Source organism: Maylandia zebra, linkage group LG7 (assembly GCF_041146795.1).
Source record: "Maylandia zebra isolate NMK-2024a linkage group LG7, Mzebra_GT3a, whole genome shotgun sequence".
NCBI lineage: Eukaryota > Metazoa > Chordata > Actinopteri > Cichliformes > Cichlidae > Maylandia > Maylandia zebra.
In genome coordinates, this window is record NC_135173.1 from 16,319,454 (window position 1) to 16,443,493 (window position 124,040).

At 41.9% G+C, this 124,040-nt stretch overlaps 7 protein-coding genes and 1 long non-coding RNA gene across 34 annotated transcripts in view; 3 read left to right on the forward strand and 5 right to left on the reverse strand.

Annotated features, from left to right (window-relative positions):
• The window catches only part of tjp1b (tight junction protein 1b), a 71,918-nt gene extending 44,379 nt beyond the window's left edge, over nucleotides 1-27,539 (forward strand). For 4 of the 11 annotated variants that reach the window (XM_023153468.3, XM_023153476.3, XM_004567670.5 and 1 more), the window contains 27 exons: nucleotides 6,228-6,284; nucleotides 6,767-6,891; nucleotides 7,012-7,114; nucleotides 7,334-7,649; nucleotides 8,003-8,109; nucleotides 8,487-8,655; nucleotides 8,764-8,908; nucleotides 10,888-11,018; nucleotides 11,575-11,680; nucleotides 12,377-12,527; nucleotides 13,134-13,242; nucleotides 13,327-13,546; nucleotides 13,695-13,879; nucleotides 13,961-14,056; nucleotides 14,138-14,220; nucleotides 14,319-14,529; nucleotides 14,642-14,742; nucleotides 14,822-15,172; nucleotides 15,507-15,737; nucleotides 16,773-17,639; nucleotides 18,081-18,172; nucleotides 18,470-18,685; nucleotides 18,794-18,930; nucleotides 19,671-20,142; nucleotides 20,326-20,543; nucleotides 21,827-21,970; nucleotides 25,700-27,539. In XM_023153468.3, the coding sequence (XP_023009236.3) occupies nucleotides 6,228-6,284; nucleotides 6,767-6,891; nucleotides 7,012-7,114; nucleotides 7,334-7,649; nucleotides 8,003-8,109; nucleotides 8,487-8,655; nucleotides 8,764-8,908; nucleotides 10,888-11,018; nucleotides 11,575-11,680; nucleotides 12,377-12,527; nucleotides 13,134-13,242; nucleotides 13,327-13,546; nucleotides 13,695-13,879; nucleotides 13,961-14,056; nucleotides 14,138-14,220; nucleotides 14,319-14,529; nucleotides 14,642-14,742; nucleotides 14,822-15,172; nucleotides 15,507-15,737; nucleotides 16,773-17,639; nucleotides 18,081-18,172; nucleotides 18,470-18,685; nucleotides 18,794-18,930; nucleotides 19,671-20,142; nucleotides 20,326-20,543; nucleotides 21,827-21,970; nucleotides 25,700-25,794 (5,238 nt within the window). In that variant the 3' untranslated portion in view covers nucleotides 25,795-27,539. Of the gene's footprint in view, nucleotides 1-650; nucleotides 766-6,227; nucleotides 6,285-6,766; nucleotides 6,892-7,011; nucleotides 7,115-7,333; nucleotides 7,650-8,002; nucleotides 8,110-8,486; nucleotides 8,656-8,763; nucleotides 8,909-10,887; nucleotides 11,019-11,574; nucleotides 11,681-12,376; nucleotides 12,528-13,133; nucleotides 13,243-13,326; nucleotides 13,547-13,694; nucleotides 13,880-13,960; nucleotides 14,057-14,137; nucleotides 14,221-14,318; nucleotides 14,530-14,641; nucleotides 14,743-14,821; nucleotides 15,173-15,506; nucleotides 15,738-16,772; nucleotides 17,640-18,080; nucleotides 18,173-18,469; nucleotides 18,686-18,793; nucleotides 18,931-19,670; nucleotides 20,143-20,325; nucleotides 20,544-21,826; nucleotides 21,971-25,699 lie in introns of those variants that run through there. The other 7 variants (XM_076885885.1, XM_023153472.3, XM_023153474.3 and 4 more) reach the window with 7 other exon arrangements.
• A 1,964-nt stretch (nucleotides 27,540-29,503) lies between these two features.
• On the reverse strand, nucleotides 29,504-38,285 carry slc27a2 (solute carrier family 27 member 2). Its single transcript, XM_004567671.3, has 10 exons — nucleotides 37,754-38,285; nucleotides 35,783-35,992; nucleotides 33,810-33,968; nucleotides 33,570-33,694; nucleotides 33,286-33,480; nucleotides 32,420-32,510; nucleotides 32,114-32,312; nucleotides 31,755-31,852; nucleotides 31,539-31,669; nucleotides 29,504-30,147 (listed from the first exon to the last, which is right to left on the reverse strand). Exons 1-10 carry the CDS (start codon nucleotides 38,229-38,231, stop codon nucleotides 29,971-29,973), a joined length of 1,863 nt encoding a protein of 620 aa, XP_004567728.2. The 5' UTR covers nucleotides 38,232-38,285; the 3' UTR covers nucleotides 29,504-29,970.
• Nucleotides 38,286-44,808: 6,523 nt separating this feature from the next.
• On the reverse strand, nucleotides 44,809-57,990 carry LOC101473083 (long-chain fatty acid transport protein 2). Of its 12 annotated transcripts, XM_076885894.1 has the most exons (15): nucleotides 56,850-57,990; nucleotides 56,051-56,421; nucleotides 51,726-51,859; nucleotides 51,044-51,119; nucleotides 50,760-50,954; nucleotides 48,368-49,228; nucleotides 48,015-48,224; nucleotides 47,776-47,931; nucleotides 47,440-47,564; nucleotides 47,149-47,343; nucleotides 46,972-47,062; nucleotides 46,598-46,796; nucleotides 46,422-46,519; nucleotides 45,317-45,447; nucleotides 44,809-45,200 (listed from the first exon to the last, which is right to left on the reverse strand). In XM_076885894.1, the coding sequence occupies exons 6-15, from the start codon at nucleotides 48,981-48,983 to the stop codon at nucleotides 45,024-45,026; spliced, it is 1,998 nt and encodes a 665-aa protein (XP_076742009.1). In that variant the 5' UTR covers nucleotides 48,984-49,228; nucleotides 50,760-50,954; nucleotides 51,044-51,119; nucleotides 51,726-51,859; nucleotides 56,051-56,421; nucleotides 56,850-57,990; the 3' UTR covers nucleotides 44,809-45,023. The 12 variants fall into 12 exon arrangements, with proteins under 12 accessions (XP_076742009.1, XP_076742005.1, XP_076742008.1 ...); XM_076885890.1 differs by having other exon boundaries at nucleotides 50,760-51,859; nucleotides 56,051-56,140; nucleotides 56,223-56,421; XM_076885893.1 differs by having other exon boundaries at nucleotides 50,760-51,119.
• A 99-nt stretch (nucleotides 57,991-58,089) lies between these two features.
• On the reverse strand, nucleotides 58,090-79,485 carry LOC101472789 (long-chain fatty acid transport protein 2). Its single transcript, XM_076885900.1, has 10 exons — nucleotides 79,026-79,485; nucleotides 76,588-76,797; nucleotides 76,349-76,504; nucleotides 75,129-75,253; nucleotides 74,838-75,032; nucleotides 74,626-74,716; nucleotides 74,163-74,361; nucleotides 73,991-74,088; nucleotides 58,694-58,824; nucleotides 58,090-58,581 (listed from the first exon to the last, which is right to left on the reverse strand). Exons 1-10 carry the CDS (start codon nucleotides 79,483-79,485, stop codon nucleotides 58,405-58,407), a joined length of 1,842 nt encoding a protein of 613 aa, XP_076742015.1. The 3' UTR covers nucleotides 58,090-58,404.
• LOC143419386 (uncharacterized) lies at nucleotides 73,198-79,524 on the forward strand. Of its 2 annotated transcripts, none has more exons than XR_013099349.1 (3): nucleotides 73,198-73,290; nucleotides 79,007-79,260; nucleotides 79,399-79,524. It is a non-coding gene; the product is annotated as an uncharacterized LOC143419386 (long non-coding RNA). The 2 variants fall into 2 exon arrangements; XR_013099350.1 differs by having other exon boundaries at nucleotides 73,199-73,290; nucleotides 79,004-79,260.
• Nucleotides 79,525-80,609: 1,085 nt separating this feature from the next.
• Nucleotides 80,610-94,474, reverse strand: cep152 (centrosomal protein 152). 4 transcript variants are annotated; one of them, XM_012923700.3, is made up of 28 exons: nucleotides 94,271-94,407; nucleotides 93,981-94,143; nucleotides 93,754-93,871; nucleotides 91,725-91,834; nucleotides 91,535-91,595; nucleotides 91,106-91,393; nucleotides 90,596-90,743; nucleotides 90,149-90,289; nucleotides 89,673-89,812; nucleotides 89,218-89,418; nucleotides 88,935-89,082; nucleotides 88,743-88,834; nucleotides 88,483-88,646; nucleotides 88,174-88,375; nucleotides 87,957-88,061; nucleotides 87,741-87,871; nucleotides 87,519-87,647; nucleotides 87,142-87,442; nucleotides 86,792-87,049; nucleotides 86,104-86,235; nucleotides 85,372-86,025; nucleotides 84,932-85,007; nucleotides 84,614-84,781; nucleotides 84,425-84,509; nucleotides 83,753-83,835; nucleotides 83,434-83,590; nucleotides 83,243-83,346; nucleotides 80,610-82,840 (listed from the first exon to the last, which is right to left on the reverse strand). In XM_012923700.3, the coding sequence occupies exons 3-28, from the start codon at nucleotides 93,841-93,843 to the stop codon at nucleotides 82,026-82,028; spliced, it is 4,983 nt and encodes a 1,660-aa protein (XP_012779154.3). In that variant the 5' UTR covers nucleotides 93,844-93,871; nucleotides 93,981-94,143; nucleotides 94,271-94,407; the 3' UTR covers nucleotides 80,610-82,025. The 4 variants fall into 4 exon arrangements, with proteins under 4 accessions (XP_012779154.3, XP_076742002.1, XP_023009334.3 ...); XM_076885887.1 differs by lacking the exons at nucleotides 93,981-94,143; nucleotides 94,271-94,407 and adding an exon at nucleotides 94,456-94,474; XM_023153566.3 differs by lacking the exon at nucleotides 94,271-94,407 and having other exon boundaries at nucleotides 84,614-84,778; nucleotides 93,981-94,250.
• galk2 (galactokinase 2) lies at nucleotides 94,320-98,715 on the forward strand. Its single transcript, XM_004567679.2, has 11 exons — nucleotides 94,320-94,458; nucleotides 95,125-95,361; nucleotides 95,441-95,529; nucleotides 95,814-95,937; nucleotides 96,077-96,170; nucleotides 96,292-96,438; nucleotides 96,651-96,749; nucleotides 96,867-97,019; nucleotides 97,257-97,467; nucleotides 97,726-97,927; nucleotides 98,433-98,715. The coding sequence occupies exons 2-11, from the start codon at nucleotides 95,312-95,314 to the stop codon at nucleotides 98,638-98,640; spliced, it is 1,377 nt and encodes a 458-aa protein (XP_004567736.2). The 5' UTR covers nucleotides 94,320-94,458; nucleotides 95,125-95,311; the 3' UTR covers nucleotides 98,641-98,715.
• Nucleotides 98,716-100,973: 2,258 nt separating this feature from the next.
• On the reverse strand, nucleotides 100,974-120,618 carry atp8b4 (ATPase phospholipid transporting 8B4). 2 transcript variants are annotated; one of them, XM_012923702.3, is made up of 29 exons: nucleotides 120,513-120,618; nucleotides 120,151-120,275; nucleotides 119,761-119,822; nucleotides 115,779-115,837; nucleotides 115,584-115,697; nucleotides 115,397-115,495; nucleotides 115,240-115,301; nucleotides 113,566-113,638; nucleotides 113,294-113,364; nucleotides 113,069-113,148; nucleotides 112,782-112,940; nucleotides 112,550-112,638; nucleotides 112,070-112,266; nucleotides 111,758-111,966; nucleotides 110,883-110,926; nucleotides 110,629-110,794; nucleotides 110,359-110,547; nucleotides 110,061-110,176; nucleotides 109,776-109,940; nucleotides 109,581-109,692; nucleotides 109,395-109,500; nucleotides 109,097-109,238; nucleotides 108,535-108,718; nucleotides 107,626-107,849; nucleotides 106,653-106,736; nucleotides 104,392-104,625; nucleotides 104,141-104,279; nucleotides 103,931-104,061; nucleotides 100,974-101,686 (listed from the first exon to the last, which is right to left on the reverse strand). In XM_012923702.3, the coding sequence occupies exons 3-29, from the start codon at nucleotides 119,792-119,794 to the stop codon at nucleotides 101,375-101,377; spliced, it is 3,594 nt and encodes a 1,197-aa protein (XP_012779156.3). In that variant the 5' UTR covers nucleotides 119,795-119,822; nucleotides 120,151-120,275; nucleotides 120,513-120,618; the 3' UTR covers nucleotides 100,974-101,374. The 2 variants fall into 2 exon arrangements, with proteins under 2 accessions (XP_012779156.3, XP_004567740.3); XM_004567683.3 differs by having other exon boundaries at nucleotides 104,380-104,625.
• Nucleotides 120,619-124,040: the final 3,422 nt, after the last annotated feature.

Here is a 124,040-nt window from a genome sequence, read left to right on the forward strand (position 1 = left end):
TCTTGTAGTTCCCTGTGTGGGTCTTTTCATTTCATGTGCAGTGTCATCAATCTGTTAATTTTACCCAAAGATTATATGAATGTCAGATTTAAAGGTGGTTGTGTTTTTGCTGTAATCATGGAATCTGTGAATACTGACCATGAAGCTAACAGAACAGCCAATCTTCTGTGGGATTTCATTAACACGTTTAGCATAATTTATGCATGTAATGCAGCACACCTGAGAAAAGCAGGAGGTGGTTTGTAATATCCCACATGCTGAGCGAATTGGTGGATTCTGCTCCGATTTAACGGCAGCTCAAGGGTTAAGTCCGATACAGCAGTTTACACTGCGGATGGATGTTCACTAGTACAGAGGAGTCCCATGCTGTAGCGGAACTGCAGATCCCACACAGATCGCTGCCAAGCTGGAGGGGATTTGTTTCGATCCCCTGAGTGTGTAAGGATAGAGTTAGAGGGAAGGATACATTCAGAAGGAAGATGTTGGTAGAGGACACAGACCCTCACGGGCCAGAGGAAACGTTAGGGTGTAGCTGCGGAGTGTGTTTTATAACCCCTCACCTGTGGTCGTAATTTCTGTGGTTTCAAATCTAACAGAAGGAAAGAGGAAGGTGGGGGCAGTGTTCCTCGTAGCACTGATTGGTGCAGTCATGCACTGAGGCTGCTGATGTGCGTCTGCAGGAATCTCCTGCTGGATTTACTGGGGAGTAGTTGGAGTTGGAGACGCTTTTCTCTGTGTCCTCTGTAGTGAGCAGGATGAATTCATGTAAGTACCTCTAATCTTCTATGCATCAGTGTTATCTGAATACTTATGCAGCAAATAGATGAAAGGAGTAAAATTGAAGGAAAGGGAGTTTCACAGTTTCCTTTAGATAATACATGTGCTTCATGGCTGCGGATTAACTTTTCTATCAGTCTTCTGGGTTTCTTCTCTTGACCTTCGTATCGCTCTCCTGCATCTCTGCCACTGTGTTCCCTCAGGTAGAGATCCGCAGTACGGTGTCTTTCCATGTTGTATGTGTAGAGTGTCACTTGTCTCTCAGGGGAACCCTTGACTGGCACTAAGGCATGGGCTCTCATTAGCATTGGGCTATGCTCTCCCCGGCAGGAGAGTTTTAGCAGTTGTCAGCACTCCCCAGTACATCGATTTCAATTGCTGAAGTGATCAATCATCTTATTCTACTTTGTTGATTCATTGCCAGCAGCCACAGTGTTGTGTATTCATGTTGTTGTTTTCTTGTCTTTGGCTGCAGTGTAATTTGAAAACTGTCTTGGAGAGAAGCAAAAGGGAAAGAATTGTTTTAACTCAGCAGTATGTTTATTGCTAGGATTGAATATTTAAGCTTGCAGCAGACTTGGCTTCATTTGGCTTTATTGCTGCTAATCATGTGCTGATGCATGTGAACAAAAATAATTGTGAATTATTGCTTTCAGCCACCTGTAAACCTTTAATTATCATATTTTATTTGTTTCGACTCATTACTACTCTTGAAATATGAATAGTCACATTTTCATCACACTGGCACTGAAACAGATTTGTGAGAACGATCAAAGTCTCTTTTTTTCCCTCAGACCTTACAAAGAAATACAATAAATAGGCAGTACAAAGAGAGAGTGGATGTATTTTCTTTGCAGTATTTTATCATTTGTTTTGGTCGATTTGTGGCATTTACTACAACAAGAACCTATTAAATGTTCCTCAGTGTTCATGCTGCAAGGTTCCCCCCCTAAATCACTCTGTTGCAGCACCACAACAGTAGAATTAATGAGAGCTATTTTTAGCTACTCTGGTCCCAGAGCGGTCAGAATTGAATAAGTCTCTGCCTCACCCCTAAACCATACTTCAGCACAAAATCGCACAATGTTGCCTCAGTTATAACAAAATATCATTTGCTTTTTTTACGCAGAGTTGCGTTTTTTTAAGCAGGGCTGTTTGATTATGGTAAAATAAATATTATCATCCTGATTGTTTGAAACAATTTAGAGAACATAGTTAGGCTTATCGTGTGTTTTGCTAAACTCTTTAAAACAAAAAGTGTATCCATTTGGTTTACCTCTTTAGTTTTCCTTCAGGCTCTCTCTTTGTTATCTTGGCTCAAGCTTAACCAAACCTGCTACAGCCTGGCAGGGAGGGAGGTTTTTGCTTTTAGGGGAGGGTTGAAGGTCACCGCTGTAAAAGGAGAGGGGTCTGCTCGATTCAGTGACGCAAAACAAAACTAGAGCACTATTTTTATGTTAATTATATTGTTTTCATAATCATTGCAAGTCAGGTTTGTAGCTGCACATTTGATTAGTTGCAGGCCCTTTATTTGAAAGTGACAAGAATTGTCACAGCTCCCTGCCAAACTGTCTGCTAGTATTTGCCAAGTAGACAAAATTTACTGTTTCGCTGACTTCAGAGAGGACCTCCGGGGCACACAAGTATATTTAAGTTTGTTATTGCTCAGTTTTATTGCCACTGGCATACAGATAGTACCTGTAACAAGAAGCCATTTGCCCCTCAACTTGCAAAATACACATGTGCCTTTTTAAAAATATCTTTTGAGCAAGAAAGCTAGATTTAGCTTCTTAAATCTGAACGTCATCTGTTTGTTTGGAAACTAGGTTGGTCACGGTTTTTGGTTTATAGAGCAGCTGAAGGAGTAATCAGGAAGATGAGCTATGATCAGTAATGACAATAATTGTTAGTAGCATTCTGTAATTGATTTACAAGTGGAAATTAAAAGCTTGAAAGACTGCTGGCAGAGCAGTATTTTATGGACATGCTATAATAGTTTGTTCTGCAGAGGAATAAAAAGCCCAGTGGGCTCATTGATGATTGCGTTGTTTTACCATTTGTGCATTGATTTGACACAGTCCTCTTTGAGCAGAGCTTTCCTCTCCGTTCTCCATCTGCATTAAAGTCCATCTGTGTTGTAGTGCTAACTCCCATGTTGCCTAGTTGTAATCCCCCAAGCATGACCCAACCAACATGGTGTGTCTCACTGTGGAGCGGCTGCCAGGCCTGGCTTTAGCTTGAGGCATGAAGCCTCTCTTGGCACCAAATTGTGGCTGTAAAGGGTGTACACATTATGGCACTGAAAGTCATCAGTCACGGGATGTTGGTGCAACTTTACAGCAACCTATGCTCATTTCACTGAAAACAACATACCTTACTTTGTGTTTACTTAAAAGAAATGTTTTGGACATTTTTGGAACAGGAAATGAACATATTTGTTTTTGACAAATATAAAGTCACTAGTTCACTGTTTAGATCTTATGGCAAAAAATAGTAGTGCTCATTTGAGCCACAAAACTTTATGAACTTTATGAATTGATTTGGCCCTGTCTTTATTTCCTTTTTTTAAAATTTACCTCCTACAGTTTAGAGGAACCTTCAGACCTGTCCTGAAAGGCCACTAGAAAGCCACACAGTCCCCCCTCTGTTACCAGAGCAACAAGCTCTGCAGGAGCAGGAGGTAGCAAAATTATATCCCTTCACAGTGAAAGGTGTGTGCATGTGATAGAGAGAGAGAGAGGTTGTTTTTCGTCTTTTTCCCTTGGTATTCGGTCCTTTTGTTTTGCCCCATTGCAATTTTTCAGTGATTTATTTGTATTCAGTGGAGCTTTAGAAGCATCCTCTAAACATGTTTTCCAGACAACTAAATTGACATCTCTTGCTACCCACTCTAAAACATTATACGTTTGTGGGCGTACATGTTTGTGTTATGCTGCATAAATGCTTATAAAGAAGTTTTGAAAGTCTGACTATCAACTGGAAACACCCCCCCCCCCCAATTTATCAGTTAGAAGCAAGTCTCTATAAATTTAGGCAAAATGTTTGAGCTCTTGGCGTCAGCATTTGCACAGTGCTGATCAAGAAGACTGGGGCATAAATCCTCCTCCCTGAAAGAGCAAACTTTCTAGCGGGAGATCATTCCTCTGCTTTCACCAGACTTGTTTATATTCAGATGCCCCCCACCCCACCCTTTCTCAAGAGCAGATAATTCAGTGTGAAAGGCCAGGGGGAGTTCCCCTGTTCAAACTTTGGTTCACCCTCCTTGTGTGAGCCCCACTATAAGCTGCTTGAGGAGTTTGTGACTGTTGCTGCCAAGCTGAGCACGTCTGGGGCCACTTGTGGCATTTTATTTAGCTGCCTGTATTCCCAGACGCCAGCTAATCTTTGGCATTTGGCCGACAGGTCGCAGCAGACATAAGGATGATGTGTTGAAGGAGGCCAGGGTGCTAAAACAATAAACGGCACAGCAGCAGTTGGTCAGCTAAGCTGCTGCCTCTGAATATGATTTCTGCTGTACAAAAAAAAGTTGGACATTGTTTTCTTCACATCTGAGTTACTTTTTTTGTTCAGACATTTGCTTCTGCAGCAGCATGGCTGTTGTTATTTTCAACTTCAGAATCTCTGGGTGTGTTTTTAGTGTTTCTCATCACACACATTTTGGTGATGACTTAAAACTGTGCAATATTGCAAAATACATTTTGATAGTTTAAAAAAGGGTGTCCCTGAATCTTAACTACTGTGTAAGGTTGATTAAATTGTGCGTCCTTGGGCTCACAATCCCTTAGTACCTTATATTTTTGTTGCCACACTCTGACGGGGGATGAATTTGGGGGTAAAAGTAATGGGATGGGTTATCTTGTTTTCATAATTGATGGATGCCATTAAGGACAGGTAGCTTTACTGATTAAAAATGATTAACTGAATATCCCTATTCCCTATATGAGATTTCATAGTGGTCTGTAGTTCAGTATTTGGCCTGCAGACCATCGAAGGTTTTTAGCTGTTTATCGCTCTTTGTGGCTTAATAGCACTTCCATTATCAAGTTGTCATACTGATGTGCTGCAAAATGGTTTTCAGTGTGAAACTGGACTGACTCTTGCTAGATGTTTTGCGTTTGAAGCTGCCAACCCGTCGACAGCAGTCTCAGTGGCAGGTCTAAGCACTGGAACCGATGCTCCTTTTCAGCGTGAAGAGTAATCTCCCCTTGCTCATTTTTCATCACATTTTAATGTACCGCAACATGAGATTTCTGCATAGGTGGTTAATACTGTAAGCGTTCGAGGTGTCAAAGAAATAACCAGCAAAGCAGAAGGGGATATGTGTGGCAGTCTCACCTATTAAGATCACAAGGCTAGGATCATTTTGCATGACAGATGGGGGTTATTGCATTAAGTGCTGTGATGGTGGTTGTAATTTGCCCCAATGGGAATGACCTCGTAGTATTTTATATGCAGTCCTTGAATGTCTAATGTGTTGTGAGATTGCAGTGGAGGTAAAATGATACAGAGCCAGAGATAAGAAGCGGGCTGTAGGTCGCAGAGGATGGCGTTAACCCAGCAGCTGACTGAGGTGACCTTAATCTTATCCTCTGTGGTTGTTAATGGGGCTGAGGTTGTCCTTCAATTTTAGAGACTTACTGCCAGTGTGGCCCTATTTAATGAAGGAGGATCTTTGTCTGTTGTGCTATTGTACTCAGTTCACTGTAAACTTGGGACCTCATACTGTGGACCCACTACAAAGAAGACTGTCTAGTCTAAAAACCAACATGTTTATGGTGTGTGCCTGGGCTATTTGCTGTGCTCTGTTGTGTCATCTGTATCACTGTGAATCAGCAACAGTGTGAAACAAACAAGCGTCCTGATGTGTACCCTGTCTTAATTTTTAGTGGTGAAACACTTCCCCTTCCACTAGGAACCTTGGTAGAGGACAAAAATAATCAGTGCTATTATTGTGTATTCAAATATTCTGTTTATCTTTTTAATTTTTTTACTAAAGTCTCTCAGTGTGCTTTCACAGTCGATTTGCTGTTTATAATCTTTACATCCTTTATTTGCAGTATGAATAATACAATATGAATAATGAAATGTAGCCTAGATTGCCCAAGTGGCTGATGTTCATAAAGCAGCAGTAGTCCAAACCCTTACCCTCTATTTTTTTCAGTATCTCAGTATAAGTAGCTTTTGCTGCAAAAGTGGTAAATGCTACTCTACACATTATGCAGACATTTAGCTTGGACAGATAACGCCTACTCTGTTCATTAAAAAACAGCACATTGGACCTTTTATGCAGACTTTGTTAAAGGTTAAACACTGAAGGAGACACTGTCAGATGTATTTTGGGAGCCACTCTTCCACCTTTTTATCAGTTGGAATAATGAATTATTTTAACTCTTCTTGTCTGAACTCTGGAGCTTATGTGTTAAGCACTGCGCAATTTCTTTGCCTTTCAGAGTGCAGCAATGGAGGAGACAGTCATTTGGGAACAGCACACAGTAACACTACACAGGGTGGGTATCTGTTATCCTTCCTTTACTCTCTATAATTGTCTATGTTGAAATTATGCCCTATCCTAAACGCTCTCTGCCCTACCTGGTTTACGTTATTTTCCCTCTATCTCCCATCTCAGCATTTTTCTTCCCTGCTATTTTCAGGATCACAGCATGTAGGGAGTTAGCTCACTGTGTAATTAATTGCACGTGGAACAGACAAAAAGCTTTTCTTCTACACGATTCCATGTTTTTGGCTGTGGAGCATAAATTGCACAAATGCTGATCTGGCATCTTTGTGCACATTGTTTGCACGCAAACTGCATCGCTTCAAAGTGTTCGACTGCTGTATTCTGTAGAGGTGGTTTAACAAACAATTATTTTGTTGGATTCGTACCAGGAGGTGGTCATTTAAATACATCTGTCTCTACTCATCAGTTAGTGTCTTGGTCCATCCACACATCCTTATCTTTTTTGTGTTTTGTTTTTATTTCTGTGTGCAGGCACCAGGGTTTGGCTTTGGGATAGCCATTTCAGGTGGACGGGATAACCCTCATTTTCAGAGTGGTGAGACCTCCATTGTCATCTCAGATGTGCTGAAAGGAGGCCCCGCAGAAGGCCTACTGCAGTAAGATTTAGTTGTATTATCGGGAACCCAGTCATGCAGCTCATTTTTTAGTATTAAATTACACTGCCTGCTCCATAAAGACTCCACTGTCTGTCTGTTCTTGGTATCTCATTTCTTTAGGGAAAATGACAGAGTCGTTATGGTCAACGCTGTCTCCATGGATAATGTGGAGCACGCGTATGCTGTTCAGCAGCTTCGTAAAAGTGGGAAGCTCGCCAAAATTGTGAGTGTCACATCCCATTATGAAGTCTTCTTGGAAAGCTCATTTTGTAGTCAGACTTAAAAAGTGTTTGTAGCAGAGATATGCATATTGCTAATAATGTTATTTGGGCTCTCTCATATGTTTTCGTAGTTCACTAGCAGAAGAAATGTGCATGATAAGGGGAGTGCCTGGCTCATGTTGGTTGTCAAGCTCATTTCATGTCTTGTTCCCTTCGTTTAGACAATCAGGCGCAAGAGGAAGGTGCACGTCCCCATGGGCCGCCTGGGAGAGAGGGAGACTATGTCAGAGCATGACGAGGAGGAGGATAGCTACGACGAAGAGATATATGAAACGAGAAGTGGACGCAGTGGCGTGTACAGCGGTGTGGGCGGCACTATGGGCAGGCGCAGTGGGCGGAGCGGCGGTCGCAGGGACAGGGAACGTGAACGCAGCGGCTCACGGGAAAGAAGTCTCTCCCCACGCTCAGACCGCCGCTCGCACAACCTGCCCCCACGGCCCGCCAAGGTCACTCTCGTGAAATCCCGCAAAAATGAAGGTGAGGCTCACAAAGTCGGGGATAAAAAGGGAGTCAGAACAGTGGATAGTGAAGCAGGGAATCTCCTGCCATTTGCTTTACATGACTATTAACAGACAACCATATTCTCTTTTAGAAGAGAATAAAGCCTCCAAATCAGCATTGGTTAACTGCCAGAGCAAACAAAACTTGCCAGCCACAGCAAAATCCAAGTAAACTCAAGTAAATCTAAGTAAAAGAGCAATTAATCTTCTTTAATCAGTACTGTTAATCCCAGTGGGAGAAGCAGATGTCAGCAGAATCGCAGTCAGCGTGGTGTTGTCACGTGAACTCTGTGCTAACGTTGTCTTTGTTGCTGTCGTTCACTTTGTAAGCAGAATATGGCCTGCGCCTGGCCAGCCACATCTTTGTCAAGGACATTTCCCCTGAGAGCCTGGCAGCCAGGGATGGCAACATCCAGGAGGGGGATGTTGTACTGAAGGTGAGAGGGGAAAGGCAGAGAATCACTGGAAACATAGAAGATAAACTGAAAATGTTTGATCATGTTCTTTATATAATCTAACCTGATTCAGATAGAAGGATGTGCAGTATGTACTACTTTGTCTCATTGTATTAATGTTTTGGGAACATGCTGTGTAGAAGGACACCGTCACATTTAGCAACATGCACATCTTGATCCTTTCCTTTAATGCATAGACTGGTTATGGGGAGGAACATTAATGTGGTCTCATACCATTAAGATAATAACCCCAGACATGTCACCTTTTGTAATGTTTCTCTTTTCATTCAAGTTCTGTGGCTGTGTACGAATGTTTACTTCATGTCATTTCTGATGGCTTGTTTTGCTGATTCTTTCAGATTAATGGCACCGTGACAGAGAACCTCTCTTTGATTGATGCCAAGAAGCTGATAGAAAGGTCAAAGGGCAAGCTAAAAATGGTGGTTCAGAGGGATGAGAGAGCGACCCTGCTGAACATCCCTGACCTCGATGACAGTATTCCCTCAGCCAACGCTTCTGACAGAGATGGTGAGAGTGATGTGAATTCAACTCAAATGAGTGGATACGAAGAAAGTCAGACTTGTCAGGGCAACTTTGAGGCTGCGGCCGTTTCACAGTATCTTTATGTTTAACCAGACATTTCAGATATCCATTCTCTGGCATCCGACCATTCCAATCGATCACATGACAGACATCGTAGCAGCCGCTCCCGCTCTCCAGATAGACGATCTGAACCCTCAGACCACTCCCGACATTCACCTCCACAAATCAGCAATGGCAGGTAAAGAACATCAACCCGGCTTTCAGGAAATGAATAAAATCGTGGGATATAGTTGCAAGAAACATTGTTATTTTTGTATGTATATATTCTGGTTTTCTTCTTTTCACAACTTTCTGTGTTTGATGGAATGAAGTTTAGAACAATACCAATTTAAACTTGAACAGCACCATTGATCACCAAAATGTGGGTGGAGTACAAAACCACTTTGATACTGGGTTGTCCTAAGCATAATTTCTCTACTGGTTTTTAGACTGTTGTTGATTAATTAAGACAGTAATTTGCTATTGAGTGAAATTAAAATAAATTATATGCAACCATTTAGTAAGACTTTAACATCTTTTAAGTAACCACAACTGATGATATTTGATTCCATGCTTTAAAACAAGCTTTTTCCCTTCCTCTTTTCTGTTTTTCTCATGAAAGGTAGTGTGTGTTAGCACCAACCATTACTCCATTCACCACTTCTTTTGACTCTAACGTTGTTTGAAAGTACCTCATTAATTCTTCATTTAAACTCAATAGAGCACCACAGTTGTTTCCCTTTCACTCTGCTCACTGACCTGACAAAAAATAAAAGTCAGCTGTTAAGCCGCAAAAGAGTCGGTCTTGGTCAAAATTACGGTTGAAAGCAGATCAAGAGTCTGCTCTGCTGAGCGTAGAAGCTCACTGCTCTTAACTCTTAAACATGGTGCCATAATTCAAAGCTGTTGCTGAATGGGATTTTTCTGCACTTGGTTATTCCTGTTATACTTCAGCAGCTGGAGAAATCCATACGTTTGGTGCCATTCCCCTATTTGAATATTGAGGATTTGATAAACGAATTATTCGATTTAATGTAGTTCAGTAGAGTTGTTGGGACTTTGACAAACGACTGTATATTCACAGCCCTCAGTCTAAAAGAAGTGATGAATTTGTGTGTTGAAGATCGGTCTTTTGTGTAACAGCAAATTATTAACTGATGGATGTTGCTGTTGATATCAGACATCAATTATTTAGAGACATTTCTTCTCAAGATGAGAGAATCATTTGAATGTGTCACTGGATCTTCTTCTTTTCAATGTTTTGGTGGACAAAACTGCATGTTCACCACAAAGGAAATCGTGACACACAGTAATAAAAGGCCATCTCCAGTTGCCTGTTTTAAGTCGCTCTCTATTTTTTCCTATTAGGCTCATCCTTTCTTGTCATTTTTAATATACAAAAAGCGAAAATCTCTATAATGTTCTAAACAGTGGCACGGGCACACTACCTTGTGTATTTTAGTTAACAGGAAGGAGTTCTTGTGACAGGATGTTATTTGATTTGTTTGTTTGAACCTGATCAGTGATCTGGAACCCTTTCTCTCAGCTCGTGAAGTTGGCAGTTAAGTGCAGCCTGGGATGAAAAGAAGTTTGTTCCTGTCCAGCCAGTTCAAGCAGGATCCTTTGTAGTTACTTTGTCACACAGTCTGTGAACAAAGCAGCTCTCTTCCCAAAAAGTTAGCCATGTGACCAGGAGAGCCACAGATCTATGCCACTGGGAAGCCTGTCTTTATCCCTCCTGTTCCTATCACTTGCTAAGAAATCACAATCAGCATCTGAAGTTTCTGTTTGTCAAAATGCATGGAAATTTGGACATCATATGTCACTGTATATTAGTTTATACAGTAGTTTACGCAATTTTTCTTTTTAAAGGAAGTCAAAGTAAGCTGGTCTAAAGCCAGAGCCTCACAGTGAAATTCACCTGGAGGACAGAACCCACTCTGACACCTTGGATAAGCTGCTCTAAAAATAGAGCACGAAAGACTGGAAAGACAAAGTGATGACCTTCAACACTAAGATGCAGGCGTAGAAAGAAGCTATTCTTAGCAAATGCATGTTCTGTTTAAGAGACAGTTTCATGTTGCCTTGCAGCACTACATCTGCAGAATGCATTATTCATGATCTCGTGCCTCATGTTCTAAAGAGAGGTTATACAAAAACATCTTTTTGCATCTTTAGTCACAGAAGTCGTGACGACGAACGGGCCTCAAAGCCGGCTTCAACACCAGCGAAGCTAGCGGAGGAGGTACCTCTGCCCAAACCGAAGGAGTCAGGAGGCAGAGAGGAGAAACAGCTCCCACCCCTCCCAGGTCAGATGTAAATCAGTCAGCCAGAAAATTACATGTTGGTTTGTATGTCTAAGAATAGTCATTTGTAAATCAGTGTGAATCTTGAGAAACGGTGTGTAATGGCCCTGTCTGTCGTTTGCAGCAGAAAATTTACATGAATTAATGAACTCTTATTCGAAACAGTTATTTTTGCCCTTTTTTGGTTGTTGCGCTTTTAAAAAGTTAGATCCAGACGCCTGCCGAGCCTGGCTGAGTCAGCCTGGAGCCAAGTGAAAATAAACCATATGAGCTGATCGAGCCTGACGTTCCTCCCCAGCCTCCAGCAGTCTGCTGCCTCTCTCTTTGACTTCCTAGCTCAGGACACTGTGTGCCTTGAGTGTGCGTGTGTGCACACAAGAATGTGTGTGATAATATTTTGCTTATATGTATATGCACACTGTTGTTGTTTTTGTTCTTATTCTCACTCATTTTCTGTCTGTGTGAGGGTATTCCTTTGTTTATGATGATGTACAGCCAGTGTTACGTGTTCATCATCTGTCTGCCATAATAACATGAATCCCTGCACATTTGTATTTAGAACCCAAGCCAGTCTATGCTCAGCCCGGACAGCCAGATGTAGACCTGCCTGTCAGTCCTTCTGATGCTCCTGTGCCAACTACTGCCCATGATGATAGCATCCTACGGTAAAGTTTACAATATAGTAATATCCTACACTCTCTCTCTCTCACACACACACACACACACACACACACACACACACACACACACACACACACACACACACACACACAGCGGGGAAAAAAGTACTTTTGACTACATCAGGAGAGCTGTTATTCAGAAAAATGTTTTAAAATGCTTCCATGCACAGTCTTATCTGTAAAGCGCAGTATCTGCAGGCTTCAGACTGCTCTAAACACTCAGTGGCAGGTTTTTTTTTCTACTCTTGGGTCTCATTAGCCTCAGATAAAAAGGATACCCTAAATGTGGTCATCTCAGAAGTGTAGGTCTGACTGTGAGCACAGCAGCCCCTCCCACCTGCTGTTCACATGTTTTGTTTTCAAGGTACAGCCAGTCGGGAGAAAATACAACAGGGAGGGTGGTCTTGAAGGGAACAGTTAAAAGGGCTTGTGGATTATTTTGAGCTGTGAAGTGTGCTGTAATGAAGATTTGTAGCTGAAAACGAGGGCAACAGGACCCCCATTAATGGTTAGCTGCCAAGTTGAATGAGCAGGACGCGGAGTGATCAGTGGTTGTGTCTGAGAATGTTTACTGTTGTTATTTTTGTTATTAGCAAAAATACTGAAATCTCTTTAGAGAAATCTGGCTGACATTTAAGTCATATCAAAAGAAATGAACTTGGCAATTGTTTTTATTCTCAGGCCAAGCATGAAGTTGGTGAAGTTCAAAAAGGGGGAGAGTGTGGGTCTGCGGCTCGCTGGGGGGAACGACGTGGGCATCTTCGTAGCTGGAGTGCTGGAAGATAGTCCAGCCGCTAAGGAGGGCCTAGAGGAGGGCGACCAAATTCTCAGGGTAAGATTATTTTTAACGTAAGCTGATTGTGAAGTGAGACAAACTGCAACACATATGATGAACAAGAAAGGGGAGCTGTTTAAGTTTGGAGAGAAAAGTGGAAAAAAGGGATAAGCCATTTTGTTTTAACAGTGGGCACATCATAGTGCGTGTAAACAGTAGTGTTTTATGGGAAATGTTTCTGAAACATTCCCTTAAATATTCATGGTGTTATACTCTGGCTGCTCCAAAATTCCTCTATCTTCAAGCTGGTCTCTTAGCAATAGCCCTGAGGGAGCGTACACAAAAACACCGTTTCCTCTCGCTGTGTTTGTCCCATTCCCTCACAGTCGTATATCTCACTGTTTGTTCCTCCTCCTCTATTCTCTGAGTATATTGAGGAATGACTTGACTTCTTGTAGTGCAATAAAACCTGCAGTTACCCAGGCATTTCAGAGAAGAGGAAAAGCTATGCGAACCTCTGTTTAAATGGAGATTTACATTTTCTGAGATGTGCTCCTTGAACAATAAAAGCTTCTGCTTAAACTTGAAAATCCAAAATAAAACATTTTTGTATGAAAACCATAAAAAACATAAACCAGAAACATGCTTTTTTCCAAATTCCAGGTAAATAATGTTGACTTTGCAAACATAATCCGAGAGGAGGCGGTGCTCTTCCTCCTGGACCTTCCTAAGGGTGAAGAGGTCACCATTCTAGCCCAAAAGAAGAAAGATGGTAAAGGAAGTGAAAAGAGAACTAAGAATTATCTAATAAGCTGATTGGTTTGCTGATACTGACTTAACGCTCTGTACTGTTCAGTATATCGGCGGATTGTGGAATCAGATGTTGGTGACTCTTTCTACATCCGGACACACTTTGAGTATGAGAAGGAATCGCCGTATGGTTTGAGCTTTAACAAGGGCGAGGTGTTCCGTGTGGTGGACACTCTCTACAACGGCAAATTAGGCTCCTGGCTGGCTATTCGCATTGGCAAGAACCATCAGGAGGTGGAGAGGGGCATCATCCCCAACAAAAACAGGTGAAAGCATCCCTTCTCATCTCCTTTCGAGTTGTAGTTAGTGTGTGTGTGTGTGTGTGTGTGTGTGTGTGTGTGTGTGTGTGATGTCTTTGTGTACTGGCAGTGTTGATATTAGTCCTAATGACAGTATCTCTGCTTTTGTCTACAGAGCAGAGCAGCTCTCCAGTGTGCAATACACTCTCCCCAAAACAGCAGGTGGAGACAGGGCTGACTTCTGGAGGTTCCGTGGTCTTCGCAGTTCAAAGAGGAACCTGAGGAAGAGCCGAGAGGATCTTTCTTCACAGCCAGTCCAAACAAAGTTCCCAGCTTATGAAAGAGTTGTGCTGAGAGAGGGTGAGGTGTCTGTTAGCCCTTTTAAGAGTAACAGCACAGTTTTTTTTAAGTCTGTTAATGGTTTCTTTTCTCGTTGTGCAGCTGGCTTCCTAAGACCGGTTGTAATATTTGGACCTATTGCTGATGTTGCTCGTGAAAAGCTTTCCAGAGAAGAGCCAGATCTTTTTGAGCTTGCAAGTATGTCAGTAAACTGCATAAAACACATTTAGTACTCAAGAAAATGTATTTGTCTTAAAATTGTCTCACCTCATTTCCTAGAGAGTGAACCGAGAGATGCAGGAACAGACCAGCGTAGTTCAGGAATAATTCGTCTTCACACTATCAAGCAGATCATCGACAGAGTGAGCTCTTTATGATACATGCATAGATTTTAAAAATAATATATAATTGTTTGTGTGCGTGCATTTGTTAAAAATAACTCTTTCTTTTCTTAATGAAGGACAAACATGCTGTACTGGACATCACTCCAAATGCTGTGGACAGGCTGAACTATGCTCAGTGGTACCCGATTGTAGTCTTCCTAAATCCCGATAACAAACAGGGTGTGAAGAACATGAGGACCAGGTTGTGTCCAGAGTCCAGGAAGAGTGCCAGGAAGCTCTATGAGCGAGCCATTAAACTGAGGAAGAATAATCACCACCTGTTCACCAGTAAGTGGGAGAGAGTTATAAAAATACCAGTAAATGAAAAAATGTAAATTGTCTTTTTTTTTAACATGCTTTGTTCTTAATGAGCTGCCTGTAATGTAAACTATTCTCTTAGCGACCATCAACTTGAACAATATGAACGATGGTTGGTATGGAGCGCTAAAGGAAACCATCCAGCAACAGCAGAACCAGCTGGTGTGGGTGTCAGAGGGCAAGGTGAGTCTATTCTGCTGCGCTGAACACCATTACTGTGAATAAATGAGCCATCAGGTGACGGTTTCTCTGCTCTATTCAGGCGGATGGTACTACAGAGGATGACTTGGATATCCATGATGACCGCTTGTCCTACCTTTCAGCACCAGGTAGTGAATACTCAATGTATAGCACAGACAGCCGCCACACTTCTGACTATGAGGACACAGACACAGAAGGTGGAGCATACACAGACCAGGAATTAGATGAGACTTTGAATGATGAGGTGGGTCTGCCCACGGAGCCTGCCATCACCCGCTCCTCAGAGCCTGTGCGAGAAGATCCTCCTGTAATTCAGGACACCCCTGGTTACCCTGGATACCAGCACCCCGTGCAGCCTGACCCAGCCAATCGCATAGACCCTGCTGGGTTCAAGATGGCTGCTCCGCAGCAGGTAAAGTTCATATCTGGCATTGCAGACAGGCTTTGCCTTTCAAAGATGGATGCATGGGTGAAATTATATGACTGAAGAGCAGAGGAATTACTCCTTTGTATTTAGTGATGTGTCCTGACCTTTTTGTTAAGATTAAAAGTTTCTTGACTAAGTAATGAATATTTTTAGAAGCTACTGGTATGTTATCGATTCTAATCACATTTCTGCAAGCGATTTCTCTGGCTGGTGTAAAACTGATTCAGTGTAAGGAAGAAGATCACGGTGTTGGGGTAAGCTGTACTTTCTGTGCCCTTGGCAGGCTGTATTATAAATGTCTCTTAACAATACTTCACAGCAAGGTGAGGCTGCTGTGCCCATGCCCTCGTTGCCTCCGACGTCGGTAGCAACCCCTGCTGCTGAGCAGTCTGTACAGCTAGAGGGTGTGCACCTAGAGGAGCCGCCTGCTGCAGCCGCAGCTCCTCAGGCTGACTCACTTAGCAGCCCCAGCCCTGCCCCTGAGCTTATTCAGCCCCCACCACCACCACATGAACCCCACCCGTCTGGACTGCCTGGTCCAGAACCAAAGGTACCCGCTGTTTCACCAGCCACTCGGACCGGGCCTGGGCCCCAGCCTGCTGTTTTAACTGCCTGTCTTCTCACACATGCTTTCCACTTGCTCTCTGCATGACACGCCCACACTGTGTGACTCACTGAGCCCACTGTGTGCCTCTGGCTTCCAGAGAAAATGTGTGACAGACTAGTCCACATGCACCACAGTGGGCTGGGAGACCAGAAGGACTGGTACATCTGAGTCTTTGACCAGGGTGAAGACATCCACAACCAGCCCTAACTGTTGCCTTACTTCCTTTGCATGGCTCCTAATGTTTTTTGGGTTCCTTTCAGCTTCAACTTTTCTTCTGTAGATGAAAAATAGTGTCACAGTAGCATCGTAGTGGGTAGATGTGTCGTCTGTCGTAGTGCCAGTAGTTTGACATTGCATTATATGCAAACTGAATGTTTTTTGCATGATGAAAGCTAACCTGCAGACAGTACTCTTGGTAATAAATTCCTTTCAATGAGCAATTCTCCCTATGGAAAAACAAACTTGCATCTGCACACTGCATTATGTCTCTCTTGTGTAGTTACGCCCTCTGTATATGCCAACAGATCAACCTTCCATAGGAAGTACTGTAACTAGATTTGCTGTCTACAGGCTACACATCATTTGTTTGAAACGAGGCCTTTCAGAAATGTACAAATTACTTGCTAGTGTGCCATTTATCAAACTTTAAAGATGTAAAATTCACTTGTGTTTATATGGATAACCACCATTCTTGAAAGGCATCTTGTCAAACAGGCATTCAGAACTGTTTTTAATAATGGGAAAAGGTTTGCCTGAGTAAATGCACTTTGACTTAATCTTGGTTTAATTCATCGGTTGAGAGATTTTCTTTGGTTAATGTTATTGTTAAACTTTTCAAGGTTTTAGTTTATTTCCTGTTAATTAATTTAATCTTAATCTGGTGTTGGGAGAATACTGGCTGCCTTCTGTCCTGCAGCACTGGTTTGTTAAAAGTTTGCAATGGGATGGATCCATTCATTTAATTCTTTTTCTTCACAGATGTACAAGAAAGATCTTTACAATATGGAGGACCCTGTGCGAATCAACCATAGCCTAAAGCAGTCTATGAGCTATAGTCACCAGCCGCCGTACCAGGACAAACAGCCATACCGCGAATACGACCACCCGCCTTACGGATATGATGGAGGCGGCTACACGGAACCAAAGCCTCACAACACTGATTCTCACCTGCACTACGACAACCGTGTGCCTCATTACAACGAACAGTGGCCCCCCTATGACCAGCAGACCTCGTCCTCCCAGCCCGCAGGGTACCAGCCGGGCCACCAGCAACCCATGGGCTACAATCCCCGGTCCCCCTATGAGGATGGACCGGGAAGGGACTACAGCCCCCCTCAGCCACGCTATGATGAGGCCCCACCAGTGGGCTATGATGGCAGACCTCGCCACAGTAAACCTGGACCGATTCGTTACGATGAGCCCCCTCCACCACCTCTCCCTCCGGCAGGCTACGATGCACGTTCCCCATATGAAGCAGAGACCCACAGCTTCCCCATTAACTCCCCTCGATCACCAGAGCCTTCGAAGCAGTATTATGGTGACTCTGGTCTGAGGTCGACCTACATGCCTGGGCCTCCAAACCGGGGTTTTAAGCCAGGGATGCATGATGCTATGAGAAACTCTGAACCCACCATTCCTCCACCTAAACCAGAGGCCCTGCCCTCCCCAGGCGATCCAGCAATCACCCCAGGGTCCAAACCTCCTCCACCTCCACCCCAGGAAGACCTGGATGAGGACCCAGCCATGAAACCACAGTCAGTGCTCAACAGGGTCAAGATGTTTGAGAATAAACGGTCGGTTTCTATGGACAGGGCTAAAGAGGGAGGTGATTCATCAGTACTCCGGGTATGTTTATCTCACCTTAGTTACAATAAGGATTCTGGCTCAGTAACGCAACAACGTTAAAAACTTGATGTTAGAACTCTGTATTAACTTCATCACATTTCAAATATTTGCATTTGTATTGCTAACAGCAAACTGGTTAGAGTCCTAGTTTAAATACAGATAGCTATAATCTTGAATAAAAATCCTATTTAAAAAAACATTTATGTATGATAATAAAATATACAAGGTAGGGTGTAAATGGAGTCCAACAGGATATGGTATGTTATGTTTCATTGATATGTAGTTATCTTGAAAACGCAAGCTTGTTTATGAGATTTTTCTTCCTTTTTTTTTTTTTGTCTGAACAATTTTACATCTTTCAGGCACAATGATAGATATGTGTGCAAAATCTAAATCTAATGCAAGAATCACTAAAGCAGAGGCCCATGTTTGTTTTTTCAGCCTGCAGATATTCCTAAGCCTGTGATAGCACCTGGACCAGTCCTTAAAGCCAATTCCCTCAGCAACCTAGAGCAGGAGAAGTCCTCCTATAGGTATGTAACCCTCGCTGCAAAACCCCAGACTACAGGGTAGGTGAGTGAAGGACAGTCGCTCATAAGATCCTTGAAAAGGAGTCTTAGAATTCATTTGTTGTAGTTTGAGCTCCATCTAGTGGATGCCGCAAGCCCTGTAGGTTAGCCTCAGTGTCATTGGCTGCCTGAGCTGCCCAGCTGTAAAGATTCATATTGATTTCAAAGATATCTGATAAATTAATCTCATAGACTCTACTTTAAGTTAGTGTACAGTTTCTGATTTGCCTCAATCATTCTGCTGTTTGTCTTTTTCTGCAGGGCTCCTGAACCACAGAAGCCCCACACCAAGCCCCTGGATGATGTAGTCCGTTCCAACCACTATGACCCAGATGAGGATGAGGAATACTACAGAAAGCAATTGTCCTACTTTGATCGTCGCAGCTTTGACAGCAAGGCCATGGGCCAGCCCGCTCCTGGCATTAACCGCTTCCATGATCTGCCCAAACCACCTCAGCTATCCTACCCATACAACAGGTATAACAGCTCAGCCTGTGCCAAAAGTGCTGCCTGTTGTACAACATTTCTCAGGTTTTAAGTCATCACAGCTGTTGAATAATAATTGTTTGTGCCATCTAACTGCAGAGTTGAGTCTGTGGAGAAAGTGAGTCCAGTGGAAAAAAGATACGATCCTCTGCCACAAATCAGTCCCTCTTCACAGTATGGGCCCCCGGCCTCCGCCATTCCACCCGCCACACTCCCCAAACTCAGTCCTGGCGATGGTAAGCTTCCTAAACTTTCTGCTGGCCTTCAAACCTTCGTCTGTACGTTATTACATGAATAACATACACATGACATGAATTATATCTGTGCCATGACATGCTTTCTCCAATAAGCTTTGCCTTTTTTGGCCACTTTTTTTCTTCTGTTCTCATATACAGTCATATACATATCTTCATATTTCTTTTCCTACTGTTTCCAGTTGCTTCCTCTCACATCTTTTTGTTTGTTCTTAAATTGATTTCTTAAACAAGACCGTGGTTTCCAAACTAGCATTGGTTGTCTAGAATGTTTTGGGGTTTGTTTGTTTTTTTAGCCTTTTTTTTTTCTTTTGTGCACACATGCATTATAAAGTAAACATAGTGCCTCCTGCTACTGCTACCTCTTTGTGTTAATGTAATTTTGTAGGACTGTCCCTGAAGTGATAATGGCTTTAAAAAAAAGACTTTTCTCTCTCTCCCTGTGAGATCAGACTGGCTGCATGGTAGTCAGACCAGAACTGTAAGCAAAACTATCTGTGGCAGGACCTTTTTTTGCTTGTTGCTGATGAAAGATCTCTACTGAGTGTCAAAGCTCGGCACAGTTCTGTAAATCTAGCAAAAAAATCTTGATTTTGCTCATTTGTTGGTAGTAGCTAAACTCTTCAGTACATATAGAAAGTACATAACTGTATATATAATCTCTTGTGTATGTTTAATCAAGACTGTATTTAAATTACTTGATTTATTATATCCTCTTTCAGCTAACTCCGTACCTGAACCATTGACCTCACCCAATCCTAAACCTGAGCTGACAACTCTTAGGCCGACCAGTAGGGATGAACCCACACCTGGCAGTTACCTGCCCCCGAGGGGCCTTCCCGACAAATCCCCGGTCAATGGCACTGATGCAGCACCCCCAAAAACCCTGAGCACTCCTGCACCAACTAGCTATAACCGCTACGTCCCGAAGCCTTACACCAGTGCAGCCCGACCCTTTGAGCGCAAGTTTGAGAGTCCCAAGTTCAACCACAATCTGCTGCCCAATGACACACAGGTGAAGACGGACCTCCTCAGCAAGCCCAGTGTGGTGAGCAACAGTAGTGGGAAACCTCAGTTGTCACCGCAGCCCCTTGATCACGACAGTGGCCTAGACACTTTCACACGCACTATAGACAACAGGCCCAAATACCAGCACAATAACATCAACGCCATTCCCAAGGCCATCCCTGTAAGGTAAGACATGTTCTCACCCCTAGTAGCATTGAATTCTCAGAGAAAGTAATTACTGAGCTGCTGAGAAAGGGAGAGAAACTTGTTTGTGCACAGGGGGTTTGCTCTCATGCCCTCTGCTGTACATTATTCTCTGCCTACACTGATTTGACTGATGATGTTCTCCTCTCTGCTTCTGTCCCTCAGTCCCAGTGCACTGGATGATGACGATGAAGATGAAGGGCACACAGTGGTGGCCACTGCCCGTGGAATATTCAACTGTAACGGAGGGGTCCTGAGTTCTATTGAGACGGGCGTCAGCATCATCATCCCCCAGGGTGCGATCCCGGAGAGTGTCGAGCAGGAGATTTACTTCAAGGTGTGCCGGGACAACAGTATCCTGCCCCCCCTCGACAAGGAGAAAGGTCAGTTCCTCAGTGCTGGATAGAGATCCTCCCTAACCTAGATTTATCAACTTGTGAGATGGTACAGAATCTGAGGAAACTGGTGAAGGTTGTGAAATGTTGACTGTAGTAGTGCAGGGGCTTTGTCTTCCTAGATGAGAATAAAGTTTTCCAAGCTATGCATTTTAAGTGATGTAAGGCTTGGTGATGTGTTTGCCCATGGAAGCAAACACACACTTCTTACCACCTTATGCATCACTAAGAAAACTAGTCTCATGAATTGAAAATTGAAAAATGATTTCTGTATTACTGAATATAGATGTTTTCCTCTAGATCACGGTAGGCAACTCCAGGCCTCGAGTGCCGGTGTCCTGCAGGTTTTAGATCCCACCCTGGGTTAACACACCTGAATCAAATTACCAGACCTCTGGAGAACTTCAAGAAATGCTGAGGAGTCATTTAGCCCTTTAAATCAGCTGTGTTGGATCATGGACACATCTAAAACCTCCAGGACACCGGCACTCGAGGCCTGGAGTTGCCTACCCTTGCTCTAGATCACATTAGTCTGGAGAGAATGCCTGCCACCTCTGAAAAACTCTCTGGTCCCCAGTGATCAATTACATTACTTAGTGGGTTTGTGTGGAGAGCTGTTTTGGGGTATGTATTTGTTTGTTCTGGTGCCCTGGTGGTGGTGGTGGGGCCTGCCTTGTGGTGTGGGGCCTGGCCCGGATGGCTGGCCTTTTTTTTGGGGGGGGGTCCTGGTATGAGATCTAGGGCCCTGGTGCCCGGGGTTGCCCCACATGGGGATGTCCTGCCTGTGCTTTGTGATTTCTGGGGTACCTGCAGACAGTTTGAAGGTTGTTCAGTTGAGAGAACACTTGTCACTTGGCTGTGGTCTGGATTGGGAATTGCTTGTCTGGGACTCAGGCAGACTGAGTGGGTGACTGAGACTTCTCTGTGAGGTGCAAACAGTGGGTGCTTCTGCTTGCTTTGAGTACCCGTTTGTATTTTATATGTTTTTTTGTATTTATGTGAGCTGTCAGACATGAAAAGCTTAAAAAACAAAGTTTAAGTTTTGCTTTTCTTGGATAGTTGTAGAAATTCTCTTTGAGTTTCAAAACCAATATAGAAACTACTACAGAAAAAAGACCCTGAACTAGATAGGGAAATAAACAGTGGTTATACTGGTGGTTACACACTTTTAAACAAGCATATATTTCTTATTTACTACGATGGCCTAATAACAGACTATTAAATCGGGTGTTTGGTTTGTGAAGTTTAACTCTGGTTGTATATCTGTGCAGGAGAAACGCTGCTTAGTCCGCTGGTGATGTGTGGCCCACATGGACTCAAGTTCCTGAAGCCGGTGGAGCTGCGCTTACCTCACTGTGCGTCAATGACCCCTGATGGTTGGTCTTTTGCTCTAAAATCCTCCGACTCCTCGTCGGGTATGCTGTCCTCTCTCTGTCCTTTTGGGGTCTGTGTGCAGACTTTGGTGTTCAGCAAAGCGAGTTCATTGCTTTCTGAATCAGTTTAACACTCACATCTGTTTTCTGTTTCCCCCCCCTCACCTTTTTATCATGCATGTGCTGTTTGTTGGTGGTGTTATTTATTTTGGGCTCTCTGTTAGTTCCAATTAGTTATATGAACTATAAACATACATAAAGAGCTAGTATTTTTAATCTTGAAAATCTTACCAGCTGACTCTGAATCAGTTTTCCGACAGAAGCGGTTCCACATCCAGTTTAGTGTGGATGAAGGTGCTGCTGTAGACAAACACAAAGTCTGTGGGTTGGATGACATTATAAAACTATCATTAGACTAGGGCTGCCACGATTAGTCGACTAGTCACGATTATGTCGACTATCAAAATCGTCGACGACCAATTTAATAGCCGACGTGTCGTTTGAAGCTTTGTAAGATCACAAAAGACGCAGGAATAAGTAGCAGGATTTAAGAGTGTAATAACGGACTGAAACAGAAGATGGCAGCACTGCATGTACAAGGATGCCAGCTGCCGTTAAACCCTGAAGAAGAAGCTGCGTCCCAGAATTCATAGCGCAGCCCAGTGCGGCCCTGCTCAGTTTCCAACAACGGCGGCAGCTAGTTAGTTTTAATATTACTCTTATTATTCTTTCTGGGTCACAAAATAAACGTTTAACATGTTTTCAGAATGTAGCTGTGTAAACCTCAAATATCTGCTCAGTTTATCAAGACACCACATATTTTCAAAAGCGCTCCGACGTTTTCGGAGACGTCTGTTACCCACCAGCTCGATAGCGAGCCGGGGTTCAAGGCTCACTAGAGCTGGAGAGAACACTGGACTCCCGGCAAATCGTTTTCAAACCCACCACCGTCTTTCACTACTCAGGTTAAATATGATATACAAGTCACTTGGATAACTTAAAAATGTTATTGTTTGGATTTTTTTTTAAAGTATTTTATTTGTTCCTGAGTAAATCGGTTTGGCTGAGATTAAAGTTATAGTTTTTACACAGCTGAATAAACGTCAAGCAGACAGCTGATTATCAGAAGTGTGAGATGCTCGAGAATTTACTCCGGTGTCCTGTTATATTTTAGATAGCAAGGAGCAGACAGCTGAGTTTATTAAACTCCACTGAAACAATCTGCAAATTTGATTAAAATTTAATAAACTATCATCTTATCTTTATTTTTAGTTAGCACATGCCTTAAACACTTCAAGCTGTAAGCTAATGATAGTTATATAAGAGCAGATGCATGCTGGTTCAATAAGCTGTACGTTTTACATCCAATGGATGCATGATCTGATTAGTCGACTAATCGCAAAAATAATCGTTTGTGGCAGCCCTACATTAGACCAAACGTTAACATCGCTGGCCACAAACAATTCACTTTGATCTTAAGTGGGCCATACCAATAAAACTTACCTCTGTTTAACTACACATTTAATGTCTGTGATGTCCTATTATAATTTTTAAAAATGGTAATTTCAGCAGTATTTCTCAGTTTTTCTACAACATCATAAAAAGCTGCTGCAATAAATGAAAGTAATCTGTTAGCACAACTTTTGCAAATAATAAATATGTAAAATAACAGTAGCATAAATGTCGATTGGAGAGGTCTTTATCAGTAGGAAGAGCTGTGAAATGTGTGAAAAGTTAAAAGTAAAAAATTCATGCCGTCTTTCACATTTTCCAAAGCCATCCAGTGCACTTCATTGGAGTCTTTGATTCGAGCCCTTATGTTTGAGGCCCCTGGTCTAAACTGTTAGATAAGAAGTGATACCAGTGATACTGGATTTCTATTCGTTTGGAGCCAACACCCAATATACATTAATTAAAAGGAATTATTAAAGGAGCTGGCATCATTATGTTTGGATGTCTCCATAATTGTGAAAACTGAGAGTTGTGTACTATAGAAAACGAGTGCTTTTCTCCTGATGCTTTTCTCGAAAGTATAATGAGCACGTGTCCGACCATATCAAGCAGATACATACCAAATATGAGCTCACGACCACACATTGAACTTTTCTTTGAGGAAAATTCCAAACAGGACCTCATTCCAGCTGCTTATTTTGGATGGATTTGCTGCTTTTCCTATGGAATATTAAACAGGATTTCTCAGAAATGTTTAAATTTTACAGTTACAGAACAAATGCCCACTTGTTTGATTCTTGGTCTTCATTTGCTGAATTTTTATGTTTAATGTCACAGTTTGTGATGTTTTGCATGCCAGATAAGTGTTGTGACCAGTAAAAAGATGTTTTATGAAATGAAAGAAATTTATAGGCATGTTAACTGATCTAGTTTCAGAAACCTTTACATGAGTATCCTATCATCTATACTGTGACTGTACTTAAATTCAGATGTGAGTCAAGATGTAGGAAATAGGGTAATGTTTTATAATCAAGGTATAAGGTAAGTGCTTGGGAGATCTTGTGTTTAAGTATAATCTATTGAGAAGTAGGGCTGTTCGATATATTGAAATATATCGGATGACGATATAAAAACGTCTATCGTTTCATTTTACGCTATCGTTTGTTTCGTGGTGTCGCAAAATAAACTCTACGGCAATATTTTTTCATTATTTTGATGGTCACTGTAGTGGTTATATTAATTTCTTAAAGTTCTCTCTTTCTCTTATATGTAATATAACCACACTACTGATGGACAAGCGCCTGTTTTTATGTGTTGTCGTTAGCAACAGCGACGGTAACACCTTCGTGTGTCCGCTTGTTTATGTTCCACATAAACCTTTCACAATAAAGCTCAAGATCCTGTTGAGACTTTTCAAAATAAACTGAATCACGTGAAAGAGCAGATTATTTACGAATGAGAAGTAAAAAAGAGCCGCCAAGTGCTAAAAAATAAACCTTAGACTCAAACATTAGAAAAGGCTTTTCCCCGCAGCACGCCGTGTAATAAATACTCACAAAGAAAACGGCGGCCGTTACAACTTATGTCTAAAATGTATAGTTTCATGCATCTGTTAAAACACTCGACTCCATGACGCGCAGCTGGAAACATTTCATGCAAGTCGAGCTGCCCGAGATTCACAGAATTTACAGAAAATGTTACATTTTTGTGATTTATATCGTTATCGGGACGATAGAAGTCTTATATCGGGATATGAGATTTTGGTCAGCGATTTTGCAAAATGCCCAGACCAGCCCCTCACTGAGCAGTTGAACAGGTGCACCTAATGAAGTGGCCAGTCGGTGTATATTTAGACACACACTCAGGGTTCTTGCTTTTAGTAAACTTTTCTTATTACTAAAGTAATTATTTTTTGATTTAAAAATGACAGTAAGGACTTCAAATCAAATCAAATCACTTTTCAAATCAAATCAGATCACGAGGCAGCACGTAGACACTAACTTGGCGCTGAATGCTTTTACAAAGGCCAGCCAGGTGTACATGACCTTTCAACTGAAGTCCTGCTAGTTTGGTTGCTTCTAAATTCATGTGTGGAATAAGTATGTTGAAATTCATTAAATTAAGTACTACTTAATTACATGCACTCATCTGAGGAACATAAATTCATGAAACACCCTTCATTAATTTGTGCACTATCATTTGAAATCACCAGCCTTTGCATTTTTATTAAATCGCGTGTTTCGAGTACCTTCAGTTTCAGTTTTCTGTATTTTAAAGCTGCTCTCCATCAGCTGACGTCACGTCTCTTGTTCCCCGCAGGTGATCCCAAAACTTGGCAGAACAAATCTCTCCCTGGAGACCCAAACTACCTGGTGGGTGCAAACTGTGTGTCTGTGCTCATTGACCACTTCTGAAGAGGGCAACAGCTGGCCTGTTACTGAATGTGATAAAGCAGGGGACCAGAGTCTCCCCTGCCGTGCCCACTCCACGGTGCAAAATGCTTGATGAAGTATGAACTCAAACTCACATTGTTTACTGTGCCCAAAATTTAAAAAAACTTAAAAAAACACACACAAGGAGAGTCAGAGTCCAGCATCCCCAAGGCTGTACTCCTCCTTTCTTTTCTTTCTTTCTTTTTTTTTTGGTTTGGTGCTTACAAGGCTTGCAAAAAATAAAGATGAAAACGTTATTTAAACAAAAGGAACTGGAGTTGGAATGCATGACCAGTGCCACAGACTGAATAATCACATTTTGACATTTTTAGCTAATTTTGTAAAGGTTCAGAGCGGTGGAGGAGGTAAAAACAAAACAAAAGAGGATAATTTTGAAAACTTGTTTAATATTGCAGTTTGATTTTTGCATACTGTAAAAATAAAAACAAAAATAAAACAACAACTCACAAACAGCAAAGTTTGTATATGCAAAACTTTTGTTTGTGAGTTCTGTGGTCATGCGTTTCACTCATGATGGATCTCTGAGGACTTGAGAAATTGCTCAGCGTGACTCATGAAGACGTAGGCATCATCGAGATTTAAACAAAAAAAAAACTAATGAAGAATGAAGGTTAAGTATTAGTATCAGACACCCGCTCGTCCAGCGGGGTTCTCTCTGTTTCAAACGTGTTTTTTGTAGAAATGTTTTACCGTAGATAAATATACTGACTTGATTTTACAAACTCCTGCTGTCTAGAGATCTATGCATGTGCTATGACTCAGGTTCAGAAGCCTGCTACTACTAAGTTCAACACATGAGAAATCCCATCGTACACTGCAAGCAGTGATGCCTTATCTGCATATTAACTTTTCAGTGAAACTTTAAAACATCGGTTCCTTCAGTTGTAGCGATCACTACGGAAGAAGCAGAAGAAGAAGAAAAAGAAGTTGTCGTCGTTGTCTCTGCATTTTCTCCTAAAAACGGTGAACTCGGATTTAGCACACGAGAATAATTGAGACTGGTGAAAAAGGTATGCTTTCTTTTACTGCTATGCATATGAAGTCTGAGGAAATACAAAAAAACAAAACAACAAGCTAGAAGATGTTTAAGTTGTGGCTGTACATAATGCTAGCATATGGCCTTGGTTCTCTGTAAATGAACTTTTGTACATCTTTGTTATTTTGTATAAAAGAGAAAACGTTTGTTTAAAAAAGAGAAAGCGGTTACATTGGTTATGTTTGTATTCTGGTTATACCCCTGAGCCTTGGAACTGACATAAGCAGTAATAAGTCCGACTTTTCTACCAACGTATACAAACACGTACACACATTACAAACATACACACTACTTAAGGCATTTTTAACTGTCAGAAAACTTTTTATTCTTATTTACAAAATAGAGAAGTGCTCGGTTTAAATGATTTTAAAAGACGTATTTGAGGGGGGCTGCTGTGAAGAGTGGTCCCTTCCTTTCTTTGTGATACTGGATGCTGTATTGTGTGCCCTGAAATGTATTTTTGTACTAAGACAATTTATTATGGCACATCAGTACTATTTTTCTTTTGATATGACAACACTGCTTCAACCCGACACTAGTTTTTTGGTTTTTTTCCCCGTGTGGCTGACATTCTTTTTATTTATTTTGATTTTACTTTCATTTGTTTTCCTTTGCAACACATTTCTAAGTATACCACTGTATTACTAAATAAATTCATTTATAAAGTAAACGCTGCCCAGATTCCACTGTTGTGTTGTTTCCCACGTCTTTTTAGATAGCGACACAGCAACACCAGTTTATTTTCTGCCAAATGGATCCGAGATGATTCCCGCGAGGGTTCAGGAGTTGGCGGCTGTTTTTGAAATAATTTATTGCTCAGTTTTGAGTTTTCTGCGCCTGCCTGCTAAAATGTTCCATCTGTAAATGTAGTGAGACGTTGGGGTGGGTTACTGTTCACACAGCGAGCTTAACTCCCTGTACTGGATTTTCTGGATTTTTGCATATCAGGAAAAAAATCAATAAGAAGTCAAGTCAAAACGTGTTTCTAGAAATGTTTGCATGTTTACTAAATGATTTGTAGAAACCCTTTAAGCAGCATTTAACACTGAGCACATCTGCAGCCTTTGGACTGCTGGATTTGAGGAACTTCTCGTCTCCTATTTGACAGGAAGCATCTGTTTACCATCTTCCCCAGCCTAGGTTTTCTTCAAGGACACTTTGGCTATATTTATCCTTTTCTAGATTATGTACACTCATAGCACCATCCCACCACTGCCTTATTGCATTATGAGGGTTTTATCAGGAATCCAGTGACAAGTGCTGTTGATCAGAGTATTTTTGGAATTCGACTCATAAGATCGAGAATCTGTGTGCTGTGAGTTTGAATGCTGTTTAGTAAACTCAAAGTAGGTTGTCAAACTGAATTCATAATCCATTCCCTTCACATACAAGGTCTTTAATAATCAGGTGCCATTTTATCTTAAAGACCCCATAATACCATACCCACCACTCTACAGCAGTTCACTCAGACTGCGGCCTCAGTTGTTGTTCTTATCATATTTAAAAGTAGAAAAGCAGCCCCTTCAGCTTCCAGGCTCCTCTTCTGTGGAACCAGCTCCAAGTTTGGATTCATCAGACAGACACAATCTCTCCTTTTAACATTTGATTAAACTTTACTTTGTGATAATGTAGATCGTTGGCGCTGGATCAGGTGACCCAGAATCCTGTCTACACTGCAATAGGCCCAGGCTGCTCGAGGCTATCCATGATGCAATGAGTGTTCATTCACCTTCTTTTCCCCTCACTGTGTTTTATACACCTCTCTGCATTTAATCATTAGTTGTTAAATGACTCCCTTGAGCTACTGCAGAGTAAAGGTTAAACCAATCGAATTTATACAGGAAAAAAAATCAAGTTTGGTTATTCCATCCTATTGACCTTTATTTTGTACAAATCACAGGGCCTACAGCAATATGACAAAAACATTTTATGTGGAATAGTTACACTTGTATAGTACGGATTTTTAAATGATGCAATTCTAAGAAGGTCAATGAACTTTTCCACCCAGATACTCTGATCAGAAAATATTTAAAACAGAGCACCACAGACTAGAACTGGTTTTTGGTAGAGCCCTAACAGGAATTTCAGTTGGGGGGGGGGGGGGGGGAGACGATGTGAAAGCACCACATTTGCTGTTTATGATGGATCCAGAAAGCTGACTGAATGAGGAGACCAAACGTTCACTCCATCCTGACTGCAGCTAAACTGCTGCAGGAAAAAAAAACCTGCCATCTCCACAGCTCCATCACTCAGGCCTTCAGAGTAATATTCAGTTCAAGTTGAATTTATATAGAGCCAAATCACAACAGTTGAGTCAAAGCGCTCCATTTTTGTAAGGTAAAGACACGCTGTGGAAGAGATTATTAAGACAAAGTTCAGTGTCAGACAACATTTAGAAATATCTTATCAGAGTTCACTGATCTCTGCCTGTTTGTCAAGTTTCTTTTTATGTTTTTTTTTCTTTTTTTTTTTTTAAACAACAGGGTGTGACAGAGTTCGTCTGATTTATGTCAAAGGTTGCGCAGGTTAGTCACCCCGCAAGCCTGCCTGGAGGTTCCTCTTATTGTGCACATATGTGGTTATAAGGGCACAACGGCAGCTGCTACATTAACACTTCAGCACTTCAGGGCAGTGTTATGCAATAAAACTGTTAATTTACAGTGTGTGTCATCAGTACACAAACAGATAACGCAGTGTCTGCTTTTACCTCTGTACAAAAGTCCAGTTAGGTAACAACAAATCCCTACATAAGAGATACAGTAGATGTTGAAAAGTCAATATCCAGACTCTGATATCGGAATGGATTAAAAGAGCTTCAGTCCAATGTAAAAACAAAGGCGATTACAGTAAAATGTGCATGTTATGGTTAACTGTCCAAAGAATTAATTAACGAATTAAGAACACAGTGAGTAGCACATACTCTCTGTATCACATAGTGTCACTGTAAGAGGTGAAGGTAGCTGTGCTAAAGATGAAAACCATCTCTCCAAACGTGACTTGACGTTTCCGAGTCCGTCCCTGAGATTAGTATCTGTTAAGATCCATTATTGTTATTTCTTTGCAAACAAAGTGGCTCAGCAGTGACTACTTTAGCTTCTGTGTTAGAGTTTGACTTCCTTCGAGACGACTGCTCTGTAGATTTCTTCGGTCAAGGGCACATAAGTCTTTTTTTCAGGATCCAGGAAGTATAGAGGATCTTTGATGTGAGCTGGGTTGAATCCTTCCTCCACCAACTTCACTTTCTTCATCTTGAAGGTTCCCGTCATCTCCAGGCAGGGCTGCAAAACACAGTTTGAAAGATGTTTTTGTGTCAAGCTTTAGTGTAGAACAAAAAGCAAAGAAAACCAAAACATAATTAAGATAAACCGCCAATAACAATGCTGTCAATCAGATCAGATATCAGCTACAAACTGCAAAGCAATATTACACAGTTATTATTAGAGGACGGCAACATTAACTCAAAAGAGATAAGAACATGCCGGTGCTTCTATCAGTCAAAAACGGGAAACTGAAGCTATAATTCACACTGACAGATCAAAGTTCACTTAGAAGATTGGGAAAAACATCTTCTGGTCTAACGAGCGTCTTATTCTGCTGCAACAGTCAGATGGTAGGGTCACAATTTTGGTGGAAAGAGCATGTAATCATTGCTCCTTCATGCGTTGGCTCAACAGTTAAGGATAGTTTTGGTGTAATAGAGTGGGGGATATTTTCTTGGCTCACTTTGGGACCCTTAGTATCAACTGAGCATCGTTTAAACACCACAGCCTATGTGAGCATTGTTTCTAATGTCCATCCCTGTATGACCGCAGTGTATGCATCTTCTGATGGCTTCTTCCAGCAGGATAACGCACCATGCCATGAAGCTCATATGATCTCAATCGGTTTCCTGAACGTGACAGTGAGTTCACTGTACTCAGATGGCCTCCACAGTCACCAGATCTCAATTGAGTAGTGTGTTTGAGATGTGGTGGAACGGGAGCAGCAGCTGTGTGATGCTGTCAGGTCAACATGGAGCAAAGTTCCTGACAAATGTTTCACCTTGTTGAATCTATGCCACAATAAATTAAGGCAGTTTTGGGGGTAAAAGGTATATTAGAGTAATTTCCTTGGTACATAAATCCAAATATTTCATAGTTAAAGTAGCTGTAGAACGGTCCTGTACTGCACTTTCTTGGGAACTTTCTTTTTAATCATCTCCAATAATTTTATCTGGAGGGCACATCCTCTACGGTTTTACCAAGTCATGAAAATATGTTGCCAGAGTCAGCATTTCTTGCAGCTGTCCCTAACCCTGAAGGAAGTGTTAGGGTTACATCACTGCACTGCCTTCCTGTTTGGTTCAAAGGAAAAATCTGAAATCCTTAATATTTGTCTAGAAAAAACAACATTGGGACCCAATGACACATCTGATTTCTGATCTGCATTATTGGTAATCTTACACAGTAAAAACTCGGGCTCAGACTCTGATCCACACACCGCTTCAGCCATCTGGATTTCAGACACCAAGCGTTTAGCACGTTTAGCCTTTGAGCATGCACTAATTAAAGGTGGAAAGGATGAACTCCGTGAGTACAGCAGAATCAGACCACAAATTAAAACAATATCTTTAAGCCATAGCGGCCCGTCTGGTCTGGATGTGCATGTATTATTTATTTATATTTATTACCTGAATCCTGATGAATCTGGGTCTCGCGTAAGCTGGGAGGTAGTTGACGACCTGCGTGTACGTGGCCGAGCAGTCGAACTTTTGTCCTTCTTCCAAAGTGAGAGCTGCCATGCCGACTCGCCCTTCATGACCTTGATTGAAAAATGAGAGAAATATGAAATGCAAAGTGCAGACAGCTCTGTAAGGTTTTAATATTTATGACCCGAGTGCGTTTACCTTCAACTTTCACACCGTAAACATTCGCCTCTAATATGCAGTGAACCATTGTGAGAATGTCTGCAACCTCCGATGTGGCGACATTCTCTCCTTTCCACCTGAAACAAAAAACACGAAAAGACTCCAATGAACAATTTCTGCAGCACAGTTTGAACCTGATCTGCAAGTAAACACCTGCACAAAAGAAAAAAAGCCATTTTCACACACACTATTCTAACCAGCTGTTAATTGCATATTTTTATACTTTTAATAGCTGAGAACTAAACCAGACCAAACGGTGACTCAGTCTAGACTCGATCATCTGGGCAGAACCACAAAAACAAAGCGACAGGTCAACACAAAAATGAGTCACAACTTGCCTGAAAGTGTCGCCGACTCGATCTTGAAAGTACACAAAGTTCTCTTTGTCGAACCGAAGCAAATCGCCGGTGTTGAAGTACAGGTCGCCCTTTTTCAGGACGTCTCGAAGCCGCTTCTTCTCCGTCTGCTCCTTGTTACCAGCGTAGCCAACAAAGGGGGACCTCTTTGTTACCCTTCCCACTAAAAGTCCCGTTTCACCTGGTAGAGACATCAGGAAACAAAATAAATCAAAACTCCTTTTTAATTTCACTTCTATCAAACTAAAACTCCTTTAAATTGAACCCGATTTCTCTTTACAGACTCACCTACGGCTGCTTGGATGCACAGACCCTGCGAGTCCCTGACAGGTTCCTCCTTCTCAATGTCAAACTTGATCAAAGTGTAGGGGAAGAAAAACTGGAAAAGGAAGAAGGAAAGAAAACCCACCAGTTAAAATTTTTAAAAGTAGTGGAACAGCCAGCATGGCAGCAACTCTGTGAGGACGCACAAACATCAACATGCTTGTTTCAGGATTTGATAAAAAAAAAAAGGATTTAGGCTTATCCATGTAACTTTTCTAAGTATTGCAAAGTTGGTTCACTTATTACAGGGTTACATCACCACTCTGACTTACACTATAAACCAAATCTGCTCTGGAACAGGTTATGAGATAAAGTCAGATATGTCCTGTGTATGCTGATCTTGCTTCATAGTACAAGGCCTATCTCTATCTGAGGTCCAGGTAAGTGATTGCGCCAAGAAATGAGGGTGATTTTTAACAGATAAAGTTTTAGAATGTAAAGTGCTTAGCCAAGAGAAGTGATTTGAATGATCTGATCATTTAAAAACACTGTACACATAATGGCCTTCATCATTTGTGTGTACAGAGAGTCTGAGACTCTTCTTCATGGGGGACAAACACAGTCAAGTTTTGCCTAAAATATCTGTATGCACTGTTTGTCCAATCAAATGGCCACCACAACTTTAAATGTAGTCGCCCTTTGCCCGTTTATCATTTTGTATCCAAGAATGCATGTGTGGGTGTTTATTTTCAAATTCAACTCACTCCTGTAGCTGTTGATGACATTTTGCTCCAATTTAATTTAAATGTGATCGACCAATGTAAGCTCCAGATATTAACACAGACATTGCACCACACTGTGAAAACATGCGACTTGCTTCCTTTTCCTACCCGGTGCACAAAGTTGACTCGTCCGACTGCGCCGATCTTGGACGTGTAGTTGATGAAGCCGATGTTTCCCTCTGTGGCAGCGTACAGCTCTCTAACTTTAATGTCTCCAAAGCGATGAAGAAACTCGGACCAAACGTCCGTTCGGACACCGTTGCCGATTGCAATTCTCACTTTGTGGTTCTTCTCATCGTCTTTCTGCCAAGAGCGGGATGGACACGGAGATATTCCACCATTAGGACGGCGGCTGACTGACGTAGCTGCAGACTGATTAGGTTTCCTCTTACCTTGGGCGTGTTGCAGAGATAGCGCAACGTTTCACCGATGTGCTGCATCACCGTGATGTCATACTTCTTGCAATCATCCCAGAACTGAGAGGCAGAAAACTTTCTCTTCAGGACTATGGTAATACCTGCAAGTCAAATCATATTACACAACCTTTATCTTCCTTAACCGCTTAAGCTCCTGACCCAGGCGTGCAGATGCTTTTGCTCTTGTACTCTTGAGAGGATTAAGAGGATCATTACCTCTCTCGATGGCTCCAGTCATTCCGATCAAGAAGCCGGCGCTGTGATAGAGAGGCAGATTGATGTAGAAGATGTCCTCTGCTGTGACTCCACATATCGACTGGAGGAAGGAGGCGGCCCACACCCTCTCATGTGTGACAATGGCTGCTTTAGGCAAACCTTCCCAGGGAAAAGAATAACAGATTGTGCTTTTGAATTAAAGAGGAACAAAGTAGTATGATGCACTTCACTGTGGTTCATTCATTGATCCTGAATCTTCTAATGACTGCACAAAGCAACATTTAATCTTCTCAGCAACAAACAGTCCCAAGTAGATGGTGAATATAATGGACTCTCAGCAGCTATAGATGCTGAATTTTTCATAATGAACTGGTGCAGATAACTCTAAATGGTGAAAACTAAATAATCGATCAGGTGAATGATTCTTCTGTTTTTATCCATGCTGTGCCGAAGCCACATTTTGTTTAAATGGAAACACTGAAAAAAAGGTGTATTGAAGTCGAGGAAAAAATGACTCTACTTCTTCTTAAAGTTATGGTAAATGGACTTGTACCACGCCTTTCGGCATATCTGCATAGGTTATCAGTCTAAGGAGCTACACGTAAAGGATAAAGGTCACTCTGGACTGAGAAAACAGCGCGAGCGAGGAGTGAAGGAGGACATCTATGTCCACTGTGAATGACCATCACGGAACAGCAGGTTTGGCTTGTGAAGCCAACTATTAGCAGCTTACAATTCAGCTTAAAAAAAAAAAAACAACAACAACAAAAAACATACAAAAAACTTAAAGACATCCAGTTGCCTTCTTTTTTTCAAACTCCTGAGACCACGCCTTTTAACTCAAGTTTAGCACTCAGAGTGCTTCCTGCCACAGATCTCATTCACCCAATCACACACACATTAATACAGTGCTTTTTTCTAACATGCATACTCCACTGAATGCATCAGGAGAAACTTGGGTTCAGACCACCAGCTCCTGGTTGGTAGATGACCCACTCTACTACCTGAGGCACAGCAGGTTTATAGAGTCTATAGAGTGGTGTTCACCTTTACGATAATTGTATCTTTTAAAAGAATGAATATAAGGCAATAAAGGTAACAGAAGTTGCTAAAGAGTGGACTTATACATCCATCAGGTTTTCTGCAGATCCAAGCTTGTTCAGCACATCGTTGTAAAAGACCGTCTTAAGGACTCAACTGGGACTAAATTTTGATTTAAGCCTATTTTCCACCAGCTAAAACTAGTATACCATTTAAAATGACGGTGAATAACAGATGTTCCAGCTTGCATCATGTGCTACTCTTATCTGAAAAAGCTCTGTGGGACATACAGCATTTAATTTAGGCACATCCCTGTAATGCGCCTTGATGGAGCGAAGATCAGCAAGCCTGCATCAGAAAGAACAATTGTGCAGATTTTTTCCCCCTCACCCATTAGTCTGATCAAATTTAATTACCACAATTAAACATGTGTGCAGGCTTCACACAACCAGGACTTAAAGGTTCAGTGTTTATGTTTTCACTTGTGTTAGTGCTATGAAGTAGTGAGAGCATTCACAGTTTGTCTAAATCAGGCATGTGTAAGATGTGTAAGACACACAATCTGTCACTAACACTGGTACTGTGCCAAGACATTCTGCAGTGTGCCAATAAAGGCAGGAAAGAATAAAACTACTGGCTAGTAAACTGTGAAAACAATGCAGAGTGAGGGAAAAAAAATCCTGTAACAAGAAAACCCCAGGGTTCACTTTTTATCACTTAGGAAGCTGTGAGTGTGTTTGCTTTTTGCCTTTCAGCAAATGTTATTGCCCACAGATGACCACGTTCAATTAACACCCCTCTCCAAGAACAGAAGGTGTGGCTGAGCACAGATCTAGTGTTTGAAGCTTGATGCACCTCATAAGCTTGACTGTTATCATTGCAATCTTATTTTGCGTGCCAGCGTTTGTTTCAGAGCAGTTTGCTGTTGTTACCTGTGGTCCCAGATGTGTAGATGTAGAGAGCGGTGCTCCTGATATGGATGTTGGCCCTGAGGTCCCGGGACAGTGGCTGATCTGAGGCCTTGGAGATCTTGTCAGACAAAGCGGTGATGCCCTGCACACTGCAGCTGTCCGACATGAGGTACACGCTGATACCCCGCTCCCTCAGCGTCGGCAGGACCTCCTCCACAGCATCCTGCAGCTCTACAATTAGACAGTAGCTTTCAGCTCAACACAGCCCGTCATAGCGCTGTGTTGCCAAATGTGGCACATGTGCACCTACACATGTGGGCCTGTATCATGTATCCCTGATCCCACTGGGGTGGGAAGTTCAGCTCTCATGCATGCATTTCTTAGTAAAGGCCTTTTAAGTTCTATAATGAGAACGCAAAGAAACACGTTTGCAAGCTGAGATTGTTCTTCCGATGAAGTTGCTCTTCAGTGTGGAGCATAAAGAGCCCCCTTGTTCTTTAATCATTTCTGCTCATATGTGAAGTATTCGTTTTCCTTTTTGCAAATGTTCATCCGTTCAAAACTGCATAGTCATGTGCTTTTGTGCTGAGGTGTTTTTTCTTTTATCAAACTGTTCTCCCACTAGGAGCTCAGTCTGAGTGGAGTTTTTTTTCTCCTCCTCTTACCTCATGTAGTGTATTTTCGTTGTTTTTTTCCTATCAGCCTACCTTCTGACATGTCTGCCCAATGTGATGTTTGTGTAAAGTTGGTCAGAAGGTTCCTTTGTGAGTGCGCATGCGCCATTAGCGTGCTGCCTGCTGTAACCCCTAATTTCCCTCGGGATGAATAAAGTATTCTGATTCTGATTCTGATTAATCAAGATCGTATCCCCTCCATATATGCAGATATAGAATAGCAATTAATCGATCCAGCAAAAATGCACTTCCTGCACTTTTTTTTTAATCTATTTAAGTTTATCCTAACGTCTAACTTTTGGCCGCGACTAAAGCTGATCAATAATAACCTTTAAGCAGAGGTTATTGATTGGGACTGATCTCAAACAAACGTTTAGGTTTATGTCGCAATTTACTCAAAGACCGACTAGCTCAGTTTTTCCTTTGTGGAAGCACTGAGTTTCTAGCTGGAGGTTTTTATAATTAAGCTGGAAGTACAGCATTCATGTGGCAGGTGGTGCAAAGCAATTTATTTTTATTATTATCATCCATGCCTTCTAGTTTAATTTACAGACAAAAAAAAAAAAAACAGGGAGAGAGTCCCTGACGCAGGTTCACCGTGCCAATAAAACTGCGATCATCTGAATAAGTGCACTTTTGTTTTGCATTATCGTTCATCACTAACAGATGATGGAAAAGGGCCAACACTGCACTGTATCTAATCTTAAGAGTGTGAGTCAGAATCTAGTCAGTCTAGTCCTTCCAGCATTTATAGACCACGTTATGATCTGATCTTATTATTGCATTATTCAACAATCATTACCTGCAAACTAAATACAGCTGTCAGAACAATCAGTGCATTTATCCATCTGCGATGCAGTGCGGAATAAAGCTTACTATAAATATAAGACACGAGGAAAGTGGCAGGACAGATGTGACGGGGTGAATTATATTGTCAAGTAGCCTGCAAAATCTGCACTGAGCAGTATCTGTTTGCATTCATTTATAGAATTAATATAAACTGTTGTTTATAAACTCTTTATTTTAACATCTTTGATGCGTAAAAGGGTTTAATTTAGGATTTTTATTCCCTGTTGGGTAAAACGCTGGAGACCCACGTTTCTCTTCTGCAATGAATTGCGTGGTCAAAATCATTTTACAAGAAGAATTAATAATATAATATCTGAGGATACTTTCCGTACTTGCACAAAAGCCGAGCATGAAGAGTTATCTCTCACTTGCTGTCGAACTTTGAACTTCGCAGTCCTGTGGGAGACGCGTCAAATAACGAGAGCCTCCTCTGGTCCGACGCAATAATTTATTTCTCGCTGTATCTCACCTGAGGAGGCGATGATCACTTTGGCCCCGCAGCAGGAGAAGCAGTGCAACAGGGACTTGGATCTGATGTTGAAGTTGAGCAGGGCAGCCGGGCAGCCCAGCTTCGCCAAACCGAGCCAAGTCCAAATGAAGCTGGGCTCGTTCGCAAGGAACAGGGCCACCGTGTCCCCCTCCTTCAGCCGGGCTTCAGCCTGCAGGGCTCGGGCCACCTTGTTGCTCTGTTTGTCCACTTCGCCATAAGTGTACGAGCGACCTTCGAAGTGTACAAAGATCCTTTTGGGGTGCCTCTTCGCTGCATCCAAGAAGCAGTCCAATATGCTGTAAAAGGGCTTGATTTTCTTGTATTTGGTTAGTCTGATGCCACATTTAATGCTCTTTAGGATGTACGCGAAATCTTCGCCAAAGTAGGGACAAAACGCGCTGATGTAAAAGAAACAGAGAAGTGCCAGTCCGGCCAAGACGCTGAAGCAGATGTACATTTTGCAGAGCGCTGAAAGAATAAGTGGGGAGAGGCAGAGGAGGCGCACACTGTGCTGCTCAGTCAAATTTGTGACAAAGTTCACCGTCTCGACCCGGGGCGGTGCTCGGATCTGCCCCGCTGACCCCTCCTTCATTTCGGGGAATATTTTTCAGTTGCTAAATCGAGAATTTCCACTTCCACTTACAACCTAACTGTTGATGTTATGTTGCATTTTCCCCCGATGTCATGAAAACGCCTTCTAGCGTGGTAAATAGTGGGAAAAGCGAGCAAACAAATCAGTTTGGCACTTTATTTTGAAGGGAGACTGAATGGATTGTGTTTCAGTACATCGGAATGATTTATGCGAATAATTTCCTCGTAATTATTTCTAAACACAAACAAGTGGGAGAAGACTGAAATCCACCCACGCATATTAACAAAAACAGTCATAAACGACGGACAGCGAGTCCGTAAATGGCAACCTTTATCATAAATCCGCAATCTGAGCGGTGGGCGTGCGCCAGTGCGCCTTCTGTATTCGTCTGCTGATTTATGGGGAGGAGCTCCTCTGCGAGTTGCACAAACGCTCGCTTTTTACTCTCTGGGGGAGAAATAACACAAACATCTCGCCGCACCCTGCTACCAAGTCTGCGCTTTCGGGAAAGATTTGTGATTTTAGTGTCAGATATTACCACTGTCCTGCAGATTTGAGCGGTGTGTGAAATTGCTAAGGCTGTTTCAAAGTGTGAAACAGGGTAGTAAACAATGCTTGTTTCCAGTAACAGGCTTGTTTTTCCCAGTAAATCTCTATAATCTGTAATCTGTACTTAAAAAATAGAGAAAAGCAGCAACTCATTCAGTGAAAATAGGTCAGGCTTAAAGGGAACAAAATCTAACTTCACTTGATGTCTTTATAGTGTTTGAAACTAGAGACCGACACCAGAAATCAGAGGTGTGGACTCGAGTCACGTGACTTGGACTCGAGTCATTAATGTTATGACTTTAGATTTGACTTGAAAAAATGTTCTAAGACTTGTGACTTGACTTGGACTTTTACACCAATGACCGGGGACTTGAATTGGACTTGAACCGGTTTGAAAAGACTTGATATTTCTCCCCAAATCTAAAATTTAACACGCATATTATATAGAAAGTGTGCACCATTAATTCAATTCATTCATTCATTTATTCAAACCACACTCCGTACGTATGTGTGCGGGAGCTGTAGCAAGCCAATCAAATTAACCAGATTTTTTTTAAGAAAAAAAAAAAACGCTCAAAAATGCTGCAAGGAGTTATTTTTTTCAAGTACATAAACTATGAAGTAGTCAACAAAAAATGAAATGCAATATGCAAAACATGTAATCACAGACAGAGATGGAACAACTTCCAACTTTGTCCGACAGTTGAAGCTACGTTGATGATACTGTTTGGTTTGAATGTGTATAATATTTTTGTCATGCTATTTTAAAGCCGGTCCTACAAGCGCATCCAAGAATAACATGCAGCTTATCTCAGAATTGTTGGTGAAAATTATTCTTGGAGCCAAGTGTAATTGAGCTGCATTTTATAGAGGTGCAATTTCACAATTTGTGTATATTTTCTAAGATCACTATTCCGTCATGTGTTGAGAAAAACAGAGATTTAAAAATCACATGGTCTAATATTTACATTTAGCATAACTGCAACATTTTTTTTATTTTATTTATTTTTTTAAAGACTTGAAAGGACTTGAAATTCAAAGTTTCAGACTTGTGACTTTACTCGGACTTTTACACCAGTGACTTGAGACTTGACTCTGACTTGCCTGACATTACTTGAGACTTAACTTGTGACTTGAGGGTAAAGACTTGAGACTTACTTGAGATTTGCAAGACAATGACTTGGTCCCACCTCTGCCAGAAATCCACCAGGAAAGCTTAATTTACTCATAAAATCAGACTTCTGTTAGCAACCAGAGGAGCCACCCCCTGTTGGCTATTATAAAGAATGCAGCTTTAAGGCCTTAACTTTTCAGATCTGAAGCTTCTCCATAACCAGCAATACTAGTTTGCCTGTTTGAACAGTAGTCATGGCTACTATTCATTGTGGTCAGCTTAGGTGATGTGTTTGGAAACAACAGGTATTACCAGCTGGTCTATTCAGTTACTTTCTATTTAATTCGTTTAATGTCATGTGTTGTGAAGACCCATATTTTAGCACATCCTAGCACACTCACTCACTTCACCAGATGCACCTTGTTTAGTTCTCTCACCTTTGATTGGGTGTAGTGCTTGTCCTTAATTGCACTCACCTGTCACATGTTATATAAGGACGGCATTTACTTTTGGCTCACTCTTTCTTCACTCCCACACGGGGTGACAGCAGCGGTGAGGTTCTGTTTGGGTTTTTGATTTTATATATTGTTTAAGGTAATGAGTAACTTAAATCTCTATTTTCTTTCAGCATTGGCAGTCAATGCGTATCTTTCCTTCTTTCCTTTATTGATTTGAGAATAAAAGGAGAACTCTGTGAATGATTATTCTCATTCTAATCAGATGAGCCCATGATGCTGATTACTTAAACCCTGAGCCTTCCTTCATAACATCATGCAAAACAAAAATAAATAAATAACTAGTGACGTGGCCCATGTCATCCTGTCAGAAGTCACACAGATCCACACAACATTCTGCTCAGTGACGTCGCAAACTGTGCGCCAGTGCTGCTGACTACAAATGTTGATGTAGAAATAAAACACGTTTGCAAGATTATTCAGCCCCACACCCCCAGTCAGCCAGATCATCACATCAAATAAATATTGTTTGAAGTGACAACGAAAAAAATCCAGAAAATAAAATTGATATGATTGTTTTCTGAGGTTCAGGCCAGTAATGATGAAAGTGTATTATCAAATCCCAAGAAGGACCCCAAGCTCACAAAAGAAACCAACTTTTCTGATCCTCCAGCTCCAGCTGTTCCTGCTGAACTTGTGATTATTATTTCAGCACAGGGTGGCAGTCACACCACAGAGTAACATCAGGCACAGTCCTTTCCACTCTGACAGAGACGTGCCCAGGCAACAGTGCAAACTTTGCACCAGTGCCGCTCATTAGAATTGTTGATGTGACAGTGAAACACGTTTGCCTCATGTTTCAGCCTGTAAGTAAATAACTTTGACACAGTACAGCTTCTGCATCACCCCCTGCTGAAAGCTCATGCTTCACTGAGGTTCAGACCAGAGAAAATGTGATTATAATACCTAATCTGGAGAAGGACCCCTGACCCACAAAGGAAGCACTCTCTGTTATGGTTTCAGCTCCTTGTCCTCCTGTTGAACTCACAGAGCAGCCAACAACCATCTTACGCTTACTTATCCCCAGCTTAGATGAGTTCACCAAGGCCACCACAGTACAAGGCATTGCTGTGGTTTGATCTTTACTCCTCTTGAACCAGTTATCATTAATACAGATGAGAGTAGAACGAAGAAGAAAGCAAAGGGAAACTCCTCAAAACTCTGTCTACAAGAAAAAAAAATTGATTCTTAAGATCAGTTAAATTTGTACCATAACAAAGATTTTAAAACAAAATAGTCAATTACAAATAAAGATTAGTAAGTAACTGTCACGGTCGGGATGGTCGGTGTGTTTGCGGAGTGGACCCAGAGCAGACAAGGGAGAGAGAAAACTAAGGTATAACAAAAAGGGAGCCATTTATTTGGCTGATAGGGAAAAAACACAAAACAAAGGCAAGGTGAACTGGGGCAAAACTAAACTAGAAACTAAACTGGAAACAGCTAAGACTAACTATGACATAAGAACATGAACATGAATCTGAGCAGGAACATGAAAAAAACAAGATTTGAGGCAGAGAAGACAAAGGCGTGAACATGAACATGGAGCAATGCAGACAATCTGACACTAAACAGAGGGAGACAGAGGACTTAAATACACAGAAGGGTAATGAGGGAAGTGGAAACACCTCGAGAAACACAGCTGACACAAATGAACGTGACGCCACAGGGGAAGCAAAATTAAACACGGTGAACATAAATAAAATCTAAATAAAAACAGGAAACATGGAGAGACAAGAGACAGAGAGAGGGAACGAGAGAGGCAGAGGGACAGAGGAGAGAGACACAAGGGGAACCTACATAGACGAGGAGATAATACGTGATAAACAGAAAACAAGGAGACATGGACGATAACATAAACCAGACTAAACTTCAACTAAGATGAACTAATAATAACCCCAGGACTCAACATTAACTCATAAGTAATCAAAAAATACAAAATAACTCAAAATGCTGGGTCACAGACTCAGCCCCCTGACAGTGACAGTATAGAAATAGAAAGCTTTCTGAAAGATCACAAGTTGTGCAAGAAGATCAGCATTTTCTTTAGGACAACTAGTCATCTAATAGGATTTTAAATCCTCTCCAACCGGTCATGGCAGATGGCTGCCCCTCCCTGATCCTGGCTCTTCTGGAGGTTTCTTCCTGTTGTAACAGGGTGTTCCCCTTCCTGCTGTTGCCAAGTGCTTGCACATAGGGGATCACCTGACTGCTGGGGTTTTCTCCCCCTCGTTCTAGTGTCCTTACCAAAAAATATAAAGTTGCTTGAGCTAACTGATACTGTGATTTGGCTTTATATTATAAGATAACTGAAATGTAATGGAATTAAACATCCTAACAACTTCTGAAATCATTTCCAGAAAAAAAATGGATAATTTGGCAAAAGTTATAGTTTAAAAAAAGTCCAAATATGAATTCTACAAACAAAAAAACAAACAAACAAATCTTTCTACACGCATTTCAGCTATTGTGTGTTTTTGCAACCTGGACACATTTGTTGTGGAAAGGAGGTCACTAAAGAAACTGTTATCTATCACAGATAATCCTGATTACCTTCTGCACCACTTACTGGACAGTTAGTGCAGGACTTTCTCCAACAGACCGGCTCAGCTTCGCTGTCACACACACAGGTTGAGGAAATCTTTCACAGCTTGTGCATTAACTCTCTACATTGTGACACTTAACAGAGAAATCTGTTCTTTCACATTAACTTTATAAATATATATTGTATATTCAGGCTGGAGCCTATCCCACCTCTCATCATTCTATAACATGGCTAAGACATAAGGACACAACCTTACATACCTATGGCCAATTTATAATCACCAGTAGAGCTAAAATCCATGTTTTGGTGGGGGTTGGGGGTGTTCGGCATTGGCTGCTTTTTATAAGGATATAAGGATATTGTGTGCTCACAGTCAGCTTTCTTAGAGTTTGGGAAGTTCATTGATCCATTTCTTAACCTGTGAAAATGTCTCCCGCATTTGCCTCCAGCTTTGGCTCTCAGATCTAAGATAATTATTTTTATGCTTTTGTCATGTCTACATTTCTGTGTGAGTGTACTATGGATGCATGGTTGTAATTATGCATCGTGTGAGTGAGTGTAAGTGCATATTTAAAAAATGGAATATTAAAATGACGTCAGCTCCTCCTGTAGCTCCAAACAATGAAGTAACTTATTTGGATCAAATAAATAAAAAATTAAAAATAATCTTTATCCAATAAAAAATTTGTGTGGAGATTTTAAAGTATTCACCTGGAAAAACTAGAGATCCGCCACCCCCCCTTCCCCCTCCACAAAAATATAGCGCAAGAGAGAGGCAAAGCACAACAGCACATCCGTCGGCACTTTTCATTTAATTATAAAATGTGATCAGATCGCTAATATTTTTTAAAAAAAGAAAGAAAAGACAGATTTGATATAAACATGTTCAAATGCCATGGTTACATTTCTTCAAGGAGTTGAGAGTTATTACCAGCAGCAAACCAACTCTTGAGTAACCTGACATTTAACTGATGGGTGGCATCAGAAAGGAATTAATAATATAATGAATTTAAAGTGTTATACATTTAATGCATTTCCTGGGTGTCTTACAGCTTATCTGATATGTGAGATGGAAAAAGGAGATGCTTTAAATCCTGACACTCAAATTTGAGCCAGATTCAGAACAATTGTGGTTTAATGCTGCCTAAAATGTGCGTGCATCCCTGTAAAATGCTGCACTACAGTTTGCTGTATGTTGACAAAATATCTTTCTGTGCATGTTCTCGAGGGCCGTGGTAATCCATCGACAGCAAGTCACTGGACAAAAGTGATGGATGGACTTGTGGACAGTGGCAGAAATAGCATAATATATTATACCACTGAAAGAAACATTTTTTATTCCCCCATTTATGATTCCCTTTTTAACATCAGTGACCCTGTGGTTAATGAGCTTGCTCTCCCCTGCCTGAGCTCCATGGCTTTAATCCAGGCCTCCTGAACACTACGAATCACTCAACCAGAGGGTGAAAAAAGAGCACCTACGCTGGGAGCTGGTGTGAGCTTCTGGGACATAAGACTAGATAAAGTTATTCAGGGTATACATTCTGCATGAAACCAGCTGTATGAGCTGAATTACGCCACTGAATAAATCCACTTACAAAAGCATAAACTTTGGGTGTGGAGGTTTTAAATGAATATTAAAGAGAGGAGAATGTGTGACAGAAAGATATGTTTGCTCCCACACTGCCAAAAGCCTACACGGACCAGAATGCAATGCAGGAAGGAGGTGTACAGCAATCCATTTAATAAACTAGTGAACCCATCACCACACTCACAGATTGGTACATCAAACTCAAACATGGGGGGTGTGCATGAAAGAACAAAAAATAAATTTATGCTTTACACCTTGTCATTAAAATGTGTAACCAGAAGTGACACAACAAATGATTCGCTTGTGTGTGAAAAGGTGGATTTTTTTCTTCAAAAGTAAAATCACTTTATATTTTGACGTCTCCTGCTATAATTGAATCAAATACATCTGGCGTGAGTGGAGTATAGTTCTTCTCTTTTTCATTCAGAAAGTAGAGTGGGTCTGTTATTTCATTTGGGTTGAAGCCCTGCTCCACTACTTTCGTCTTTATTAGCTTGAACGTGCCTGTAATGTCCAGTGACCTCTGTAATAAATCACAGTACAACCAATTATTAGTGGGCTAAATAAATCACTATGGCAACAAAGAGGCTTACCCACAAATGCATTTGTAAAAGTGTAAAATAACTGCAGTAAACATACTTGAATCCTCAGAAAGCGTGGCCTGGCGTAGGACGGCAGGAAGTCCTCGACATGTTTAAAAACAGCCGTGGAGTCAAACTTCAGTCCATCTCTCAAAGTAACAGCAGCCATCCCGGCTCTTCCCTCCTGGCCTGGAGACAAAAGTTAAACAGTCACAAAACAGGAGTTAACTGAAGTTCAGTATTGCTAATCTCACGATAGTGTGTCAAAAAAATCTCAGGAAGCTGGACAAGTGGAGGACAAAAGAAAAGGACAGGGCTAAGAAACCTACAGCAGATGAACAACATCTGAAAGTTATGTCCTTAAGAAATAGGAAAGTTGATCCATCTACTGTTCATAGAAGCCTCATCAGAAATCTCAATAGAAGAGTGGCTGTCAAGAAGCCATTCAAAGGATGTGAAACAGGGAGAAAAGGCTAAGGTATGCCACATTATACAAGAACTAGACTAAAAATCGGTGGTGACAGGTGTTATGGAGGGATGAATCTACATATGAAATTTCTGGTTTATGCCATCATGAACATATACGAAGGAGGTGAGGAGAGAAGCACAACATTGAGTGTTTACAGACACAATGGAGGCTGGTTTGGGGCTGCATTTCAGCCATTGTTTGGAAATTGATGGAATTATGAATGCAGAATAGTATGGTCTGATTTTAATCCACCATGCAGAAGTATTTGGAAAGCATTTGATTGACAAGAGCTTCATTTTTCTGCCTCACAATGACCCCAAACACACTGCCAATGTAGTAAAAACAAGTTGGATAGAAAAACATACAATGGATCACTATCAGTCATGAATTTGTATCCTCAGATCTTGGACTACAAAATTATTGAAGTAGTGCGGGATCATCTGGATGGAGCACAGAGCAACAAGCAGCAAACATTGCCCCCCCCCCCCATATTTTGTACGGCTATATATAAAGATTCAAAGTTTGGTGAGGTTTGGTAATGCCATCTTAGAGCTCCTTTTTGTTTTAAAAAGAATTCATTTTTATGCATAGCGAAGAAAAAATGCTGGATATCATTGTTAAACAATTTGATCATTGATTCAGTAGCATGTGTTTCTTGGTTTTGGCACAAGCGCAGCAACAAAGCAACATGTACCTGGCACTTTGACTCCGTAAACATTGGCTTCTTTAATGCAGTCAGCCAGCGCGAGGATGTCGGCCACCTCAGCTGTAGCTACGTTCTCCCCTTTCCATCTGTTGGTAATTTTTGTATTTTTTCAGTGCTCTGTGTAAGCTCACATTTTTAAGCATTATTTCAAAACATGCGCTCACCTGAATGTGTCGCCAACACGATCGTGGAAGTACATGAAATTATCCTCATCGATGCGCAGCAGGTCGCCAGTGTTGAAGTACAGATCACCTTTCTTGAAGACGTTACGCAGCTTCTTTTTCTCAGTTTGCTTCATGTCTCTCACATAACCAATGAATGGAGCTTTGGCTGTTATTTTAGTCACCAGAAGTCCAGGTTCACCTGATCAAAGTACAGGAGAAGTCATATTTGGGGTTGTTATATTTAAAGTCAATATTAATGAGATTTAAATAAATACTTATTTTTAAAGATGCATGGGTGAGAACTTTAGAAATATAAATAAAAGGACAGGAAACAAAGAATCTTTGGTTTTGTAAGCATCCTGCAAGTAACACACCTCTCTGAACCTCCATGCAAAAACCAGAAGAATCCCTCAAAGGTTCTTCTTTGTCTATGTCATATTTGATCACAGCATATGGAAAAAACATCTGGAAGTTTAAAAAAAAAAGCTAAAACACTGCTTCATGAGTGACAGGTTTTACTTCTTAATGTGAGCTGAAACATGGACTTTTACCTTGTGCAGGAAGGTGTGTCGCCCAAGAGCTCCCATCTTGCTGCTATAATTCAACAGAGCAAAGTTTCCCTCAGTTGCTCCGTAAAATTCTCTGATTTGAATTTCCCCAAATCGTCTCACAAAGTCCCTCCAAACATCTGCTCTGATCCCGTTGCCTACTGCAAGTCTGACTTTGTGGTTTTTATCAGTGAGTTTCTGTTTGAAGAGAAAAGAAGAGCATGCGTTTGTTAGTTTTTTAAAGCTTTCTGTGTGAGACAGTAGTATTAATGTTGGTGCTGTGTTGGCACAAACCTGTGGAGTGTTGCAGAGATAACGCATAATTTCACCTATGTACTGTATGACAGTGACATTATATTTTCTGCAGTCGTCCCAGAACTGGGAAGCAGAAAACTTACTCCTCAGAACAACAGGAATACCTGCACACAACAATAGATGACAACAGCACACTTTAAAGAGTAGCAGTGGAAGTAGTCAAAATTTTGGGTTTTTCAACAAATATGTAACATATAGTTACATATATGTAACTATGGTTTTTATATTACATTGGTTAAAAAAATAAATAAAATAAAGTCATACACCAATCATATATCTAAAAAACACAATATTATATATCCAAAGAGTTCATACCCCTCTCAATGGCCCCAGTGAAGACAAGGAAGCCGGTGCTGTGATAAAGAGGGAGGGTATCATAAATCACATCTTTGGAGTTCACTCCTGATGAAGGCAGAAGTAAAGACATGGTCCACACTCTGCCTTGAGTGATCAAAGCTGCTTTAGGGAGACCTGTTAAAGACAAGCCAGAGGCTCAGGTGGCAAATCTTCTGTTTCTTTCACTGATGCATCGTGAATCTCAGTAAGTAGTTTACCTGTTGTCCCTGAGGTGTATATGTAGGCTGCTGGACTCTGCATGGTTAAATGGGACCTTAACTCCTTGGGTATAGGCTCAGAGGAAGCCTGATTCATTTTATCAATGAAGCTTTCCACACCTGTAACTTCACATCTGTCAGCTAAGATGAAAACATTGATCTGCTGTTCGTGAAGATGGGGCAGCACCTCCTTCACTGCATCCAGCAAGTCTAGAAAATTGTTTCATACAATTGATGAACTCCAGGCCTGTCAGATTATTTATTTATGTATTTATCTGGTTATTTAATGTTGAGTAAATGAGCTCTCTACTGTCTCCATTGCTTGGAAAAGCAGACAGAAATGCAGGTACTACCTTCAGCTGCTACCAGAGTTGTGGCTCCGCTGCAGTTGAGGCAGTGTAGCAGAGACTTGGATCTGATGTTGGAGTTGAGCAAAGCTCCAGCACATCCAATCTTCACCAAACCCAACCAGAGCCACAGGAACATCGGCTGGTTCCCCAGGAACAGCGCCACCGTGTCTCCTTCTTTTACGCATCCAGCCTGCAGAAACGCTCTCGCAACTTTGTTGCTCAGGACGTCTGCGTCCCGGTAGGTGAACGTTTCATCTTTAAAATAAACGAAAGGCTTGTGCGGCTGCGTCTTCACCAGCTCTAAAAAGCGGTCCAGGATTGAGTAATTAGTCTGCACGCACTTTTCGATGAACCGCCTTACTTTTATTTTAGTGAGCACGAATTGGACATCCTGGAGGAAGGAAGAATGGCGGAGTAAAACGCCACATGCAATCAAAGCCGCACACACTGTCCAGACCAACATGTTTGTCTCACAGCTGTCCTGCTGAAGACAGAGCAGAGGTATAAAAAGGCATGTGGAGCAGGAGGAGGAGCACTGAGAAATTCCAAAGGTTGAAAAGCATTTTGTATTGCTAGTGAACAACCAGATGAGCTGCATCAATGATTTACAGTATAACATACTGCTTTCACGTGTTTTAGGCCTTTCACTGGCTTTATACCGAGTGACCACTTTAGATTGTGCTAGTGGACCAAAATGAAGCCCAAACAGACGGTGAGAGGGTAGCACCTGATGACCTGAACGTGAAGACAGGCTGGAGATTGTCGGATCTCAGCTAAGCTTTTGCTGGGCTGTGTTCGCTCACACAGAAGGGCAGGTGCAAGTTAACCTTTAACTTGCAGTTTTGCCAAGAGCCACTGGTGAGTCTGTTGGGGCACAAGGCAAAAATTCAGAGGAACCCTTTAACTAGCACCAAATACTCTGACTATCAACAATAACTGTCTAGAAGGAAAGTGAAACCCTTTTCTGTGTCCGCTGCATCAGCCAGCAACATCGGGGAATTAGGCAGTCAAGGCCCCGATGTTTCTGACCTCACTGTTTATAATGAGATTACTAAGAAGACTCCTCATACCGAGACGTTTGTGCATACAAAGAGGAGTATGCACAGAGAGCCTACTCCTGGCTCTGAATGTGAGAAGCTGCAGGAAATCTGGTCGAGGCCTCTGTTTTATGACTTGAGGCAGCGCCAACAGGACAGCAGCTTTGACAGTCCCTCCTAACAGCAAAACATTCTAAACATTATGATCCCCAGTTTATGTTTTTCCCAGTGGTCCTAAGTTTCAACTGTATAAATTCCAATTAACATGTATCTGTTGTGGAAATATTAGTAATAGTAACAAGAAGTTGTGTGCCAGAAAAGCCAGACAGCTGTTAATTATTGAGCTTCAAAGATGTCAGAGAGGATTTCGTAACCTGCTGCTGGCTGGAGTTTACATATTTACAAAGTATGTATAGAGGAGGTTCCTGATTAACTCTAGTGAATATGTATGTTTCTTACTGCTTTATTGCCTTGTGTAAACAAACGCAGGCTAAATTCCATATCAGGAGTAACACTTCAAAAGCTAAATTCAGTGCAGTTTTGGACCTCTCAGTCAGTTTTGAGTAAATCTGCTTCTGTCTAAAAGCTTTTAAGTGGTCTATTACTTTAGCAGTATAGTTTATTACTGTGTGTATGTGTGTGTATGTGTGTGTGTATGGTCAGATTTATAGTGTCACGGCTGCCGAGGCGAGCCGTGTGGTGTTGGGGGAAAGGAGGACCCAAAATGCAGGCAATGACTGATGATTCGAGTGACATTTATTTACAAGGTGGTGTAATGGCAAACAGGCAGTGAGGGATGACAAGTAACTAAAGAAACCTAAACTGGGAAAACTAAATAACAAACACACGAAACGAGGTGCGGGGCAGAGAGGCGCAGTGAGAGGAACGAAACACCGTGGAACACAGACGAACCGGCAGCAGGCAGGAGAACACACAGGGCTTAAATACACACAGCAGTAATCAGGGGATGAGAAACAGGAGGGCAACACACCTGGGAGAAGTCGGAGCTGGCGAGACAGGGGAAACGTAAACTGAACACACTCACATGAGACGGGGACCTTCAGAATAAAACAGGAAACTCAGACACAGAGAACCAGATAAGACACTGAACTAAACAGACAGATTCACAAACAGACAGTGTGACACCATAGACAGACAGAACACAGACGTGGGACCAGGGCAAGCACAGAACAGAAACCTAACAAATGGCAAATCATAACAGAATACATACTCAGAATAAACAAAAGCATAAAGAGACACAAAACACTGAGTCGGCAGACTCAGGACCATGACATATAGATGTTCAAACAAATCTTTAAACATGCATCAAAAGATTTGTTACTCTTGAGATGACTCACCCTCGAGTCAAAATTCACAAGTTGCAAACAACTTTGCACCTGTTTCAATATCTCTGCAGCAAAAAAAAGAAGAAGAAGAAAAATCAGATACAAAACAAAACAGTTTATATGTTGGGTTTATGTTATCCACAATTTATTGGAAGCTTAACTTCTGTTCACAACTTGCTGCTGTTGCCCAGGGATTACAGACGATCTCTATGGATATAGATATGGATATGGAGGGTGTGTGTATGAAATCACAGCTTTAATAAAATTATTATGAAGGCAAAGATCATTTAAAACACCTTGTCATTAAAATGTGCAGCCAGAAGTGCAACGCTGTCATCTCAATAATTTGCATCCCGGCTCTTCCCTCCTGACCTGAAGACAAAAGTTAAACAATGACAAAACATGTGAAACATGACAAACACACTACAGGACAAAGCATGATGTCATGGGCTGGGTTTTTTGACCTAGCATTTTAAATTTCATGTCCCTTTTGTATTATGATTACAGAAATGACGGAGCCAACTAATGTGTCAGAGTTGCGCAGTTTTCTGGGCATGGTAAATCAAGTGGGCAAGTTCATCCCCCATTTAGCTGAAAAAGACAAAGCCCTGCGAGATCTTCTTTCCACAAAGAATGCATGGTACTGGGGGAACTGACCAAGCGAGAGCTTTCAAAACATTAAGAGATGCCCTGACCTCACCCCCAGTGCTCGCAATGTATGACCCCAACAGAGACATTAAAGTATCAGCAGATGGTTCATCCTATGGTCTCGCAGGTGTTCTTTTGCAGCTGTGGGAAGAAGGATGGCGACCAGTGGCGTATGCATCGAGGTCCCTTTCTCCTACTGAACCACGATAGGCACAAGTAGAAAAAGAGGCACTGGCGTCTAGTCTACATGGGCGTTTGAGCGATTTCGTGATTTCCTGATTGGTAAACATTTTTGTCTCGAAACGGACCACAAACCTCTCGTTTCCTTACTGGGAGGACAAGCTCTGGATCTCTTGCCACCCAGGATCTAGCGATTCAGAATGAGACTCATGCGTTACTCGTACAATGTGCAGTACGCCCCAGGGAAATCGCTCTGGACAGCAGATACTTTGTCCCGCTCGCCTCTGAAAAAAACAGTGAACATGTCAGACAAAGAGCTAATGGAAAGCACAGACATACAGGGAGAGCAGAATTATTAGGCAAGTTGTATTTTTGAGGAATAATGTTATTATTGAACAACAACCATGTTCTCAATGAACCCAAAAAACTCATTAATATCAAAGCTGAATGTTTTTGGAAGTAGTTTTTAGTTTGTTTTTAGTTTTAGCTGTTTTAGGGGGATATCTGTGTGTGCAGGTGACTATTACTGTGCATAATTATTAGGCAACTTAACAAAAAACAAATATATACCCATTTCAATTATTTATTTTTACCAGTGAAACCAATATAACATCTCCACATTCACAAATATACATTTCTGACATTCAAAAACAAATCAGCGACCAATATAGCCACCTTTCTTTGCAAGGACACTCAAAAGCCTGCCATCCATGGATTCTGTCAGTGTTTTGATCTGTTCACCATCAACATTGCGTGCAGCAGCAACCACAGCCTCCCAGACACTGTTCAGAGAGGTGTACTGTTTTCCCTCCTTGTAAATCTCACATTTGATGATGGACCACAGGTTCTCAATGGGGTTCCGATCAGGTGAACAAGGTGGCCATGTCATTAGTTTTTCTTCTTTTATACCCTTTCTTGCCAGCCACGCTGTGGAGTACTTGGACGCGTGTGATGGAGCATTGTCCTGCATGAAAATCATGTTTTTCTTGAAGGATGCAGACTTCTTCCTGTACCACTGCTTGAAGAAGGTGTCTTCCAGAAACTGGCAGTAGGACTGGGAGTTGAGCTTGACTCCATCCTCAACCCGAAAAGGCCCCACAAGCTCATCTTTGATGATACCAGCCCAAACCAGTACTCCACCTCCACCTTGCTGGCGTCTGAGTCGGACTGGAGCTCTCTGCCCTTTACCAATCCAGCCACGGGCCCATCCATCTGGCCCATCAAGACTCACTCTCATTTCATCAGTCCATAAAACCTTAGAAAAACCAGTCTTGAGATATTTCTTGGCCCAGTCTTGACGTTTCAGCTTGTGTGTCTTGTTCAGTGGTGGTCGTCTTTCAGCCTTTCTTACCTTGGCCATGTCTCTGAGTATTGCACACATTGTGCTTTTGGGCACTCCAGTGATGTTGCAGCTCTGAAATATGGCCAAACTGGTGGCAAGTGGCATCTTGGCAGCTGCACGCTTGACTTTTCTCAGTTCATGGGCAGTTATTTTGCGCCTTGGTTTTTCCACACGCTTCTTGCGACCCTGTTGACTATTTTGAATGAAACGCTTGATTGTTCGATGATCACGCTTCAGAAGCTTTGCAATTTTGAGACTGCTGCATCCCTCTGCAAGATATCTCACTATTTTTGACTTTTCTGAGCCTGTCAAGTCCTTCTTTTGACCCATTTTACCAAAGGAAAGGATGTTGCCTAATAATTATGCACACCTGATATAGGGTGTTGATGTCATTAGACCACACCCCTTCTCATTACAGAGATGCACATCACCTAATATGCTTAATTGGTAGTAGGCTTTCGAGCCTATACAGCTTGGAGTAAGACAACATGCATGAAGAGGATGATGTGGACAAAATACTCATTTGCCTAATAATTCTGCACTCCCTGTATAAGTGGACAGTATTGTAACAAACATGCCTGTCAGTTCCTCATATATGCAAACACTGAAGGAACAACTGAAAAGCGACAGTGTTTGTGCTCGCGTCATGGACATGTGCACCCAAGGCTGGCCAGAACATGCAAAACAAGAGCCTTTACTGAGAAATTACTGGCCTGACCGAGCCACGCTCACAAGACGGCCTTTTGCTAAAAGATACACGGCTTGTCATTCCTTCAGCGATGAGAAACAAGGTGCTGGAAAAACTACACGAAGGACATCAAGGTGTTGTAAAATGTAAAGCTTGTGCACGCCAAACAGTGTGGTGGCCCGGGCTGAGTCAAGAAATCTCTGAGATGGTGCTCAGAAGCAGAACGTGCTGTACAGACTGTAAAAAATCTTCTGAAAAAAGCAGCTGATCCTTATCTAGCTCTTCTTGCCTATAGAGCTACACCACTCCAGGCCGGATACAGCTGACTGAGCTTTTAATGGGCAGACGTCTGCGAACCACACGGCCAACACTTCCATCGCAGCTGGAGCGTACACTGCCGGACGGCGCACTGCTTGCTCAAAAGGAAAGGGAGAAGAGGATGATGGACATGGCAATGTCTAACAGGCGCCACCGTGCAAAACCTTTATGCAGCCTGTCCCCTGGAGAGCAAGTTTGGGTGCCGATGTCAAAACTCCAGGGACTGTTATCTAAAATCACTCTATACCACGATCATACACAGTGGAGTTACCACAAGGGACTGTGAGGCGTAATCACATGCATTTGATTCCTTTAAGTTCACCAGTGCACGAACCTGCTAATGTGCCTGTGTTGCAGAAACCACAAACACCCAGTGTAATCCCTGCTACACCTGTTAACGCTGATGTTGTCTGAACCAAGTCAGGGAGGGCAATAGTTAAAGCTAAAAAGTTAGATCTATAAGAGAAAAAAAAGGTTGTTGTTATATAACTGTGTTACAATGGTTTTGTAGAGCAGAGTAAAACAAATCAAAAAGAGTTGTCAAAAAAAGAAGAAGAGAGAAATGAAAAAAGGAAATAAAAACAAAAGGTTAAAAATGTGATGCAGTTTGTTTGCCAGATGTTTTTGTTTGGCTTTGAAAAAGAAAAAAATTATCAAAAGGTAGTCCACTCGAAGGTTCTGTCCTGAGAAAAGAAATATTCTGTTTTTGTTTAAAAGGGGAGATGTGGTGTATTCATAATTGTCCCTGGTACATTTGTTGTATGGGCAGTATGTGTTTATTGTTCGATTGTGTAATTACGTGTTACGCACTGGCAATGCATGCCAGGAGGCGGTAATACAGTGAGTAAAGAGTTGGTCTTACGGCACTCAGTGGTCCTGCATACTTATTCAGATTCAGAGTAAGAATCACACAGAAACTAGCAAGCTAACTCCCTGCTAACTTCTGACTCCGTTAAATTTCATAAATTTGGTTTTCGTGGATGCCTGGATGTTAAACTTAATTGTTACACCTGGTAGAGCAGCAACGCTGATCATTTTATTACAGATGAAAGGATTTAGACAGTTTTTAACTCCCAGTGATACTGCAGTGTTCGTTTGACTTTGGGACCTGAAGAGGAGTTTGGGCCCAAGCACGGCCAATGATGTCAGACTTAAAGACCGGATTCAGCCATCAATAAACGGCTCGCTCTTTGTTAAATCATAGATTTGGTACAAGTGTCTGCATTTGGGTCCACCTCCTCTCTCCACATGGTCTGCCAGCACAGACCCATGACAAATGGAAATGAGGTAGATGGTGCATTTTTCTTGAATAGCCAGAAACAAGCAAGGGGGTTTGTCATAATCTATAGCAGCATTAAATTTAAAATAAAGTGAGTTTGGACCAAAAGCATTTTAACTCCGTTTAAAAATTACGGTGCTTTCAGATGTCTCATTTATTGTCACTGTCAGCTTTTATCTTCAATGTCACAATGTTGCATTCAGTCATCATGGTATGCTTTAAACTCTTTGCCTGTACACCCTTTGCCCCCTGTGATCACTGCTTCAGATAAGCTATACTGAAATATAGGGTACAATCCTCTGACTGACAAAGAAGGATAACCCTGCTGCACTCTAGTGTCACGAAGTCTAAAGTTAATAAAACGTGCGTACTTCTAAAGTCGAATCCATCAGTGAAAGTTCATGACCGCAGCACGACTTCAACTGACCTACCAAGTGCAAACACCACTGAGAAAATAGGGCAGGTTTTATGATCGATCACTACATTTCATAATCCTCTCATTGAAATTTTTAGAATGTCTGAAAATTTCTAGATTAGAACAAAAGAAGTGAATGTAGAGGAAGAGTCCAATTATTTTCTGTAGTGATATTTGGTGTAAAGCAAATATTTTTAATAAATGCACCAATATATAAAAGATTCAAAGTTTGGTGAGGTTTGTTAATACCATCTTGGAGCTAAAAGTTACCCATCTATTGAGAATGTGTTTTTACATTTTGCCAAGAAAATGCTGGAAAACATTGTGAAACAGTTTGATCATTGATTCAGTAATCAAACTAAGTGCAGTGTACTTTGATTTGAACATATGTTTCTTGGTTTTGGTGCAAGCGCAGCAACAAAGCAACATGTACCTGGCACTTTGACTCCATGAACAGTGGCTTCTTTAACGCAGTCAGTCAGCACAAGGATGTCGGCCACCTCAGCTGTAGCTATGTTCTCTCCTTTCCATTTGTTGACATTTTTTGTTTTCAGTGCTCTGTGTGAGCTCACGTTTTTAAGCATTATTTCAAAACATGCGCTCACCTGAATGTGTCGTCAACACGATCGTGGAAGTACATGAAATTATCCTCATCGATGCGCAGCAGGTCGCCAGTGTTGAAGTACAGATCACCTTTCTTGAAGACGTTGTGCAGCTTCTTTTTCTCAGTTTGCTTCATGTCTCTCACATAACCAGTGAATGGAGCTTTGGCTGTTATTTCAGTCACCAGAAGTCCAGGTTCACCTGATCAAAGTACAGGAGAAGTCATATTTGGGGTTGTTATATTTTAAAGGCAAGATGCATGATACATGCTGTAGAGACATTGCATTTCTGAGTCTTTTAAACTTTCATTTTGTGCATGGTGAGGTACACTGTGGCTGAGAAAAGGAACTGTGTAGGTTTGGATTAAGGCATATAAAATGTTTATAGCATTTGAAAAGATGCATGGGTGAGAACTTGAGAAGAAAAGAGAAGAAAAAAGATATTTTGCATTATAACCTTCCTGGAAGTAACACACCTTTCTCAACCTCTATGAAGAAACCATATGAATCCCTCAAATGCTCTCCTTTGTCTTTGATCACAGCATATGGAAAAAACATCTACAAATTCAAAAGAAAAAGCTAACACACTGCTTCATACTTCACAGTGTAAGCTGAAACATGGATCTTTACCTGTCTCGCCCATGATCTCCCATTTTGCTGCTATATTTCAGAGTGCTATGCATCAACAGAGCAAATTTTCCCTCGGTTGATGCATAAAATTCACTGATTTGAATTTCTCCAAATCGTCTCACAAAGTCCCTCCAAACATCTGCTCTGATCCCGTTGCCTACTGCAAGTCTGACTTTGTGGATTTTATTACTGAGTTTCTGTTTGAAGAGAAAAAGAAGAGATAACGGATAATTTCACCTATGTACTGTATGACTGTGGCATATTTTCTGTAGTCGTCCCAGAACCGGGAAGCAGGTAATTTACTGCTCAGCAGCACCTGGCTGCCAAGTCAAACGACTGTATAGGGTCCTATGGATGTGTTCTTTTTCACATGACCATATGTCCCATTTAAGACGATGTTGCCTCTCTTGACTGTTTTCAGTCTGCCTCAATGTAGAAGATTCCTACAACTTATCCCAAAACACACGTTACTTTAAGATTAGGCTTAAAACTTTCCTTATTGCTGAAGCATATAGTTAGGGCTGGATCAGGTGACCCTGAGTCCTCCATTAGTTATGCTGCAATAGGTGTAGACTGCTGGGGGACTCCCATGATGCACTGAGTATTTCTTCTTTAATCACCTTTCTCACTCACTATGGGTTAATAGACCTCTCTGCACTGAATGATACTTGTTATTAATCTCTGTCTCTCTTCCACTGTACGTTTTTTATCCTGTCCTCCTCCTCCTCTCACCCCAGCCCATCACAGCATGGCTGCCTCTCCCTGAGCCTGGTTCTGCTGGAAGTTTCTTCCTGTTAAAAGGGAGTTTGTCCTTTCCGGTGTCGCCAAAGTCGTATTATTGTTGAGTTTTTCCTCTGTATGTATTATTGTACGGTCTACCTTACAATATAAAGGACCTTGAGGTGACTGTTGTTTTGATTTGGTGCTGCATAAATAAAATTGAATTGAAAATACTCTGACTTTGGCGTAAACAACATGAAATCGTGCATCAACAGTTCAGGCTACTGACGGTGATCCAAAGGTATGGGGGATATTTACTTTGAGCCCTTTAGTACAAAAAGACATCACTAAAGCCCGGTTACTCACTATTTATCATATTAGATGATCAGTTCCTTCGCTTGCCCATATTAATATTATTATTATTAGTATTATTGCAAATATATTGTGCACACAAAGTGCATACATAGTCTACAAACTACAATGTCCAATGATAACTACAAATAAGGCAGTGAAAGAGACATACAATATCAGTAGGTCTTTAATTAAAAAATATATATAACATGGACGGACCAGAATGCATTGAAGGAAGAAGGTGCAGAGCAATGCGTTTACTTAACTGAAACAATTCACTGAGTGAACTCACAGCTCAGTACATCCGTAGAAGGCTAAATCATTAAGGATGTGTGCATAGAATCACAGCTAAAATCAAATTATGAAGGCAAAGATATAATTTCAAACACCTTATCAACAAAATGTGCAGCCAGAAGTGCCACGCTGTCATCTCAATGATTTTCTTACAGAGGTGATTTTCTTTCCTTTAAAAAGTAAAATCACTTTATATTTTGATATTTCCTGCTACAATTGAATCAAATACATCTGGCGTGAGTGGAGTATAATTCCTCTCTTTTTCATTCAGAAAGTAGAGTGGGTCTGTTATTTCATTTGGGTTGAAGCCCTGCTCCACTGCTTTCGTCTTTATTAGCTTGAACGTGCCTGTAATGTCCAGTGACCTCTGTAATAAATCACAGTACAACCAATTATTAGTGGATAAAATAAATCATGCAAGCAACAAAGAGGCTTAACCACAAATGCAAAAAAGTGTAAAATAACTGGAGTAAACATACTTGAATCCTCAGAAAGCGTGGCCTGGCGTAGGACGGCAGGAAGTCCTCGACATGTTTAAAAACAACCGTGGAGTCAAACTTCAGTCCATCCATCAAAGTAACAGCAGCCATCCCGGCTCTTCCCTCCTGGCCTGAAGACAAAAGTTAAACAATCACAAAACAGGAGTTAACTGAAGTTCAGTATTGCTAATTAAAAGTGTCAGTACTGAGCAAAAGTCTTGAGCCACCACTCATCTCTTCATATTTTGACTTTGTCAACTGTTCTTATGCAATAGTTTTCCAGGCTTCCTTAAGATCTGTCAAACTCTTTCTTTAGACATTGGCTGCTTTCTCATTCATTTTTAGTCCAGTTCTTATCTCTGACCATTTTAAGAGGAATGTTTTTTTTTTGTTTGTTAAGCCATATGACTGTCATGGTCCTCCAGTCCTCCTGTGCTGGCTCCCCATTTCTCTCTCCACTGCCCATCTTCTATCCTTTGTGTGTGTCGCGTGCATTGTGTGTGCGCTCATGCATGAGAGAGAAAAAAAAAATACACACTTTTTGATACAGGGACAGGTCATTCCTCTGCATCCTGTCTTTTAGTCCATCATGCCTGTGATGATGAACTCACTTGTTGGTAATCCTGTAATCGGCTGGTCACTACTTAAGGAGAAGGAAGGCCTGATTGTTTGTAAAGTTTTAGCATATTGTGTTCTCCTCTGTGCAGATTTTTGAACATTCATACCATAGCTGGACTGGCCATCAGGCATTTGCTCGGTGGGCCGATGATTTTTTTTTTTTTTGGAACGGTATAAACAATGAAAGGTGGTGGATTGGCCAGATGCTGGCCGGTGTGTAAAAATAACTCAGTTGTTTGGTGGTGGATGTGGCGGAGCTTCCACAGATTCAGTAATATTAACAAGTGGTGGAGGCCAGCAGGTGGATGAGGGACAGGGGAAGCAGGAGGAGGAGAGACCCGAGGCAGCCGATGGTCTGAGTGTCATGTGAACTGAACTTCAGGTAAGAAGTTATGACCTGCAGTCTCTCTGGGTCACATATAAACCAAATTTAGGTGGAGTTTATTTTTGTTATGCTGACTTTTTACAGTCAGTTACAATAACTCGTACTGCGTACTAGCTAGCATGACAGAGTTTCTCTACAGCTGGGTGGGTGCTATGAATTTACTGATGTTGAACTTTATTTTGTTCATAAGGTTAGTTAGTAGAGTTGCCAACCGTCCCGTACAAAAGGAATCGTCCTGCATTCAGAGAAATTATTACGCGTTTCGTGTTGAGCTGAGAGGAGACGCAGTTTGTCTAGGATGGAAAAAGACACAAAGGTGGATTTATTCTGTCGTTACGCTGCACAGCTGCCTCTTCTTCTCTCATTCTCTCCTTCATTCTCTCATGAGTGGGAGACCAAAGATCACATTAACATGTGTGTCTCTGTATTAACAGACATGCCATATTGGCTTAGTTTATTTTTCTTATCATTGTTGTGAGGAGACCATAAATAGCATTTGTATTTTCTGTTGTACAGTCCATCTGCTGTTATGGAGTTCTTCTTATGGATAAAAAGTGTCTTTTTTTGTTTCAAAATAGCTGATAACCATTCGCTGATAGCGGCCAACATCCGCAAACAAATATAATTCTATAAAGTGGTTCTATATATTGTGTAACTGCTAATATAGAGCGTTATTAAATTTATTGCTAATGCAATCATATGGCACACTGACTTCTGAGGAAATTTTAAATGGCACTCGCCCTCAGAAAGGTTGCCTACCCCTGATGTAAAAGATGGATGAAGCCACTGATGTCATCCAGTGCTCTTTGGACTGTTTGTTTTATGGAGATAAATGTTTAATCTCAGTTTGCTGCTCCGTTTGGTTAACCCTCATAATGTCCTCCCGATTTTCATACACCTGTGGTCCTCAGGGACAAAAAATGACCCAAGGACAACACAATTAAAGCTTGCTTTACCTTTTCTTCAGCAGCTTCTCAAGTTGGTTATGGTCCATTACATCACAGCCGACGGCGTTTCCTGGATCGTGTCATCTCCTGTCCGGTTCCCGTGGTGGGCTTAGGTGTCCAAAACCCTGCTCGCTGCTGTTTTTTTTACATCTTGGGAGTCGTGGAATAAACCTTTTTTGCGCCTATTAACCTGGGCTTTACAGACAACTTCTACTCAGGCTCCAGCTCCAACGAGGACTGCTCTAATAAATCCGCAGTCCTTAGCAAATAGAATGTACATTATAAACATTTTTTTTTCTTCCAATGAATTGAATCTCCTTTTTGTTTGGGGAAACCTGCAGTCGGCTGAGACTGAAGAAGTCACTTGGGTAAGTGATGAAACGTTTCTCCCACAAAACGCTACATCCAGATGAACAGAATCAACTTTTGGAGATTTACTTACCTGGATGATTGAGCATGCGTCAAGACATCTTGTCACTGAGTTACCGCTCTCATCAGGTAACATAGTTATTCGTACCATCATGAACCGTTTTTCCAAGGCTGTACCACTTTGTGGCCCTGTCTAAACTGCCCTCAGCTCCTGAAACAGCAGAGTTACTTGGCCAATATGTCGTCCAGCTTGACGGCTTCACATCTGACATTGTCTCCGACTGAGGACCACAATTTACCTCTTGCATCTGGAAAGAATTTTGCACCATCCTTGGGCCACGGGCCAGGTTGCTCTTCAATGCATATTTTCTTCCAACCAATCTACCTGGTGCTCCCAGTTGGTGTGGGTGAAGTATTCCCATAATTCCACAAACTCTGCAGCCACTGACCTTTTTCCTTTTAATTTCTAGCTCCGGTGAATTGACACATGGGAGTGTGTCAAAAAGGGGGGTATTCCAGGTTTAACATGAAACAATGGTTTCTATGATCATTTTTATGATATTTTTTTAGGCTGAGTATCACACTGGGACAGCAGGGTAAATGAAAAATGCTTTTTGGTCACATGTTAGAACGTGTGCAAGGAGGGAAAATGTTAGGATTTATTTTTTGATTTCTTTTACTAACATAAGCGGTTATAATCATTTTCATACACACATTGCAAATGTGCTCATGAGAGTCGGCACTCAGTCTTCTGAAGGTCATAAGCTTCGTTCGGCACGACTGTGTAGACTGATATATTGTAGGAAATGACTTAGAGTGCAGAGGGGTGACTGCAAACATGCTTACACACATAGATAATAATTAGACGAACTCTCTAGGCAGAGAGGTGTTTGCCTTTTCTGTCTTTTACAGAGGAAGGAGCAGACACCAGACGAGGTCATGGAGATATGAAGATCCTTCGCACCGAGACTGCCAAGACAGCAATTGGGGTCAAGGGTCATGCCGTTTGGGCTCCTGCTAGTCACCTCGAGAGGATCCCAGGACCACAGCAATAACCGTGAAGGGGTTGGCGGAAATCCAGAAGCACCAGACCAAGGCGGGTCTGGCCAAGAAAGGGGAACATGGCTGTGACCCCTGATCTATGCAACAAACTGAAGGGTAGTCTAACCCCTGACGTTGAAGAAAGAAGAGGAGAAGAGCACAGAGAATCGCCCGTCCCGTAAGATTAGCTGTTTAACTGTAAAGAAGGTCTAAAGCTCCTAAGACAGAGGTTCTAGTCTGAGCACAAAGGTGGAAGCAGAAAACAACCAGAATGGGAGATCTGAGAATTAGCTTTAGTAATAGTCTGTGATTTTTATGTTATGACAATTGCCCAAACACAACAGTCATCCCATATATGGTCCACCCGTTAAAGGGGGACAGAGGAACAAAGAGGGAAAAGAAGCGGGACAACCAAGACAACTGACACCTAGTGGGTAAAAAAAGGGGGGGGGGGTGTAATGTCTGGAGAGATGTACTGCACTTTCATTCTTAAGAATACGACCCCAGATGGTTCTGTAACTAGAGCCCTGGGAAGATTCAGAACATCATTTAAGAAAATTAACGAATAGATAATGATAATGATAATCCGTTGGAGGAGTGGATGACGTCTGTCCTTGGGCAATGGAAGGGGTGTATTATGTCCATTAGGGTTTCCTTATCTGTTTTTACATCTGATCAGATCGAAGGAGGGACTGTTGGGATTAAATAATTTGCAGTGCCTCAATAATGCTATGTGTTTTTATTAATAAGTGTTATAAAGTTATATAGTGTAGTATTAAGTGGACACAGCCCTGTAAATAAAGGCATGAGAACAGGGGCCCGTTCTTCGTACCTCGCTAAGTAGGTTAGCCGGATTAGATTGTTGACGATTTCGCGTGATCCTGGATCAGTCGGTTCCCCGAAGCTCATCCGGGACTTGCTGTCATAGCAACAGAGCCGTAAGCGTAAACCTGCTCGGGAGCAGGTTTACTTTATGTAAACAGGATTAGATCGCGGCCACGCAGGTATGTCCGCTTCATTTATACGAAAGCAACAACGATATTTTTCCACTGTTTCACCATAAATAAATATTATCAATGTAACTAAAGATAATGCAGCACTTGATCCTTTTATTGATGTCACACAGATACATACAGGTCATTTCCTAAAAAAGGGAAATGAACTATTAACATTCTATTACATGTATGTGATTATTACAGATGTAATTCATATTTCAGAGTAGTAATTGTAAATTACTTCGTGTAATCAAGATGAGAGACCACGGCTATAAAAGCGAAGGTGGATTTGGGAAGCCTGTCGCAGCCATGTCCTGTCCGTATACGCGACCAACCCATTGCGGAAGGTGCAAGATTGATAAGGAGAGTCCTCAGAATTCAGCGTATATTGCGGGATAGACAGGATCCTTTAGCTCAGCGCGACAGTGTGCTCATAGAGAGATATCGATATTCCCGTGAGGGTATTATTTACTTAACCAACTTGTTGACGAGGGGGTGCAGGACCACCACCTGTCTTTTTTTCCTCTGCCCTTTTCTTGGTTGCTGTTATGAACAAACTAACAGAGTATTACAGGCCAGTATTACCTTGCCAAGAGACGCAAAGCAATCTAAGAGATAAATATTACCATTCTGTAGAATACTCCTGTATTCCACTTTTACTTGTTCCCATGTTCTTGTGGGTCCTGTTGTGGCTCTAATGTGAAAGGGGATATAATATAACATATTATAATATAATATAATGCCATATGATATTGGACAATATAGTGTCATATGATAGATCTACCCTACCGCCTACTGGTGTTGGCCAGAGGGGCCGATGGCGCGATATGGCAGCCTGGCTACAACCGTAGCTGCCTCCACCAGTGTGTGAATGTGGGAGTGAATGAATAGTGGTATCGTAAAGCGCTTTGGGTGCCTTGGAAAGCGCTATATAAATCCAATCCATTATTATTATTATTATTAAATTACCTACGAGTTTGATTTGTCAGCAACTTTCTGCCAGCCCTCTCTCCTTGCTTTTGCAGCCTTTGCAGTGTTCTCTTGCGTTTTAATTAAACTCTGAAACTCCTGAAATCCCTCACTCATGAGTTCTTGCTCTGCTGCCGGAAAATACCGAGCACGCCCCTTCGACATTTTCGCCGACCAATCAGCGGGTTGCCGATCAATGTTTCTACTATCGATGCGTAGCCCCTTTTACGACACCCAGTGATGTCACATTCCTGCGTCCAGCTGTAGTAATCGTCAACAGCAGGTGTGTTCGGGGAACCGGATTAGCGAGCTCACGGTTAGCGCGATGATTTGATCTTGGATGTGTCATTTGATCTTGGATGTAGTAAGCGACGTACGAAGAACGGGCCCCAGGTGTCCTAGGGGAGTAGAAAACTGCAGACTCTCGCTCATGCTTGCCTGGGAAAAATACAGATAAGAGGGGACCATCTCTAATGGAAAGTTACTGAGACACTGTTGTTTAGACTAGAATGAGGGAGCTTCTGTAATAAAACTGTCAGGGGCACGCCACCATTTTGAGATCCGTGGCAGCGTGTCATGCAGGACGCATCTCCTACTGAGCAGTGTTTTGTCTTCCATCGGATGCCTCTGAGGAATCAAAAGAACTTGGTGAAGTGTTGATATTTACACTTTCTACCTTCAAGGCATCACTTAGCTACCGAAAGTGCAGACTCAGGGAGTCAAAAAGTGCACTCAAAACAGCTTTACTGCTGAACACAAAATAATTAAACTGAAAACCCAAAATAACTTGACAAGCAAGGCAGGCAAGCAAAACGCAGCATGAGATGAAGGAGATTGTGACACAGACCAAGGAACATACAGGGCTTAAATACACAGAGGGAGCAATCAGGGAATGGGAGACAGGAGGGAAACACAGCTGGAATAAATCGGAGCCAACGAGACAAGGGAAGCAAAACCAGAAACAATAACATGGACACAGACTGTCAAAGTAAAACAGTAAGTGACGGGAACACACAGGCATGGGACCAGGGCAGGCACAGAGACACAGACTAGACACAAAACAGAGGGAGTATGGAAACCAAAACCAAAAACACTTGCAGGCAAAAACCATAATGGCTTTTTGGCTCTCAGCGAAGGCGGTCGCACTTTTCTCCTCTCCTTTCCCTTATCTTCCCTGCTTAGCTCCTCATGTCCTTGTCTTGTTTTGTTTTTTTTGTTTTTTACTACTTTTCCCTGGAACATCCTCTCACAGTCTGTTCTCTAAAACCTAAAAGAGGAATTATGGATTGGATCAACTGGTCCCTAAATGCAACTGACACCCCTTTCAACGAGAAGTTTGGGCTTGGGTGATCCTGAGTGCTGAAGATATCTACCTATTCAGAACCATGGTAACAGGGTTCTGGCTGATTGGAGCTGGCTTGGCCCTGACTTATCGAAGAATTAAGAAAGCGGAACCGGCTGTTCAAACTCCCCACAAGGCTGCCCGCTGGGATTGAAACGATGGGAGAGGCGTGAGTTTCTCAAAATGGGCTCATTGAGTCAGCACGGATAAGATCTTGGAGAGGCTATGGCTGCTGTGAATACTCAGAATAAGATCTGACTGCAGACTGGATACATCTCGGAAGGGCTAGCCCGGAATAACATCTCTGGGCGCAAATTGGATGACATCTCGGGGAGGCACACTGCCGTGAGTTCTCAGAAATCAGCTCCTTGAGCACAAGAAATGACAACATCACAGGACGCAAGTATGGCGAAGCTCGCGGCTCTCCAACGGGAGATTGAGAGACCAGTGTTGGACTGTAGAACTGCTTTGAAAGTCATATGAGCTGTTAGCACTAAAGTAACAATCACCATCACTTATGCGGATACCCTATTGGCGCCAACTGCAAGGCTGGAGCTGAACAACAACACCCTGATAACGACTGTGTTTAGTCTGTTCCTTCCCATTCCATGCAAGGCCACCTGGGTTGGCTGGTAGACTGTTTACTTAGCCTGGCAGGGCGAAGGACACTATCTCAGCTGAACTATGGACACGCACACTAATAAGCACACACTCATCCCCCTCCCTTTCCAAACGCCTTCGATGCTTGTTTCCTGCGGGGGAACACAGCGGGTCTGTGTGCCGCGCTGGAATGGTAGCGCTGTGCAGGGTGGCTGCTGTGTTCGCTTCGGATTACTCCTCACCCCCTACCCGACCCTGTGGCTTGTCATGTCCTTCACAATGTTGTGCTGTGGACATTTATGTGCAGAGGAGTTTTTTTGCTTCCTGTTCTCATGCTGTCCTGCCATGGAAGCACAGCATGAGTAGAGGTCTCTTTTTTTCCTCTTGTACTTTCCCATTGTTGTGTACATTTCAGTGTCTTTCTGTAATGCTATCGATCTCCGACTTGTATCCCCATGTAATGTCTGTGTTGTGTGTGTAAGGTCGGGGGGGGTGGGGGGGGGGGGTGTCCCATTTCACTGCAGGGAAACCTGCAAGTGGCGAATAAAGCTTTGATTGATTGATAAAAAGTACAAAAGTCAAAACACTGGGTCGATGACGACACTGTGTACAAAAGGCCCCGTAGTTATGGTTTTATTCTGTTCAGTTGTTAGTTCACCTGTAGTTTTTAGAGTGGCCAGTAGAGGTCACCCCACCGCTTTGTATGAGAGAGACTATTTTCAGGGAGAAACGTGGGCAAAGCACCTGAGCTTTTCTGCTCCAGATTACCGGCAGAGAATTGGTTATTCAGTGAGAAGTGTGCGTTAATGAGCAACGTAAGTTGGTGATGTGTGAGGATGTGATAATAAGATGTGTTTGGGACTGTAACCAAGGTTAGGGGGGAAATGACTATGTTTCTGTCTGTGCCGCTAGCGGGTGCTAAGCTAAGCTAACTCTCCTGCCGTGTGGTTGGGTAGAACTGTGTACCTGGTTAGCTCTCTCAGTGGGTCTATGCGTGAGTCGTGGGTAATATATGGCCTATGGTATTATAGAAGATGTTAGTTTATTTCCCGCCTGTGTTTATGTTAATGTACTCTGGAGATATTGTTGTGAACACTTTAGTAATGTAGTATTGTATTTTCTTTCTGTTCCTTTCAGAGACCACACACACACAAACACACACACACACACACACACACACACACACACACACACACACCCATGCCCACGCACCTAAACCTGTATGCAATACCTGCTCCTCTGACAATCCCTGTTACCTTCAACTGTGTGAAGTCAATACAAGAGTCTGCACTATCCTCGGTGTCTTCATTGTCTCCCTTCTGAACATTCATCCGGGCCTTGAGCAGTGTTCTGGCCGACACTCCGGGGAGTGGTAGCTGCAAACCTGAACTAGCACCTTACAGTCCTCCCAATACAAGCTATCTACCCAACATTAATGGTCCTTCGAGCCAGATGTAAGCTGCTTCTACCCTAACAAGATGGATGATATTCAGAACTTCTCAGCTCTTGGTGCGCACCCACGGCGTAATGTACGTCGTCCCCTCCGCTATGAAGCTTATGAGACTGACTTCCCTGGGCTTGGTGCAGGTTACCAGGAGGAAAGTGAGACAGGAGGCGACACCCGTTCTTCCCACCATCCTCCATCTGACCCCTCTGATGACCGCTCACACGGCCATGTCACACCATTGAGAGCAGAGTTAGAAGATATACAACGTGAAAGGTTCCTGTTCCAGCAGTCGCATGACCAGATGAGAGCCGGGCTGGCTAATTTCCAGGCCCTTCATGCTAGTTTGCTGCAGTTGCTGGACCGTGCAGAGAGTCTGCAGCTCAGTCCACCGCCCAGAGCCCCTGCTGTTCATCTCCAGCCACCCCCTGCTGAAGAAGAAGAGGACTGGTCTCCACCACCTCCTCCTGTTGTGTTCAAGGAGGAGTCTGTCTCCAGCCAGGGTCCAGTTGCGGACCGCATCGATACGATGATGAAAGAGCTCCAGGATCTGAAGAGGGAGTCTATGGCTGCACAGGAGAGTCAGATCATCCCCCCACTTGAATCTAGGCCAGGGTTCACTTCTCCTGAGCCAAGGACCACCTACCCTCCAGCGCCGCCTCTGAGAGCACACCCCCTCCATTGCAACCACTGCCAGCTCCACCTCCGTCCTCATCTACTCCTTTCTTGACCTACAGGGGGCCTCGTCCAAGCATTCCCAAGCTCACACGCCGTGATCCTGGGGAATTTGCTCATCTAAAGATGGCGCTAGAGAACTTATTGCCCCCGGAGAGTTCAGAGCTCTTCAGGTACCAAGTCTTGTTAGATCACCTACACCTGGAGGAAGCAAAGTTGATAGCGGACGCTTACCTCCATTCTGCCACGCCCTTCAGTGACACTATGAACGCTCTTAACGACAGGCTTGGGCAGCCCCACCAGCTTGTCCTGAGAAGAACTGCTACTGTCATGGACTCACCTGACATCCGCCGAGGGGATGCAGCCGCATTCGAGCGATTCTCTGTCCACATCCAGTCACTCGTGGGCATGCTGAAGACTTTAGGCCCTGATGGAGAGGTCGAACTCCAGTGTGGCTCCCATGTGGCTCGACTCCTTAGTAAGCTTCCTTCAGAGCAAAGAGCTGATTTCCGTTGGTGCATGTACAACCATTCTGGTCAGGCTTACACCCTGGACGACCTGGCTACCTGGTTAAAGTACGAATCCTGGTGTCAGGACTATGACGGCTTGCCCACTCCAGCGATCACCAGAGAGAAGCCTGATGTCAGACCAAGCAGACGCTCTGTTGCGGTTCTTCACAGTGCAGAGAGCTCACCCAGGTCACTAGGTACCACTCCAAACAAAGCTAGGCAGCAACCCTACTGCGCCTTTTGCGATAACCATGCCCATCACCTGAGTCATTGTCAGGAGGTCATCAAGCTGAGTCGCGAACAGCTCACAGACTGGATAAAGTCTAACAAGAGGTGCTGGCGTTGCACTCGCTCCCATCAGGCAGCACAGTGTACCCTCAAGAAACCCTGCAGGTTGTGTCAGGGTCGTCATCTGCAGGTCCTTCACGACGTGAATTCTAAGTCCTTAAAGACACATGGCCCAGTGTCTGCTCCCCCACGAGAAGGTGAGAATCCTACGGGCGTCCTGTACCTCGATTGTCCTACAGAGAGCGGCCAAGTCCTGTTAAAGGTTGTCCCAGTCATCCTTCACCATAATGGCAAGACTTTGAGCACTCACGCAGTTTTGGATGATGGGTCAGAGAGGACTATGCTGCTACCCACCGCTACCCAGAAGCTTGACCTTCAAGGCATCCCAGAGACACTTCCATTGCGCACTATCAGGCAAGATGTGCAAACTCTGCATGGATCATGTGTCTCATTCGAGATCTCCCCTGGTGGCAAACCCAAGCTGAAGTACAAAGTCCGCAACGCCTTCACTGCCACCCGTATCGACCTAGCCGAGCACAGCTACCCGGTGGAGTCCTTGCAGCAGAAGTACAGACACCTCTGAGGCCTGCCTCTCCAGTCCTTCAAGAAGGTCAAACCTCTCCTTCTTATTGGCAGTGACCACCCACAGCTCATCACTCCAACTGAAGCTGTTCGTCTTGGTCCACCGGGTGGTCCCGCTGCTATGCGCACCAGGTTAGGGTGGACGCTACAGGGTCCCTCCAGCCTTATAGGTTCCTCTTCACTGCCACAACAGTGCTTCTTCACGACCGCCATTCCTCCCAGGTGAGTGAGCTACTCAAACATGTAGAGAAGTTATGGCAGGTAGATGTTGTCCCAGTGCCAGAAGGCAAGATGGTTACCCGTTCAAGAGAAGATAACTATGCAGTTAGCCTGCTAGAGCAGAAGACAGTTCGTGTAGATGTCGAGGGCATCCAACGCTATGCCACCCCCCTCCTTCGCCGCGAGAACATGCCACACCTTAAAGCTAGCCCTAACGCTGTCATTCCCAGTTTGAGAAGTGTGGAGAGAAGGCTCCAGAAAGATCCAGAGCGAGCTAAGATTTACCAGGCGGAGATAGAGAGGTTGGTCCAGGCCGGTTCGGTGGTTAAGGTGTCCCCCTCTGAGGTTGCTCATGCAGATGAGTCATGGTACATCCCTCACCACGTTGTTAGCCACAACGGCAAAGATCGCCTTGTGTTTAACTGTTCGTTCCAAGGCCAAGCCCTCAACAAACATCTTCTACCTGGGCCTACCTTGAGCGCATCGCTCCTTGGTGTCCTCCTTCGCTTTCAAGAGCATGCCGTAGCCATTAGTGGTGACATTAAAGGTATGTTCCACCAGATTTGCCTTCTTCCCGAGGATCGTTCCCTCCTGCGGTTTGTGTGGCGGGATCTGCACCCCGAGGAACCGGTGGCCGTTTATGAATGGCAGGTCCTCCCCTTCGGTACAACCTGCAGCCCATGCTGTGCAACCTTCGCTCTGCAGCGCCACGCCAGGGACCACACGGAAGGAGATGATCCGCTACGTCACTCTGTGGGACAGTGCTTCTATGTTGATAACCTTCTCCAGAGTGTGCCAACCCCTGAAGAAGCCCGGGACCTAGTGGACAGGCTAAGAGCCCCCCTGTCTTCTGCTGGATTTGTCCTTCGCCAGTGGGCCAGTAATGAACCCAGCCCCATTGGCCACCTACCTGAAGACCTCAGATCCACAAGTGCAGAACTTTGGCTCACTCAAGACAAATCAGACACCTCTGAGCCAACTCTGGGCCTTAGCTGGCACTTCCCCACGGACACCTTGGGTTACAGACACCGCAAAATCAGTTATGGCGCCCCCACTATGCGGAATATTTATAAGGTTCTCGCAAGCCAATACGACCCACTTGGCCTTATCCTACCGTACACCACCCGAGCCAAGATGCTGGTGAGGCGCCTTTGGGATCAACAGAGGGGATGGGATGACCCACAGCTTCCGCCAGAACTACTCCAGCAGTGAAAAACCTGGGAAGAGGAATTGCTGTTCCTTGCACAAGTCCTGCTTCCTCGCCCGTATCTCCCAAAGAAGATCACGGAGTCAGTTAGTGAGAGAGAGATTCACATATTCTGTGATGCGTCAGAGCAGGCTTATGGCGCAGTGGCCTACATGAGAACAGTGACAGGTGATGGCAGTTCACATCTGGCCTTCCCGATGGCTCGCTCCTGTGTTGCCCCTAAACGCATTCTCTCCATGCCTAGACTCGAGCTGTGTGGTGCCCTCTCCGGAGCTCATCTCTCCCGTCTCCTTAGAAATGAGCTCACTCTGGACATAAAGAGAATAGTACTGTAGTTTGACTCCACAACTGTACTCACCTGGTTGAGGTCCCAGTCATGCCACTTCAAGGTCTTCGTCGGCACCCGCGTGGCTGAGATCCAGGAAGTAACTCACTCGCACACCTGGCGCTATGTGGATTCAGCCCAGAACCCCGCAGATGATATAACCCGTGGGAAGTCCCTTCCCGAGCTGACCAGACCCAATAGATGGAGTCAAGGGCCTCCTTTCCTGCTCCTAGGTCCAGAACAGTGGCCTCCAGAGCCAAGCGGCACCCTGGCTGAGCCTTCAGGCCCATCTGAGCTCCGTAAAGAGACCTTTTGTGGATTTTCTACCACCTTTGACCCCGCCACCTTGAACTTCAGCAAATATGACACCTGGACACAGCTGCTGGAAGCTGCTATTACGCAGGTGCATGGGGCGGCCAAAGGCGGTGGAACTTCATCGGCTTATGACTATGTTCGAGCAGAGATGCACGTCCTGAGAGAAGCTCAACAGGAGAGCTTCCCTGAGGAGTATCGACTCTTTAAGCAGGGGAAATCTATCAGTCGCAGCAGTCGTCTCCTTGCACTATCCCCTGAGTTCGACCACGAGAATGAGGTCATCCGTGTAGGTGGACGTCTTCGCCACTCTGAAGATCTCGCCTTTACCAGCTCCCATCCTTTAGTTTTGGATCCGACACATCCAGTCATCCGCCTGTTCATCCAGGACGTCGACAGTCGCCTGCGCCATCCAGGGCCAGAGAGGGTCTTCGCGGAGATTCGGCGCACTCATTGGATCCTGAGAGGCCGGGAAGCAGTTAGGCGTTTTCAAAGGACCTGTCTTGAGTGCCGCAGATGGAGAGCCCGACCAACTGTTCCCAAGATGGCGGACCTGCCAGTTGCGCGCCTCCGCCTTTACAAACCTGCCTTTTATTCGACAGGCGTGGACTGTTTTGGACCCTTTGAGGTCAAAATCGGGCGCCGTGTGGAGAAGAGGTGGGGCATCATCTTTAAGTGCCTAACTATCAGAGCGGTCCACTTTGATGTCCTAACCTCCATCGATACAGATGCCTTCCTAATGGCACTTCGACGTTTCATTGCCAGGAGAGGAACTCCAGCTGAGCTGTACTCAGACCAAGGGACCAACTTCCGTGGGGGAGAAAGGGAACTCCAAGCAGCTTTTGCAGCCATGACCTCTGACCTGCAGAAGCTCCTGGCTCCCCATAAGATCGTCTTCCACTTCAATCCACCAGCGGCTCCTCATTTCGGGGGAGTGTGGGAGCGGGAGATTAGGTCTGTCAAGACGGCACTCTACACTACAGTAGGATCCCAACCCCTTCAAGAAGAGGTCCTCCGCACGGTCCTTGTGGAGGTGGAGGGCATCTTGAACTCCAAACCACTAGGTTATGTCCCGTCTGACATCAGTGATCCTGATCCAGTGACCCCCAACTGCTTTCTGATGGGGCGGCCTGACGGAGCACTTCCTCAAGTGGCTTACCCCAGAGAAGAGCTCCTGAGTTGCCGGAGGTGGAAGCACTCCCAGGTGCTGGCTGACCACTTCTGGTCTCGATTCGTCCGGCTGTACCTTCCAAGCCTGCAGCTTCGGCAGAAATGGCGGTCATCCCCCGCAGATGTCACAGAAGGTTCGGTGGTGATGATCGTAGATCCTCAGCTGCCTCGCGCTTCCTGGCTCGTGGGCCGCATCTCCAAAGTCCACCCCAGTCCCGACGGGCACATCAGGTCTGCTGACATCAAGGTGAAGGACCGGACCTTCACCCGACCTGTGGCGAGGCTGGTGGTACTGCCTGCCCTCCCGGACGAAGACAAAGGACAATCACCGTGACTTTGTTTGTAAAATTGCCTTTTGTTGTGAGCAAATGTACTTCATACATTTGGAGGCGGCTGTACAAAAGGCCCCGTAGTTATGGTTTTATTCTGTTCAGTTGTTAGTTCACCTGTTTTTAGAGTGGCCAGTAGAGGTCACCCCACCGCTTTGTATGAGAGAGACTATTTTCAGGGAGAAACGTGGGCAAAGCACCTGAGCTTTTCTGCTCCAGATTACCGGCAGAGAATTGGTTATTCAGTGAGAAGTGTGCGTTAATGAGCAACGTAAGTTGGTGATGTGTGAGGATGTGATAATAAGATGTGTTTGGGACTGTAACCAAGGTTAGGGGGGAAATGACTATGTTTCTGTCTGTGCCGCTAGCGGGTGCTAAGCTAAGCTAACTCTCCTGCCGTGTGGTTGGGTAGAACTGTGTACCTGGTTAGCTCTCTCAGTGGGTCTATGCGTGAGTCGTGGGTAATATATGGCCTATGGTATTATAGAAGATGTTAGTTTATTTCCCGCCTGTGTTTATGTTAATGTACTCTGGAGATATTGTTGTGAACACTTTAGTAATGTAGTATTGTATTTTCTTTCTGTTCCTTTCAGAGACCACACACACACACACACACACACACACACACACACACACACACACACACACACACACACAGATTTATTGCCAAGTAATATTTACCAGTATATCCCTGTATTCAGCACCAGCTGCCCGAGTAGTGTGCGAGGTGCATTCCACCATGGCACAAACTCTTTGACTGTATATCCTTTACCCCATGTGTTTACTGCTCTAAATAAGCTATATTGAAATAGAGGTACAATCTTCTGGAGAGAAAAAATAATAATAAAATAATAAAATCTTGATCTTGATTAAAAAAAAATGCTTGATTGTGGAACAATTTGATTAATGATTGACTAAACAAACTAAGTGTGGTGTACATTTTGTTCTTGATTTTGGAGCATAATATGTACCTGGCACTTTGACTCCGTAAACATTGGCTTCTTTAACACAGTCAGTCAGCACAAGGATGTCGGCCACCTCAGCTGTAGCTACGTTCTCCCCTTTCCATCTGTTGACATTTTTTGTTTTCAGTGCTCTGTGTGAGCTCACGTTTTTAAGCATTATTTCAAAACATGCGCTCACCTGAATGTGTCGCCAACACGATCGTGGAAGTACATGAAATTATCCTCATCGATGCGCAGCAGGTCGCCAGTGTTGAAGTACAGATCACCTTTCTTGAAGACGTTGTGCAGCTTCTTTTTCTCAGTTTGATTCAAGTCTGTCACATAACCAGTGAATGGAGCTTTGGCTGTTATTTCAGTCACCAGAAGTCCAGGTTCACCTAATCAAAGTACAGGAGAAATCATATTTGGGGTTGTTATATTTTAAATGCAAGATGCATGAGACATGCTGTAAAGACATTGCATTTGAGTCTTTTAAACGTTAATTTTGTGCGTGGTGAGGTACACTGTGGCTGAGAAAATGAACTGGGTAGATTTAGGATTTAGGCATATAAAATGTTTATAGCATTTGAAAAGATGCATGGGTGAGAACTTGAGAAGAAAAAAAAATCTTTGTTGTTATAACCATGCTGGAAGTAAAACACCTTTCTCAACCTCCATGCAGAAACCAGAAGAATCCCTCAAAGGCTCTCCTTTGTCTGCATCATATTTGATCACAGCATATGGAAAAAACATCTGCAAATTTAAAAAAAAAAAAAAGAAAGAAAGAAAGAAAGAAAGAAAAGAAAAAGCTAAAACACTGCTTCATGAGTGACAGGTTTTACTTCTTAATGTGAGCTGAAACATGGACTTTTACCTTGTGCAGGAAGGTGTGTCGCCCAAGAGCTCCCATCTTGCTGCTATAATTCAACAGAGCAAAGTTTCCCTCAGTTGCTCCATAAAATTCTCTGATTTGAATTTCCCCAAATCGTCTCACAAAGTCCCTCCAAACATCTGCTCTGATCCCGTTGCCTACTGCAAGTCTGACTTTGTGGTTTTTATCACTGAGTTTCTGTTTGAAGAGAAAAGAAGAGCATGCGTTTGTTAGTTTTCTAAACCTTTCTGTGTGAGACAGTAGTATTAATGTTGATGCTGTGTTGGCACAAACCTGTGGAGTGTTGCAGAGATAACGCATAATTTCACCTATGTACTGTATGACAGTGACATTATATTTTCTGCAGTCGTCCCAGAACTGGGAAGCAGAAAACTTACTCCTCAGAACAACAGGAATACCTGCACACAACAATAGATGACAACAGCACACTTTAAAGAGTAGCAGTGGAAGTAGTCAAAATTTTTACTTTATCACCAACGTCGACCTCACACTGGAGCGGTTCACAGCTGAGTGACTAACAGCAGAAATGGGTGGGGGGTCCAATCCGGGTCAGAGAATTGTTGCCCCAAGTCGAGAAGTATCTTGGGGTCTTGTTCATGAGTGAAGGGAAAGGGGAGTGGGAGTCCTGTGGTGTGGGGTGTGGCTCAGCAGCAGGGGAGGGTTGACACAGTGGGTTCAGGGAGCAGTGGTAGGGAAGTCTGTTTGGAACAGCTGACAGACAGAGATGGGTGTGCGGCAGAAGAGAAGTTGACAGCCAGGAGCTGTTGCCATATACCAGAGTTCGGCAGGCAACAGCACAAGCGTGTGTGAAATCATCAATTAAGAGTTATCCTTAATTTGAAACATTGCATCCCATGTGTGTGTTGTGAAACCAGAACATGTTACAAGAAAACCGATGATTGAGGTCACAGCTGCAGTGATGCAGATTGTCATCCAGCATGTCTCTGACTCTGGTTACCTGGTCGACCTCCAAGAGCTGTCATTTCTGGTTTTTGGACTTGTTTTGCTTGTTTATTTTGATCTCAATCAAATAGTGTGTGTTTTGGATGTGGTGGAACAAATCTGCACCAACTGTGTGATGCATTCACGTCAATATCGACCAATATCTCGGAAGAATGTTTCTAGTACCTTGTTGAATCCATGCCACAGAGAATATTGCCAGACAAAGGCATTTAACACCGTACCACAAAGATCTGCTTTATATAGTAACAAGTGTCCGTTTTTGGGGTTTTTTGTTTTTGTTTTTTTAAACAGACCCAAAGAAATTCAATATTTAGTGATGTTTAAGTCAACTGTTCTCTTAGAAATCTGTTTTTAAAAAGTGGCTATTTTCTAAATGACTTAATGAGTTGTGGATTGATCGTTGGGCACAACGCAGGGAGAACGTGGAATTGCATCTGGAGATTTTGATCTCAGCTTAAACACTGGGTTTGTTGATAAGAAAACTAAAGATTTACACAGTTAACAATAGTATATATCCAAAGAGTTCATACCTCTTTCAACAGCTCCAGTGAAGACAAGGAGGCCAGTACTGTGATAAAGCGGGAGGGTATCATAAATCACATCTTTGGAGTTCACTCCTGTTGTAGCCAGAAGTAAAGAAAAGTTCCACACTTTGCTGTAAGTGACCACAGCTGCCTTAGGGAGACCTGTTAAAGACACGCCAGATGCTCAGAGGGTGAATGTGCCATTTCTTTCACTGATGCATCGTGAATCTCAGTAAGTAGTTTACCTGTTGTCCCTGACGTGTATATGTAGGCTGCTGGACTCTGCATGGTTAAATGGGACCTTAACTCCTTGGATATAGGCTCAGAGGAAGCCTGATTCATTTTATCAATGAAGCTTTCCACACCTGCAGTTTCACACCTGTCAGCTAAGATGAAAACAGTGATCTGCTGTTCATGCAGATGGGGCAGCACCTCCTTCACTGCATCCAACAACTCTAGAGTAGAAAAGAAAGAAAGAAAACACAACAAACCTTACAAAAGATGTTCCTGTATTTTAACAAAGCTCAGCTCAATCTTCCTCTGCAGCTTTATTGCTCATGAGTGATGATGAAAGATGTGCTTGAATCCTTTAGATAAAGGGAGACAAACAAACAAATACTGGAGCACAAATAAAACCTGTGTATTTGAAATATTAGGTAAAAGGTCTGTGAAGGTTCTCAGTCATCCAGGTCATCGTAGTCAAAGGAGCTTGCAAAGAAAAGCGTCTGGACTTCTTTAAGTTGCTTGAAGACGTTTCACCTCTCATCCGAGAAGCTTCTTCAGTTCTAAGGTCAAATGGTGGAGAGTCCCAGATATAAACCTAGTGGGAGTTAGCCCCCCCAGGTTTCACAATGAGCTCACCCGAAACTCTGGCTGATTGGGACCCACGCCCAGTTTCACACCTTGGCTCAGGCGATTAGAGGATCATCAGGGGGTCCTTTTGTCCCTCTGTGGGGGGTTACTCCCACTAGGTTTATATCTGGGACTCTCCACCATTTGACCTTAGAACTGAAGAAGCTTCTCGGATGAGAGGTGAAACGTTTTCAAGCAACTTATAGAAGTCCAGACGCTTTTCTTTGCAAGCTCCTTTGACTAGGTAAAAGGCCTTTGCAACAAGACCACTTAAAAAAAAAAAAAAAAAAAAAAAAGCTAAGCATACAATCTACATGGATGTACATCACCCCCCCCACCCCACCCCTTCCACACAAACAAGATGCACGAGCACCTAATGAAGGTAGGTTAGGGCCGGGTTGTGTGTAGAGATTTGATTGGGCAGTGACAGTAAGGAAAAATGTACGAATGGGTTTTTGTCATGGCTTGTACAGCTGGTGGACAGCAGCCCCTCAGTTGACCCACCGGGAATATGCCCAGTGTGCCAGATTACCAGTCCAGCCCTGGTCTCCCATATTGATGTGAAGGAATTTTGGCTGCCTCTGCTTTACAGGGTTTCTTCCGGTCTTTGCCTGCATTCATTGATGCGCAGCTCTCTCAAAGCCCCACCACTGCTTTTCAGTTGGGTTGGGGTCTGGACTTTGACTGGGCCATTGCAACAGTGTGATTTTTCTTCCCCTTTTTCAGCCAGTCTGTTGTAGATGGTTAACCTTTTTGGCCAAGCTATAGCTGTTTGACAGTTTTTGCCAATTTTACTTTTGTTTTTCCTTTTAACTCCTGGTAGATTCAATTATTGTGTTAACACATCTGAATGCTCCAGACAAGCAAACAGAGCTTCTGGTTTTACAGGTGCGCTCACACTTGTTGCCCACTCTATACAGTCAAAGGACTGTATAGATTGGAAATTATTTTTCACAGGACGATATGTCCCATTTAAGATATCCAATTTAATTTAAATCAAACAATCTCCCAATGAAACCCTAAAGCCACATATAATATATAAACTACGGTTCTATTAATACTGTTAATTTTTTGCATCCTCTTCAGCCATTTAGTTACTGATTGATTTATGCTGGGGAATCTTTTTTTATTTTTATTTTTTAATTCTTTGTTTCCCACTGTGACAGTTTAAGTCAGTAAATCTTTAGAGAGGCATGTTCCATTCTTGGAACTGCCTTGATGTTTTGTCACTAACAATATATGTGCTAAATGAAGGGGCAGTTTAAATAACTAAAAGTTAAGATGGACCACAAGTGCAACACATTATTTTTGTCTGCTTTGTGAAGAAGAAGATGAAGACAGCCATATGCAGTCATAAAAAGGTGTACTGCATGGTGGAGAAAGTGGTTTTCCTTCTGTTGAGTATACATGTACTCATTTCCAAATATTAAAAATTTAACTAAAGCAACAATAGGCAGTGAGAAAATGTTTAAGAAGCTTCTTATACGGTATGAAAAGTCATCCCTGTTACTGGAAAGTGACAACCATTCTTTGCATTTAATGTAAGATACTGACCCGGAAGTGAAGTAGAAGCACAATTTTAGATATGTGAATAAAGACTGATACTTTATTGTGGTGGAGTAAAAATGGAAATTCTTATATCAAACTCCATCAATAGATTACTCCATTGCAGGCAAACAGTGCATAGCCTACATTGGTGTTTTTCCCATGGCATGCCAAAGTACAGTTTGTTCTCTAATTATTTATGTATTTATTTGTCATTGAATGTTGAGTAAATGAGCTCTCTGCTGTCTCCATTGCTTGGAAAAGCAGACAGAAATGCAGGTACTACCTTCAGATGCTACCAGAGTTGTGGCTCCACTGCAGTTGAGGCAGTGTAGCAGAGACTTGGATCTGATGTTGGAGTTGAGCAAAGCTCCGGGACATCCAATCTTCAGCAAACCCAACCAGAGCCACAGGAACATCGGCTGGTTCCCCAGGAACAGCGCCACCGCGTCTCCTTCCTTTACGCATCCAGCCTGCAGAAACGCTCTCGCAGCTCTGTTGCTCAGGACATCTGCTTCCCGGTACGTGAACATTTCATCTTTAAAATAAATTAAAGTCTTTTGCGGCTGCGTCTTCACCAAGTCTAAAAAGCGGTCCAGGATTGAGTAATTAGTCTGCATGCACTTTAATACAAAGCGCCTTCTTTTTATTTTCGCAAGCACGTACTGGACATCCTGGAAGAGATAAGGATGGCGGAGTAAAACGCCACATACAATCAAGGCTGCACACACCGTCCAGACCAACATGTTTGTCTCACAGCTGTCCTGCTGAAGACAGAGCGGAGGTATAAAAAGGTGCAAGGAGCAGGACCACAACTTACATGTAACTACTGAACAACCAGGTGATCTACATCAAAACAGATGAGCAAGAGGGGCAGCATCCCCTCTTGCTCAATGATTGTGTAAGCCTTGTGTAAATGATTAGAAAGGACAGGAGCTGTTAACCCTCCTGTTATGTTGCGGTACAAATTGACCCAGGACCATAGTTGGTGTTCCTGGAAACCAACATAACAGGAGGGTTAATTATTAAGCTTCAGGCACCTGCAGACGATAATGGTAATGGATAATGGCGGAGACCGTGACAGCATTGCACAGTGTCTTGTGCGGTCAGAGCTGCTCTTCTGCCTTCCTTGGTAACAAGTTGTTTTTGTTTTGTTTTTTACTTACTGTTGCCTTCCTATTAGCTCAAAGCAGTTTGGTCATTCTCCTCTTGTATCAATAAAACATATTCATCCAGAGAACTGCTGATGGCTGGATATGTTCTTTTTCAGAACTTTCTCTGCAAGACCTAAAGACAGTTGTGATGGAAATTCCCAGTAGATCTGCAGTTTCTGAAATACTCAGATCAGCCTGTCTGGTACCAACAACCACGCCACATTCAAAGACATTTAAATCATCCTTCTTCCCCATTCTGCTCAGTTTGAACTTCTTGATTGTATCGGCATGTTTAAGTGCATGTAGATGGGCACTGCTACCATATGACTGCTATCAATAGGTAGTGGAACATGTACATGTATCAAGTTGCATGATACCGGTGTGTGGAAACAGCTAAAAGTTCGTTTTTATCTGTAATCCCTGGGAACAAGCAGCTAGTTTTGGACATGAATGGATGAATGGAGTGAGCCGGTGTAGACAAATAGACAAAAGCAAAAATCATTGTAAATTTGTAAGTCCTGCACTCGCTGATACATCTGAAAAAGGAAAAAAAAAAACATTGTCTAAACATGGACAATGTCTGCGTTTAATATATTAATATATGTAAATAGATTCATGTTTATTCATTTTCACATATCTACCAAATAAAGAGGAATAATAGATCAGCTGCTTTTTTGCTTGTAAGGTTTAGCTTTCATAATAAATTTGCTTCCTAGTTTTCAGTTAAATAAGATTTATTAAAGGAAGATTTCAAGCAATATACACAAACACAATATAGAAACATTTATAATTATGCTCTGCAGATCTTAAAAACAAACATTATATATAAACATTTTTTTTTAAAAGTAAAAAACACAAACTGACTGGTTTTAAAAAAACCTAACCCCAGACTGAGAAGATGTGACCCAGTAAGGATCCAGTATTTGACTGAGTATCTCTGATTCAGTGAACTCCTGTGTGCCAGTTACAGCCTATGACCGAAATAAATGTACAATGTGTACTAGATTATACCGTAGCACAATTATTTTCAAATGTGTGTCAAAGGTTGTTTGTTCTTCAGTCTGTGTGTGTATACTCAGATTTGTAAATGTGTAACAAATACTGTGTGCGATCTCTGGGTGCAGATTAATAAATGTGGATTTAAAAAAAACAAAACAAAAACAAAACATTTGCAGATCTGTAAATGTTGAAATAAATTTTCCTGGAGTGCTAGAAATACAGAAACGTTTTAAAGTTACAGCACAGACAGGCCTCTTGGGTGGCTCCCATATTTTGATGTGATTTTTGCTGTAGATACAGATATTTAAAGGGACATTTAAATAAGTGTCACTTACAAAAGGAGACTTGAAAACGTTTTAAACAGAAAAAAAAAGGTCCATTGCTTCACTGGACTTTGCCATTTAAATCCTTATATGAGATGCAGCCTGCGTTTGTTTACACAATGCAATAATTCAATACTAAACATACATATTCACTTTCCGCAGAGTTAATTATGAACCTCCTCCATACGTACTTTGTAAATATGAAACGGCAGGTTGCGACATTTGTTGCGAAATTGCGAAGGTCTTCACCTGTCTGCTTTTCTGGCCCACAACTTGTCATTACTATTACTAATATTTCATCAAAAGATCACATGTTAATTGGTGAGTTTATACAGATGAGGATCAAGGCCAGATTGGAGAGGGTCATGAGTATTTTCCCCCCAGAATTAAAAAAAAACAAACTAGAAGAAACACACCCAAAAATAAAAATGTATGTATGTATGTATGTATGTATGTATATATAATTTTTTTTTTTTTTTTCCCCCCCAATGGCTAATGCCAGATCCTCTTCTGTAAGCTTCAAACATGTGAGCAGACCGATTTTGTTAAGACTTAGAGCCAAACTAACAGTTTAGTTAATTTTCAGCTGCTGTAGCTTCATACTTAAGTACAATCATCAGCCTTCACATCTTCCTCACCAAGCAAAGAAAAAAAGCTGCCAACAGATCAAACTCTGCCTAACAAATAACTCAACAAACACAAAGTTCAAGCACTTTCAGGACAAAATTTTATATAATGTAAACACTTGACACTGTAAGGCACCATTTGATGAGCTAACTGAAACTTTACCTCATGTCTGCCCTTCGCTTGTTATTTCTGTTGGTAGAAGGGACTGTCAAAGCCACTGTCCTGTTGGCGCTGCCTCAACTCAGAAAACGGAGGCCTTGACCAGCCTTCCTGCAACTTCTCACATTCAGAGCCAGGAGTAGGCTCTCTGTGCACACTCCTCTTTGCATGCACAAATGTCTCTGTGTCAGGAGTCTTCTTAGAAATCTCATTATAAACAGTGAGGTCAGAAACATCAGGGCTGTGACTGCCGAATTCCCCTATGTTGCTGGCTGATGCAGCCGACACAGAAAAGGGTTTCACTGGTTCCACTTTCCTCCCTGAGTAGGACAGTCTGGGGACTTGGAAGTCTGTGTCAGAGTCACCACTAGTCATGCTCCAGTCGTTCTGTTTCTCATCCCTGACAGGAGCCTCCTGGATGACAGGTTTTCTCTGACGCTGTGAATCCAAATGGGTTTCGGCTTTCCTCGAGTCACCTCCCTGCATGTACATCTCTCTGCTCTTACACCTCACAGACACATTGACCAAATTCATGTGGGATGGAGAAACCGTTTGATGAGAGGATTTGTACGACGGCTGGGTGGTATAAACATTTTGGGGCTTCATCCCTTCATCCACAGAGGTCTCCTCCCTCCTTGATGCAAGAATGTCCAGGTGGCTCAAAAGTTTAGTTCTCACATCTGCGGTTGGATTCTGTTCTGAATCAGCACAAGTCTTTTCCCTGAGGCATCTCTCTTCTGTCCTGAAGTCAGGAAGCTCAGTGAGGGTTGGCAGGTTCTTAGTGAAACCTGCGTTTCTACCTGGAAGGCAGCCAGTGGTGGATACAGCCATTGAACATCCTGTCAATGCAAAACACAGATGCAAACCACACTGGCATGGTGAGAAAAAAATCCCAGTAAAACAGTTTAGCACAGGGGTGTCAAACTCAAATTCACAGTGGGCCAAAATTCAAAACTGGAACAAGGTCGCGGGCTAACATTAATATTTATTGGAAAAAAATCTTCCTCCAGATTTAAGAATGAATCTTTTCTTATGGACTCAAACAAGTTTTGCTGAAAAACTGAATATGGAACAAGCAAAGCTTAATACTAAACAATATATATATTAGCTGTATAATACCAGTAGGCCAGCTCTGATAATAATTTGGTATGGCTTCGCGGGCCAAATGTAATTAGGCTGCGGGCCATATTTGGCCCGCGGGCCAGAGTTTGACACCTATGGTTTAGCACATTAGCACTCACTCTGGAAACTCTGGTTCTTTGCTGATTTACTTTTGATTGGAGTCTCCAGCACTTTGGCCATGGCTGCCAGCTTGCTTGCAGCATTCATTATTTTCTTTTCAGCACTGCAGAAGACAGGAAAATCGATACAATTAACAAGAGGAGCCATGATGAACCAAGCAAACAAGTTTAGGATAATTATGGCCTCTTGCCCTGCGGTCTTTCCTCCATCTTCCAATAACTCCTGCAGACAGGTCAGATAATACCGCCTCATCTTTCTAGCAGTGTCCTGCCTCTCCCTCTGCACTTCCCTGCGGATCATCTCAGCTGCACGCTCTCGACTTTCCTGGAGGTAACGCAGCATGTCTCCTGAAAGGAAAAAACCCCAAAAAACACTGTTTTACTTAAAAATGCAACATCCAAATGAACAGAATCAACCTTTTGGGACACATGATTTAAAATAAAAACAAAAACAAAAACAACAACAAACGACAAGATATGCATATTTAATCCCCCGGCACTAACGCCAACCTCTGATCTTTTCCACAGTCATCAGGTACTGCTGCTTCATCTCCTCCAGGCCTTGCTGAAGCTTTTGCTGCTGACCAGAACTTCTGCAAGCAAAACAGTCAACAATCCTGGTTAAATACATATTTTGTCTTTAATCTCTGTGTATTTTACTGTATTCAGTAAACATTTTGACACAGTGTAGCAAGTGAATTTCCCCAGTGGGGGATTAATGAAGCCATGTCTAATTATGCAGTTCAGAAATTATCAGAGTGTTAACATACAGAAGAGTCCTTGTTTCTTTTGTTTTTTTAGTTTTCTTAATATAAATCAGGTAAAGCGGTCCCACAGTAAGAAGCATTTAACAGTCCCTTGAAGTAGCTTTGAAATCTCTTATTTTCTTTATGGTTTTTTAAAATCTAAATTGTCTTGACAGATTATGATGCCAAGATAATTTAGATGCTCCAAGTTTAAAATAAACTTGGAGCATCTTGGAGCGACTTGTCTCAAGAAATTAAACTTGTAAATTAAAAGATCAAACCGAAGAAACTTGTTGAGAGGTCTAATTGAATACGTAGCTCTGAAAGGCATTAGATTTATGAAACAACTTGTTTTTGACATAACTGAAGTGCAGCAAGGCAATAGCAATTTTCACTGTACCATTAAATTAAAGGCAAAAATACAAAAAACACAAACCCTGATGATTCTGTTGCTCTCTTCACTTCCTCTAACTGTTGCAGATGTTCCTCCTTTGCCCTCTGTAAGACGCTTTCATGCTCATCTACAACAGATAGCACTTAACCCGTCAGCACACATGCAGTTCCAGCTCATAAAAAAAAAAAAATCTTATAAAAGAATCTTAATAAGGTCTTTTAAATGCACTACCTTTGAGATGCTGTATGGCAATTTTGTGCTCTCTAACGCTGTGCTGGAGTTGTCGACAGGTTTTCTCTAAATGTCTCTGGAGCTCCTGATTCTTCTTCTGCAGCTTACTTACAGTTTCACTGCACTCCTTCCTGCAATGACACTGCTCCCTCTGCTGGGATAAGACTGCTAAAAAAGAAAAAGAAAAAAAAAAAACAGAAAAAAAAACCTTGCCATATAATATTGATACCAACCATTTCATGAAATGAACAGAGTATGTCATGTTGATATACAAGCAGAACATTTTCATGTCCTGCTAGAGAGGAGCTCATTGCGTACTTTGCATTTTCTTTATTTCTCCTTCGTGCTGTTTCTGCGTTTCCTTCAAAGCACGGCTCAAATTCTCTTCAGTCATCTGTGGGATCAAAAATGAAAGCTTCAGATGAAAAACTTTCTAAATAAAAGACAAATCTGTAAAATAAATAAATAGTGTGTGTGTATATATATATATATATATATATATATATATATATATATATATATATATATATATATATATATATATATATATATATATATATATATATATATATATATATACACACACACACACACACACACACACACACGTGCTGTACAAATCATTCATAGCAGTACTTGTAATAAAAATGATGACATTTCTTACTCATCTCTCTGGCTACTCTAATCTTTTCCTTTTGCACACCAACTTAATTTATACATTTATCATTTATATATTCTTTAGAAATATAACAACTCACTGTTTTCCATTCCTTCTTAGCCTGGGCTACTGCTCTTTGGACTATGTCTCTGCATGAAGTTTGGATGATGTGTGTTATTGTAGCCTCTGATGTAGCCCCGCTGGTCCTCCGAGTGTCTTCAGTACCCTGATGATCCGTTTTGGTATTCCTGAGAAGTTGTGCCTGGACCTCTGCGAGTGCAGTCTGAAGCTCTGCTTGTAGTTCATCTCTTATCTGCTTTCCTTGGATCGTTTCCTTTTCTGCATGCTGGCATCGCCACTCCTCCTCACGAGCACTCACAGTTTGCTGAAGCTTGGCCTCCATCTGTAGGAGCAGCTCATTCTTTTGGAGATCAGCATCTTCTCTGGCTTGGAATACAGCCTGCTCCAGCTTTTTGCACTGCTCTTGCAGCTTGGCTTGATATACCTGCTCACTGCGGGCCTGGATGATGGTGATCTCCTGCTGTTTGTCTCTGTTCCAGGCTGCTCTCGCTCCTGCCAGCTCAGCTTTCAATAAGGCAGCTTGCTCTCTGGTCACTTGCTCCAGCTGGCTCTGGAGGGCTGCCAGTTCCTCTTGCAGCTCCTCCATCCTTTGTGGCCCAGAGCCGTTCTCCTCCTGCTGGTTCTTGTGCTTCCTGCGCCACTGCTCTTCCGCCTCCTTCAGGGCTTGGGACACCTAAAACATTTAAATAAATATATAAACCCAGACAACAGCAGTGACACTTTCAAATAAAGGACAAAAACTCTTTCATACCTTCTGTTGGGTGTGTTTTTCTTGCAGTTGTTCCCATTTCTCCTTCTCAGTTTGTAGAGCAGCTTGATATTCTGGCAGTGAAGTGAGATCCTCAATCCAGCGATTATAGGCTCTGGTTACTGCCCCTTCAACCTGAAACAAACACAAACGCATTTTTATGTCCATTAACTGAATCAAATAATCATGTCAAAGAGGAAAAGAACTATCATTATGATATAAACATTTTTACATAATGGTGGAAAATAACTTAACCAAGTCTTGTGAGTAATATACACTAAAATTGATGGTTTAAATCTCTGTACCTAAAATAGATGAAGTTGACTTTAAGGGTCTGAAATGTCATATTCCGCACTCTGGTGATTTTTTTTTTTTTTTTTTTTTTTAATGCGTCGATATCTGGTGAAATGTTTAATTATTTACCAAAGTCTTGGTCTGTACGGGATGCTAGTCCAAATCAGTCTATCAGCCTGTGATCGTAGCACAAAAACAAAGCCAAAGACCTCAAACTGCGTTGCTGGTGGGTTTTTTTGTTTGGTTACAGCCCAATCACTTGACAGTCATCAAGCCTTTTCAAATTAAAGTAGGTCTACTTTAATAATTCAAAACACATGCACATGTATTTTGATGACCATTAAAATATGTTTAATATTTCTCTTGAAATACAATCATAAAACAAAAACGCACTGACTTGTTTAGCCATGTCGTCCAGGTGTTTCTCCTGCAGCTCTCTCTGGACTCGTTTCCTGGCTTCCTCCACAGCTTTCCTTCTGACATTTTCAGATTCCAGTTGCAGCTGCTGTCTCTGGGCACTGAGCCTGGAGTCCAACTCCTCAGCAGAAATTGTCCAACTGACCTCATTCTCATCTGTCTGACAGCTTGTCTCAGCAACCTCTTGATGTTCCTCTCTTGTAGCCTCCTCCAACCTCTGGGCCCAGGTCTTCTCCATCTGTATAAAAAGTAGAACAGAAGAAAATAAGTGTTGTATGAAACCAATATTAGTCGAATGAGGGAGATAGGAATACATTTTAATAGTCATACCTTTTGCAACTCCTCCTTCCATGCAGCCTCAGTGGAAGCTAAATGAGAAGTCAGTGTTTGCTGGAACTCAGCCTCTTTCTCTTTGGACCAGACAGCTTTCAGCTCCATAACTGAGGCCTGATGCTGAGCCTCAAGCTCACTTCTCAGCTTCTGCATAGCTGTGCCACTCTCCTCTCTGATCAACTTCTCCTCCTTCTCTCTGCTGCGGATGCTTTCTTCAAGCAAGTCCTTCTCCTTGCAGACAGATATGTAACATTCTTGTACCGCCAGCATCTTATCATTAGCTTCAGAGAGCTGGCTTCTGTGGAAAAAATAGAAAAATATCCACAAAAGTCTGAAATCAACTATATTTTTAGCATGAGATGCAGGAGACTTACTGTAACTGCTGAAGCTGCTGCTGGTGCTGTGTCGTCAGCCGCTCTACCTGAGCATCGTGTTCCAGCATGAGTTCTGTTCTGATCCTGTTAACCACATCATTCCTGTACTGCTGATGAATCCGCTCAGATCTAAGCAAAAGAAGCACATATACTTATAAATACACATAACAGGAAAATACACGTGCCCCAAGAAAGAGGAGGAAGAGAAAGAGTCAACTTTACCTCTCAGCAGCTTCTTGCTTTTCTTGGTCGAGCTCCTGGATCATTTCCCTCATTTTGGTGCACAACTCAGAATTGGCAGACTTCAGTTTTTCCTCGTTTTCTTTCAGCTCCTGATTCTTCTTTTCTAGCAGCTGCAGTTTGGAGAAGACAACAGTCTTTTGTGACTTAGCCAAAAAACTAAGAACATGATTAGTCTGGCAACAAACGTCAACCCACCTCCACTTGTTCCTGCAAGTGTGTTTTGTCCTCCTGTAACCTCATCAACTCTTTTTGAGAGTCTCCAGTCATGTCTTGATGTTTCTTCTGGCTGGTTTCTTTCATCTGGGTAAATCAAAAATGTCTGCATCAGTCACCTAATCCCACCCACTTTTAGTCCTTTTATAAAATTAACCAAAGTTTAGAAAAGTAACAATTTTCAGGAGTCAGCGCTCACCTCAGAGTTAAGTTTTTTTTCATCTAATTCAATCTGCATTTCATTCACTCGACGCTGACACTGCTGGAGCTCCTCCTGCAGCTGGTTGATCTTCTGCCGCTTCCCCTTTAAACTACCCAGGCAGCGCTGCATCTCTACTCGTAGCAACCTTAAAGCCTCATCCTTAGGCAGCTTAGAGTCTGACAGGTGAGCCAAAGCAGTACTGACAAAACAACAGAAAGATGTGTTTCCAAAGGTTACTCTGGAGAGTTCAGCCCAAGAGGGGAAGAGATACAGATCACAATGACTGGTCTGTATTCACACGGTTACCTATTAAGTGTGCCATTTTTCCTGTTTGTTTTCTTCAACCCCAAATCCACACAGGATTCAGACAGCTGGTTCTCCGAGTTGCTGCTTAGGTCTATCACAATGACACCGTGCTTCACTGCAGATTCATACAGAGCGATCTGCTCCTTGAGATCAGCCATATCCTCCTTTAGGGTGAAAATGGAAAAACACAAAACATTTGTGCAGCTTGTTCATCAGAAGTCACAGAAGTAGTTGTGCTTTAGAAAAATCTGAGGACAAACCTGTAAAACTTTGTTCATGTTCTCACTCAGGGCCTTGGCTGACAGTGCCTGCTGTAGTTTGATTTGCATTTGACTCATCTCTTGCACTGAATCTGAAAATAAAAAACAGATAATTAGATCAATTAAATGTGAGCAAGAATAAGGTAATGTGGGTGTCAGCTGCTCAGTAATGTTCATGTGGAGTTCACACACTTGTCTGCAGCAGCTTGGCACATTGTTGTTGACTCTCTTCCAGACGCTGAGTGAGTGCATTCACCACTCTGGCTCTCTCCAGCTGCTCTTCTTCTCTCTGGCGCTCCAACAGCTTCACATGCTCCCGTAACTTCTGACCAATATCAAGCTGGAAGCCACAAAACAAAAAACACACCCTGACTTAACAATAATAATAATATGATCAAAATTTGTCTGATGACAAACAATGGACTTATGGTTAACTTGTTCCATTTTCTAATACTATGTCAATAAAACTCCAGACCTGTTCATTCAAAGCCTGAGAGGTAGAGTCCAGCTTCTGTTGCAGGGCTAACAGAGCAGCCTCATGCTTCTCCTTTATGACGGCAAGGTCTCTGTCATGCTGTTCCCACGCTCTGGACAGCGTGTCAGAACGGCGAAGCTCCAACATCTGTTGCTTCATGCTGTCTACCGCAGCATCTGCCACCCTCTGTTTCTTCATGTTCTGCAAACAAAAGAAAACCTTTGCTGTATACACTAAAAAGAAGCATTCTCATACAAAGGTTTCAGTCATGCATCATGTTTCAGTAAGCAGAGCTGGTTTAGACACATTTGTATGCAAAATTTCATATTAAATTCTTAAATCTGTAAACGCATGTTTCTTTAATAGTTATACTTAAATATTATTACTGTCTTAAATTTAGCATTAAATAACTAAGAAAATAGAATGAAAACAGTGTTTGTCAGCACAGAACACACCTCGTGGTCTCTCTCAGTGAGGATCTGTATTTGCTGCTCCATTGCCTTCAGCTTGTTTTGCATTTGGACCTCTCTTTCCTTGGCTTCTTCAATCAATCGACTCGCTTCCCTTAAACTTACTGCTAGGCCGTCCTTTTCATCTATGGACAATATTTTTTAAAAGGACCATCAGTACATCTGGCAAGAAGTGCTACATCACTAACAGCCACAAGGGGGCAGACGTTTTAACCAACTAAAGAAAAACTTACATTTCCTTCTACTAATCTCAGTTATATAAACTGACAATCCCTCTCAAGTCCCAAGTGCCCAAGGTTTTGAGTGGATTATTATTATTATTATTATTATGATGCTTGTAAAAAAAATTAAGTACCAACATTAAATGTTCTTCCTGAAAGTATTAAAGAAATCTCCAAAATCACATCACTGTTCAAGTACTGCAACAAAGTGAGATGTCCCTCATTTAAAGTTGAACATACCTTTGACGATTACAAACTGATGCTCGAGGTATCTCATGTTACGCCGTGAATCCTCAAGTTTTCGCTCCAAGTCTTCAATTTGCCTCTGTTGAGCTTTGTTCAAAATCTGCACCTGGGCAAGCTGCTCCCGGTCAGCATTTTCTGAAACAAAGATCATTTAGTGTTTAATTTTAGTCATTTTTAATTGTGAAGACATTTTCAATTTAAGCAATGTCGTTTTATGTTTGTTTGTTTTTTAAAACCACTGGCGATACAAATTACACCTTTCTGCAGTACAGCTAGACTATGCATACAACTAGAAGAAAAAAAAAAATGCCTTGTAACAGATTAAGCTACTTGACAATCTCCACCTGCAGTCCCGAAACAGGCACACATCTCATCAAATAGTTTATATTTACATGTCAGTGTACTCAGTTATATTATTTAGTCAATGAAAGTAAGACTTACGTTGTGTCGAGTCAAGGAAATCTCTCTGCAGATGGTCAAACTGACCTTGCGGAGCAGCCTGTGGCTTAAACATGTTTGGCTGATGGGCAGGATGATGAGGATTGTAGCTCACCTTGTACTGATTTGCACCTCTGTCACATACTTCAGACTTTAAACATAGAAACATAGTATGAAAGTAGTGAAAATGTTGCTGTATTTAAAAAAAAAAAAAACACAAAATACACAAACAAAACATACAAACATAAAAAAAATAAAAATGCACAAACTACAAATTGCCAGATAACAAGATGTTAATTTAAAATGACATTTGAGGAAACTTCATACACACAAGTAATGTATGATTCTTTTGGAATAAAATGCTGCTTTTTTAAAAACAATACTAGAAACCCTTTCATGTTACTATTTATTCAAATGATTTGGAGGCATTAAGACCTAAAACTTTAAAGGAAAGAACAGCACAATAACAGCTACGACCTTCTGGACGCTTTTGAAATTAAATGGTCCACTCACTTGAAATTGGTGGTTTTGCTTGTCTATGTATCCTCTTTCTCCATTATATTCCACATGATTACTGGCACCCTGAGGGTATGGTTTAGACTCAAACTCGGTGGAAAAATCACTGGTCTCTGTCATTTTGTCTGTGCCCATGCTTGTGCATGTATAATCTGCTTGTGTGAACTGATGATCCTGGTTCCAGGTGTGAGGCAGTGGTTGACTTTGAGGAGGACTCCGATGTCCATTAATACGAGCAGCTCCGTCCTTATATGCATACTCATTGTTCAACCCTTCGTCATAGTTCTTTAGAGAGACAATAACAGAGAGTGATTCTTTCCCTTTTGAACTTTTTTTGTATGCACCATTTATGAGTTGTATTTTTTTTAAATGGCAAAAATATTCTAGGCCCCTAAATCTACTACTGAACATAAACTAACACTCTACCTGTGTATGAGGGGCTGGCCTTGGATGATCAGACCATTGCCGAGTCCAGCTGGACTGTGGGCTAAGTAGAGAAAGCACAACAAATGATAACTAATGTTGCAGTGACAACAAATCTGCTTGTCTTGAACCACACCCAGAGTTCTCGAAATGTGACATTACCAATAGTGTCATCAGCAGCAACATGTGTTACCTGTTGCCAGTGTTTTTATTACTGCAGGCAGTGTAATCCAGCTCTGGGGAGGAAGAGTCAATGCTGTCCTCAAGCATGTCATCAGGCAGGTCTGTGAGCAGCTTGTGCAGCTGCGAGAAAGGAAAAAAAAAAAAAAGAAAGAGAGAAAATAGCACATGGAAATGAGTCACCATGGTTGCTTCGCAACTGAGTTATAAAGTAACAAAGATAGAGGAAAAAAACACCAGAGCTAAGCAATCACTGACAGCTTAAAAGGCTGTAAAAGTCTTATGCAGTGTGTTTTTATTATTTAGCTGCAGTTTTGAGAAATACTTGTTATATTAAATATCATTACATTATGCTGTGCAGATTTACTAAATCAAAATGACTCAGGCTATACCTTAAAACACTTTCAGAAGCTTTTTGTGTTTGCATATGAGATTTAAGGATAAACTTTGATTAAATGATTAATCATGGAAGTATTTGCACTCTCCGACTGTATTTTGCACAGCACTGCACAGTGTAGCCCAATCTTTATATGGCAAAAAAACGTCTACTATTTAAATATTTGCACATTGTGCTCATATGGCAGTATTTGTATTTTGTGACCTAAATGGGTGAATTTACTCCTGAGTTAATCACTGGTTTAGAACCCATATGTGTAAATTTACTTTGACATAAAACTGATTCTCATTAAGGCTTTTCAAATGTACCCTTGTTTAATATTTTGACTCTTACAAATAAAATGACACAAAAAACCCAAACTCTTCAGTAACAGACTAACCAAAGTTACATAACAAACAGCCATGTGTGTTGAAACAAGCAGAGCCAGCTGGACTTACTTCCCATAAGGACCGCTGAATACTCCTCAGATCCTCCACTGTGTCCACAACCAAAGGACCCATATTATCCCACTTACACAGTCAACAAAATTTGAAAAGGCATTTCTACTTTAGCTGTGAAACCACGAGATAGCCCCCAGCCTAATCTGCCTGTAGAGAAGGCCTTCTGTGTAAAACATCCAAAATGTGCCTGGCATGTTGTCGGCTCCCTGTGGTATTGTCTTGTTTGCCTCCCAAAGACCTCCATTGTTTAGACAAAACATATAGCGAAGTTAACTGGAGCAGAAACATTCCAGTTACTGCTGGCAGACATTATCCATAACGAGCTAGTGTATTATAAGTAGGTTATAGCCTAAAAAAAGAAAAAAAAAGAATAAATAAAAATAAATGAAATGAAAATCAATTTAATTAATACTATTTAAAGCCCATTATGCTGAGCTCTATAAGATCAGCAAATGCTTCTTCACTCTCTCTCCTGAAGCCAAGTAACCCAAATAGAAAGTGGGGAAGCCAAAGGGCTGAGCTGGTTTCAGTGTGACACACCTGGAAGGAGGCCTTTTCCTTGAGCCAATAATAGCTCAAGCTCACAGCACAACAGATTGTAGTTGTGAGTAATAACAGTGAGTAACTGTGAAGCAGGCAGTGCTTGTGAAATTCAAACAATGCACTTGTCAATGATTCCCCAGACAGCACTACAAACTCACAAAGAGAAATGTAAGATTAACAGTAGTAGTCCAATTTGGTAAACATACAATCACTGTACACAGTGACAGTAAATGTAAAGTAAGCTGAGATAAATAATGGCTTCTTATCATTTTGTAATTTTAGCATTAGCTGGACATGATGTTGTGTTCTTGCATGTTGAATAACATGCACAGGCTTTCTACTGTGTTGACTGATATCAGCAACTATGATGGCTGTAGCCAATGCGCGATGAAACAAGCAGAGTCAGCTGGCTAAATATGTTTAAAGACAATTAGATGAAGAGCCGAAAGACAAATCGTGTTTTCACAATATGCTTTCTCAGTTAGCTAAGTGGGCACTAAATAACAAAGTAAATAAATAATATCCATCAAATTGTTATTGTAAATATCCTAAGAAATTCAGGGTGCATGCCGAATGTGAACTCAGTCCAACAACTGGATGCACAACTATCAGACAGATGTTATCTGAATAATTCTGAAAAGCTGTAGATCTGAGTGTTGCACCTCTTGCTCTCTGGCGTAGTCCTCTTGGTCGTATTCCTCTTCATCGTGTTGGGTTTGAAGAGCAGCACTGTCAAAATCAATAGACATCATGCACACCCTCCTGGTCGTTTAGGGGATCCTAGGAAAACAGGAACAACAAAACTTAATTTATCTTTGACAGCAGTTAAAAACTCAAGTTAACTAAAATTACGCATTGATATCAGCTAGAAATATATATCAAAGCTTACCCGTTAGTTAAAAGACGCCAGATGTCTCCTTTGCTGAACTGCGTAACCCTTTATTGAGTATTAGCTTTAACTGTTAGCCATGCTGCACTGTTTATTACAAAACAGTGAGGCTTTTTAGCCAGCGGTAAACCCGGACATGCCAAACAAACGATCCAGCCGAGCTCTGGAAACATATGCCCAACACGTTTAATAAGACACGCAGGTTTAATGCCAAATTATAGGCCAGTTTACGAACATTTAAGATGGAAGCTAACTTTGTAGCGAACAAAGCTAACTCCTGCTAGCCGTACCTCGTTAGACTCGCCCACTTTGAAAACTCGCGCGCGTTAGCAGCGCCAAACCACTGAGGCTCTTTGAGACAGAGCAGATTTAAGAATCTGATTGCACACAGACTTACTCATTATCACCACAACTGACGCTAATTCACCGACACGAAAATATTAATTTAAATGCTTTTTGGCGTAACAAAACATACCAGGTGAAGCTATTTACAAGATTTCTTTTCTTGCTGAGAACCCCGGAGCTAGTTAACCCCGTGTCCATGGTAACAAAGTCGTTAGAATTATGGGTAATGTAGTTATCGAGAATATTTGGAAATTATATATAAAATGTTATGTTTGTTGTTGCTCTTTCATGTTATTTTTTGTTTTTCTTTCCTCCTTTTTTATTCATGGTCAACATGTATTAATTTTTAAGTGCAAACAAAGCCACACTTTTATGAAAACTTCGTCATCGCTGGCATTTTTAAAAAGCAATCTGATGTTCCCATCGTGTGGTTAAACAGTGACATAGCAACTAATTTCAAGATAACCGTGAACAGGGTTACTAAATAGATATTATAATCAGGTTAGTCGAACCTGGGAATTTGATCACAAAAATATGGCATTACATTTCTGTTATTTTAATTACCTTTTTTTGTTTTTGTTTATTTTTTACTGAAGTTCATTGACGTTAACATTAAAGCTAATTAATTTAAAGTAGGCTACTGTAAAAAAAAAAAAAAAAGAAACTTTGTGCATCAAATTTATGAATGACCGTTCTCATCAGTATATGGAGTTACTCCGTTCAGATTTGTGGACGTCGACTCATAAGACCCGCCTCCTTTCCGTCTATTAACTTCCGCATTTTGCCTCTGCTGCCTCAGCTGCTTCAGAGTCAGCTCTTCCTTTGTAGACAGACGCTAAACTCAGCTGAGCTCCGACCAGAGTTCAGCATTTTGGTATCCGGGAGCCTCTTGTGACAGTCAGCTGATCTAAACCCGGATATGTGAAAGCTCTGAGCTCTCCTGTCTGACAACAAGTGGACTCACAATTACTTTAAAACGGGTAGAAATGGCCACAAACCCGCCCAAGTTAAAGACAAAGATAGCTGCTAACGAGAGGTGAGAAGCAACGAGGTTACGCAGTGATTCTCAGAGTATGATATTATGATACTTAATTGCTTTTCTTGTCATTTTGCAGGATGAAAAACTTAAAAGAAACCTTTGAGTCAAAGTATGGGGAATCTCCTCTCTTCTATGCATTTGCACCTGGAAGGGTAAACCTAATAGGTAATTTCATACTTTGTGTGGCATGTGTTGTATACTGATTGCATTATTGTATATGCTCCATCTATTTTGTATCTGTTGAATAAATACAGTGTATACCCATATATCCTCTGGAGATAATAGTAGTTCTGCCAGTGGGTGTTCTTAATATTTTGACCTTGTTTCAAAGTAAAACATTTGTGGTAATATTATGATTTTGTTTGCAGCTTTTATCCAGGAATTTTTTTAGTGGTACCAGTCAAACACGGTCTGTCACATACGTTTTTTCATATTTGTCACATTAACAGGTGAACATATTGATTACTGTGGCTATTCTGTGCTTCCAATGGCCATCGAGCAGAATATCCTCACAGCTGTGTCACTGAACGATTCAGGGAAGATCCAGCTGGCCAACGCAAATCCTAAATACAAGTGAGATGTGAACACTTATAGTAACGGCCCCAAATATATATTTTTTGTTTGTTTGTTTTTGGCCTGTGTAATTTATTCAATGGTAGCTGTACATTATGAGTGTGTGTTCTCAGAAAGCTTGTTGTTTGTCATTATACAGGGATTTCAGTGTGTCGTGTTCAGAGGAAATTGCCATAGATAGAGACGATCCACAGTGGTATTATTATTTTCTCTGTGGGGTTAAAGGTATTCAGGTAAGCTTTGTGATGAGTTCTATACTCTTAAATTATGGAATGGCAAAAAATGAACACTATAACATGTACTAAATGCGTCATAAGTCGTAACATGATACATTTAGATTTTTTTTTCTTTCAGGAGAAGTTTGGGCTAAACAATTTAGCGGGGATGTCCTGTGTCGTAGATGGAACGATCCCTCCGAGCTCCGGCCTGTCCAGTTCTAGTGCCTTAGTTTGTTGTTCTGGCCTCGTAACAATGGAGGCAAACCAAAAGTCCCTCTCCAAGGTGAAGCTTCTTTGTAACCAAACCAAAAACATGTATTAATTTCTTTTGTTAATAGTCAAAAATGATGCTTTCAACAGGTAATGAACAATTAATCACAAAGAATATGACTCCTAATCCATATTGTCTTTTAATTTGTTATAATGTGAATCCTCATGAGTTAGACATTCTCCTGGATTTGTTGCTTAAACAAGGAAAACTTTGTATTTCACCAGGTGGCTCTTGCGGAGATTTGTGCCAAAAGCGAGCGATACATTGGCACAGAGGGAGGAGGCATGGACCAGTCAATTTCATTCCTGGCAGAGGCAGGGACTGTATGTAGCCCGACCGCCATTGACCTGTGTTTAACGAATATGGCACATCTAAAATACACTAAATAAACAAATTATAACTTCAGTATTGCTGGCTAAACTTTTTGAATTGTCTGCCAGGCAAAGCTGATCGAGTTCCAGCCCCTGCGTGCTACCGATGTCAAACTCCCTGATGGTGCCGTGTTTGTGATTTCCAACTGCTGCGTGGAGATGAACAAAGCTGCTTCTTCTCACTACAACATCCGTGTGGTGGAGTGTCGGATTGCCACAAAGGTGCTATTTGTTGCCATGATGCATTCCTGAAATATCTGTTATATATGTTGTTTTGTTTCCCGAGGTTCAATTTAATATTGAATTTAGTTTGACTCGTGTGCTCTTTCAAAGGCAACGGAGCACAACATTTAACCCAAGAACACAGCGATGAACAGCCTCACGCTTCGCTTTAAACTTTAAACATGTGTGATAAGTTTGTAATATTCAAAGTTAACATCACGGTGGATGTGTACTCAGATGCTGGCCCAGGCGCGGGGTGTGGACTCGAGCAGGCTGTTGAAGCTGGCTCATGTTCAGATGGAGCTGAAGGCCTCCCTGGAGGAGATGCTGGCTCTGGTGGCCGAGGTGCTGCATCCTGAGCCTTACAGCCGAGAGGAGATATGCAAGGTGCTGGGCATCACCTCGGAGCAGTTTTCAACAGAGCTGCTCAGCGCTAATACTCAGGACAGTAAGTAAAACCTTTATTTAGGTGAACTAAATTTCCAGCCAACCAAATTCTTCTACCCGAGTGAAATGAGCTACATTTCTTTCTTTCAGAACATTTTTCTTGTAAATACTAAGCAACTCTTAATATAGTATTTTCTGCTGATAGTCAAGTATTTGGTTATTCCATCACATTAGATTTTTTTTTTTCATTTCCAGTTTCATGAAAACAGGTTTAAGATTAAGGGTTTTGCTGGAACACTTTTCCTGTTATTTTTCTCAGCGACGCAGTTCAAGCTTCACCAACGAGCCAAACATGTGTACGGGGAAGCTGCACGAGTCCTGCAGTTTAAGAGCGTGTGTGACTCTGAACCCACCGATGCCACGCGGCTACTGGGAGAGCTGATGAACCAAAGCCACGCAAGCTGCAGAGACCTCTACGAGTGCAGCTGCCCTGAACTGGACCAATTAGTTGATATCTGCCTGTGAGTACTGCAAACTAACCCACTACTGCACAGCCTGGGAGAGAAACCTGGATGTTATCCAATGAATGTTTAGAGGTATTTAGGTTCATTTACCAAAAAAAAGATCTCAATTAATAAAAATGCACAATGCAAACTATAATATAATAACTATAACTATAATCTAGTTTGCATACAGTCTCTCATGTGTCCCAGTTCTAATTATAAAAGACAATCAATTAATCAAGTGCATCAGAATAGCAGAACCAGGCTGCTACTTGCCCTCTCAGTTCCTTTGGAAGCAGTAAGGATGGACTTAGTCATTCAAGGGCTGTATGATTTCTACTCGTGTTAGCATTAGCTCTTTGCTGAGTGCTTACAGTAAGTAGAACCTCACACCACTAGCATGACTGTAGATGTACGTGCAACTCCTTCCTCACATCTTTCCTAGAGGAATAATAGTATTAAAGTGTCATACTTAGCACTATACTGAAATATGTTGTCTTTTTGTTTTTTCTCGTGGTTGCAGGAAGTCAGGGGCTGTGGGTTCCCGCCTGACAGGAGCAGGGTGGGGAGGCTGTGCCGTTTCCATGGTTCCCAGTAAAAAGGTGGAGTCTTTCTTACAAGCTGTTAGAGAAGAATACTACCTCCCTGATCCACGCAGGGCAGCGATGGAAAAACAAAGTCTGTTTGTGTCAAAGCCAGGTGGTGGAGCTGCAATTTTCCTCGAGGAGTGATCTTCATAATCCATTTCTGATTTTATACTGCAGTCATTCAGTTTCAGTTTCAGAAATAAATGGGTTTTTCTTGCACTTGTGACTAATGATATGATGACTGATAAATTTACCTTTTTCTTCTATATAGATCATGCTGGAAAATAAGGGCCAAAATTTGCTTCCGGGGTGCATTCAAACATGTTCTTTTTTTTATTATGTTCTAATGTAAGATTTTGTTGAGAAGTCATTGTCTGTCTGCACATTTTTCTCATAAACAAAAAGAAAGCAAATGTGAGAACAACAACAACAACCAAAACAAACTTGTGCTGTATAAAATTCATCTATATTAAATTTTCAGACACTAACATTAAAAGGCAAACAAAACCCTCTCTCCATGTGCATCAATGGAAACGCAGACTGTTGGGGTTGTAAGTGTATTAAAGACATTCAAAAGGCTCAAATGCTGGATGTTAACTTCTGCACAGTAACATTTTTTACTTCACAAAAGAGCAGAGATTGTTGGAGGCTTAGAGGTCTATGCATCATATATCATATGCAAAAGAAATGGGGGGGGGGGGGGGTGTTTCGTAGGACATAAAAGTGGCCCCTTTTACATGTTATTCGTGTAAAATGATAATAAAAAATTAAGTATGAATCAAGTAAATGGTTAAAATGCAAATCCAAATAAGTTTGTGAGCGAGGCAAGAGATGGTTTGGAGATGTGGAGGAGAGAGTGGTTATTTTATAATATGAAGCTGCCAGGCAGGAGGAAACGAGGAAGCAGGTTCATGGATGTGGTGGAGGAGGACATGCAGGGGGGTTGGTGTGACAGAGGAAGATATTAAGGATAGGCTGAGATGGAGGCAGATAATCTGTGGTGACCCCTAATGAAAGCAGTCGAAAGAAGAAGAACACTATGTGAGGGTTTTCAGCTAGGGGTATATCTCATTCTTTCCTTATGAATCCATCAATGGCAAAATGCTCAAACGCCTTTATTATATCATATTTTACCTGGCCTGTGTTTGCATCTCTTTTATGAACTACTTCAAAAAACCGATGGTTTAAGTAATTTTTTACATTTAAAACTTCTCCACTTATTCGATGTTTCTTTGACGTATGATCAAACCTCCCTTATTTCCATATGTCTTACTCAAGCCATGCATTTCAGTTTTACTTTGTCCTTAAATATACTCAGGCCAAATCAGAGATGAAATATTAAATAGAAAAGAACCGTCTTTAACAGAAATTATTAAAGGCACAGCACAGGGCAATGGATCTCAGAGCAGTGTCATTGTGGCATGCTATATGCCACAAACTGTAAAATATATTAAAAGTTTAAAATCTGTAATTTATTGTGCTTATCATCCTATTCAGCAGCATTAGTTCAGCATTTACAATACTTATTTAAGTATTGGATGTATGTTAAGACGAAAGTGTGTTTCAGTGCATAGTTTTTAAAGATGATGCTTTTTGTACTTGTGGCCAGGGCGATCTTCCCTTTTGTAATTTACAAGCCCAGCCCTAAAAGAGTTGGGGCATTGTGTAAGATGTAAATAAAAACAGAATGCGATGATCTGTGAATCTCACAAACCCACACGATAAAACCTAGAAAGCATGTCAAATGATTAAACTGAGACATTTTACTGTTTGATGAAAAACATTGTTTCAATTTGATGACAGCAACATATTTCAGAAAAGTTGGGGCAACAAAAGTGTGGCTAATTAGGTTGAATAAGATGATTGGATATGAAAAAAACTGTATACAAATTGTGGAAAATTTTCAGGATAATGTTCCTTGATGTAATATCGCAAAGACTTTGAATGTCTCATCATCTACAGTACATTATATCATCAAAAGATTCAGAGAATCTGGAGAAATCTCTGTGCGCAGGGGGTGAGGCCAAAAATTCTGCCACAGAAATCACTGCACAGTTTCAGAAATCATTGTGTGAGAACACAGTTCACTGTGCCATCGATAAATGTGAACACGATCTAGAAACGCTGCCATCTCCTCTGGGATATATTAAACTAGAGTGGGACAATATCCCAAAAGTTCAGCAGCTGGTCAGTTCCCAGATGTTTAAGGACAGATGCTACATTGTGATAAAGATGGCCATGTCCCAGCTTTTTTGAGATGTGTTGATGGCATCAAATTGAAAATCAAATGTTTTTCTTCAAATGTTTCCTGAGTTTAAACATCTGATAAGTTTTCTGTGGTGTATTGTGAATACACTATGGGCGTGTGAGATTTGCAAGTGATTGCCATTCTGCCGTTGTTTACATTTTATACATCGTTCTGACTTTTTGGGGAACTGGGTTTGTTTTTATTGCACAAAGGTTTGTTTGGTAACAGCTAAAAGTACTGAAAGGTCTTTATTAATCAGAAGAGGACATGCCATTATAATGGTACAAAACTGAGGTCAAACTGGGTTATTTCTGAGCAACTATAAATGTTTCTTTAACTTTCGCAATTCATGCAAATATTGTCATGAGTGTTAGAGTGAGAGTTTGCCAGTTTCTTTGTTCGTTTGGGAGTGGTTCCTTCGTTTAATTATGTTTTGGCTGGCATTTATAACATTCAGTGTTCGCACAACTCACACTTTAAAAAACAAAAATAACTGAGGTACATTTGTGTAGCTGATTTGAGCAAAGATTCACCCAAAATTGTGCTTGGTCTGCAGGATCCATGCATACGGTACCCTTTACTCTATGCAGCGTCTTAAACGTCGAGTTCAGTCTCCGTGCTTTTTTTGCTTCAAGTCTGTATTGCACTGTTGCTGCTTTCTGGTGCTCCACCTTCACTTTCAGGTGAGGCACAGGAAACTTCATTTTTCCTCTTTAACATGCTTTCTATCCAGCTGGAGCTGTGGCTTTGTGCTGTTCTTTCAGGGGAGCAAAGTGAAGAGACTGTGCTCCTCCTCATGTTTTTGCCTGAGGTAATCAGCTCGCCGAAGCCTTGTTGGTGGGAGAAGGCGTAGGCAGAGCGGCGGGAGCTTGTCCTGCGTACTCGCCTCAGGTTCTGTTCCTGAGGTCCTTGTTTCTTCCTGGACTGTTGGAGACGACGAACCTGCGGAAATACATCATGGAAAAGTGTGTAAATACACAACACGTGTATTAAATATAAAAAGTCCCCAATGTATAAAGCAAAGACCTAAATCTAATTTAGAACGTACAAAATATTTATTACCAAAGTATACACTATATTGCCAAAAGGAGGGATTAATATGATGTCACTTCACCCTTCTCAGCTATAACAGCTTGAACTATCTGGGAAGACTGTCCACAAGGTTTAGCGATGTTTATGGGAATCTTTGGCCATTCTTCCAGATGCACATTTGTAAGGTCAGACATTGATGTTTGAGAAGAAAGCTTGGCTCACAGTCTCCACTCTAATTCATCCCAAACATGTTATGTCAGGTGGAGGTGCAGGCCAGTCAAGTTATTCCACACCAAACTGGATCATCCATGTCTTTATAAAACTACTTTGTGCACTGGCATGCAGTCATGTTGTAACAGGAAGGGGCCGTCTCCAAACGGTTCCCACAAAGTTGGGAGCGTGAAATTGCCCAAAATGTCTTTGTGTGCTGAAGCATTAAGAGTTCCTTTAACTGGAACTAAAGGGCTGAGCCCAACACCAGAGAGCCCAACACCAAACTTTATACTTAAATTTATACCCTCAGATAAGTGCTGTTCTCCTGGCAACAGCATCAAGCATCACCCCAGTGTGTGTTACACCACTGCCTTTCACAAGGGTCTAAAAACTGTCCTTAAGCAAATCTGAAGGCAACATGAAGCTTGGAGGTCTGTAGCGATTGATTCTGCAGAAAGTTGGTGACATCTGCGCAGTATGTGCCTCTGCATCCGCTGACCCTGCTCCGTTTTACGTGGCCTAGCTCTTTGTGGCTGAGTTGCTGTTTCCATCACTTCCACTTTGTTATAAAATTATATAACATGTATAACATTATAACATTAACTTTGTTAGAACTAACAGATGAAGGTACGTGTAATGTTTAATAGCGGCAAAATTTAATGATTGGACCTACCACAGTACCATGTTGGACTTCACTGAGCTCCTGAGGGCGACCCATTCTTTCCCAAATATTTGTAGAAGCAGTCTGCATGCCTAGGCGCTTGATTTTATACACCTGTGGCCGTGGAAGTGATTGCACTCTTGAATTCAATGATTTAGTTCGGTGAGTAAATATTTTTGACAATATATTGTATGTAAAAGTGCTAATTCTGCAGAAACTCATATGATAAGTATAAGGTTACCAATACTGTAAACAGCATTTTACTGCTGCAGTTGGTTTGATTCTTAAGTCTACTTGTTTTAGTCGTAGAGGCTGGTTTACAGATTAATTTAAGGAGTCTAGAGAGGATATAGGGAGGATATGCTTCACTGATTTCTATTTATTATTTGGAATTTCCCTTAGTTATTACTTTTTATGAACAACCGGATAATTGTCAGTAGGCTTGTTTTGGGGTTTTTTGTAAAAAATCTTAATCCGGAGAGTTACTATTAACTACTGCTGTCAGATAAATATAGTGAAGTACTATTTGCCTATTAAATTTAGTTGAAGTATGAAGCTTCATACTTTACTATACTGACATAGTTACTTCCACCAAGTGTTCATTGTCTTGCTCAAACTTGCAGTTGCTGTAACTTCAGCTCCCTCTGAAGGCCTTAAATCCACATGGGGAGAAGAGTTGGGTATATCTATGTCAGATGACATTTGGTAAATTCCACACCACTCTGCGTTCACCACTCCCTATTAAAATTTAAAGTAGTTCATAGGGCCCATTTATCTAAATCCAAATTATCTAAGATTCATCCTGGCTTAGACCCTCGCTGTAATAGGTGTGGGTCTGATGATGCCAATCACACCCACATGTTTTGGACCTGCCCTGCCTTCGCACATTTTCGGGAGGAGTTTTTTGTACTCTGAACAAGGCTACTGACCTGAAACGGGCTCTTAACCCCCTATTTGCTCTCTTTGCTACAGTGGGGGAGGATGATAAGTATGTTATCGGGGCAAAACATCATTTGCTGTCCTCTGGTTGCCTCTCGGTTAGACGTGCCATTTTGGTAAGGTGGAAGGCTGCTGCCCCGCCCACCCATGTTCAGTGGCTTGCTGATCTCATGTTGTGTCTTAGTCTTAAAAAGATCCACTGCTCCATCCAGAATCATGGTGGCAAATTTGATCAAATCTGGGGTCTTTTTCTGACAAACTTCTCTTGCGTTAACCTTTTTTTTGTAAACTATCTACAATGTCTCAATAAAGTATTTTGAGTAAACTTGCAGTTGCTGTACCTTGTCTGTCAACGTCGGGAAAAGATCCACTCTGAGGAACTTGACGACTAAGCCAGGCATAACACACACCACAGTGGTGAGCAGAACAACCAACCACACACTCTTCTCTGACAGACAGTTACGAGCCGTGCCTGAGGAGGAATAAAAGGAAATGCAATTTTCTCGTATCAACGTAATTTTCTTGCGCGGGCCACACTGAACCAGACTCACCGATAAATGGGAAGCTGCTCGGAAAAATGCCAAATAAGCCGTCGCTCTGCATTGCAAATAATATGGCAAAGTACACCATCAGGCTCCCCCATATGAAGAGGTGATTGACGGCAGTCCAGTAGTGCGTGTCGAGTCCGATCTTGGAGCAGACGTACATCAAACCATAATAATAAAAATAAGACCCTCTTTTCATTTAGCAGTCCTGTTTTGGCAGTATTTTGTGATATTTACAGTCTCACCTGAACACTTACAACAATGACCAAGGATGTTGCTATGGTGACGGCGAACGCCTGTTGGTCTGAAAAGGAGGAGCCGTCTTCTTTCACCATGAGAGGGAAAGCCCCGTAGGGAATGAAGAAAAGCAGGAATGACGTGGCAACCCCCTGCAGGGTGCACAGGAAAAACTGACGCTTGTTGAAGAGAAGGTTTTGCTGGCCGGGTTTGTACAGACTTGGGTAGCGAAGGCTGTTCGGGTCATTGACGTCCTTTAGAAAACAAACAAAGCATGAGTATGATATTATAGACTCTTTTGTTTATTTTAATAAGAAATAAATGATGGGAGGATAATGGGGGAAATGTTCTGCAGCAGTTTTATGACAAATGGTCAGTTAAAGCGGATGAGTGTAAAGTATACAGTGGCTTGCAAAAGTATTCCACATTTTGTCACATTACAGCCACAAACAGGAATCAATTTATTGGAATTCCACGTGAATGACCAACACAAAGTGGTGCACACGTGAGAAGTGGAACGAAAATCACACATGATTCCAAACATTTTTTACAAATAAATAACTGAAAAGTGGGGTGTGCGTAATTATTCAGCCCCCTGAGTCAATACTTTGTAGAACCACCTTTTGCTGCGATTACAGCTGCCAGTCTTTTAGGGTATGTCTCTACCAGCTTTGCACATCTACAGACTGAAATCTTTGCCCATTCTTCTTTGCAAAACAGCTCCAGCTCAGTCAGATTAGATGAACAGCAGTTTTCAGATCTTGCCACAGATTCTCGATTGGATTTAGATCTGGACTTTGACTGGGCCATCCTAACACATGGATATGTTTTGTTTTAAACCATCCCATTGTTGCCCTGGCTTTATGTTTAGGGTTGTTGTCCTGCTAGAAGGTGAACCTCCGCCCCAGTCTCAAGTCTTTTGCAGACTCCAAGAGGTTTTCTTCCAAGATTGCCCTGTATTTGGCTTCATCCATCTTCCCATCAACTCTGACCAGCTTCCCTGTCCCTGCTGAAGATAAGCACCACCAGAGCATGATGCTGCCACCACCATATTTGACAGTGGGGATGGCGTTCAGAGTGATGTGCAGTGTTAGTTTTCCACCACACATAGCGTTTTGCATTTTGGTCTCATCTGACCAGAGCACCTTCTTCCACATGTTCGCTGTGTCCCCCACATGGCTTGTGGCAAACTGCAAACGGGACTTCTTATGGTTTTCTGTTAACAATGGCTTTCTTCTTGCCACTCTTCCATAAAGGCCAACTTTGTGCAGTGCACGACTAATAGTTGTCCTGTGGACAGATTCCCCCACCTGAGCTGTAGATCTCTGCAGCTCGTCCAGAGTCACCATGGGCCTCTTGGCTGCATTTCTGATCAGCGCTCTTCTTGTTTGGCCTGTGAGTTTAGGTGGACGGCCTTGTCTTGGTAGGTTTACAGTTGTGCCATACTCCTTCCATTTCTGAATGATCGCTTGAACAGCGCTCCGTGGGATGTTCAAGGCTTGGGAAATCTTTTTGTAGCCTAAACCTGCTTTAAATTTCTCAATAACTTTATCCCTGACCTGTCTGGTGTGTTCTTTGGACTTCATGGTGTTGTTGCTCCCAATATTCTCTTAGACAACCTCTGAGGCCGTCACAGAGCAGCTGTATTTGTACTGACATTAGATTACACACAGGTGCACTCTGTTTAGTCATTAGCACTCATCAGGCAATGTCTATGGGTAACTGACTGCACTCAGACCAAAGGGGGCTGAATAATTACGCACACCCCACTTTGCAGTTATTTATTTGTAAAAAATGTTTGGAATCATGTATGATTTTTGTTCCACTTCTCACGTGTACACCACTTTGTATTGGTCTTTCAGGTGGAATTCCAATATATTGATTCATGTTTGTGGCTGTAATGTGATAAAATGTGGGAAAGTTCAAGGGGGCCGAATACTTTTGCAAGCCACTGTAAATTGGGATTAGGAACGCTAATCGCATGGGTTAAATTTAAGCTGCAACCTACTGTAGGGTTAGACTTTTAGGTACGTCTGATGGGTTTATCAATCATGACACAGTGAAAGAGGTCAACAGTAATAAAATATTCACCTGAATGACTTGACAGTATCTTGAAAAGAAGAAACAAAATTAAACTATGAAACGGCTCTGGAGCTTACCATTAGAGAGAGATTACTGAAATAAGAAAAAGTTCGATTTTTGTGCAAATTTTTAAAATATGCATAGCCACATTGAAATAAAACTTAAGTATGCTTTAACTTTGTACAAGAGCTATTATCACCTGATCAAAAAGTCCCATCGCTAGTACTGGCAGCGATGTATAGACAATGTTGAAGAGGGTGATGAACCACTGGTCATACACAGTCTATGGAAAGTGGACATTTTGTTAGAGCAGGGTTTTTTCCAACCATACAGCACAAACATTCAGAAGAGCGAGAGGTCTCGTGCATGAAAATTTCTTTCAGCTCAATATCGGAGAGAACAAAGGGAAGATCAGAGCAGAGAGGAGGACAGATGCATCAAGGAAAACAAGACTGAACACAAGCTGGAAGAACATGGATGAAAGTCAGTGACATGGAATAGCTCACTGGTTTCACCTTATTTAGAGTCTATGGTACAATAAGTATAAAAGTACATAACATTCACTTTTTATTCTAAACAAAGGCAGTCTGAATCAAGTACAGTAGCAGTCTGAGCCTATACATTCATGACTACAGGATCACCTGAAACATCCCTAATTTTAAGAGCTATGTAAAAGTTTTAAAAGAAACCTTAAAAGCAGAGAGGGTGTCTGCCTGACAAAGTGCATAGTTGTGCCTGATAGCTGAAGGCTCTGCCTCTTCTACTTTTGAAAACTCTACACAGGTAAGCCTGTCTGTGCTGGTGTACCAGGAGAAGGTTTGACAGACTGTATTGTCCCCGGTTGTGAAGACTGTCCTCCAGCAGGGAACACTTAGATTATTTCTTCTGCTCACCACTCTTCCTTCCAGACAAAGTGAACACATCTCCTTCAACTTTAGTCTATTAGGAACAAAATGGACTAGGTCTGTTCCTAAATTAGATAAAAGACACTCCTGACAGGCCTTGTGGCTTCTACAGAGTCAGAAGGAGACACATTTACTCCAGTGGTCCTGAGGTCAGCCTCCGTGACCTCACCACAAAACCAGACCTGACAGTTGGCATGCATAATTGATTTAACACAAACATAAAAAAAGCTTCAAATATGCTTGAAGGCTTCATTACAGTTTTCTTACCTGAGCTGAGAAGCCGCAGAAGAAACCGTACCAGAAGTGCACCAGGGTGAAGGCGAAGTTCTTGTAGAAGAAATATCCCAGAAAATTACACATGCGGAAGTAAGACCAGCGTCCGTGAACCAACAAGAGCCTCTGCAGGTACCGGAACTGGGCAAAGGAGTAATCTGAGGCCAGAACAGCCTGCATCCCCTCCTGTCCGCTGATCCCAACACCGATGTGAGCAGCTGAGTAAGACACACAGTGTGTGAAGCAATGCCCTTCATAACTGAAATATTTGTCATTACAAACAGCTGACAAGATTCTGGAAATATATTCACAAACATCGTTAAATAACAGTCTGGACTGAGTTTTTTTTTATAAATGAAGAAATGTTTTTACAACCAGCCTCTTACGCAGTGTGTGGCTGGTTGTAAGGTGTTGGGGTAAGGGAGGTAATTTCACTATTGTATCGTATACCCCAAAAAAATCTGTTAAGCAGAAAATATGAACAAACTGAGTAAGTACTCAGCAGTTTGACTGCTTAATTCATATAATATGATTCAAAAAGTTTATAAAAATCTTTCATTGATCCTTGTGCCCTGTGGATGTGGGCATTCTCATCCTGCAAGAGAGTGCTCCCTGTGATCTTTAACCATGCCAGCAAAATTTCCCTTCGAAGCATAACAGAATTTCCAGCTCCCCTCAGGTTTTTCCTTTAATTTGTCACCTCTGGCAAGGCTGAAAATTCCCTCTACACACACGTGAACGGAGTCCTTGGATGCAGAAGAGTGTGCATCCACATCAGTTTGTGATATTTTCTTGAGAATTCCTGATATTTCTTTTCAAGTGTTTACTTGTAAATGTTATACTTCACTTTGTAATAGTAATACATACTACATGCACGCCACACGTGGATGATCTGAAACTTACTCTTGATCATGCTGACATCATTGGCTCCGTCTCCTATGGCCAAGGTGACAGCTCTCTTGTGCCTCTTCACCAGCTCCACCACCTGAGCTTTCTGCATCGGCGTGACGCGGCAGCAGATCACCGTTTTACATAGACAGGCCAAATCCAACAGGATGTGCTCCAGCTGGGGCTCCAGAGCGTGAGCCTGAAGGGCAGAGTACCCACACCACACCTATTAAATCTATCATTACCGCGGTGTAACATCAACCCCCTGCGGAGGGGACACTAAGCAACATCCCTGTGTGCATCACGCACTCTGCCCTGGGCACAGCAAGAGAGCAGCTCGCGTGCAAAATGATGTTAATAAAATCCTGTAATAGAGCCGAGGGCAGAGCTTATTGTAGACTTTGTTCAGTTGGCAGCAGGCACAGACGCAGCAGACTCATCAAAGAACATCGGAGCCATTTAGCAAACAGTGTGAAACCAACGGGCATCAGTAACAAAACAAAAACAAGTGCAGAAGTAAAAATGAGCATTTAATTAAAGGCAGTCTCCGTGAAACCACTTTTCATTGTTATCTTACCAGACTGTGTCCATTGATAACTAAGGCATACTCTGCAATTATAGCTTCTTCAAACACAGAATCGTCTGCAAACGCATCCGTCTTCTCAACATGTCCTGCACTGCTCACGCAACTCAGGCCGAGGATGTGCTCTTTGGCGCTCCTGAGGATAGATGCAAGGCAGTAAAAGTGAATCACACCAGAATTCTCTTCAAGAAGGCTTTTTAGCATTTTAAATCCACAGACTTTCTATAAATGGGACATTTAATATTCAAAGAATACCACCCTGAATGTGAATTAAATGCAAAAAATGTGTCACCTGAGCTGCTGCTGCACATCCTGCAGGGTGTGGCCGGAGATAACAAACACCTCATTCATGTCATCTCGCAGCATGTTGCAGGAGTAGCCAATGTTCATTGCTGTCTCTAATGAAATTAAACAGTTTACAGTCGTGTATCTTTCCACAGACAATCCAGCCAATATTAAAGTCATCATTCACAGGTACCTAGTTTATCTCCTGTAAGGACCCAGATTTTAATGTCAGCTAGATTTAGGCAGGCGATGGTCTCTGGAACTCCCTCCTGAAGTTTGTCTTCAATCGCCGTGGCTCCTAGAAGCTTCAACAAAGTCAGCAGTGAGTCAGCAGGACTAAATGCGATCGATTGCTTTAGGAGTGTAAACAAAAGCATGTCAATTTTACCTTCATGCCCAGTTCGATCTCGTCGTAAAGGACAGCAAGCTGATCTTCGCGATTCTCTATTACAGTGCTGGCAAAGAGAAGCCTCTTCATCCAAACTTTAAAATAATCTTCATCGAGGTCTTTGTAGGACAGAGCTAATGTTCGAAGCCCTTCCCCAGCAAATTCCTGCATGAAAAACGATGGAAAAATAAACATCTGACTAAGAGAATAAATCATTAAATCTGCAATCCACAGCGCAATTATTTACAAAGGAGACATTATGTTATCCACTGCGATAACACCTACACTAAGGTGTTCTGAGGTAGTGTACATGAGGTTTTCACAGGATGGATCCAGACGTTCGAAAATAATCGTGTCAGCGCCTTTGGAGTAGAGTTTAATCTGGCCTTCTGGGCTTCTCACTATCAAACAAGACAAAGCACAGCAAGAGGAAAAATAAAACATGGATTATTTGGCTGTCAACTAAATTGTCAGTAGATACAAAATAATCAGACATGTTGCCTCGTGCTGCTATTTCATAATTATTGTCCACAGAGTTTCATGATGACTACTTGTGTGTTGCTTTTATAAGTGAAGACCTAACCAATGACACTCATTCTCTTGCGCACGTTGTTGAAGTCCAGTATGGCCAGAAGCTGGTAGGTGACGGTTCGTCCCATCTCACACAGCGTGACGGTTTCTGGGGTTCGCGCCCGGAAGACAAACCCAAAGTTTCGCGCCGCAGTGACCAGCGCTCCCTCATCAGGTGACTGTGCCTGGTACACCAAATTTCCTTCATTTGAACATAAACACATCAGTGAATCAGAGTTATTTGAATTATTACAGCTACAGTTTCTGGATCATGTATGTTTACCTTCACTCTTCTCCTCTGGCATGACAGTGTGACACAAAGCCAGCAGCCTGAAAAACTCCTGCACTGCAGGATCCTCCATTTTGATGGCTTCAACCAAGCTGCTGTCGTAAAACTTGAACCTTCTGTCGCAGAGAGGGTTGAAGGAAAAATCCACGCAGGCTGTTTTCTGAGACATTAAAGCACCAGCGCAATGATTGTGTCACATCTGTTTCACTAGAAAGAGAAAGAATTTCTGCTTTTTTCAATCTGCTCACCTCAGTAATTTCCACCTTCTGGTCAAATTCATCATAGACATCACCTAAAAACATAAAAGTAACAATGGCAGTTTTATTTATATAGCACATTTGATTATAAGTGAACACAGTGTGCTTAACAAAGAAGAGAAAAACATAAAAACCTCTGCAGGTTTACAATTCCCCCTAACCCCTTAAAGCCTGAACCATGAAATAATTGCCAGAAAATTCAAGTTTTTAAAAAATGTTGTTATTTATTGCTGAAAAACATATCATGCAATCTATTTCTTTTCAAGGGAGGGGAGGGAAGATCTCACTCACTAATGATGTAGAAGTCTCAAAAACCCATGTTTCAAATATGATAGGCGTTAAGGGGTTAAAGCACAAGCACTCAGCTATTGACTGAAGGCCTGTGTGGAAAAAAAGGCTTTGAGCCTGTTTTTGAATGTAGCCGCAGATGTGATTGATCACTGATCAGCAGGTAGCTGGTTCCAAAGAACAGGAGCGCGGTAAACAAAAGCAGCCTCAGTGCACTTGGATCTGATTCTAGGAACACTTAAAGGGAGATAGCTCTAACTGGGTTATAAACACCGAACAAGTCGGAGATGTGGTGGGAAAGGCGAACAATCGAGAGCTTTATCATTAATTATTTTGTCAAAGATTAAGAAGTAATTGCCTCTGTAGTTGGACCTGGCTCCCAGCATTACCCCCGAAGTCTGCTACAGTAAATTTGACCAAACAATTTTAACATTTTAGGGTGAACAAACTAAAAAAAGCAAAAAACATTTAGGTCCCATGCTTAACTGTTCAGCAGTTTTTGTTGAAGAGTAGCCCAATTTAACTGAGAGGCTAATTAGCCCAGTGTTTTAACCCGATGTAGTACTAAAGCTCCATACCATACATCTGTCCATTAATGGAGCACTTGCTGAAGACCATGATGTTCTGGGTGAGCGTGCCTGTCTTGTCAGAGAAGATGAACTCCACTTGGCCCAGCTCCTCATTCAGGGTGGTGGTGCGAGCTTGGGCTGCAGTGCCCATCGGGCTGTGGTACATCTTCCGGTCCCAGTTAATGAAGTGACTGTGACCAAGTCGCAGGACTTCCACACTGATGAAGTTTTATTGAGCAATACAACTATTTACCAACTTCCTAGTCAGTGTGACGGGCTTAATTTGAAAATGACTTTTACGACGACTGCATAGGTGCTTACCTGACATACAGCGAGATGGGCACAACAGTGTTGAGGATGATGATGTAGGACCAGAAGGTGAGGAATCCAGAGAACACAGCGCTAATCTGGAACGTGTCCCACGGCAAAAACACTCTGAAGTTTGTGCCGACATACGTTTCCCAAATAGTGTGTCCAACTGCCAAAATAACTCCCATACAAATAAGGAAGGCGAAAATCTGAAAAAAAGACAAGAGTACATATTTTTGTTCCCAAAGATGCATCAAATAAAGTGGTATGTTTTATATGCTTATATGAGCATATCTGTAGTAAAAGGCACAAAATGTGACATTTAAAACCAGTGAATGTAACTCTGGACTGCCAGCTTTTAAAGGGAAATTTATCATTTATGCAATTTATTTACAACTAGAACGGCTGCCTATAAAATAGCCAACTAAGCCACAATCATCAGCCCATGCTAGCATCGTAAAATGCAAAGCAGAGTTACAAAAATCAGCCTACCCACAAAACCAGAGTGTTCATGAGTTTGTCGATACTGGTCCTTTTCAGTTTCGTCCTTCCACAGTTCTGCATCAGTTTGGTTTGTGAGCCTGTTGGGCAGATGTGCAAACAACTGTCAGTGTTGAAAGAATATTAATAAGACTGTCCGTGACTTTTCCATCGAGGCAAAGAAGAAAAATATAGACGCAGCTAATGGATGTGGAGAATAAAACCATTAAAAAGCAACTATTACCAGCAAATATGACCATTCCAAAGCACCACTCAGTGTTTCTGAGTACACAGCCCCGCAGAAGCATTTTTTCATTATCCAGAGGATATTTATTGCCTTTCCAGTATAATGTTCCAGTAAACCTATCCAGCTTGTTGTTTGGAGGCTCACAAATGACTTCCCCTGAGGAACAAAGGAAGAAAAAGAAAAAGATTCGTCAGCCATGACTGATCAAACCGTCGCAAATAATTAGATATAAGTAGACAAAAATGAGAGAAAATGTGAAAATAAAAACTTTGGCATCATCTCACCATCAAAGTCCATCAGTTTAGAAATGTCTCCTAAATCTGAGGTAACGGTTAAAGCCTGACGGACTTTTAGATTGGTCTCTCTGGAGGGAAGAAAAAGGAAGACAAAGAAAAGTTGGCTATTTTTGCTAAACGTCAAATTAAATATACGCATGCACTTTTTGTGCTCATATGAATGTCTTGTGCAATTGCTCCCATCTTACTTTTCATACCTTGCGCAGAACTTACCCATCTAGCTCTGCAGTCTCAACATAGCACAGACCATAAGGCTCACTGCTACAGAGAAGGAGGATGTCTGCCTGTGTGTGAATCCAATACAAAATACTCAGCAGTGGAAAAAAAGGCAATAAATCAATTTCTGCATCACTGAACCTGCAACAGCACTTAACTGGCCCCATTTCTCCCAAAAGAACCTATTTTCTTTACTATATGTTAATCTAAAAGGCTGATATTACAGTCTAGCATGTAGTGTGACAGTGTCGTAGCAATGCTTTACTCACAGCAACAAACTGATTGTTCTCTAGTTTGATGATATCCCCTACTCGAACGTTCATCCATTTTTCATTCTGCAAACTTGAAAAACAGGAAACACAAAAGGTTAGGAATAGCTGTAAATGTAGCCTCTGCAGGAAAGCATCTACAAATCCAATTCCAGAGTTGAGTTGGGACGCTGCCCAAAATGTAAATAATCACAGAATGCAATGATTCCAAAATGGGAAGTGCACGTGGTAAAATCTAAGCAGACCTGATTTTTCCTGTCCATGTTAAGACAGCAGTCCATTATTAATGTCTCATATTACCACGATACACCAAATCCCCCCATAAAGCATGTCTTCTCTTCATTCTGAAACAGTTTGACTTTTGTCTCCAGCAGAAACAGTAACAGAGTTACAGTTATTTAATAAGTGCTCAAAGGTGCCCATGGTAAATAAAGGATTGACTGAAACATTTTTGTATTTCATGAAAAATATTAGCTTCTTTGGAATTCAGTGTCAGCAACACGTCTTTAAAAAACTTAAGATGTGATCAACAAAGGCCAGAGAGGTAAGTGGTGCTAAACTGAAATAGCTGGAGGAAGATTTTGATTTGGCAGCAAGTCAGTAACATGAAAAGACATCTTAGAGAGGCAGAGTTTCTCAGAAGTAAAGACAGGCGGAGGTTGACCAAAGTACAAACATAACAAAAAACTTAAAAATAATGTTCCTCCACATAAAGTTGTGAAGACTTTAACATCATCTACGCACATAATATCATCAAAAGATTCAGAGTATCTGGAGAAATCTCCAGGCCACAGATCAATACTGTATGTCTGAGATCTATAGGCCTTCAGATGCCACTGCATTAAAACAGGTGTGATTCTCTCATGGAGGTCACTGTGTGGGCTCAGAAACACTTCCAGAAATCACTGTCTATGAACACAGTTCACCGTATCACCCACAAATGCAGGTTAAAGCTCGATCACACGAAGCAGACACGCCTCTGTCTCTTGGAGGCAAATCTCATTCAAAATGGACTGAAGCAAAGTGGAAAACTATTCTTTGGTCAAATGAATCAAAAATGGAAATTATTTTTGGAAAACACGGACGCCACATCCTTTGGTCTAAAGAGCAGAGGGACCATCCGGCTTGTTATCACTGAGTTCAAAAGCATGCATCTCTGATGGCAGCGCATCAGTGCCTATAGAACTGGCAGCTTTCACATCTGGAAAGGCAACAGAAGGACTGAAAGATACATAAAGGTCTGCTGCAACAGCATGACATCATAATAGAAGAGTCTGGGTTGCTGATCTGGCATGCCGGCAGTCCAGACCTTTCACTAATTTCATATATTTGGCGCATTATGAATTGAAAAATACAACAAAGCTGACAAGAATGGGATATTCCTCTCCCGAAAGTCCATCAGCTGGACTCCTCACTTCCCAGACATTTATGAACTGTTGTTAACAGAAGAGTGGATGCTACACAGTTGTAAACACAGCCCGTCATAACCTTTTTATCCTTGTTGCTGTCATCAAATTCGACACCGTCTTGTTTTGTTTTCTTAAAGTTTCCTCTTAAATATTTTCTCAGCTGAAACATTTGATCGTTTTTTATTGCATTCTGTTTATTTACATTTTACATACACATCCCAACTTTTTCAGAACTGGGTGTGTAAATGACAACGTCATAGAGTACCTTCCTCTGATGAGAACCTGTGACTGCCGGTTGTTGACTTGTTGGTCGCTCTTGTATCGGAACTGAAATTTTTAAAAAAGGGGGTTACAAATTTGAAGAAGAGACGTAAAAAGAATAGCATTCAAACAAATTGTAAGAGATAAACAATGAAACTAACATAGTCATCTGTGGCGTCCTTAACAGCCGTGATCACGAGCACAAAAACCAAAGGCACGATGGTTGTGAACCAGGACAGGGAGGATATTTCTGGAATTAGCTGTGAACAAAGTTTGCATTAGCCCTCTTTGTTTCCTACATCAATCAAATTATAGTTTAATGACACAATCAGTAGCACTTTTTCCTACCTGCAGTATTAAGAGCACTGAGAAGTAAGCGTTTGCCACCCTCTGGAACTGCTCAAACAAGTTGATGGGCAGGAAGGTGAAGATATTGTACTTTGAGGTTTTGATGCGATTATCCTGAAGATTCACATCATTAGAAACAGCGCCGATGAAACCCCACAGCCAACACTTAAAGCAAATTTAATGCAGGTAACTTACGGCATAAGAGAACCTGTCATTGTAGTCCCACGCGTTGGCTTTCACGCGGCGCTCTTTCTCTACAGAGAAGACAACACAGAGGAAAGGAGAACTTAAAGTAAGAGCTCCTTATTCTAAAGTCTGCCTCTCACACACATAGCAGAACAAATTTAACATCAATATGAGATTTTGACCATTTGCCTATATTTCTTTCCGTTTAAAATCCTAAAATACTTTTTTTCCTTTCAGACTGCCCTAACATTTATTTTCCTTCCAAATCACCTCTTGAAATGAGAGCAAAATCCTAAAGAAAGCTTAGTTAGCTTAGGGTAAAGTTTCATAACTGTGTATTTTATCTTTCTTTTTTTTTTTTATTCTCAAGATGAACACAGTAATTTGTCTTAGATTGATTTTTTTTCTTTTGCTCTTTATTTATTGTAAGAGAAGGGACACAGAGGTCTCGGTTCACTTATCTGCAAATAAAAGGATGATTTATTTATGAAGAGACAAAGTAAAAGACTGTTTCAAGCACCAACATGTTCCTCTGGTGTGGTGATTATTGAAGATAAGGATGATGAAACCTTTTCCTACATTGCAGTATTTCACAAAGTATTACATGATCAAGCCAGCAAACCCCGTGATGTTGCAATGTCCCACTTTTAGTTAAGCTTTAGTAAGCTTGACTGTGGTTGATAAAACCTCCTTTTAAAAAAAAGTTTGACTATATTTACAATGGAGAGCTCACTCTCACGCTGGTACAAGAAGAGGTCATTCTTTGATTAGCACATGTTTTTTAATTATTTCTCCATTAAATTGTTAGCAACTTCTTTGATTACTATATCTACATAAGGTTCTAAGTCTTATTTCCTAAACTTTGAATAAGAGCTTCATTGAGGGATAAAGATGGAGACAGATCTTTAATTCATATCTTTATATGTATTAAAACAGACATCCTTATTTTTAGCTCCAAATAAATCTTGTACTTGTAAGAAATTTTATAGGCTGAATGGAGCACCCCCACCAAATTGTGGGTAAATTTGTGTTTGGTTGATTCAAACACACCTTCTTTGTTGAAAAAAAAAAATTTGCTCTGGGAAATCGATTTTATATTATTGGAAAGGCTGTTTATTCCCCTTTAAATAGTGCCACATTTGTAAAGAACAAGCTGGGTTGAGCAGCAGAGTTGAGTATGTGGGTTGTGCCCATTAAAAACTTGCCAGTTCTTCTTTGCCAATGCCAAACAGCTTATTCTGCTATTGATTCTCAGCAGCCTCAGTAGCATGATGTGGAAGGACACAGCCACAACAGCCTGGCACCTTCTCCTCACACTGTAGGATGGAAGTCTATTCTTCAACCAACATTTTTCACAAGTCAGCCAGTGTGGTTGTGTTGGTCACTCTGGGATGAAGCGCACACCCAAGCTGATCCCACAATGGAGTTGAAGTCAGGACTGCAGACAGGTAATTTCATCCTCTCCACTCACAAATTCTGGAGGTAGTCTCTGTTAAACCCCAATCTGTGGGAGACCCATTATCATCTTGAAGGACAGACTTCAGTCCCAGACTGTGGAGATATGAGATTGCCACTAGTTGCACGATTTCAACTTGATATCTCTCTGCATTGAGAATGCCTCCAAGGATGGCAAGCCTTGTTTTTCTAGTAGTGAGGTCTTTTCCAGATTGTCCGGGTAGAGACCTTTAACCATATAGTCCTGAAAACCTTGATTGCAAATCTGTGGAAGACTGCCAACAGGGTGCTGACAGGGTGAGGAAACAGTCTTCTTATGTTCTTGGGAAGCCCACTTCCAGCTTGTCACATTCCCTATTATATAGAACTGGGTCATAAATTTGAAGGGCTCACTCCAAATAATGGTGCAACTTGTTTTTGTGGAACACCGGCTTGAAATTGTCCAGTGGCACGGGCGCTATGCACATCAGTCAATCATGGCATGCTTGCAGCAGACACCAACTGACCCCTGTAGCAGGATCTATGCTCCTGTACCAGAAGCTCAAAACAAGAGTCAATAGCAGAATAAGCTGTTTGGCATAGGCAGAGAAGATGTGGCAAGTTTTTCGTGGGCACAACCCACACATTCAACTCTGCTGCTCAACCCGCAAATACAAATCTGGCAATAAACAGGCTTCCCAATGATATAAGATTTATTGACAAGAAGCAGAACTGTAACAACAAAGAAATAATTGACCAAACACAAATTTCCCTACTTTTTGTGCAAAGTTTAGTTCAAAAACTCCTTTGCAAAAATTCAGCTACTCCAACACACTTGGAAACTGTAAAGTGAGAAGACTAGAAAGGCTCTTGTAAGTTAATGTAAAACTCGCTAGCGGTTCACTTAGCTTCACACTGATGGTGGAAACGAGAAAAGGGAAGCCTTTACTTTGACAAAATGAAATAAAATCCTACCAGCCCCTCAAAAGCTCATCAGTCAACATGATACAACATGTTTAACTAATCTATCAAATTAAAGTGCACACCCTTTTTTCTCAGAAGCTCAAAAAACCCTTCTCTACCACTTCTTAGTGAAATTGTCATGCAGTTTCACTCATCTTTTCATCCTGCGTTCCATGCTTCTCATGAGCAAGACTTGTGACATCTATAGAGGGATAAAGGGATTAACCATGGCATATTAAAAAAGGCTGACTTCGTAAAAGCTACTTTCAGTTGCTCCCTTATTCACAAGGGGTCACAGCAGCAGGTAGCTCTACATATTTGATTTGGCAGCATTTTAATGTCTGATGTCCTTCCTGACCCACCCCAAAGGGATTTGCGTCTCCGCCCAGGATCGAGCACTTGCCAAGTGAAACTACAAACCTCTAAACTTGATAAAGTTTCAAATGATGCCTTTTTGCGTGCGTCTACTTCAAACACACCTTGTCTTGGCCTGCCCGTCTTACCCAACAGCTGAAGACTTCATTTCCCAACTTTGACATTCTTCTCATGGCTCATACATAAACACAATGCATTAAGGGTCATTAATATGTCTGGTCACCCTTTCTAATCAGTCTCGATGTGAAAAATGTTGACTCTCAAACAAGAGCCGGTGTATTTCCCGTAAATGCTGAGATCATTTATCAGAGCATTTTAACTTTTCACACAAAGCCGCTCCCGAAAGAGCATGTACGCTGACAGATCTGCTGTTTCCAAACAAGGTTAAAACATTGTTGAATTATGCATAACGCACCCGCACAGAGCTGCAAAAGGATAGAGCATCTACCACGACAGCTGGGATCATCCTGCTATCACTTACTATGATACTTAATTATTAAGGGAGGCCACTATTGTTCAAACCATTTGGTCTGCTTAAGCATATAATTAGGGAAATATTTCAATTTTATTTTCAGGGAATTTCAGTGGACTTAAAGAGAGATGCAAGTCTGAACAGCTTACAGTGAAATGATTCAGGAAATATTTCAGGTAGTCAGTCACTCTGAGGACTCTAACAGTAATACGGGAAGCATTAAGATGAGCTGTCTCGCTAGCAATGCCACATCTTTCTTCCTAAAAGGATAATTACACCTATTGTTGAGGAATTGAAATCCCATCTAAAGTGCAAGGAGCATAAGGTCACCTTGCGTTATGTGTGTAATGTTGCGCTCAAGGATGCCGCAGATGACAAACATGCAATCTGCATACACAGAGCACATGAAGAGCACAGATAGCGTAGGCGCACACCAGCACAGAGAAAGAGACAAGTTATATTAAAGTGCACACTCTTTTTTTCCTCAGATTTCATCTTTCCCATCTTTCCAAAGCAGCACTGCACCATAGAGAACATCTGCGAAGTGAGGAAGGCACAAGCTCCGCCTTCTGCTTTTAAAAGTAAAAAAACAACAACACTTATGTGAAAAAAAAAATATGTGCAACTCGCCTGCCTGAAACCTCACAGTTTAACTGCATTTTTGTCCTACTTTTAAGACATCCTCACTGTGGAATGTATTGTAATGTTGTTATAAAGAAATCAATTACAACTACAAATCAGTCTTACCAACATGAGGTTTTCTTCTCCAGAATGTCTCCATCTTCTCCTGGGACCTCCCGAGGATTTCCCTGAAAGGCAGATGGAGGACCCAGGCTTAACAAACAATAAACCCTGCACTGGCAGAGGTGTAGGAAAGAGCAATAAATGCACCATAATGGCATTACATGTGACTGTTTATCAAGGCGCTTTTAAACTGCAGGTGCAAGCAGCAGAAGGCAAATCCTCAGTGGACTGTGTCTCCTTGGGGTTTCCAGGTGAGGTGTAACCCCTGGCTGAAGTGCACATCTAGGCTCTTTGTTTTCAAAAGAAGGGGCCTGTCTTTATGGAAGTTTTCTCTATCTGTGCGTAGAATAAAACACAAACGGTGAAGTGTGACCGCATTTATCCACTTCTTACCTTGCACAGGTTTCTCACAGGCGCAGACTTGTGTTATCTCCATGTATCCTGTTATTTACCCGCGACCATTTATTTCAAGTAGCGCCTTCCGCTGATTTTTTCGAAGCAGACCCTATCGCCTCTTCCTGAACAGAAATCATCAGAGATAAAAACACACACACAAAAAAGCAGTTCAGCTGTGGTGATGGTGCTGATGTCGCTGTTGCGGTTAGAAGCTTGCTAATAATAATAAAGAAAACAGGACTGCGGGCGGCGTGGGCTGTGAGGATGGTGCAGGCAGGCAACCATCAGCAGCCCCGCTCTTCTGAAACAAATGAGCGGAGAAATAACGAGGCAGCAGGAATCAGCCGACGATCACTCACCAAGAACCGCGACATGGTGATGAAGCTGCAGCCCTCTTCTTCTGGGAGAAGTAGAAGTGAGTGAGTGTGCGCTGCAATGAACACCTCTTTCTCTCCCCCTCTCTCTTACTCAGCCCAGTCTCTTGGCAAATAGAAAAAAAGAAGTATGTTTACTGTGTGGCGCAGGTACGCTTTTCAGACGTGCCACCTTGGCAACCAAGTGAAAAAGAGCTAAACAGGAAGGTAACAACCTTTTTCCAAACTTAGCCAACAATAATAAGTGCTATTGTTGTTTAACACTAGCCTCGTTTTAATTATCTAAATCTAATCTAAGATGCTTTTATTGCCTTTACCACCTTTGCATTTTTTCCAGTAGTTAGTAGTACGAAGGAAAGCACTTACACAGAGCACTTAAAAGAAACAACATAGTTGACAAAAGTGCTTTCCAGTTAAAGGACAGTAATAACACACAGAAAATACACGTTAAACGAGAAGAAATACCAGTTTTTAAAAGGTCAGTAAAATACATAAAAAAGATGAATACAATGGACAATAAATAAACCTAGCAATAAAGAAATGAAAAAAGATTAAAAGTGACTGTTTAAAAAAAATCTCAAGTCATACTTTGCATTATATTTTTAGTTTATTGTCCAACTTCATCTCATTGTTTTTAATACCTAATTATTTTTAAGACCTAACATTACAGTTGCATTAAAAAAAAAATCAGTTTCTTTCTTCTTTTTATTGTAATAATAAAATTTAGCAGGTTTTAGTAAACAGGCTTTGTGTCAAGTTTATTTCCTGTTTTGTAAGTATCTTTCTGACTCTGTGTTATTGTATCTTCTCTGGGATCTAAAGTACCGTTTTTCTCAATCACTTTGATGCAATCCTCACAGCAGAAAAGTCATTCTCACCACTCTTTATGCAGTTCTCAGCACAGCAGTCCCCCACCTACGTTAGCCGTTCTCATTGTTTTTAAAAACACGCTGTTTTCAATAAAAATACCTCAAACATTTTTCATATATGTAAGAACAATACACTTTAATGCTCTGTCAGAGGCACCAGTGAAACTGTCCTTCAGCTGAAATATAGCAAATATAGATACGTTCTCAGATGAGGGTTAGTTGCAACAAACAGAGTTCAGTACTACCAGTCTTATGTCACAGGTGCGTGTCATGGCATGTCATGCTAGTACAAGGTTGAATCCCCTATTGCCTTCAGAGTTGCCTTAGATTCAACAAGATGCTGGAAACATTCCCCAGACATCACACTGTTGCTGCAGATTTGTCAGCTCTGCTGAGATCTGTTGACTGTGGAAGCCATTGAAGCTCTTCTGCATACCTTGTTTGTAACGAGCGCTTGACTGAATTACTTTTGCCTTCCTATCATCAGCTTAAAGTAGGTTGGCCATTATCATCTGACCTCTGACATTAAGAGGCAGAGATAATTGTGCTGGATACTTCCCCCAAAGGTCAACAGTTTGTAAAATACTCAAACCAGTCTGTCTGGCATCAAAACGATGCCACGTTGAGTCACCTTTCTTTCTTCTGACGCTCTGTCTTTACCGTATTATATGAAGCGCCTTGAGGCGACTTTTGTTGTGATTTGGCACTATATAAATAAAATTGAATTGAATACCGTATCCGTGTGCCTAAACCCCAACCTAACCTTTTGAGTTGCTGACATATGTGCATAACTGAGCAGTTGAACAGGTGTACCTAATAAAGTGGCCACTGAATGTTTGTCGTTGGATTTTACTGGACTATGTCCTCAGATTGTATGTATATTTTCTTTGTCAGTTTTCTGATGCGTATACATTCATATACACATTTTTGCTTTTCTTAATTTCAACAGTTCTGTAAAGTTTCAATAAATCTCGAATGGATGGAATTCATATATTATAATAATTAAATCAGTTTAATCCAGACTTTAGTTTGCTGGAGAGGTTGCAGTTGTTTACAGAGTGTATTCTTTGTTGGAGTGCCCCTCTCTGGTGCGTTGGTAAAAGCTCCTGCACTAAGCTGATGTCATTTCTTATTGTCAGGGTTTCTGTGAGTCAGCTTTGATACTGGTTGGTGCTGTTGGGCTGATTGTGCTGCGGCTGCCATCTGGAGCAAAGAAAGCGAAATTCAAGCTCAAAACAAACAAGCCATAAAAAATAAATTATACAGAGAGGTGGCACTATTGCACCTGCTTCATCCTCTAAATGGCATCTAGTAGTCCAGTATGTTTGCCATACTGACGGTTATCTTATCTGAAAGATAAAATAACTGTTAGCCATCTTTCAATTTGTCTGCTAATGTAGCACATACATGTTATGTTTGCACTGTTACCATAAATCTCTAAAATTACTGTAAAAGACATAATTACATACAAAGCTCAAAGGACATTGTCACAGTCTGGGGTTGCAGACCGTGGGGATATGGGAAAGTAGAACCCAAAATGCAGGACTAGTGCGATGCAAAGGTGTCTTTATTTACAGTTAAGTAAAAAATAAAAGGCAAACAAAAAATCCCCTTGTGCTCCCGACTCCCGTTTCGTGTCTTCTCCCTGCGCCCGTGCTCCGTGTCTCTGTTCCCTGTATACAATCTGTTCGCTGCTTCCTCCTTTCCGATAATCCTCCTGGGAAACGCACACAAAGGCACCCGTGAGTACTGGTGTTCTGGGAATCCATTCTACCTGACAAACCATCCTACCCCTTGTTTCTACGCATACAACACGAAATTCAGTGGCGAACCGACCTTTGTAAATATAAGCTACAAACATACTCTGACGGGTAAAATTAAGTGCCAAACCATCCTACCTTTGTAAATGTGACCTACAAGCATACTTTAACGGGTAAAATGAAGTGGCAAACCGTCCTGGCTTTATGAATGTGAGCTACAAGCATACTCACTCTGATGGGCAAAGTTACGTGGCAAACCGTCATACCTAGTTACATTTGTGCTGGAATTACTCTGTGACAGCAGAAATGTGCATAAACTACTTACGATAGGACGTTTTGTCAGAACACCGTTACACAGCAGCAGAGTAGAATAGAATAGAATAGAATAGAATAGAATGCCTTTATTGTCACTATACAGTTGTACAATGAGATACAGAGCATCTCCTACTCAGTGTAAACATGCTGGGGGGGGTACAGTTCTGCAGCGCTATGTACATATGGACAGTATTAACATAGGGAAAAACATATATATATATATATATAAAATGTACAATATACAAGACGTAAGTAACATGTAATAAATAGTGTTATGTATATACAGTTGAGTTATTGCACATAGAATTGGTATTGCACAGTGGTGGTCCATAGAGGAAGTGGGAAGTGGGGGGCTGTGTTATCTGTGCATGTGTGAGTTCAGGGTGGTTATCACTTTGGGGAAGAAACTGTTTTTGAGTCTGTGGGTTTTTGTGTTGATGCACCTGTAGCGCTTCCCTGAGGGAAGCAGGCTGAACATGTTGAAGCCAGGGTGGGAGCTGTCCTTGATAATGTTTGCTGCTCTGCTGAGGCAGCGGGAGGAATAAATGTCCATCAGGGAGGGGAGAGGG

What these genes read in the sequence shown, in the direction of transcription:
- slc27a2 (XM_004567671.3), bottom strand. Translation starts at nt 38,231, where the DNA reads ATGTACATCTGCTTCAGCGTCTTGGCCGGACTGGCACTTCTCTGTTTC. An exon ending in GTGCATCCAAGCAGCCGTAG is followed by an intron (nt 32,313 to 32,419) that starts GTGAGTCTGTAA and finishes TGTCTCTACCAG; the next exon opens with GTGAAACGGGACTTTTAGTG. An exon ending in CGAGTCGGCGACACTTTCAG is followed by an intron (nt 31,853 to 32,113) that starts GCAAGTTGTGAC and finishes TTTTTGTTTCAG; the next exon opens with GTGGAAAGGAGAGAATGTCG.
- LOC101473083 (XM_024802062.2), bottom strand. Translation starts at nt 48,983, where the DNA reads ATGTTATACTGTAAATCATTGATGCAGCTCATCTGGTTGTTCACTAGC. An exon ending in ATACACCTCAGGGACAACAG is followed by an intron (nt 47,932 to 48,014) that starts GTAAACTACTTA and finishes TGTCTTTAACAG; the next exon opens with GTCTCCCTAAAGCAGCTTTG. An exon ending in TTGCATGGAGGTTCAGAGAG is followed by an intron (nt 46,797 to 46,971) that starts GTGTGTTACTTG and finishes TACTTTGATCAG; the next exon opens with GTGAACCTGGACTTCTGGTG.
- LOC101472789 (XM_076885900.1), bottom strand. Translation starts at nt 79,485, where the DNA reads ATGTTGGTCTGGACGGTGTGTGCAGCCTTGATTGTATGTGGCGTTTTA. An exon ending in CACTGGAGCTGTTGAAAGAG is followed by an intron (nt 75,254 to 76,348) that starts GTATGAACTCTT and finishes TGTTGTGTGCAG; the next exon opens with GTATTCCTGTTGTTCTGAGG. An exon ending in CACGCTTTCTGAGGATTCAA is followed by an intron (nt 58,582 to 58,693) that starts GTATGTTTACTC and finishes GATTTATTACAG; the next exon opens with AGGTCACTGGACATTACAGG.
- cep152 (XM_076885887.1), bottom strand. Translation starts at nt 93,843, where the DNA reads ATGATGTCTATTGATTTTGACAGTGCTGCTCTTCAAACCCAACACGAT. An exon ending in CTCAGGCTTTGAATGAACAG is followed by an intron (nt 89,083 to 89,217) that starts GTCTGGAGTTTT and finishes TGTGGCTTCCAG; the next exon opens with CTTGATATTGGTCAGAAGTT. An exon ending in GGAAGGAGGAGTTGCAAAAG is followed by an intron (nt 87,050 to 87,141) that starts GTATGACTATTA and finishes CTTTTTATACAG; the next exon opens with ATGGAGAAGACCTGGGCCCA.
- galk2 (XM_004567679.2), top strand. Translation starts at nt 95,312, where the DNA reads ATGGCCACAAACCCGCCCAAGTTAAAGACAAAGATAGCTGCTAACGAG. An exon ending in AGTGTCGGATTGCCACAAAG is followed by an intron (nt 97,020 to 97,256) that starts GTGCTATTTGTT and finishes ATGTGTACTCAG; the next exon opens with ATGCTGGCCCAGGCGCGGGG. An exon ending in CAATTAGTTGATATCTGCCT is followed by an intron (nt 97,928 to 98,432) that starts GTGAGTACTGCA and finishes TCGTGGTTGCAG; the next exon opens with GAAGTCAGGGGCTGTGGGTT.
- atp8b4 (XM_004567683.3), bottom strand. Translation starts at nt 119,794, where the DNA reads ATGGAGACATTCTGGAGAAGAAAACCTCATGTTG. An exon ending in TGATGTCAGCATGATCAAGA is followed by an intron (nt 107,850 to 108,534) that starts GTAAGTTTCAGA and finishes TGTCTTACTCAG; the next exon opens with CTGCTCACATCGGTGTTGGG. An exon ending in GAGCAGCTTCCCATTTATCG is followed by an intron (nt 104,062 to 104,140) that starts GTGAGTCTGGTT and finishes ATTCCTCCTCAG; the next exon opens with GCACGGCTCGTAACTGTCTG.